We start from the raw sequence: 111,692 nt of genomic DNA, 5'->3' as shown, positions 1-111,692 counted from the left end.
CATCCCGTGGTCCTGGCCTTGACTCAGGTCTTCTTTTCTCCCTCTGGAGCATTGCTCCCATCCCCTCCTGGTCCTCATTCCACTCCCCACACCTGCCTTCCGTCTGGCCGTGTGCCTCCCGCTCAAACATCTGCCATGGCTCCCTATGGCCTTGGAGAGAGAGAAAGGCCCTGCTTCCCAGCTCAGCATTCGAGGTCCACCGAGGTCTGGCTCCACATACCACTGTCCCCTCCCACCCCTGCCTCACATTCTCCCTATGGCGGCTCTGTTGCACCCAGAACATTCCCGCCTGGACCACACCTTCGTCTGAACGGTTCCTTGTGCCAGGAATGCCCTGCTGCAATCTCTTTGTGTGGAAAACCTTAGTATCCCTCCAGGCCTGGCTCAAATGCCACCCCCTCCAGGGACCCCCTGGCCAGGGGCACTCCCTGCTCCGTGAGTTTCCATCAAAGGACCAGATGCCTCCACGCTGCCATTTGCTCGGCCCTCCAGAGGCAGAGCCCTGGAGGTCTGCAAGGCCGCCGAGTGCAAAGGTGAACAGAAGCACAGTGTCATCAGCTTGGCCTGGGGCTGGGGCACGGCCCAGAAGCACAGACTCTCTGGGTCCTGGCTTGCCCTTCTCTGATGACTTCTAGAAGGAGCAGTGCCCCAGCTCCACCCTCTCCGGGAGGGGCAGCCCCAGGTGCCCCCAGGGGAGGGTCTGACACTGCATTTGTCTGCCCCGGAGAAGAAAGCGGCAAGGAGAATTTGGGTGCCCTATAGGAAGGGCTTCTAGAAGGCACGACGGGGGCTGATGGATGCCGCCGGCTGTCGGCTTCGTGCCAGGCTGAACTGGGGGCTGTGTGTTGCCTTCCCCTACGGACACAGTCCACTCGTTCGGTCACCGAAAAGTACCGCCCCGACTCCGTCACTGTAGGCTGACGGTGGCGCCCCAGCTCCTCAGCCAGGTGGCCCGGGTTCGAATCGCGGTGCCGCCTCTCCCCAGCTCTGTGGACAAGTCCCTTCACAGCGCCGTGCCTCAGTTTCCCCGTCTCTGAAGTGAGGGGCATCGCGGGTCCCGACCGTCGACACCACCAGCGCCCAGCGATGCTGGGGTCCGCCCCCCCACCCTGGTCCTGCCTTCTGTGTCTCCCCGACTCTCTTCTCCGGGGCTCCCCGCCCTTTCCCTCCCCGCTGCCGACATTCCCGGCCCGGGCGCTCCGGGAAACATTCCGTGGTTTGCAGCAGACTGTCCGGCTCCTCGGAGCCTCAGATGTGGGCAGAGTGGGCGGCGGCTGGGCGGGCGCAGGCTGGGGGCTGGGGAGACCGTGCACCCCCCCGACCCCCCACCTCAGCGCCGGGCGCACGGCGGGGAGGTGGCGGGCAGCACTCACGGATGGGCAGATGGGGGAGGCCCTCCCCTGCTTAAAGCCCTCCCAGGGCTCCCTAGTGCCCTCTGAATAAAGCCCAGGCCCTCCCCGAGGCGCACAAGGCCTGCAGGACCTACCGTGACCCCTCCTTGCCCCTCGCTCCTCACTCTGGTCCAGCCACACTGGCCTGCTCGCTGTTCTCCCCAACATGCCTGACCCGGCGGTGCCCCAGGGCCTTTGCACGTGCGGTGCTCTCTGCCCACCCCCCACCCCCAGACCTTTGGCCCATCGAGATCACTCAGGCTGCCATGTCACCTCCTCAGAGAGTCCTTCCTGGCTCACCCAGTTTCTAACACCCTCTTCCAAAGTCCTCCCAGCCCTCTCCCACTTTGATATAATCTCATGCGTTTATTCATTTCCTCTCTTACTGTTTCCTGTGCCCCGGCCCAGGAAGGGCGGGGCTGGGTGGTCCTGGTGCACTCACTGAATGGGCCGCACGGCCTGGGAAGCCTTCCTGGAGTCTAACCATGGTCTGTCCTGCCGTCGCCGCGACCCGGGCACGGCCCTCGACAGTTTGCAAGACGCGTCCCCGGGGTCGGCAGCTGACCGGATTTCCTGCACCGCTCGGCGGGGAGGAGGCCGTTACTCACGCCCCGCCCCGCTTTGCCTGCTCTTTGACCAAACGAACAGAGACTGAATGAACTTGGCGGCTTGATGACGTTTGAGGGTCTGACACACTCCTGACTCCTCGACGGACATGACACGATTCACGTATCGAGGCTGCATTCATTGCTATGGACACATCGTGGCCATGCTCACGGTTTCCTTCTGATTGGACGAGGAGAGAAAATTAGACCACTTCCTGGGTCCCTGAGCGTCTCTGGGCCACGGGCGCCGCCACTTCCCCTGACTTCGGAGACACCGAGCCTCGCTGAGGCTGGGATCCCGCTCCCATCCGGGCCCCCATTCTGAACGCCCGCCTGCGCCCCTCAGTCATCTTGGGGGCTTTGATGTTCTGAGCATAAAGGGACCTCTTGAGAATCATCCAGACACTCTGCTTCAGAGCGGGGGGATCCCCTCCAGCTGGGGCTTGTTTGCCTCCTGTCCCAGGTGCCTCACTACCTGTCACCCACTTAGGAGAAAGTCTTTACCCTAGTGGAGCTGAGCCCGACAGACGCCAAGCTCTGCCCTCTGGGTTGTGCGGGACCCTCCCGCCGGCCCTGCCCGGCTTCCTGCGCCCAAGGGCGGTCGGCTCTTGTGTCTGGGGGCTCCTCGCGGGTGGGGCTGGGGCCGGCCTTGTTTGGGATTCCCGGATGACCCAGCTTGGGGCTGAGCCCGGAGGCAGGTTGAGGAGAACGTGGCGAATTTGACAGAATTGGCCCGGCTGGCTTGTGTTCTGGGCGGAGGCCCTGACTCTCCAGTCTTTCCCTACAGGCCGGTGAACCCCGGCCTCTTTCCTCTTCAGGATATGTCCCGGGGTGACACCTGCCCTGGCTCCAAATCCCCCCCTGCCTTGGCCCTCCTACCTCTGTTGATAACACCGCAAGTTTGTACAAGAACGTTCTCAGTCTCACAAGGCCAGCGCAGCGTGACTTTCCGGGGACCCGGGAGCTGGGCGATGGGGACTCGGGACTCTCTGCCCCCACCTCTGATCTGGGGCCGCAGGCCTCTTCTCCCGTTCCAAGCTCTGCCCTTCACTTGCAGGGGGGACTTTGAACACGTCACCCCGTTATCTGCGTTTTCAAGTTCATTGTGAAGTTCCCGCCATTCTTTCCGCCACCCCCGGGTCCCCATCATCACTGGCCTGACGCTGTCCTAGCCTCCCCCCTGGTCTCTGGCTGCCACGTCAGCCCTGGACGACTTCTCCCCCACAGAAGCCCAAGGGAGCTTTTAAAAATGTGAAACAGGCCTCCTCTGCCCACAGCCCTCCAGGGCTCCCACCTCCCTGGGGTGGAAGCCCAAGTCCTCCCTGGGCCCCCAGGGCTCTGCACAACCTGGCCTGCTCCCTCCCTGCCCTTCCCTCCTCCCTCTCTCCCCCAGCCACACGGGCTTCCTTGCTGTTCCTTCAACAGGCCAGGCCCAGGCCTGCCCCACGGCCTTTGCATGGGCTGTTCCTGCTGCCTAGAATGATGGTCCCCCTTCTCGTCTAATGAATTCTGTCTCATTCGGGTCTCATCAGGTCTCAGAGCAGAGGTCACCTCTTCAGTGAAGCCCTCCTGGATTGCCCAGTCTTATCGAATGCCTCCGGATCCTTATAACCCTTTCTACATTCGTGGTTGTCTTACTTTGCACTGCCCCAAGGGGACAGGGATCTTTGTCTGGGTCACTGCTGTGCCCCCAGCACGGGAAGGCGGTAGGTGTTTAATAAACGTTGGCTGAATGGGGAATGACACATAAAACCAACGTGTGCCGCTCCCCACAAGTGTGGGGAAATCTGCCCTCGTGGATCCCAACATGGTGACACCCTGACCTTGAGGAAGGCGCCCCCACTGCCCCCAACCCCGCCCAGGTCAGATGGACCTGAGAGGCAGCGGCTCGGAGGGGTCGCGGAGGTCACCAGGCGCCGTCTCCCCCCCCCCTCCCCCGCAAGGCCCGACTCTCCCCAGGGAGCGGCAGGGCCCTGGCGGAGAAGCCTGAGACATCCAGGCCCCAAACCGTTTTCCCAGTGGCGGAGCCTGAGAACCAGAGAGGGGGAGCCGCTGACCCGAGGTCACAGAGAACGTCCAGTTCAAACCCAGGGCTGTATGGCTGACGGAAGCTTTCAGAGTCTGGCTGTGGGTGATGGGCCAGCTCCTGGGGGGACTGAGAGACCGGCGAGCGGGTCGGTGGAGCGGACAGTGGTGTGTTGGCCTCATGGCCTCGGCCGTCCCCCCCCCCCCCCCCCCCCCCCCCCCCCGGCTGGATCCCCTCTCCGGGTCCTGGTCACACTGCCTGGAAGCTTCTGGAAGGGGGCTCGGTCTTAGGGGTGGACGCTGCAAGGCATCCACTCCCTCCCTGGGGTCAGGGGGGCCCAGAAGCGAGGCCAGGGTCGCCTTCGGTTCACCCACCTGGGGGCCCCCCTCGTCCCCCCGGCCCCCAGCCCTCTCTGCGCTCAGAACTTCGTGCCACAGGCCCCCGGGGCGACAGGACAGGAGTCACGGCCGCGCCAACACCAGCTCTGCACCCTGGCTGGCTCCCCGCCGCCCGCCGTGCCCTCCGCGCCCTCCGCGCGGCCACCAAACGGGCGCCTTCCGGGCAGCCTCGGCCACGCTTCCAGGTGGCCGACTCCGGCAGGGTGCTCCCTCCGTGGTCCGGCCTCGGTTTCCCCGCTCTGACCACCTCGCCCCCTTCTGCGGACGCCCCGGGGCGGGACGGCCCGGCCGCAGCCCCGCCGGACCGCCGGGCCCCCCGAGTCTCGGGTCTCGGGGAGGCCCTCGCCGCCCCCGCCCCGCGCCCCACTCACCATCCACCACATCTTGGCCGTCACGTCGTAGCACAGCTGCCACTTGACCGAGGTCTCTCCCGGCTTGCTGGACACGGGGGGCCCGGGCACCTCCATGCTCGGCCGGGGGCGAGGGCGGCCGGCGCGCGTCACTCGGAGCGCGGCGCGGGCTGGGCCGGCCGCCGGGGCTGGGGGTCAGGGGAGCCGGCTCCCATCGGGGCGTCGGAAGAGGCTGCGGCGGCCCCGGGGTGGGGGGGGTGGGGGGCGGCGCCGGGGACGAGGATGCGCTAATCCGAGACCCGCCGGGCCATCCCCGCCGAGGGGCCACCCGCAGCCGGAGGAGGCCGCGCGCGCGCGTGTGTGTGCGCGCGTGTGTGCGCGCGCGTGTGGCGGCGACCCGCCCGAGCGTGGATTTGTGAATGAGGCTCCGACTGGGCATATGCCCCCCCCAACCCCCCGCCCGCCCCCGGAAGGCGTGTGTGGCTTGTCCGGGCTGCCCCCCGCCCCTCTGCCGCCCCCGTCGCCTCCGTCAGGGCAGAGCGCCCGGGGCCACGGGGAGCCCCCTCCCACCCGCCCACCGCCCCATCCCGGCCGCCCCGGGAACAGGCCCGAGGCCTGAGGCGGTGGGACGGCGGAGGGCCCGTCTTGAGGGGCTGGAGGCGCCGTGGGGGAGGAGGGTGCGCCCTGGGTTTGGGGGGCGGCGAGGGCTGTTCGGCTCCGGCTGCGCGGATCTCTGATCTCTCTCGGCCCAGTCGCTGTCCCTCTCTGGGCTCCCCGTCTGGAAGCGTCTGGAAGCGGGCAGCGAATCGCCGAGGTTGGGGGTGGGGGGGGGGTGCAGAGAAGGGGCTGCTGTTCTCACGATTTCGGCTTTCCCTTCCTTGTCCCAGCCCCTGAGAAGAGGCGCGCCTGGGAGGTTCCTTCCGCTCCACAGCCTGATCGTGGCCGTGCATTTATGGAGCGCCGAGTGTGTGCCCCGTCTCCACGAGACCGTCAATGTTCTGTGTAAGTCCGTTGTCCGGGCCCCACACTGGGAGTGTTTGGGGGCTGGGGGCTGAAGGCAGACGGCAGGAAGGACTTCCCAGTGAGGGCTGCCCAGGCGCTCCGATGTGGCGGGGACTGGGGCTGGCCGGAAAGCGCTGGCTTTGGGTTTCCGGGTGGCCTGGAGGTGTGCGGGTCAGGACCCCGCGCAGGAAGCAGGCGGCGTTCAGCAGGTGCTGCACGTACATGGGGACCAAGGCTGCCCAGGCTCACCCTCTCTGCTCTGTCCCCCAACGACCTGGACCATTCTTCCTCACACGGGGCTCTGTCTGGCCCCCTCATCTGCCTGCAACCCTCCATGGTTCCCGGTGTCCCCCAGTTCAGTCCCCAGGCCTGGCTTCCCTGCGTCCCCTCTGCCTGGAACACCCTTTGTCCTTTTATCACCTAGGGACTCCTATGCATCCTTCAAAACCCAGCCCGACATTCCCCACCTCCCCCTGAGGGTGAAAGTTAGAGACAAAGAGAAACAGAGATACAGAGACAAAGGGAGAGACAGAGATACACTCATGAGAGAGTTAGAGAGAGAGAGAGAGAGAGAGAGAGACCCAGCCCTGCCCCGCCCACCGTCTGGGTCACACACTCTTAACTCCCACCCTGAGAGGCCTGGGTTCTCAGCCATATTTTCCTTCGCAAGAAGATGCCCACTGTGACCCACTCCCTCCGGTCCCCGGGCCCCACCCCGGGCACACAGATTGAGAATATCTGCGCCAGCTTGGGGGCCCGTGGGGGACAGGACGGGGAGCTGAGTCCTCGCCGGGACTCTGGCATCACCCGGGCGGGGGGGCCGTGCGTGCAGTGGGCTGCGATTACTTCCAGAGACCCAATTATGGGGACCCTCGTCATTGGCAGCAGCCATTTCTTCACCAGTGGCTCTGCTCCAGGCCGACGATCACACCCTCCCAAGGGCCGTGTGAGGCCAGGACTTTGGGTGTCCCTATTTTATAGACAGGGAAACTGAGGCTCAGAGAAGTCTGGTCAGGAGCCTAGGGACACACGGCAAGTGTGTGTGGGAGGGAGGCACCTCCACCCAGCAACTCCCCTCCCCTCCTGTGGGCCTCAGCTCAGACGTCACCTCCAAAGGCAGGTGACCCCCCCCCAACCGCGTTTAAAATCGCGCCCCCTCCCAGCTTCGCTGTTCTTTGTCGCGATTATTTCTTGTCTGTGCCCCCCAGTGGCGTGTCAGCTCCGGGAGGGCAAGGCCTCCCCGCTTTGGCCTCAGTGTCGGGAACAGCACCTGGCACAGAGTCGACGCTCAGTAATATATTTGTTGAATGGATGAATGAGGGAATAGATAAGGGGTCAGGCCTTTGCCAACAATGGCGTTTCCTGCTGACTGTTACAAAAGGCATTTTCATGTTGCCACAGACGATGCAGGTCTGGCAAGAGGGGTGGGGAGGGGCCGGGGGCCGGGCGAGGCCACGCCCCAGCCGTCTCACCCAGCAGAGGCCAGCGCAGCCCCGCCCAGCGGACGCGGTTCGCCCACATGCGGGCCCCCGCCCGTAACTATAATTTGCCTCAGTACCTTGTGGTCGCAGGAGACAATTACCCCACAGATGTGCGGTCGGAGTAAGGCATTCAGACGGCGGGTCAGAGCCCGGGCCTTGGCGGAAGGCAGATGTGGAAAGCCGGCCTCAAACAAGGAGCGGGGGGAGAGAGAGAGAGAGAGAGAGAGAGAGTGGGGGAGAGAGACACAGAAGGTGAGGAACAGAGACACGCACACGGGGGAACGGAGGAGAGGGGGGAGTGAGAGAGAGACACACAGGAAGAGGCAGAGACGAGGAGAGACAGAGAGACAACACGAAACAGAGAGAAAGACCGAAACACAGAAAGAAGGGCCAGGAGACAGGCACACCCCGGCCACGGCGGCAGGCTGGGGGGCTGCTGGGTCACTCCCAGCCCCACGGGCCTGGCTTCTCAGCTACAGTTTCTGCTCAAGGAAATTGAGACCCCTGAGGACCGGCCCAGACCCTCAGCAGCACCTGAGCTGGGCCAGGGCCTGGGCCTCTGTGAGCTCCCCTGCCCTGACGACCTGTCCCCCCATACCAAGGACAGAGGGCCCAGGTCCACAAGCCTTTGCCCACTCCGTGCCTCAGTTTCCCCAGCTGCCAAATGAGCAGGCTAGTTTAGGGAAGCCCTGCTCTCTTCTGTCATCCACAGACTACTCTCCCCATGTTGCCCGCGTATTACTGAACATTTTTTTAAGTTTATGTATTTATTTTTGAAAGAGAGAGAGAGAGAGAAAGGGAGGGACAAAGGGACAGAAAGGATCCCAAGCAGGCTCTGGGCTGTCAGCACAGAGCCCAATGTAGGGCTCGATCTTAGAAACCGTGAGATCATGACCTGAGCCAAAATCAAGAGCTGGGTGCTAACCGACTGAGCCACCCAGGCGCCACTGAACATTTTTCTTTCTTGTTTTTTAAGTTTATTTATTTATTTTTGAGGGGGGGAGAGAGAGAGAGAGCATCCCAAGCAGGCTCCATGCTGTCAGTGCAGAACCTGATGCAGGGCTCAAACTCACAAACCATGAGATCATGACCTGAGCTGAACTCAAGAGTCAGACGTGTAACCCACTGAGCCACCCAGGCACCCCAAACACTTTTCTTTTGATCAAGCTATTTATATTAAAAAAAAAAGATGTAGATCTATTTTTCCCTCCCTTTTTATTTTCATTTTAGAGAGAGGGAGAGCAAGCAGGGGAGAGGGACAGAGGGAGAGAGAGAATCACAAGCAGGACTGACACTCAGCATGGAGCCTGACTGGGGGTTTGATCCCACAACCCTGGGATCACAAACTGAGCTGAAATCAAGAGTCGTACACTCAAACTGACTGAGCCACCCAGGCACCTCGAGACTTAGATGTATTTAAAGAGAAAAGGATAACTCACCACTCAGGCTGCCGTGAGTCAAGGTCAGCTGTAAAGGTAAATGTAACAAACACCTCAATCTTATCCAACTCTGACCTGAGAGCAAGCCTAAAGCCTGCTCTCTCTTCGTTAAGAAGATAACCAAACATTGGAGAGGTGTTACAGACAGGTCAAGAGCATCCAGGGGCTGTGGGACAGGAGCAAGTGATCTAACACATGTGTAATCAGAATCCCAGAAGGAAAAAAAAAAAAAAAAAAAAAGAATCCCAGAAGACAAGAGGCTGAAGAATATTTTAAGAGAGAATGGCCAATAACTTTAAAAAGTCAAAGACATTAAACCACAGATCCCATAGCTCAGAAAATACCAACAGAATAAATACCCACCCAAGCACATACTCAGGTGTCATATTCGAAAAACATAAAATTAAAGATACAGAGAAAAATTTTGAAGGCAGCCGAGGACAAAAAGACACATTACATACAGAGGACCATCAATAAGAATCACCACAGATTTGTCATCTGAAACTGCACAGGCGAGAAGACAATGGACTGATATCTTGTGGATGGGAAAAGACTGTCAACCCAGAATTTTATACCCAACGAAAGTATCATTTGAAAATGAAGGAGAAAGGAAGGCTTTCTCAGCAAACAAAACAACTGGAAAAATTCGTGATTAGCAAGACACTCACTTTATTTTTATTTATTTATTTATTTATTTATTTATTTTTTCTGAAATTTATTGACAAATTGGTTTCCATACAACACCCAGTGCTCATCCCAAAAGGTGCCCTCCTCAATACCCATCACCCACCCTCTCCTCCCTCCCACCCCCCATCAACCCTCAGTTTGTTCTCAGTTTTTAACAGTCTCTTATGCTTTGGCTCTCTCCCATCCTAACCTCTTTCTTTCTTTTTTTTCCTTTCCCTCCCCCATGGGTTCCTGTTAAGTTTCTCAGGATCCACATAAGAGTGAAACCATATGGTATCTGTCTTTCTCTGTATGGCTTATTTCACTTAGCATCACACTCTCCAGTTCCATCCACGTTGCTACAAAAGGCCATATTTCATTTTTTCTCATTGCCACGTAATATTCCATTGTGTATATAAACCACAATTTCTTTATCCATTCATCAGTTGATGGACATTTAGGCTCTTTCCATAATTTGGCTATTGTTGAGAGTGCTGCTATGAACATTGGGGTACAAGTGGCCCTATGCATCGGTGCTCCTGTGTCCCTTGGATAAATTCCTAGCAGTGCTATAAGACACTCACTTTAAATATAAAGACAGATAAAGTGAAATGACGGGGGAAATGTATGAGAGAACACGAATTTACAATATACTGGAGTGGATACATTAAAGCCAGACAAAGCAGACAAGGTAGCAAGGTACATACACTGATGATGGGGTCAATCTGCCAATCCTGAAAGCGTGTGTTTTTACACACATACAATCAGCAAACGATCTCACAAAGGACAATTACAATACAGGAAATGGAAGTGAATAGAGCTTAATGGAGAGTTTGGCGAACCTACAATTATACTTGGGAGGCCTCCACACTATTCCCTCAACAATTGATGGGGAAAATGGACAGGAGGTCGGCAAGGCTGTGGAGGACCTGGATAATGCTTTCAGCCAGCTTGAAATGACATGGGCAGAACATTCTATCCAACAACAGGACAGTGTGCATCCTTTCCAAGTTCATCTGGACCATTCCCCAAGAGAGACCCTATTCTTTCATTGTATTCACCAAAATAGGGCATGAAAAGAACCTTAATAAATTTAAGAGAATTCAAGCCATAAGAAAACTATGTATCAATAACACGAAGACATGTGGGGAAAAAAAAAAAAACCTCTCCAAACAACCAACTTCTTAATAACCCAAATCAAAGAGGAAAGCATAAAACATGAGAAAATACTTTCAAATACAATTATTTATTTTTGAGAGAGAGAGAGAGAGAATGAGTTGGGGAGGGGCAGAGAAAAAGGGAGAGAGAGAATCCCAAGCAGACTCTGCACTGTCAATGCAGAGCCCTATGCGGAGCTCGAACTCATAAACCATGAGATCATGCCCTGAGCTGGAAACAAGAGCCAGATGTGTAACTGACTGCACCACCCCAGGTGCCCCGAGAAACTACTTTTAATTCAACGAAAATACAACGTATCAACATTTATGGGATGCAGCCAAAACAGGACTTTGGTGAAAAATTATAGCAGTAAATGTTTATATCATAGATTGTGTGAAAGTGCTTAATGCCATTAAGTTGTATGCCTAAAAATGGTTCAAATGGTAAATTTTATGTCACACTTGCTTTACGACAATTGAAGGAAAAACACAAGAGGGAGAAAGTAACCTGGCCATGAGAAGGAAACCATCACCCTTGCCATGTTCTCTTGGTTGGAGCAAGAGTCAGGTCCTGCCCTTGCCCAAGGGATGGCATGATCCAAGGGCAGGTCTCAGGGGATCAGATGCGCACAGCGCTCTTCTCCGCATGGGACAGACTTATCAGCTCAGGAACTTTCCCCCTGACCCTCGAACCCCACATGACCTTCCCGTTGGGTGGCCAGCTGGATTTCATCCTTTGCAATCACATGACTCAACGCTTGCTCGTTCCTTCCTGTAGCCCTTGTGCTGGCCCTTGACCCCTTACCCTCACCCTTCCAGACCCCCCTGAAATGCCACCTTCCATGGATTAGGACCTTCCATGACCACCAGAGGGCTCTTTTGTGTCTGCCTGGCTTTGTTCAGGCAAACTCCTTCCCTTCTCTGAGTCTCAATTTCCCCACCTGTAAAATGGGTCCGATGATGCTTTCTTTGCACCTTTGTTGTGAGATTCAATGCGATGTCAGATGCCTCCTAACCAGGGCTCTGGGCGTGAGACATTCATTTATTCATTCATCAGACTTTTATTGAGCACCTTCTGTATGCTAGGTCCTGTACTGAGCCCTGGGGAACACCGCAAGACTGAGGCAGACCCCAAGCCTGCCTTCAGGGAGCTCACAGTATGTTGGGGGAGATGGACATTAGATAATTGTCTATTGTCATATTTAAATGATAAAGGTGACAAATCCTGACGGGGGGGTTCTGGGGAGCTCCGGCCTCATCTAAGCCACACCACTGTTTTCTCCATCAGTCTCGGCCTGAGGAACATCTGCCTGGAGATGTTGGGCAGATTCTTGGATCAAGAGCTGGGCTCATTTGAGGCTTTGATGGAGGGCAGACAGGCAGAGAAAGAATAGGCCCTTGTTCCTGTTGGGCTGGCTGAGGGCCTGGGTTTCTTTCTGGATCCTGTCCCCAGAACCTCGCCACACAATCCACCCACCCACACAGGACCCTCCGACCAGGGCCTGGACCTGTCCACGACCCCCGGTGCTGAAGTGAAGTGCTTGGCAGGGAGTGAGCGCTCGAAACCTATCCCAGGGCTTCACCCAGGTGCCATTGGTCTGAGCCGGTCTCTATGCCCGGCACACCCCAACCTGCACTGTATAGACCTCCAAAGAGAGGCAGGCTCCCTTCTCTACAGGCGGTTACTGTACCTTTAAGGATCACTCACTGCGTCACTTTTTTTTTTTTTTTTTTGGAAATTAATGTTCTATTTTTTTTTTATTTTTCTAACGTTTATTTATTTTTGAGACAGAGATAGACAGAGCATGAACGGGGGAGGGTCAGAGAGAGGGAGACACAGAATCTAAAACAGGCTCCAGGCTCTGAGCTGTCAGCACAGAGCCTGATGCGGGGCTCGAACCCACGGACCGTGAGATCATGACCTGAGCCAAAGTCGGATGCTTAACCGACTGAGGCCCCCAGGCGCCCCTTTAATGTTTATTTTTGAAAGAGCATGTGTGGTGGTGGTGGTGGGGAGGGGCAGAGAGAGAGGGGGAGATGCAGAATCCCAAGCAGGCCCCAGGCTGTCAGCACAGAGCCCAACACGGGGCTCGAACCCACGGACTGTGAGATCATGACCTGAGCCAAAGTCGGGCACTCAACCGACTGAGCCACCCAGGCGCCCCAATGTTCTTTTTTAATTTTTTAATTTTTTAAATTTTTTTCAATATATGAAATTTATTGTCAAATTGGTTTCCATACAACACCCAGTGCTCATCCCAAAAGGTGCCCTCCTCAATACCCATCACCCACCCTCCCCTCCCTCCCACCCCCCATCAACCCTCAGTTTGTTCTCAGTTTTGAAGAGTTTCTTATGCTTTGGCTCTCTCCCACTCTAACCTCTTTTTTTTTTTTTTTTTCCTTTCCCTCCTCCATGGGTTTCTGTTAAGTTTCTCAGGATCCACGTAAGAGTGAAAACATGTGGTATCTGTCTTTCTCTGTATGGCTTATTTCACTTAGCATCACACTCTCCAGTTCCGTCCATGTTGCTACAAAAGGCCATATTTCGTTCTTTCTCATTGCCATGTAGTACTCCATTGTGTATATAAACCACAGTTTCTTTATCCATTCGTCAGTTGATGGACATTTAGGCTCTTTCCATAATTTGGCTATTGTTGAGAGTGCTGCTATAAACATTGGGGTACAAGTGCCCCTATGCATCAGTACTCCTGTATCCCTTGGATAAATTCCTAGCAGTGCTATTGCTGGGTCATAGGGTAGGTCTATTTTTAATTTTCTGAGGAACCTCCACACTGTTTTCCAGAGTGGCTGCACTAATTTGCATTCCCACCAACAGTGCAAGAGGGTTCCCGTTTCTCCACATCCTCTCCAGCATCTATAGTCTCCTGATTTGTTCATTTTGGCCACTCTGACTGGCGTGAGGTGATATCTGAGTGTGGTTTTGATTTGTATTTCCCTGATAAGCTTCTGCACAGCAAAGGAAACAACCAACAAAACTAAAAGGCAACCAACGGAATGGGAAAAGATATTTGCAAATGACATATCGGACAAAGGGCTAGTATCCAAAATCTATAAAGAGCTCACCAAACTCCACACCCGAAAAACAAATAACCCAGTGAAGAAATGGGCAGAAAACATGAATAGACACTTCGCTAAAGAAGACATCCGGATGGCCAACAGGCACATGAAAAGATGCTCAACGTGGATCCTTATCACTGCGTCACTCTTGACGTCACAATTACCCAGGGTGGATAGACTGGCTGGAGTTCCGGCTGCGGATTGGCTGATGGATCATGAATATGTAGATCACCTCCACCTCCACCTCACTCTGGTAGGCTCGGGGAAAGAAAGGGGGCGGGGTGAAGGCGGGGCTGGGGCGGGGCGAGATGCTGGAGGTGCCAATTGGGAATTTTGTGCATTTCGTTTCCTGTTGGACCTCCAGGACCTACACCGCGTGTAGCATACAGTAGGCGCTCAATAAATGCTGGCAATCCAGCAGGACTGATGTCTGAGAGTTCACCTTCCTGATTTGGAAGGAGGTTCTGTTTTGCCTTGTCACCTTACATTAAGTTGACAACGGCTGTTACTTATGTGCCCTAATTAATCTCCCTGATGGTCTCCACAGTCCTGGATGGGGTGCACTATCGTGAGTCCCATTTTGCAGATGAGGAAACTGAGGTTTGGAGAGAGAAAGAGGTTGCTCGAGGGCAGGCAGGCCCCGACTTGCACGTACTGAGAACCCAGAGGTGAGCGTCCCAGTCCGTGTCCTGGGGGGGGGGAGGCGCAAGCCCTGTTTGACCACCATGCACCCTGCTTGCGCCCTCTCTGCAGTCCTGAGGCCAGCCAGGCCAAGGGCCCCCTGTTCCGTCACTAGGACCTGGGAAATCCCTACCTGTCCACCTTAGCCACGGGTGTTTTCTGTGCTCAAGAGACTATGTGTGCCTCCATCCCAACCCGGCATCTCAGGAGCCAGGGCGGGGAGGACAGAGAAGGGCTGGCAGCTGGACCACTGTCAACGTGGGGAGGAGCACGGCGAGGCGGGAGGTGGGGCTGATCCCGTTGGCTTTAAGGGATAGGGTAGCCCTTGTACCCAGCAGAGAGTCCAGGGGTCCCCTCACCACCCCCTGCAGCCCGCGGAGCACTGCGTGGCACACAGTGGGTGCTCAATAAATGCTTGGTGGCATTTCAAAGTGGTGACGCCAATCCTGCACGAAGGCGTGGGTCTCTGCTGCCCCCTGCTGGTGTCCTGGGAAGAAGGCTTCGGAAAGGAAACTTCAAAGGGATTGATTTGACACCTGCATAGCGCTGGCTCCAGGCTTCCTTAACATCAGCTCATTCATTCCCACAACAACCCTCAAAAGGTGGTGTCCGATTAGCCTCATTTTGCAGAGGGGGGACACAGAGATCTGAGCTGAGGGATTGGCCACTGGTCTGACAAGTGTCATAGTTGGGATCCAAACCCTGGGCAGAAGGCCTCCAGCCTTAACCACTATGCTTTTAGGACGTGTAGTTTTTACATTTTTATTTAAAAAAAATTTTTTTAATGTTTATATTTTGGAGAAAGACAGAGCGCGAGCAGGGGAGGGCCAGAGAGAGAGGGAGACACAGGATCCGAAGCAGGCTCCAGGCTCTGAGCCGTCAGCACAGAGCCCGATGTGGGGCTCGAACCCGTGAACTGCGAGATCGTGACCTGAGTCGAAGTCGGCCGCTTAACCGACTGAGCCACCCAGGCGCTCCTCGTTTATGTCTTTCAATAAAATGTTATCATTTTCTCTCCAGATTCTTCTGAGGCTCATCCTGGGCATTTTGAAGCTTTTGCTGTGCTTGATGAGGTTTTGTTGATGTGTTAGCTATCATAGCTGCATAGTGACTTCTCTTAACCTCAGTGGCTTAAGCCACTCATGATCCAAGTTTCTGTGGGTGCTCAGCGGAATTCTGGTTCAGGCCTCTCATGGGCTGCAGTCAATGGGGTGGCTGGGGCTGGGTCTCATCTGAAGGCTCGACGGCGGAAAGACCCACATCCAACCGCGTGTGGTCATTGGCAGGACTCAGTTCCTCACGGGCAGCTAGCCTTGGCCATGTGGGCATCCCCGTAGGGCGGTGGAGCAGGTATGTGAAACATAGATACTTTCCCCAAAATGCCTCCCATACCTGCCTCTTCCATTCTTTACAAAATGTATTTAAAATGAGGGGCGCCTGGGAGGCTCAGTCGGTTGAGTGTCCCGCTTCAGCTCAGGTCATGATCTCACAGTTTCTGAGTTTGAGCCCCACATCAGGCTCTGGGCTGACAGCTCAGAGCCTGGAGCCTCCTTCGGATTCTGTGCCTCCCTCTCTCTCTGCCCCTCCCCCACTCTTCTTCTGGGTCACAGGGAAGCCGGCTGCCAGGTCACGAGCAGCCCCACGGAGAGGCCCACGTGGTGAGGAGCTGAGGCCTCCCACAAGCAGCCCCGAGAGGGCGTCAGCAAGAACGGCTCTTCCGGCCCCGGTCCAGCCTTCAGATAAGGCAGCCCCGGCAGGTCTGTGTTGACCACAACCTCGTGGGAGACCCTGAGCCGCCCAGCGAAGTTACTCCTGGACTCCTGACCCACAGAAACTGTGACCTAATAAATGTGTATTGCTAAATTGGGGGTGGGGAGAGATTTGTTTTGAGTGACAGCGAACCAACACACCCTGGGTGTCACTCGGCCTATGCCCCTGGATGAACAGTGACATCACAGCAGGGCTGGGCCGCCCCAAGCATTCCCCCTGTTCGCTCCATGGAGACACCCAGCCGGAACGGCCGTATTGTATGGCTGCAGGTTCCAAAACGTTCAACAACTCTGAGCTACACTTCAAAGCTTAAATTGGAGTATTATAATGACTTGTATTACAATCTCATACATTTGAATTTTAGCCACTACACACGGAAGTGAGATAGCCCAGTGGTTAAGAGACCAGCCAGAGAGCCAGGATTCGATTCCTGCTGTGCTGCCTCAGGCAGGTGCTTAATCTCTCTGGGCCTCAGTTTAGTAGCTCATAGAATGAGGCTATCATCGGGACATACCTCCCAAGGTGGTGGCAGGTGAAGTGAGTTCAGTCACATAAAACACAGCCCAGTGCTGTCCGGAAAGACATGGGGCGATTGAGACCTTGAAATGTGGCTTAACTTGGCTAAAGAAGTGAATCTATGATTCGGTAAATCAATTTAATTTTTTAAAATTTATTTATTTATTTTGAGAGAGAGAGAGAGAGCGCTCATGCAAGCGGGGAAGGGGCAGAGAGAGGGAGAGACAGAATCCCAGGGAGGCTCCACGCTGTGGGTACAGAACCCAATGCGGGGCTTGAACTCATGAACACTGAGATCACGACCAGAGATGAGATCAAGAGTCTGATGCTTAACCAACTGCGCCATCCAGGTGCCCCTTGATTTAAATTTAAATAACCAAGGGGTACCTGGGTGGCTTAGTCAGTTGAGTGTCCGACTTCAGCTCAGGTCATGATCTTAGGGTTCCAGAGTTCGAGCCCCATGTTGGGCTCGCTGCGGTCAGCACAGAGCCCGCTTCGGATCTTCTGTCCCCATCACTCTCTGCCCCTCCCCCGTCTGTGCTCTCTCTCTCTCTCTCTCAAAGATAAATAAATCTTAAATAAATTTAAATACCCACATGTGGCGAGCGGCTACTGCAGCGTATGGCTCAGGCTTGACACAATGCCTGGCAAATAGTAAGCGCTTAATAAATGCTGGGTAGGAATGTTATCCTGCCAAGTTATCTGCCAGGGTGCCGATTTCCATCCCGTAGCAGCATGGGGCTCACTCAGGTGTCCTTCCCATACCTGACTCTGATCAAGAGCCTCTCCCCCGCTCAAAGCCCTTTTGTGGCTCCTCACCGCCCTCGAGATGATGGCCCAGCTTTGCTAACCTCACCGTGGTTACGACTTTTGGCACACTCTGCAAGTACTTTTTCTTGCAGGGATGGGCACTTCTGGTTTTTGCCCACCTTTCTCCTCGACCAGGGGCTTGGGAGGATGGGGACAAGGTCTGGCACTGGGTAGATGCTTACTCACCAGAGGCTGCCTGGAACTGAGTCTCTATCGCCTCTGCATCCGCTTCCCCACCCAGTGCCGCAGTCAAGTCTTAGCCCACCGTCCAACCGCCACAACATCTCGGCCTCTGAGCCTTTGCCTAGGCTGTTCCTTCCACCCAGAAAACCCTTCCAGGCGGACTCAGACTCATCTTTCCAGCTCCCACCCCGACTGGGCCTCGTTCTTTCTGCAGTGCTCCCTGTTTCTGAATTTCCTCAAGTCCAAAATGGGATGCGTTATCGATAAGGTTGAAAGACAAGGCTACTTCCAGGTGCCTGGCAGGCTCTTAAGTGCCTCATTGGTGGGGGCATCAGCTGGGGGGTGGTCGTCTCCACTATTCACGCCCCCGCCCAGCCAGACCCTGTCCCGGAGCCTGGCGTCCCCCCAGCGAGGGAGGCCTCCCCAGGAGCGCGGCAGGCCCCTCCTTCAGGCCTCACCTCCGGAACACCACTGGGTCCTCGGCTGCTTCGGTCCAGTTGCGGGATTTGTCTCTACCGCGCAACTGGCGCGGGCGAGGGTGCAGAGAAGGCGGAGCCCCGGGCCAGGCTGGCGGGGCCGCCTCGGAGACCTCGACACCCAGCGACCCAGCAGGTCCCCGCGCTGTACCCAAGGGGACTCAAGCAGGAGCTTCCCCGCACACGCGCGAGTATTCATAGCGGCGCGATTCACGATGGCCAAGAGGTGGCGACACCCCAGGCCTCCGACGGACGAACGGCGACGCGCGTCCACCGCGCACGCGCACGTCCACAGCTGAACGTGTCCGCTGCGCACGCGCGACACTCAGCTGTGTCCACTGCGCACGCGCACGTCCACAGACGACCGTGTCCCCCGCGCACGCGCACATCCCTCGGCCGCGCGCAGGAGCGAGGCGCCCACACCCGCCGCCCCACGGACGGTCCCTGAACACGTGACGCTCAGGGAGGGAACCGGACACGAGAGGCCACGCGGGGTGTGAGTCCACGTTTGTGAAATGTCCACAACAGGCTCATCCACGGACGGGAAGGGGGCTCGTGGGAACCAGGGGCTTGGGGGGGGGGGGCGGTGACTGTTAATGGGGTTGCTTCCGCAGGTCAGAATGTCTTGGTATTAGAGGTCATGGCCGCACAACCTTGTGAATGTACTTAATGCCGGGTTGTAAACTTACTTTAAAATAGGAAAAATGGTGGGTTTTATGTTCCATACATTCTACTTCAATTTATTTTATTTTTTAAGTTTATTTAGTTATTTTGAGCGAGAGTGAGAAGGGGAGGGGCAGAGAGAGAGAGAGAGAGAGAGAGAGAGGGAATTCCAAGCAGTCTCGATGCTGCCAGTGCAGAGCCTGACGCGGGGCTTGATGAGATCACGACCTGGGTTGAAACCAAGAGTCGGGCGCTCAACCGACTGAGCCACCCAGGTGCCCAGATTTTACTTCCGTTTAAAGAAAATGCATGTTGTGTAGCGTCTCTCTCCTCCGCTGGGCCACCTCCACGAGGGCAGAAACCAGAGCCACCGGGTCTCCGGTCTGCTACTGCGGCAGCCCTGGTGGCCAGGACAGGGACGGGCACACAGTAGGTGCTCAGTGTTTGCAGAACGAATGGGCGCGGGAACCCACGAACACAGGCACCTGATCCCCTGGAGGAGGAAAGGTTCCATTTCCTCAACTTCTGGAAGAATCAGATGGATTCTGCAGACCTTCCTTCTCGGAGTATCTCCTCCCGCATCCCCTCCCTTGAAAGCTGGGTTTTTCTCTGGCCCCGGGGAAACTCGCTGGGGCCAGACGCACGCGGGCTTTTGTGGACGAGAGAGGGAATATCAGGGAGGACCCGGTCCTTTAGCAAGTAAAACTTTTATTAAATAAACTTTCAGTTTCTCCAGACCAAAGAGAGGCGTTTGGACATTAAGATGATGGTTGCAGCTTCTCACCTGAAACACACCACAGTGCCAAGGACCTCTCCAGCCAGAAATGCAAACCCAGTCCACCCAAAGTTCCCTGTAAGTTCCTTTCTTGTCTTCCTTTTCTGTGTGTGTGTGTGTGTGTGTGTGTGTGTGGCGATTTGTCTCCAAAAGTCGGTTTGCAAGTTGAAACTTCATGAAATTACTCGTAGCAGAAATAAAGTACATCGTACAAATCACGTAGGTCTTCGATGTGGAGTATAAAAATGGTATTTACAGCCAGTAAACATGGACCAGAAGGACACAACGCCACTGCACGCCAGCACGCTCTCCCAAGCAGGCCTGGCCGGGGCTGGGCAGGTGCCGGGGACGCGGACGAGGCCCCCTCGCGGCCCCTGAGCACACGCTTGCACACGCAGACGCACAGGACACAGGCACGCTAGAGTGTCTCGGAACAATTATCAAACTCTGGAATATCGAAACAAGTTGGTCATAAGATTTTTTTTTTTCTTTTCCTTTTTTTTTTTTTTTTTTTGCTATGTGGTTTTTTTTTTTTTTCTTTTTTTTTTTTTTTTTTCTGGGTCAGTCAACACATTTTGGTAGAAACGAAAGGGAAGGCTGTTTTTTCTTTACAAATTTTTTTTTTTTTCTTGAGCTTATGAAGTTCTCTGGTGCCTCATTTGGCAAGAGGCCCCACTGGACGTCCAACGAACTTGACTCTGTGCTTCAAGATGGGTTTTCGCGGTTTGAGTAGCTATACAGAGGCGCCCCACAAGACCTCCCTCCCCGCCCCAACTAGGAAACAAAAATCCACTGTTGTCTGATTTTTTTTTCCCCATTTTTTTTCTCTTTTCTTCTTTGTATCTTCTCAGAAAGACCAAAATTCAAAAAAAAAAAAAAATTATTTGTGGAGGTATCTCTGGTAAAGGGGTGCTGGGCCAGAGCGGGTTGGGTTTGTCCAACGCGCGTGGCGATCTTGGTCATGAGATCGTGAACTCCAGGCTGGTGATCCGAAGGCAGGGAGGGCGGCTGCCTGCCCTTGGGAGGGGGCGCGAGGGGCAGGGGGGCTCCCCCGACCCTGTCTGCCCCTGACGGAAAGCTAAGGGCCATTGGTCACATGAGTAAGGCTATGACGGGGGTGGGGGTGGGAGGCCGGGGGGGGGGGTCTCTTCTTTGCCTACGTCAGGGAAGGCAGGGCCCTGGGGTGAGGGAGGGGGTAGGGGTTCCAGAAGCTGCAGCTAAGACCAGGGACACTCGAGCTGGCCGAGCCCAAGGGCCTGCGAGAACGTCGGTGGCAGGGGCCCAATGTCCTGGAGGTATATCGCGTTGGCTGATGATTCCCAGTGCTTCTCCGTGCCCTGGTCTGACATGACAGCGGGAGGTGGGGACACACTGGGCTGCCCGGTCATCCTCAGCCCTTCTTATGTCCCTGCTGAGTGACCGGGCCAGGGTCACCTTCTCTTGGATGGAAGGAAGTCGGAAAAGTTTGGTCCCATGATCTATACTCAAAAAATATATATACTGTCTATAGCTCTATATATATATGCATATATATATATATAGGAAAAGTTGTGATTTATTTTGGGGAAGCCACCAAGGGTGGGGGCAGTGAAGCCCTCGGCCCCCAACTCAGGAGCCCCCCTCCCCAGCTGGGGCGGACCACGAAGCCCCCTTCCCACTCCGTGTGGCCCGCAGTAGTGTTTCACATTAGGGAGCGGGCGGGGCGGGGGGGGGCAGGGGAGACGGGAGGGGGTGGGGCTGGTGTCCAAACTTGGTTGTAATTTACGGAAAAGTCCGGGGTCGGTTGGAAGCGGGAGGCCCTCCTGGGGTGGGAAGGCCCCTCACCTGGCGGAGAAGGGAGGGGCGTTAGGGTGCGGTGATGGGGGGGCATGCAGGCCGACGACATCGCCCCCCGCCCGCCCCCTTGCCCTGGCCAGGCTGGGTTCCAGGAACCCAAGGGCCCCTGTCTGCTCAGAGAGAGTCCATTTCCAGGTTCAGAGGCCAGTGGTCCGCCTTGGAAAAGGACTGCCCACCGAGGCCGTTTCCTCATCTGGCAACCCCCGGGGGCAAACAGTTGTGTTTGTTCTTGTCTCGTCTTGTCTCCCCTGCTCCCTGCCACGAAGGCAGTTCTCCCCCCACTCCCGCCCCGTTTCTGGTCATTCACAGCTGTGTCCCCGAGCGCTGTCCCCAAACAGTGCCCAGCGCATAGTAGGTGCTCAGAAAGGATTTGCTGTCCCAGGGTGTTAAAGTGCATGGGTCGCCTGTTAGTTGTCTGATCCCGTGACCTTCGACTCTGCGGGTGCTGATTTGGCAGGGTCTGAAAAGCATGCGCAGCCCCTAACTGAGCACCTACTTCGCGCCAGACCCCAGGCGCGGCGCTTTGATGACGACGGCGCTCATGATTAAAAACAAAACAAAAACAAAATCAAAACAAATGATCAAGAGCTTTCCAGGTGGCGGGTCCTGGGCTCAGCTGGGAAAACACCGCGTCCCCGAGCGGATCCTCCCTGCTGCTTCTGGGGAGGCGACTTTCGTGAACCCATTTCACAGATGAGGCTCATCAAGGCTGTGGTCAGTTATGTTTCCCTACTGGCCCCTTAGGCTCACTGTTCATTCCCCCAAAGAAGGTGCTTAGTTGTTGATAAAGTTGTTCTCTCTGGTGGCAAAATACACTCTTGGGGATTTGTTGGGGGGGGGGGGTCTCTTTGGGGGGGGCATGCTGGTGAGCGGGGCAAACGTTCCACTTTTTCGCCAGTTCACTGAACGCGGGTGACACCAAATGAGGAACTTGGACAGGGGCCCAGCTGGGAGAGTCACAGGACAGGACAGAAGCCCCTCCCTCGCAGCATGCCCCACCCCAGACCAAACCTGGCCTCTCAAGTGAACTTCTATTCATCCTTCAAAACCTTCTGGAAGGATCCCCCAACCCCCTTTCTACCCCGGTTCCACCCTCTGTCCCAGCCCGGATCAAAGGGGGGATTGGAGGGTGACTCTCTGGCTCTGTCCCCACCATCCCAAGCTGGGGGCTCCTTGTGGTCTCCAGCGGCATCCCCCCTGGGGGGTGGGGAGGGCATGGAGAACGAGGGGGTGTTTGGCCAAGACGGGGGGTGGGGGGGGGCAGGGGTGGGGGCGGGTGGGGCCGCCTGGCGGCTCACCTGGGCCAGGCCCGCAGCCTCCGGGCGGCTGTGGGCGCGGTCAGTAGGGGTGTCCCGGGTCTTTGGGCCGCTTCAGCTGCACTTTGAGTCTCTTCATGCCGATCTGGAAGCCGTTCATGGCCTGGATGGCGGTCTGCGCGCTGGCCGGGTTGTCAAAGCTCACGAAGCCTGTGGAGACCGGGGCGGAGCCGCCATGGTGGGCCACGTGGGCGTCCTCTGCTGGCTCCAGGGCGGCAGCCCAGGCTTCCCTGGGGTCCTGGGGGCGGGGCGGGGGGTGCGCTGGCAGGGGCAGATGGGGCGGGGGGGGCGGGGGGGGGCTGGCCAGGCACGCACAGCAGCCCGGGCCTGGGCCTGTCCCCCTCCGCACTTGCTTCTGGGGATGGGACGCTTGCTCCTTACCTGGGGGCTGCTGTGCTGAGACTTCCCGACCAGCGGTGGGGGACAGGTGAGGCCGCATCCTCCCTCCCTCCCTCCCTGTCCTAACGCTTGCCTCCCTCTAGATCCCGGATGCTAACCGAGTGGCCCCTCCAAGACCACTATCCCTCTGGGGTCCTGACTGTGCATGGGACTCTCTCTCTCTCTCTGCAAATGTCCTGGGTCTCTCCTCTCTGTCCTTTTTTCTCCCTCCCTCTGCCTTTTATCCCTCTTTCTCTGTCTCTGTCTTTGTCTCTGGCAGTCTCTCTACCCCCGTCTCCCCTGAGGCCATGAGAAACATTCCAGCCTGGGGTTCCTCAAACTTCCACCCCCCAGACCACGCTGCCCTACTCCTGGCCCCCTCACCTCTTGGTCCTCGATGGTGTGGAGGCCACAGGGGCTGGGGGGGCCCTCTGGGGCGAGGGTCTGCGTGCACAAGCATTTGGAGGTGGGGGTCCCTGAGCTCCGTGTAGGAGGCCGGGTGGGAGGTCAGGCGGAGCTGGGGGCAGGGCTGAGCAGTCTTGCTGAGGCCCATGGGGAGCCATGGGGGAATGAGGAGTTGGGGAGGGGTGATGTCTTATCTATCATCTCCCCTAACACCTGTCCCCCATCACATGGATGAGGAAACTAAGGCTCAGAGAAGGCATAGGACCCCTCACTGTGGAAAGGGACTGAGTGGGCCCCCCCCCCCCATTTCCGTCTTCCTCCTGGAAGCAGGATGCAGAGGAGGGACCTAGGCACTGGCAGAGGGTCCTTCCTGGTGCGGCTGCTGGGCCACTCTGTGCCTCTCTTTCCTCCAAGGATATTGGGGCAAAGCTGCTTTTTTCTTTTTTGGAGATTTTTTATTTTTACATAATCTCTCCACCCGACGTGGGGCTTGAACTCACAACCCCGAGATCAAGAGTCACAGGCTGCAGCTCCTCTGAGCCAGCCAGGCACCTCTGGGGGCAAGTCTTCTATTTTACGGTTGGACACGGAGTATATACAGGAAGTGCTTAATAGGCAACAGTTAGCCTTTTGAATAACACAGGGTGGGATTAAGAGTCCCGAGTTTGGGGTCAAACAGACTGGTTCTAATTTAGGTTCTGTCTCTTTGCTGCTGTGTGAACTTGGACAAGTTGGAGTGGCTCTCTGAGCCTTAATTTCCTGTGTCCGGGGACAAGGAAGTCCTCCCAAGGCCTTGCACGACGTCCCCTCCCTGCCCTCCCCTCCTCCCTCTCTTCCCCTTGCTCACTCTGCTCCAGCCACATGGGTCTCCCCCTCGCTGTTGCTCCAACATGCCAGACAGGTCCTGCCCCAGGGCCTTTGCATGTGCTGTTCCCTGGAACCCTCTACCCCACATATCCCTTGGCTGGAAAATCTCCTCATTTGGGTCTCAGTTGAAACATCACCCCCTGCAGATCAGTTTCTATTTCCTTACTGATGGCGTTCTGCATTCCATCTATAGCCCCCTGGCCTGTGTCCCGCTTTATTTCCAGCTCCTACCCAGAAACCTGTGCTTTTCAACGCCCTCATCGCTGACCACAGGCGGTTATTTAAATTTAGATTTAATTAAACATTCCGTTCTTTGGTTGAACTGCCACACTTAAGGTGGCTGGTAGCCATGTGTGGCTGAGGCTCGGGTGGCAGAGACGCGCAACATTCCCGCCGGTGGAGAATATTCTGTTGGACGGCGCAGCAGGGCTGCGAGCTTTCGAGGGCAGGAACTTTGTTGGTTTCCTTCACTGCCGCGTATCCGCACCCAGCACGGGGCCTGGCACACCGTAGGCGCTTCATAAGTGCTGCCTCTAATTCACAAATGTGATCCCTTTGCACCACCCTTGTCTCACGGCTGACTACGCCCTCCCTGGCCCCTGTTCCTGGGCAAGCGGAGTGGGGGACGGGGCGGGCGGGGGCGGGGGGGGTGTGCCTGCAACAGGGACTCACCAAAACATTTGCTCTGGTTGGTGGCCCGATCCATAAACACCTTGGAGGAGATGATATTGCCGAAGGGCAGGAACATCTGCGTCAGCTCCGTGTCTCCAAACTCCTGGGGGAGGTGGTAGATAAACAGGTTACAGCCTTCGGGACCTGCAGGTGGGGGAGAGAAAGACATAAAGCCCCCAAGGAGAGGAGGCGGACCCCCCCGGGGGAGGGGCGCGGGACCGGAGCCCACATCCGGCATCTCCAGCTGTTGGCGGACGGCGCCGTGACGTCAGGAGGGAGGGCGTGGCGATGGCGGGGAGGGGCGCGGCGTGTGCCTACGTTTGCCTGTCTCATCCCACGCTTGGGGCCTGCGAACCTCCGGTGGCCCTCAGGCCCCGGATAATTTACAAAATTCAGCCGGTCCCTCCCCCCAAATCTGAGACAAATCCCTCAATGCCAGACCCTGGATAATCCCCAAATCCCAGACAACCTGAACCCCCTGAAAAACCCCTGAAACTCCAGACCGTTTACAACATGAGATGAATTGGGGGGGGGGGGGGGTATACGGACACCCTGTACTAGCTTTGCACTAATTCTGTAAATCTAAAACTGGTTTTAAAATGTTCATTTATTTTTCCCGCTACAAGTCCGATGATCACAGAATACAGTACGACAACCAATTCGTGGTCCCAAACCCCAAATATTTAGATGTTTTTCAAAACTTTGGCTAATCCTCCAAACCTTGAATCATCTTCGAAACTCAGACGACACAAAAGTAAAATCAAGTAAAAGAAAAAAAAAGAAAATTCTCTAGTCCCCGAACCCACATATCCCGAGACCGCCAGGTCATTTTAAAATGATACACGACACCACCCGGAAAGAATTTTTTAACGGCACAGCCACCTCTCCAAACCATCCCCTCTCCAAATAATCCCCAATGCATGACTCATGTAGAATCTGTAAATAATAATCCAATTAAAAAAACCTTCATTGTCTGGAGTCACGAACATTCTCCAAACCTGCCCCTAATCCCAAACCAACAGATGCCCTTCCCCCACAGCCCCCACACACCAAGGGAGAATCCCCAAACCACCAGAATTCCCTTCACCCCGGAAATGAGCACTCCCCGCCCTGGCAAATGTTAAATCCCAGATGACACATTCACATCCAACCCTTCCTTCCTGATTAGGACCCGAGTTCTAATCATGCTTGTTTTTAAAATACAAGCGTGTTCCAACGTGATCATCGCGACTGACGCGGGTGGCACGGTTTTGACCGTAACACAAATTTCACGTTTGCTTGTGTGCTATCTCATGTCCACGACGCGGGAGGTGAATGCAGAAGCCGCACCCAGCTGAGTGGGACCTCGTGGGAAAACAGTGTTCACACCCACCCCCCCCACCCCCGACACACAGGTGGCTCCAACACCTACCACTTTCTCGGGCCCCCAAGCGTGTTGCGAGCCACACGCATCCCCCTCTGGGGATCCGACTCCCCTTCTGACTTCAGACAAGCCTCTTTCTGTCACTTAACAGCACCTCACAGCTGCAGCCCTTCCTGTGTCCACGTCCACGCGTGAACGAACGTGAGGTCTTTTCCAAGAGAAGGTGCCACCTCTATTGTATTTTTTTTAAGCCCGCTAACATGCATACCGCTGTGCTATCATTTCTCTTAGGGTTCTGTCTTTTGTTTTGTTGTGTCACGGACACAGCTTTTGAATGGTGCATCCTGGCCCCATTCAAGCAGGAACCTTGTAGCTTGTATTGCGAGGGTCTGCGTGCTGGGCAGACTCTCCAGAACCCGCGGCTTGACTGCATCTGAACTAACGTTTACCTCCTCGGCCCAGGGTTGAGGGAAGTTGGAGAAGGCAGACACCCAGGTCCGAGCCATCAGACCTGAGACACCTGGGCCCTCTCTGAAGCTCCCACCGGCCCTCCCTGGGGGGGGGGGGAGTGCTGGGGGGGGTTATTGAAAGTCAGAGCGGAGGTGCAGGCACTGCCAGATCCTCCTGTCTGCTGTCTGTGACTTTGACCACAGAGCCCCCTGGAGATAGAAAACCTGGGAACGGGTAGCAGCTGCTGGGCAGAGCTGGGGACCCCTCAGCCTAGGCCTCACCTCCAAAGCTCAGCGCCTGGACCCCGGCAATGCCTCCCCGCCTTTCACAGGCCAAGGGCAAGGGAGAAATGGGGCAGGGCCTCAAAGAACTCAGTCTGCGGGACTCCCCTGGCCATGGGAGTGTCTGGGGGCTTTTCTAGCTGGTCACCTCTCCCCCACCCTCACTAGCTGCATGACAAGAGAAAGGGCCTTGGGGGTGCTGAGCCACACTCTGTGTCAGGACGGGCCCCGTCTACTTCCCAGTAGCGCCTCTTGATGGGGATGGCTGCTCCCGCTGCAAGTGAGGAAACTGAGGCAGAGGGCAGCGAGGCGCTTTCCTTATGATGTCACAGTCAGAACTGGGTGCATCTTAACCCCGGTTGTCTGACTCCAGAATCCACCTCCTCCCTCCTTCCACTTTGCTGGGGAGGCCTCAGCTCACCCCAGATACCTCATCACCACCGCCCCCCACCACCTCGAAACGAGTGTCCCTTCCAGAAATTCAGAGAACCATCCATCCCGTCTTGCAGAGGAAGGCTGGTGGGGGTGGGGTGGGAGGAGGGTCACCGCTAGTCCTAGGGGGTCGAAGCTAGCACGGTTCCCACATTCCAGAAGAGGAACCCGGGTCTGTCTGGCCCGCGGGCCGCACTCTTAGAAAGCCGCGGTTCCCTGAGGTCTCGGGGTCCTGGAGGTGGAGGGGGCGGTCAGAGGGCTGGGCTGGCGCCCGGGGGAGGTCGCGGCCCCCTCACCTTCTCGCTGCTGCTGCTGCAGGAGGGGCGGCGGCTGGGGGACGCTGTGCGCGATGGGCGTGATGGCCGCGGTGGGGTACATGGCTGCGGAGACCGGGAGCGAGACACAGGGCGGAGGCAGGTGTAAGGCCGGTGGGCGGGGCGGCTCGAGGCGGGCGGGGGCGGGGCCACGATGGGGTGGGGCCACAGTTGCCTTGGGAGCGGAGAGGGGCGTGCCCACGACGGGGGGGGCGGGCCCAGGGAGGGGCCAGGGCACGGGGAAGAATGGGGCGGAGCCATGATTCGACGGCGTGGGGGCAAGGCCTCCTAGCGGGAGGGGGCGTGGCCACAGCCGAGGCCGGGCCTGAAGGAGGGGCCAAGGCCATCGAAGATCCGAGTGGGTGGGGCCAGAGCTTGACCAGCAGGGCCACGGCCGAGGGCGGGGCCCTGGCAGGACCCAAGAGGCGGGACCAGAAGCTGCAGGGGGCGGGGCCAAGACCTGGGACTGGGCCAGGGCCAGAAGTAGGAGGCGTGGCTAGGTGCAGGCGGGAAGGCCGAATGAGAGGGCGACCGCCGGGGGGCGGGGCCAGAGGCGGGGTGTGGCTAGGGGCGTGGCTAGGCCAGGCGGGAAAGCCGGGGCCCAGGGGCGGGGCCACGCCCGGACTGGGCTGGACTGCCCTCCGTACCTGTGTACTGCTGGACTCCGGAGAAGGCAGGATGGAGGGTCTCGGCCACGGTCGGGCTCTGAGCTGCGGGGCAAACGGAGGGACTGAGTGGGACGGGGGCAGCAGAAGTCTTCCAATTACCCCCGAAACTTCGGAGCCAAAAGGAGAGCAACATCCGCCCCAGCTTCACCTCCGCATTAACCTTTTACAGGTGAGGCCCCCATTTTACAGGTGGGAAAACTGAGGTTCAGCGAGGTGAAGCAACTGGCACGGGGCCACTCAGATAGATAATGGCGAAGTCGAACAGGACTCCAGAGAGGTTAACCATCACCCCCATCTCTCTGTCCCCATCTGGACCCTTTCCCTCTTCCCTTTTATTCTCTGGATTCTCCAGGACTTCAGGCCTCTGCTCCCCATCACCCCCCCCATCCCCATCCCTTTCCGTCTCTCGCACCCCCACATGTCACTCATCAGACACCCCTTGGATCCCTCATGTGGCTGTGACCACCCACCACCCAACTGCCCCAGGGCGGGGGTGATGGTGGAGGTAAGGGGAGGGGAGAAGTTGTCCAGACCACTAGAGCTGATGCCTCCGGGGGGAAATTCAGGCAAAAGATTCTGCTCGAATGGTGAGAGGCTGCTAGAGGACGGGGTGGTGGTGGGGTGTGCCCCTAAAGGGGTCACACGCACCAATCCCTCTGTATTGATGGAGAAGTTTTGTATCTTGATTGTGGTGGTGGTTACCCAAATCTATACCTGTGATAAAATGGCACAGAATGCCCCCCCCAACACACATACAACAAGCGAGTGCACGTACAAAGTGGCACCCTCTGAGTAAGATCTCCAACTCCTGCTGAGTTCATCGTATCCCACCAACGTCAGTTTCCTGGTTTCAACAATGTGCGGCGGTTATGTAAGATGTTAGCATGGTGGGCGGGGGTGGGGGGTGGGGGACTGGGTTGGAGGTTCCGGGACCTCTCTGTACTATTTTTGAAACTCCCCGTGAGCTCCAATCATTTCAAAGTAAAAATAAGTTCTCCTCAATGGTGGAAACACAGAGACTGCCAGATACTGGCAGATGCTTGCCTGGGGATTGTGGTCTAAGAAAGGGAAAGATGGGGCCCCTGCTTCAAGGCAGGGCCGAGCCTAGCTCAGGGCATGGTTAATACTGAATGAATGAATGAATGAATGAGGCTACTGATGTCTTCCTAAACAGCAATGATTAATAACTAAGATTGGTGGTGCTGCTGTTCTCAGTACAGGTGACACGTTCAGCATTTGATATACTGATTCCACTGTCCGTGCAACCTCATGAGATGTCTGATGTTATCTGCCCCATCTCCCGGGTGAGCAAACTGAGGCCCAGAGACTCACAGAAACCATTTAGGGCCGCCAAACTGGAATCTGCACCCATAAATGCCTGGGTATAAAGTTCCCATGTTTACGCACCCGGCTACAGCCCCCTTCTCTGTGCCCACCGCTCACATCCGTCCAGCTGAGACCGCCTCTGTTTCCCAGGCACCAGGGGGCACAGGAACTCGCGCTTGTCCCGGAGATGCCTTCCCGGCCCCACCCCCTCTCCTCGGCCCCCGGGGGAACCACTCACGTTACCTGGGTAGGGCACGAGGCCATTGGCATACACGGTCTCTAGGGCAGGGTGCCCCCCAGGGAAGGGCACGACACCTGCGAAGCCATTGGTGATGGGAGCCACGAGCCCGGGCACGGCAGTGGAACCAAGCAGCGGGGGCGAGTGCAGTCCTGTGGGGCAGAGGAGCGCGATGGGGAGCCTGAGCCTGGCCCTGGCCCCGGCCCCGCCCTGCCCTGCCCACCATCCGCAGGCCCCTGGCGGACTCTCACCAGAGGCAGGGGCGATGGGTGTGGCAGGCAGCCCGTTAAGGCTGACGGCGCCGATCTGCTGAATGTGGCAGGGTGAGAAGGCCACGCCAGGGCTCAGGTAGCTGCCCGACGTGGACAGGACCGTTGTCTGCTGCTGCATGAGCTGGGGGTGGAGAGGGAGTCAGCGTGCACAGTCGGGGTGGCACCTGCCCTGAGGTCATGACGCCCTGGGGGAGGCCTGGCCCTCTGGTAACTGGCGGGGGTGGGGGAGCGGTCAGCCTGGCTATCGTAGCTCAGGCCTCAGTTAGGAATGGCGGGGCTCAGCCTGGGATCGAGGGTCAGTCTAGGATCAGGGTTCAGTCTTCAGATCAGGGCTGAGTCAGGAATTCGGGCTTGGTCTGGGATCGGGGATCACCCAACACTGAAGTCAGCCAGGGTCGGGTCTCAGTTGGGAGTCAGCCTGGATTTAGAGGCTCCTCTCGGAGCTAAGCATGGGCTTGTGTCAGTCCAGAGTTGGGGGTTCAGCTTGGGCCTGGGGCTCGGTTCGTCGCTGGAGGGCTCGGCTGGGGCTGGGGCTCAGGAATCAGCCTGGATCTGGGGACTCGGCCGTGGCCGGGATGGGACCCCGAGTCAGACAGACTGGGCAAGAGACGGGAAGAGGAGCAGAGAGGCAGCGGCCCTCGACAGAACGCAGAGAGAGAGACTGAGCTGAGCCCCCAGAGTGGCCTTGGGAGACAGAGTGCATCTGCCGGGGTCACTCACGGCCTGGGCGTAGGCACTGTAGGGGCTGAAGGGCAGGGTGAGGGACGGCGTCAGGATGCCCAGCTGGCCCACCATCTGCTGCATGCGCCGGAGCGTCCGCTCCTTGTCCGTGTCGGCAAACTTGACCACCAGGCTGGAGGAGGCACCCTGCAGGTGCGGCGGCGGGCAGGGAGGGAAAGAAGGAGGGAGGTAGCCAGGACTCTGGGTTCCCGGAACCACGCCGGCTCAGGGCCTTGGCCGCGCGCGGTGTAGATGCCGGGCGCTCTCGATCCCGCCCACGGGCCCGCCGCCGCGGGACACGCACGTCGCGGCGAGAACAGCTCAGAGCTCGGCTTCCCGGGTCTCGCACTTGACCTTGCGGCCGCCTGTGCGCACAGGTGCGGCCTCTGGGCCCGGGGGGTTGTGTCTGGGGCCCAGGAGAGGACCCGGACTATCAGCCACGCTCTCAAAAGTGGAGAGGCCGACTGCTGGAGAGGAACGACGGGGACCTATAACTGACTCACACCTGAGAACAGGTGAGACACCGACCATCAGAGAGGTTGCCCCCTTTGATGGCGAGCTCACTCCCTGAGACACCTCCTCACCGGTCAGCTCCCTGCAGGAGAAAGCCTGAATGAATCCTGCCACTCTAGGGACTAAAACTGATGCCCAAGTACCCAGAGAGCAAGGGACCGGAAGCTCTGACACCACCCTGCCCTTCACACCTAGTTTTTTGGGGTTTACTTATTTATTTTGAGAGAGAGAGAGACAGAGAGACTGAGTGGGGGAAGGGCAGAGAGAGGGGGACAGAGAATCCCAAGCAGCTCTGTGCTGACAGCACACACATGGGGCTCGAACTCACGAACGCTGGGGTCACGACCTGAGCCGAAATCAAGAGTCGGATGCTTAACCGACTGAGCCCCCCAGGCGCCCCCCGCACACCCATTTGGAGACCAGCTGAGAGCAGAGTTGGTTCCGGAAGGCCTGTCGTCCCCTGGCAGATTTGGACATTCACGTACAGTGATGGTGGCCCCCGGCGCCTGCTTCCTAGAGGGCAGGGCCACTCCCAGAGCCCGGCTGGTCCTCCCCGGCCTCTCCCTGCACCAGTCCTGCCCCCTGCCCATCCCCACCCTGGCCCAGGGGACGTGTCCAAACGGCCTTCCCTCCCCTTTCAAAACTTTCCGTGGCTCTCATCGCCCTAAGAAGCCGTGCTCCTCAGCTTTGGACCGCGGCCCCTCCAGCCACCCCCCTGCTCCCCCGCTGCCCCCCCATCCGTGTCGTCATCCCCCACGCCCCACACGTCCCCCTGCTGGCCTCGACAAAGCCAAACCACCTCTCGGGATCTTGCCCCTCCAGGACACCCTCTTGTACACCCACATGCGTACACACGCTCACACTCACACACACACACACGCGCATACTCACACGCATACCCACACACATGCACACAAATGCCACCCACGCAGACCTACACGCTCACACACACGCATACACTTGCCCTCACATATACCTGCAGATGCACACATACGCCCCTGCCCCCCCCCCCGCGCCCCCCAGGCACACTCACACATACACACGCATCCACTCAACACACACACGTGCCCCCACCCACGGACATACTGCACCGTCGACTCGCACAAAAACACCCACTCGACACACTTACACGTGTGCCAGCACACACACTCATCCGCACATCTTCTCACACGCACACAGCTCACGTGCACGTTAACAATCACTCAGTGCCAGGCACACACACACGCACTCACACCCACGGGCATGTGCGCACACCCACGTATTCTCCCCCTCGCACACACGTGAACAGGCACACACGCGCTAGTCCACGCGCAGCCCCACACTCACTCGCACGCTCGCGTCCTCGTACGCCCCGCGCGTGCGCAGTCACCCTCGCGTGCGTGCACCCGCCCACGGCGCCATCAGAGACGCGCTCCTCCTCCGCCTGTGCCCCGCTGAGGACCAGCCGGAGGCCGAGGACGGCTGGGACGGTCGCGAGCGTTTCCGTCCCTGTCCCCTCCCCCCTCCCCCCTGCCCGCCCCAGGGCCCGGGGACAGTCCTACTCACCGGCATGGTTTGGCTGCCGTGCAGCGCGTGGATGGCCGCCTGGGCCTCGGTGTGGGAGGAGAATTTCACGAAGGCGCAGCCTGCCCCAAGAGAGGGAGGGAGAGTGCGTGAGGGCAACGGGGTCTTTCCGGGGGGGAGGGGGGCAGGGGCCGCAGGAGAGGGGACCGGGAGCCCTGGACGGCCAGTGTCAGACAGGCAGCCGGAAGGCCAGACAGTCAGAACAGAGAGACAAGCAGTCCTGTGTCCAGACGGACAGCTGGACGATAAAGGATCAGGCAACGAGACGAGCACACAGCCAGCCACAGAGGTCGACATCAGCCAGTTGGCCGTCCATTCACTCAGAAAGCCAGGCAGCCACACAGCTATTTGTCACACGCACAGTCGGACGGGTGTCGCGAAGGGGTGCACAGTCGGGGAGGCAGGCCCTGCCCGCTGGAACAAGGGAAGGGCACGGGCTTCGAGAACACCCGCCAGCCCCTGGCACCACGAGATCCAGAGCGGAAATCAGATATGCAGAGGGATGGTGAGAAACCTTCAGACACAGGCACAGAGATACAGTCCTGTGGCTACAGTCAGGCACAGATACATTCAGACCCAGACAGATATGCCCATGTCACCAGAGTTAGAGAGACGGGGACCAGAAAGAAAGAAAGAAAGAGAGAAAGAAAGAGAGAAAGAAAAAGAAAGAGAGAAAGAAAGAAAAGAAAGAAAAAGAGAAAGAAAAAGAAAGAAAGAAAGAAAGAAAGAAAGAAAGAAAGAAAGAAAAGAAAGAAAGAAGGAAGGAAGGAAGGAAGAAAGAAACCAGACAGGGCAGACCCAGCTGGCTAGTCACACAGGACCAAATCAGAAATCGGGCAGACAGATAGCCAGGGACCACCAGACACAGGTAAATTCAGACACACAGTCATAGGAGAGACCACTAGACATAATTCCAGAGAGAGTACTATGGAAGAGCCAGGCAGGTGGGGTGAGACAATGGAATGTTCTGGAATTAGAGAGTGGCAATGGTTGCACAATTTTTTGAATATACTGAAAAGCACTTCACTGTACGTTTCAAAAAGGGGAGTTTTACAGTATATGGATATCAATTTTTTAAAAAAGAGAGCCAAGCAAATAGGGACCATGGGATACATTCAGGCCTAGAAGAGTAAAAGTTGCAAGAGCCAGAGACAGGCAGGCTGAGAGTTGGTGCCAGACAGATGGATCAAACGGGTAGAATCAGGTAGAGAGACAAACACCGCCAGACTCATGAAAACCCAGACAGCAATAGTCATTTAGACACTCAGGCATAACGCGTCAGAGACTAAGAGAGGCAGGCGTCCATAGTCACATACAGCCACATGGGCAGACAGGGAAACATTGGAGACCATTAAAGTCTTTCCTGGATGGTACGGCCAGGATCAGGCCGACAGTCCACAGGAAACTGTCCCACAGAGCCAGGTGGACACAGGCAGCGTATCGGGACATGGCACACAGTTAGGACCCCGTGGGACGTGACAGTCCCGGCCACCCAGTCCGCGCCCCCAGCCGCCCTGCCCCACCGCCTTCAGGAGTCAGTCCCGGCCCATCAGGTACCTGTAGGCCCCACCCCCAGGAGCCAACCCCGCCCTCCCACGTGCCTGGCCCCGCCCCCAGGAGCCAGTCCCGCGTTCTCGTGTCCAGCTCCACCCCCGGGGAACCAACCCCGCCCTCTCACGTGCTCTCCTCCATCCCCTCCGCCTGGAGCCAGTCCCACCCCTTCAGGTATCCTGTCCCGCCCCCAGGAGCCAGTCCCGCCCCCCCCACGTGCCCGGCCCCGCCCCCGGAGCCAGTCCCGCCCCCTCAAGTGCCCAGCTCCACCTCCTCAAGTGCCCTGCCCCCGCCCCCAGGAGCCAGTCCCGCCCTCTCACGTGCCTGGCCCCGCCCCAGGAGCCAACTCCGCCCTCCCACGTGCCCGGCCCCGCCCCCGGAGCCAGTCCCGCCCCCTCAAGCGCCCCGCTCCGCCCCCAGGAGCCAGTCCCGCCCCCTCAAGTGCCCCGCTCCGCCCCCAGGAGCTAGTCCCATCCCCACCTACGCGCCCAGCCTCGCCCCAGGGCCAGTCCCGGCTCGCCGGTCACCTTTGCTGCTGCCGTCAGGCCCGCGGAGCACGGTGCACTCGTCGATGACCCCAAAGGGCTGGAACAGCCGCAGCACGTCCTCTTCCGACTGCTGCTTGTTCAGCATCCCCACAAACAGCTTCCGGTCCCCTGTGGGCGGAGACACCCCCTCAGCCGAGTCCTGGCCACCGGGAATTTCTCGGTCCCGCCAACCGAACGGAGGCAGCAGGGCCCGGGGGGGGGGGGGGGGTGGGGGGTGGGGAGCACTGCCGGCCCCTGCTCTGCCTGTGAGCGGGAGGACACAGCCACGAGCTTCCCCGCCCCGGGCCTGTCCCCCCTCCCACGTGCGCTGCTCGGGCGCATCTTGGAGCCTTGGCTCACGCAGTGCGCCCCTCCTGGAACGTCCTCCCTTCTTCAGTCCTCAGGGCCACCGCTCACGGCTCCCACCCTCGGGCAAAGATGCTCTCTCCCTCCTTGCCTTCAGAGCACCCACACACAGTGCTGGCGTGAGAACTGCCTGGCCCGGGCCCCTGTCTGTCTGTCTGTCTGCCACCTAGATTTCCCGGTGGGGGGTGAGCGCCGCTGGCTCCTGCGTCCTCAAAAGGAGCCGGGCAGGTGCCTGCCGAATGAGTGAGGGCATGTGTGCGCCCAGGACCGGGTGCCTGGAAGCCTGGAGCCCCCCGTCTGGTGGGGTTGGGGTGGGTGCCTGGCTGCAGGCCTGGCTGGGCCGGCGTCTGCCGTATGAGGCACCAGAGTCCCGCTGCCTCCGGTAACTGCGCTGCCCCCCTGTAATCAGGAACATGGCAGCTCCGTCTCCCAGGGATGCCGAGCTGGGTTGCTATGGAAACCTGTTCTCTGGCAGCTGTCACTCATGAGGGTGGGAGGGAAGGAGGGACAGACGCGGAGAGACTGAGAGTCAGGGAAAGAAACAGGTGAGAGAGAGAGAGAGAGAGACTGAGAGAGACAGTAAGAGACAAAGCGAGACACAGAGAGAGGGGTACAGAGAGAACCAGAGAGACAAGGAGAGAAAAAGATAAGGAGAGAGAAAGAGGTGTGGAGAGGTAGACAGGGTGAAGCAGAGAGAGGGAGGGGAGGGGGAAGGGGAGGAGGAGGGGGAGGAGGAGATGGGGAGGAGGGGGAGGAGAGGGAGGAGAGAAGGGGGAGGGGGAGGAGGAGGAGGAAGGGGAGGAGGAGGAAGAGGGGGAGGAGGGGGAGGAGGAGGAGGGGAGGAGGGGGAGGAGAGGGAGGAGAGAAGGGGGAGGGGGAGGAGGAGGAGGAAGGGGAGGAGGAGGAAGAGGGGGAGGAGGGGGAGGAGGAGGAGGGGAGGAGGGGGAGGAGAGGGAGGAGAGAAGGGGGAGGGGAGGAGGAGGAGGAAGGGGAGGAGGAGGAAGAGGAGGAGGAGGAGGAGGAGGGGAGGAGGGGGAGGAAGAATTACTAAAAGAGTGAGAGAGAAGGGGAGAGATGGAGAAACACAGACCCCCTCTCCAACCCCTGCCCTACACTCGCAGCCAGCTTGGAGAGTGTGAAAACAGGCCCCAACCCAGATGGGCTGTCCCAGGCTCCTACACACACACAGGAGTCCTAACAGCCCCGCCCCGCACGCCACCCAGTCCACCTGAGATGGGGGGGGGGGCGGGGAGGAAACTCTCCAAGAATGACCAGCCCCGATGCCACTGGGGACAGCCGAGCACGCCCCCGTGGGCAGGTCCCCAACACGGTCCAGACCTGCAGCCGGAGAACCCGCTGGCCCAGCCTCGAAGGTCAAGCACACACGCTCGAACACGCACGCCCACGCACAGACACGCGCACCGGCAGGCAGGCACCCCCACCGCAGGAGCCGCAGAAACGCGCGTGCACATGTGCACGTGCTCACGCACATCTGTACACAGGCGTGCCAAGGCATGCGTGCTCACACGCACACGCCCACGCACACGCCCAGAAAAAGCGATTCCCCTCAGGGACCCCCTTCAGGGATCCCATCCCCTCTGCGTCAGAAGACCCCCAGTTTTGCACCCTAGGGGAGGGGCGTATTTCAAGCTCTAGGGGCCAGCGGCGGGACCCAGCCAGACCCCCTACTCCTGACTCCTGGGCTTGGAAGAGAGGACAGAGCCCCCCTGCTCTCCTGCCCCTACCCTAGCTAGGGGACTCTGCCTCTCCCACCACCATTAGGCGTGTGAGCGGAGAGGTGACGGCTACATCCTTCTGATCAGAGATTCCCCTCCTTCCCCGGCTCCTCCGCCGACCCCCGGCCTGGTGGCCACGGACAGATGACAACTACCTCCGCGGCTTTCACTGTCCGCAGGCTTCACCTGGATCGGCCGCGCCATCTGTGGAGAGAGAGGGGAGGAGGAGGTCAAGGCTGGCAGCGGGGCGTGGCGGGGGAGGCTACCTCCGAGCCCCGCCGGGCACCCTGCCCCCCTCCCCGGGCTCAGCACCCCACCAGCTTCCAGCAGCAAACCAGCCAAACTCAACGGACACACAGTCCCAGGTACCGGGCTTCACTCATGCTGCCTGGAAAACTCCTACTTTACCTTCAAAACCCAGTAACAATATTTCTTGCTGCAGGAAGCCTCCTTGCCTTCCCAAGTGCTGTATGCTCCTTGGAAAGATGCCCAACTCCTCTGGTCCTGTGTGTGATGTGACCTTGCAGTTTCTCTCATCAAAGACCGGAGTCTATTTCCCCACCCTCTGCATCTGGACTTGGCCTTGTGACTTGCTCTGGCGAGTGGAGTGTGGTGGCGGGGAAGTGGGGGGAGTTCCAAGCCCCGGCCTCGAGAGACTTTGCAGCTTCCTCTTGTGGGGCCCGCGCACTGCCAGCTGGACAAGCCGAGGCAGGACGGGAGGACGGGAGACCTCAAGCACTGAGACGCCCAATGACAGGCTGCCTGTGGGAGGAAGGCTGTCCTCTCCTGGCTCGCCCCGCAAGCCCTGACTGACTGCCACGGCACGAGCGACCCTGGAGCGACCAGCAGAAGAACCGCCCGGCTGAGCCCCGTCTGTGCTCGCCGACCCGTGGAATCACGACCAAATAAGAGGGTTGGGCTGGTTTGTTACTGAGCACCAGCTGACTGACACCAAGGCAACTCCTTTTAGCCAGCTCTCTGAGCCTTGGGTGGGAGGACTGTCGTACCTGAGTGGGCCAGCTTTCAATGTGGACTCGGTGTTCTGGACCCTCCTGTCCTCCACCTCCAGCACCGAAAATGATGTTCGATGGAAGAAATCCTCCTGCAATCCCCACCCCAAACTCACCCAGCCATGGGGAGGAGCTACTGTGGATGTCTGAGAACCGACTCAAGGGATGTGGGAAGTGGGTGGCATTTGCTTCTCCACTGGTCTGAGAATGGGATCCTCCTCCAAGCCTGGTGCTTCTGGCGAACTCTTACCCGTCCTTCAAAACCCCGCTCAAAAGCCCCACGCAGGCAACCCTTCCTCCCTCTGCTTCGGGACAGCGAGTGCCTGGGTCTTGTGTTCTCGTGGCAGCAGGGAGAACCAGAGAAGCTTGCCGAACTGAACGGACCGGGAGGAGGCGGCCAACACACAACAGCATAGAAGGGCACCAGGCCTGGGGTTGGAACACGAGCCCGTTCCAGACCCCCTCCAAGGTCAGACAGTCCCCATGGCCATTCGGAGAAGGTGCTTGGGGGACGTCAGCCCTCTGGTCACTGTGCAGCTGCCCAGCGAGCTGCAGCTTTCCCCAGGTTTTGCAGATGTCAAAACCGAGGCCGGGAGAGGTTGTCTGTCCAAGGTCATGGTGGGTGAGTGAAGGCACTCAGCCTCCCTAGACTTCCACTCTAAGGATCTTTCTACCCAGTCCCGTGAGTAGAGACCCCTCTCCAACTGTGAACCCCCAGATCTCCTTCCCCTTCTCTTGGACCCCGAACTGCCCCACACCCCCAGTCTGAGTCCCCTCTCTCACCCTGCACCCTCGTTCCCTGCGCCCCCTCCCCCTCTCCAGCTTCCCTACCCTCTCTGAGCCCCTCCCCATTCTGCGCGCAGATGGGCGGCCTCGATTTGAACTCAGCCTTGGGAGGGAGCCCCAGAAGCAGAGAGGCCTTCCAGTGTCCCCAGTCCCTGCCACCCACCCAGCCACATCCTCAGAGGGACCCTGACCACCTGGGAAAGGCTCTCCCTTCCCCCACCATGTCCACACACACACACACACACGCACACACACACACACCCCGGGCCCTCTCCACCTGGGTACCACACCCAGCTCGCTGGAGGCGGGAGGGGAGATTTTGTTCAACCAGATGGGACCAGGTTCTGGGCTGCGGGCAGACTGAGGTTGTGAAGGGAGGTGGGGGGACAGGGGGCACCTGAGCTCCAGCCTCCTGTTCGCCCCACCCCTCCCACCCCGCCTCCGCTGGCCCTCACCTCCCCCCCCCCCTGCCGCCCAGCACCTTGGGCAGATGAGGATGGGGTTGCCATGGCAACGCTGATTCACCACACGGAAGCTGGCAATTGTTGTTGCCATGGAAACCGCCTCTTAGGGGCGAGCCCAGCTCCTGCCTTGCACAAAAGAGATATTTAAATATAATCTTCTGGAGATGGATGCGCTGAGGGAGGGAGCGAGGTGGGGGGGGGGGCACGGGGAGGGAACCTGTGCCCATCCCCGCACCCTCCACCCCGGCCCCACTCTCGTGGCCTGGATACCTGCGCCCCATCTCCCCCCCCCCCCCCAGCCCGGTTGCGGAGCCTGGGACCTTCCGCCTCCTGGGAGGCCCCTTCCCCCTCCTGGGTCAGCTCGGCGCGGGGCAGCCGCGGGGGTCTGGGTCTGGTCCCGAGAAGCCAGGCGGGCAGTCAGTCCCCTCCTCCCCGGTCCCCCACTCGAAAGCCGAGGCTCCGAGGCCTGGCCGTCCGCACCCCGCGGCCCGCCTTACCCACCGGCCTGGAGACGCGCGCCAGGCTGGCCTCGTGCCGCCGCCCGCCCGGCCCCGGGCGCACAGGCGCGCACACGCCGCACGCACGCACCGGCCCCGCGCCTCGCTCCCCGCGCCCGACGCCCGGCGGGCGCTGACGATCCGCCCGCCAGAGGCCGGGCCCTGCCGGCGTTGCCCGCCCGAGCCCGAGCCGGGAGGAGGCGTGCGGGGGGGGGGGGGGAGGGGGGGCTGGGGGGGGGGAGCTGGGTCTCCCCACACCCCTCGTGTCGCCCCTGCCCGCCCATCTGGCTCTGCCCACCTCCTTCCGGCTCCCTCTCTCCATCTGTCCCACCGAGGTCTCTGCCTAGTGCCCTCCCTCCCTCCTCCACCTTCTCTGGCTCCCCATGGCTGCGTCCCTTCCCAACCCCCTCCCGTCCCCCTTTCATTTATTCCACAACATTCCCAGCGTGCCCCATGCCTAGTCAGTCTGCAACCCCCCCCCCCCCCGGGAGGACCCCAGGAATCTGGCCCAAGGGGAGACACAGGCAGACGCAGGCACTCCCAGACCTGAGAGGTCAGGATTGAGCCAGAGCTAGGGATCAACGGCTCCTGGAGACCCCAGAGCTCAGAGCAGTGAAGAGCCCAAGGCTACCGGGGCCACACTGGAGCTGGAATGGTGCAGTGGGTTTTGAAGTATAAGAGTTTTGGGGGGGGAGACAGTTTCTCATGCTGGAGGAATACCTACACCCCCTGACTCATTCAATCTCCAAACAACTTTATGAGACGGAAACATTCGCGTTTTGCAGATGGGTAAATCAGAAAGGGAGAGGAGAACGTCAGAAGCAGAGTCCGGGTCTCCTGATGGTTTCCTCAGGGTCCCCTTAGGATCCAGCCAACCCTTCAGCCAAGGGTCCTGTGGGCCGGGGCTCTGGGGGGCGTCTGTGTCTCTGGGGGCGGGGGGGGGCATACATCACGTAGCTGAGGTCCAGTCCTTGCTCTGTCCCCAGCTTTTGCTGGGTGACTTCAACCAAGTCATACGTCGTTGAGAAACCGGGGTCCCTGTGTCTGACCTGTGTGTGTTACAGATGGGGAAACTGAGTCCACTGGGGGGAGGGACCGCAGGAGGCGCCTCTGGTAGTCGGGCTGGGGCCCCGAAGGCGGTCCTTTAGAAGACGTGGGGGCCCGGGAGAGGCCCCAACCGGGTTGTTTCTGGGTAGTATGGAGGAGAAGAAAGCAAGGTGGGGCCCAAGCCACCATTACAGCCTCCCCTTCTCCCGCGGGGGCCCCCGCCAGCCTCTGTCAAACACCCAGAGCAAGCCTCTCTCCTGCTCTAGGCGCTGCTGTGGCTCCCTACTGCCCCGGGAGTCGCATCCTGGCATTCCTCCTCTGCCTTCCTCCTCTGCCTTCCTCCCATGCCCCCGGGACATCACTGCAACTCACCCCCCCACACACACACCCCATCCTCAGTGCGAACAGGCCCCTCCAAGGCCACCTCTCCCTGAAGGCCACCTCTCCAAGTGCATCTGCTTCAATGCTTTGTCCAGGCATCACCCTGATTGTGGCACATGCCCCAACACACACACACACACATTGTCCCTCTTGGGTGACTTCCGAGGGGCCGTGCGCCCCTTCCCCACCAGCGGCCCGGCCCGGGGTCCCCAAATGGCAAGTGAAATGAAATGAGACAAAACCTATGGCTTCCAGACTCCGCAGAAAGTGAAACCCAGTCCGTGTCCCCGTGGGCAAAGAGCAAGCTGGACCCGTGCTGGGCCCAGCACCCCGTGCGGGGAGTAAGTCAAGAGCTTGTGCCCAGCTGTGTCTACGCTTCAGGGGGAGAAGCCGGGCTTGGGAAGACGAGACTGGCCCAGAGTCCCGCAGCCTTGACTTGCCGGCGACAGTTCGTTCATTCGTTCATCGCGGATGTGCCAGGCTCCTGTTGCCAGGCTCAGCGGCCGGCAGGTGTCACGCCCAGGGCCCTCAGAACACTTCTGCAATCCCATCCACAAATGAGGAAACTGAGGCCTGGGAAGGTCAAGCCACCGTGGGGCCCCTTGCGCCTTCTCAGGTTCGGCTTGGCTCTGAGCCAAGTCGTGGGATGTGGGAGGGGGTCTTGCGGGGGGGGGGGTCACCTCAGAAACCCCTGTGTGCATAGAAGGGGTGTCAGGAGGGGTCCGTCGGGGGGGTCCGCAGCCAGACGGACAAACCTATCCCTTTCCAGGGTGCACACAAGAACAGGGGGGCAGCCGGCAGAACTGGGGTGTCCTCCGCCCCTCGAGACCCTCACGAAGAAAGGACGGATGGTGTCGTCTCTGATGGCACGGCCCCCGAGAGACCCAGCTGGACCCGCTGTCCCCACGGCCCCCCGTTCCAGGTCCAGGAACCCCATCCTGGGGTCGGACGGCCCCGCGGAGAACATCAGCTCGATCTGCGGCATCTGCCCAGCGTGGACTCCCGGGTCCTGCGGTCCGTTCCGGGTCCTATTCTGGGCTTCTGTGATTAATTTCGGATCCTACTCCAGAATGCTGAGATTTGATTAAACCGCATCCCCCACGGACACCGCCGTCACACGCGACACGGGAACCGGTCTGCTGCAGGAGCGGCAGCGTGGCGGGAGGGGGGGGAGCACAGAGCCAGCGCAGGACCCGGCGCCCCCCCCCCCACCCTCCCCGTCACTCTTCCTGCAACCCGCGGACGAGGCGTCAGCTCTGGCTCTGAAAGGCTGCCGGTACCGCTGCCCTGGGGGGAGGAGGTTCGCCCGCGAGTCAACCCCCTTCGTGGCTTGGCGGGGGGGTGTCGGCCACGGAGGCCGCAGGCCTAGGTCCTCGGGGGTCCGAACTCCCGAGTCGGCGCCCAAAGGCGACGCGGCACGTGTCCATCAGAGACAAAGCAGGGCAGGATCTCTCTGGAAGGTAGAGATCTCTCCCGTCGGTAACGGCCCACCCACAGGACAGTGGCAAGTTGTGTGGGCCCGCTGTGAAATACTACACGGCCACGAAAAAGCACCAGCCACTGAGAGACCTGGTGCCGACAGGGGACACTGGGTCTCAGCAGCCGCACAGTCAGTGACAGAAAACAATGCAGGGGGTAAAGACTACATATGATATGGTTCCAGTCGCTTTAGGTAAAAAGCAAAACAGGAAAAGGTTACCCGGTCTTCTAGAGATATATTTAGCAGCACGAAGGACGTGAGGAAAAAACAGGGGTCGGTTACCGTGAAAGTCAGGATGGTGACTCCTCCAACAGGAAGACGGGGGCTCAGGCATGGGGACGTGACAGGCATGGTTTCTGGGGACTGCTAGAGATCCTCCCTCCCCCCCCCACCCAACCACGAGCCCGTATCAAAAAGAGACCCCCAGACTCCACAATCTAGACATATGATGACATCGCATCATGTTCCTGGGTCTAGAACATTCTAGGTCTAGAATGCCCTCTCTAATGTGGTAGCTGATCCTTGGTCTAGAACATTCTACATCTGTGCTATCCAAAACAGTGGCTGACTCCTAATCTAGGATATTCTAAGTCTGAACGCTCCAATACAGGAGGTGACCCCCAGTCTAGAACATTCTACATCTGCTGCCTAACACGGTAGTTATCCCCTGACCTAGAACATTCTAGGGGCACCTGGGCGGCTCAGTTGGTTGAGCGTCCAATCATGATCAGCTCGGGTCATGATCTCACAGTTTGTGGGTCCGAGCCCCGCGTCAGGCTCTGTGCTGACAGCTGGGAGCCTGGAGCCTGCTTCGGATTCTGTGTCTCCTTGGTCTGTCTGCCCCTCCCCTGCTTGTGCTCTGCCTCTCTCTCTCTCTCTCTCTCTCTCTCAAAAATAAACATTAAAACATTAAAAAATATATATTCATTGTTTTAGTAACAAAGAATGCCATTTAAAAAACGCCTTTTTTTTTTAGTTTATTTATTTTTGAGAGAGAGAGAGAGAGAGAGAGAGACAGAGCGCGAGCAGGGGAGGGGCAGAGAGAGAGGGAGACGCAGAATCCGAAGCAGGTTCCAGGCTCTGAGCTGTCAGCACAGAGCCCGATGCAGGGCTCAAACTCACGGACCTCGAGATCACGACCTGAGCTGAAGTCGGACGCTTAACTGACTGAGCCACCCAGGCGCCCCCCAAGTTTATTTATTTTTAATTGGGGGGGGGAGAGGGTCAGAGAGGGAGAGAGAGAATCCCAAGCAGACCCCATGCTCAGTGGGGAGCCCAGTGCGGGGCTTGAACCCACGAACTGTGAGATCATGACCTGAGCCCAAATCAAGAGTCAGACACTGAACTGACTGAGCCACCCAGACGCCCCCTCCTGGAAACATTTAAATGTTAAATGTGGCTCGCGTTCTAGATCAATGCGCATCTCCCAGTCATGACAATCACAAGTGTCCCCAGACGTCACTCAGGGTCCCTCGGGGCAGAATCGCCCCCCCCCCGGGCTGAGACCCCCTCCTCTGACCTAACGTAAACTCCTCCACGAGATAGCGGAGGCTCCGCTGTGTCTCCCGCACTCAGCAGCTCGCCTGGCACATTCCTACCTCCCGGCTCGGCACACGCCGTCCCCACGCCACCCCTGTCTCCATCTGCCACAATCTTCCCCATCTCTCGAGACACGACACGGCTCAAATGCCCTCTCCTCCGAGAAGCCGCCTTGTTTGCCGCACGAAGTCACCAGTGCGGGGGCCCCGGCTCCCCCACCTACAGCCACCGCGATGCTGTCCCGGCCGCCACACATTCGCTGCTCATTTTGGGCTCGCCCGTCATAGTGGGTTGAACAGGGACTTCCCTGAGATATGTCCAAGTCCTAACCCCCGGAACCTGTGAATCCGGAAAAGGTGTCCTTACGGATGTGATTAAGTCACGGGTCTCGAGATGAGGTTTAGGGTGAGCCCTAGACCCATCGACAGGTGTCCTTATAAGAGAAAGGCAGAGGGGGAGGGGAGACGTATCGACACAGGGCGGCCACGTGGCCACAGAGGCAGGGATTGGGGCGATGCGTCCACAAGCTGGAGAGCCACCGGGAGCTGGAGAGACGTGGAACAGAGTTCCCCACGGCGTGGCCCTCCTGCCACGTCGCTTTCAGACTTCTGGCTCCCGGAAGTGTGACAGCATAAATTTCTGTCGCTTTTAGCTCCCCAGTGCATGGCGCTTTGTTACAGTGGCCCCGGGTCACTAACTCACCCCCCCCATTCACTCCGACCCGGAAAGCTTTGCTCCAAAAGCATCCCGAACCCCCATCTCTACTTGCGCTGCCCCTGCCCGAGCCGCTTGCCCGAACAACCACAGCTCCCTGCGGTCCCTCTGGCCCCTGATGCTCAGAGAAGGTCCCTGAGCTCCCTGTCGAAACGGAACCCGCATCCTGAGTCTGAAAATCGCTCTGAAAGTCCCCCCCCCCCCGCCCCCGGCGCCTCTGGGCTCCGTGGTGTCCTCACCACCGGAAGTCCTTTCACTGGGTTGTTCGTTCAGGTGCTCAGTAAATGTCTGTTGAGTGAACCCATGGGTGTTGAGGACTCGAGGGGCCCCCACTCTAGAGAGAGACCCCCCCCCACCTTCTTCTGGCTTCCCTCCCGGCTGCTGGGCGCCCACACAGGGTCGGCCGTCAAGTCCCCATTCTGCCGTTTGCTGGCTGCTCGACCTTGGACAAATCCACTACGAAACCGGTTTCTTCTTCTAGGTGCCCAGTGTCCCCAGAGGTTCCTGCCAAAGGGAGCGGGCAGACAGCGTGTCGCTCCAAGACGAGGCGCGAGGTGGTGCCCTCCTTGCGCCCTGGGGGAAGCCGGCCGCCATGCTGTGAGGCTGCCCAAGTTGTCCCCCTTGCGAGGAACTGAGGCCTCTTGTCCACGGCTGCCCCAGGGGCCAGCACGGAGGCGGATCCCTGAGTCACAGTCAGGAGAGACTCTGAGCCACGACCGTGCGGCAGACTCATTCCCTAATTCTGGCCCCCCGGCCACTGGGATCACTAATGCTGGCTGTTTGAAGCCACCAGGTTGTGGAACAGTTGTTAGGCCACAGGAGATAACTAATGGGGTCCACAGAAACGCCACTGTGCCCCCGGGGGCCAGCCTGCACGGATGCACCTGCTCTCCAGTCCCCAGTTGGTTCGGGGAGGTGATGGCAGAAGGTCCAATGGAGGGAGAACTGTGAATCCTTTCTCGGATGTCACCTCCTCCGTGAAGCCTTCCGTGACCCCCTTCTCTACAGTTGCCTCCCTCCACCCCACCCCGTTATACTCTTCCAGTGCTGAAGATCAGAGGGGTTAAGTCACTGGCCCACTGCTGCTCAGCAAGGACTGCTTGCTGCCACATCACCTCCACCCCTCTTGTCTTCACCCAAAAAGGGGCACTTTGTTCCTGACTATGAGGTTGAGGCCAGCCCCTGGGCCATTTCTGGTGCTTGTTCAGACCCAAGTCAACCCTTGCCATGATGGCATGTTCCCGGCAGGTGCACCCAGTCAGCCCTGTTGCACCCCAATTCCCAGCACTTGTGTCTGCACATGTCACCCAAGCAGCCCCCAAATGTCCCTGATGCTGAAGAGTCCACGAGAGTCCCAGAAGGAAGGGTGAACACCCCAGAGCCCATGGGATGCCATGGGTCTCACTGTGCTTCCTTCGATTTCCGTGAACAGGCGCTGCCTGGGGACCGGGCTCAGCTGGCTCAGGCAGACCACCCTGCCTGCACTGGGGACAGGGGCTTCCTGCCCACCCGCTGACAAGGGAGAGCCAGCGGAGACGGAACCTGGGCCAGCCTCCCCTGGGGGTCGAAAAGCTGCCCAAACACCCCTTTCATCAAGGGGCCGTAGCTCTATTTGCTCATAAGGATGAGGGATAAGAAAATCCCTTTCCTTTTCATATGGAGAAGCAGGCAGCGTCTAAGCTCCTCCTGGAGGCCCTTAAGGCCCTTAGGACTTGCCCCGTCCCTCGCTGCCCTCCCCTCCTCCCCCTGGCTCCCTCGCTCACTCTGCTCCAGCCGCACAGGCCCCCTTGCTGTTCCTCCAACGTGCCAGGCACGATCCTGCCTCAAGGCTTCTGCACATGCTGTTCCCTTTCCCTGCTAATGCTTCCTCGTCCTTCAGGTCCCCGTACAATGACACTTGCACGCTGGGCCAGGCCTTTGTGCCGTGCGCAACCTGCACAACCGCACACAACCGCTCTGGTGTGAAGCAGGGAACAAGGCGGGCAGTAGGCACTCAATAAATGCTCTCTCTGATCATTTCTGCCCCTCTGCCCCTTGTCCCTCTTTCCGAGTCCGGAGGCCCGCGGGCCTCACCGCTGACCCCAGGCAGGGCCTCAGCCTTCCCCAGGGTGAGAGCGTCCCCTCCGTCCCCACACCCCAGACAGCACCCAGGACTCACCCCGGGCAAGGTCTTCTGTTCGTGCAGGGCAGTCTGAGCTTTGATGGCGGAGTCCCTGGCACAGTAGGTGAGAAAGGCACAGCCTGGAAGGGAGACAAATGGGGGCGTTAAGAGAAAAGGCGATCGCAGACCCAAGTTCACAGCAGCATTAATCCCAACGGCCAAAAGGGGAAGGGAGTCAAGTGTCCACCCATGGATAAACGAACACAGTGTGGTCCGTCCACACCCTGGAATATCATTCCGCTTTGAAAAGGAAGGACGTCCTGCCGCCTGGCACCACGTGGACGGACCCGGAGGCCACTGTGCGCGGTGACAGGAGCCAGACACAGAAGGACACGCCCCGCGTGACCCCAGGCACAGGGGGTCCCCAGAGGAGTCCCGTCCCCAGGGACAGAGAGTGGGTGGTGGGAGCCAGGGCTGGGGCAGGGGGCGGGGAGTCCGTGTTTCACGGGGACAGAGCCTCAGTCTGGGGAGATGGAAAGTTCTGGAGACGGGTGGTGGGGGCGGCTGCACGACAGTGTGAGTGTGCCTGATGCCGCTGAGCTGTGCGCTTGGAAAGGGTGAGGAGGGTGAATTTAATTGTATTTAACCGCATTTTTTAAACAATGGAAAAGAAGGAAAAATCGAGGTAGATTTTATGTTCTTTTTTACTACAAGCCAAAAATAAACAGGACACTGGAGACAACGGTATTGGGGGGGGGGGGTGGACAATAGCCGTGGTCCAGCCGCCCCTCCCCTCGGTGAGCTAGGGAAGGGGAGAGGAGAGTAGCTGTTAATTAAACCCGCGTCCGACGCCAGATGAAGAGATAGGCAGGGCGCGGGGTGAGGGCCGGTGGCGCAGTGAGGCCGCGGCTGCCCGGGGAGGACGGTGGGGAGTGCACCTGCAGCCCCAAGGATGCAGAAGGTGCTCCAGGACTGGGAGGAGGAGCACGGCGGCTCTGCCACGCCCCTGCTTCGTGGCCTTGGGCCCCTCTCCGGGCCTCAGTTTCCCCGCTCCGAGAGGATGCTCCCAGAGCTTGGAAGGATGGGCCAGGGGCGGGGGCGGGGCTAGAGGGGGCGTGGTGCAGCGGAGCCAATCAGGAGAGGACAGGGGGCGGGCCAGCCCAGAAGTGGTCCAGAGCGAGGGTGTGATTGGTTGGACGCCGTCCCGGGCCGGGTGGGGGCTGGGGAGGGGTGCGAAGCTTGACAACTGCAGAGACCAGAGACACAGAGAGAGACGGAGAGAGGCCCCCAGAGAAAGACCGATGGGACAGACCAATGGTGTTTTGAAAGATGTCTGCCTGAGGCGGGGTGTGGGATGCAGGCAGGTGTCAGGTCCCCTGAGATGGACCCAGGGGGCCGGGCCTCAGCCCTGGACTCTGCCTCTAACCTCTGTGGACCTCACGTTCACTGCGTGTGAAACGAGACCGTCGTCGTCTGCTCTGGCGCCGTGGACCCTGTGCCCACCACCCCCAGCTCCCCCCCCCCCCCGGAGCCTCTCTGCCCCCTCCGACCCCTAGGACCCCCTGTGCAGAGAGAGCCCCTGGGAACAGCCCCGTGGTGCCCAGTTTTGCTCCGGGCAGGAGCTAATTCAAGCCGCGCGTCCTTCCTTCTGGGCTGTGGTCACCACGCTGCCATTCCCACCGGCTGGGCCGGTTGCTGGGGAGGGGTCTGCCTCAGGCCCGAGGGGTCCTCTGGTGCCCTGGGGAGCAGGGCTTTCTAGCGTACAAAAAACATTCGCGGTGAGCACGTAAAATGGTGCAGCCCCGTGGAAAACGGTTTGGCGTTCCTCAGAAAAGTTAAACATAGAATTATCGTAGGACCCAGCAACTGCACGTCTGGGTCTCTACCCAAAAGAATTGAAAGCAGGGACTCGACAGATATTTCAAACAGATATCACGCATGTTCACAGCAGCATTATTCACAACGGCCAAAAGGCGGCACCACCCAAGTGTCCGTCAACAGATGAACGGGAAACACAATGGGGTCCATCCATACGCTGGAATATTATTCTGCCTTAAAAAGCGAGGAATTCTGACCCCCGCTGCAACGCGGATGAACCTTGAAGGATGTTATTATGCTCAGCGTAATAGGCCAGACACAGAAGGGCAAGGACTGTCTGGTCCCACTCACAGGGGGTCCCTACAGGAGTCCCGTCCCCAGAGACAGAGAGTAGACGGTGGGAGCCAGGGGTGGGGCAGGGGGCGGGGAGCCCGTGCTTCAGGGAGCCAGTTTCCATTTGGGAAAATGAGAAATTCCAGAGACGGATGGCGGGGATGGTTACACAACAATGTGAGCATGCCTGATGCCACTGAGCTGTGCACTTAGACGCGGTTAAGACGGCGAATTTAATCTTATGTGTATTTTACCCACAATAAAAAAAATTGTAATGGAGATATATTAAAAACAACCCCCCTCCCGTGGGGCGCCTGGGTGGCTCAGTCGGCTGAGCTCCTGACTTCGGCTCAGGTCATGATCTCACAGCTCGTGAGTTCAAGCCCCACGTCCGGCTCTGTGCTGACAGCTCGGAGCCTGGAGCCTGTTTCGGCTTCTGTGTCTACCTCTCTCTCTGCCCCTCCCCCACTTGTGCTCTCTCTCTCTCTCTCAAAAACAAACATTAAAAAAATCATATATATATATATATATATGCCAAAAAAGTGCAGAACTTAGAAGTGTGCAGTGTAACAAACAATTATAAAATCACGTAACCATTTTCCAGGTCGAGGAATAGAACACAGATGCTCCCAGAAGCCCGGGTGCTCCCATCCCATGACAATCTCCCCCAGAAGTCACTGCTACCTAGCTCTTGTGATAATCACGTCACTGTTCTTCATTATGGTTCCCTGACGGGGCGGGGTGGGGGGGGGGTCACTAATCAGTGTAGCTGAGTGCTTCCTGCCTTTGAACTTATATAAATGGAATCATAGCATATGTACACTTTGTATCTAGCTTCTGCCACTCAACAACAGGTGGTTGTGTGTATCGGGGGTGAATTCCTTTTCCTGGCTTGTAGTGTTTTGCCCTGTGACTATACAGCAAGGCTATCCATTCTCTTGTGGATGGGCGTCCGGGTTGTCCGCTGTTAAAGGCTATCATGAATAAACATGCTGTGGAGCGTTCTTGCACAGGTACTCTGATGCGCAAAGGCATATCCGGAAATGGAATTGCTGGTTACAAGGTAGGCTTACGTTTAGCTTTAATCGATTCTTTCAAACAGTTTGCCAAAGTGGGTTGTGCCAGAGCATTCTCCAGCCAACGGGTCTGACAGTATTTATGCTTCGTTTTCCCCAACCCTTGGGTTTGCCAGCCTTTTAGATGTTAGTCATTATGGTGGGTGTATCATTGTATTTCATTGAGATTGGAACATACATTGCTATAGTTATTAATAAAGTTGGGCACCTTGTGGCTTTGCAGGAGTTCTTTATGTGGTGTGTAAATAAAGAATACTTTGTATTCTTTTATGGTTACATCTGATGCACACATCTTCTCCCAGCCCATGGCTGGTCTTTCTACTCCTTTTTGGTGTTTCTATTTTCTGAATTTAATCCCCCAAGGTCTTCCGGGAAACGAGAGGCGCTAAGGCAACTAGCCTAGGGCCTGAGAGAAATTAGGCACAGCCAGAAAGAAATTGGACGGCAGGGAGATGTAAAATTGAGGCAAAACCCTTCCTCCTTGGGTCCTCTCTTGCCCGTGGGGCCTCATTTGCAGAACATGGAGTGTGCTGGTCCTGGGAGGGGAGGGTGGGACCCCCGAGCAACCTTCAAGGCCATGAGCCTGTGGGTCTGGAAGGTTTGCAGCCAGAGGGACGCAAACCGGATTGCGTGCCGCTGTCCTCGGTGCTGAAACGCTTCCCTGTTCTTTTGACCCGCTCTCTTCCTGGCCTCTTTCTCTGTTCTGGTTGGTGAAAATGTGTGATGTTTACCCCTTTCTGGCTAAATACAGCCTTGATTTCCAGTTCTTATTAGGGCTGAATTGTATTCCCCTCCCCAAAACTCATATGTTGCTGTCCTAAACTCCCCAGGACCTCAGAATAAGACCCATTTTGGAAATTGAGTCATTGCAGATGAAATTAGTTAACCTGGACCAGATTCTCCTTTAGTCTCGGAAGGAACCAACTCAACCAACACCTTGATCGCAGACTTCTGGCCTCCGGGGAGGTGAGCAAACACGTTTCTGTTTTCGAAGCCCCCTGGTTTGTGCTAGGTTGTTTCTGCAGCTCTCGCAAACTAATACAATCCCCAGTCAGCACAGACTTGTTAGTGATGTTAATAAAGCTCACTGACTTCTAATCCGAAGAAGCTTGTACTCCGTAGCGACTACTTAGTCCTTACAACAAACCCACAAAGTAGCTGCTAGTGTTGCCCTATTCTGCAGATGAGGGGCCAGGGCACAGAGTGGGGGTGTGACTTGCCCAAGGTCACACAGATGGGGAATGGAATATCCAGGCCCTATGGGCTGTGCTAACCACTGGGGTACACTGCCTCGAGCTCGCATCTTTTCTAACACTTTCCCCAAGGCCTAGGGGAGGGTCACAGGCACCTGACCTGCCTCTCTGTGAAAGGAACTTTAAGATAGTGCCAGGATCCAATGCTGGATCAAATGCCATGAGCCCCATTTCAACGGTTACATCCTAGTCCCAGAGGGACCTTCTGACAGAAGTCACAGCCCATGCAAAGCCTACGCTGGATGAACCTCTCATCTCAATTCCAGCCCTGGCCCCCCCTCCCCCCCCACCCCCCCACCATCCTCATCAATGACAAGGGGGCCAGGTCTTGTGTCCATGAGCTCCCTCCCATGCTGGCCAAGCCCTGCGTTCTTCCCAGAATGCTTGGCTCTTGACCATCCCTTCACACCCACATGCATTTTCAAAGCCTGGACCAGGGTTGATCTGGGGGGTGGGGTCAAGGCCTGCAGATCTCTCTAGGCCCAAGGGCAGAGCAGAGGCCAAAACAAGGGAATCACCGTATATATGAAAGTTTCCTAATAACTGGATCTTTCTCCTCACGGCTCCTTTGGGAAAGGAGGGAGTTCCCCATCTCTGGAGGTAAGCACCAGCGGCTCCCCAGACAGGACACCTCCTTGCCAGAGACTACTGAGAATCCCTGCTCATGCTGAGATCCCCTGCTCTCTGCTCTCAGTTCTGAGCCTTTGGGGATCTCATGGCTCAAACCTGTAATAATGATAAGAGTCGATGTCCCCCCGAGCGCCAGGAATCTTATAGGGGCTCCCCACCCATTGCAACCCTTTGAATCCTCAGACTAGCCCAAGAGAATGGCATGATTGTATTCGTTATTATCCCCATTTCACAGGTAGGAAACTGAGACAGCACCTCGTGAGGAGTGCGCCTGAGGTTACGTCGCATCGGGGCCAGAGGCGGGATTTGAACCCCGGAGGACTAACTCCAGTCTGTGCCTCCTCTGCCGATATTGTCCCTCTTATAAAGATAACAGTAGTAGCCGTAACAGCTGATTCACAGAGCACTTCGACAGGGTGGCCATTGTCCTGGGAACTTGGCTCCAGGACCCCTCCTCTCTGCAGGAGCCCTACCAGGCGGGTATTATGCAGAGTATGCAGGAAGCAGCGGGTAAGGGTTGAGCTGGAATTTGAACCCGGGAGTGGGGGGTGGGGGCTGGAATATGACATCATGGGCCTCCCTGCCATCCACCATGCTTGGAGGCTTTGATCCCCAGGGTGTGGAACCACAGCGGCACCCAATCCTGCCATCTTCCCTGAAAGTCGAAGCCTTTAATATTTTAAGACAAAGGTGGCCTTAAGAGCATCTACGAAAAGACAATCGTACTCCACCTACAATCTAGTGTAGACACCGACTGTTTGTATCCAGATAGACTGAATCAGTAGGGGGCTACCTAAAGATACAGGCCTCCCAAACGTGGGGCCCTGGGGTAACTCCACAGAGCCTTCGAGAATAGTGCCCAACTTACAGACGAAAAGTCTGAGGGTCACAGTGGCCCAGGTCACCCACAGGTAGCGACAGAGCTAGGACTTGAGCCCATACCCGCATGACCCCCTTGCACAGGGCTCTTTCCCCAGCCCACAAGGACACTCCTCTCTCCGGCCTTGGAAATGCCGTCTCTGAGGAAGGGAGCAAAGGTGGCTGTATGGTCCCTCCATTGCAACCTGTCTCTGCTCATTCTGTGCTCTGGGGACAATGCCCTGACTAATGGGTGACGCTGACAGCTCCCAGGCTGGGAGGAGGCACATCGACGCACCCCCATGTGTGGTCAGCATAGAGGGACAGAAGTCAAGGGCGGGGGGGCAGAGCCGAGGGCAACATGGGGCAGGGCAAAGACTGAGCCCGGGCCAGGCGGGGCAGAGAGGAAAGACGGATGGGACACTCCAGGCAGGGCTCGGACGCCCTGGCCGTCCCTGGGAGGGTGTCGTGGATTGTCTTGTCCCCCGGAAAAGTCGTGTGTGCATTCCACACCCTGTGCGTGGGACCCAACTTGGAAAAAGGGACTGTGCAGATGTAATTAAGGATCTGGAGATGAGGTGATGAGGTGGGTCCCAGATCCACCTGGAGGTCTGGGGGGCATCAGGGGAAGGACCCCCCTCCCCCCCCGCGGGACTGACTAAAAATCCCCCAAAAGGCCCCGCAAGGAAGTGCCACCAGCACACAGAGCCACGTCCTGGGTCAGACCTCCCCCCGCCCCTTAGCTGGAATCCTCACTCCCCCTGGCAGTTATTTTTATCCCGTGTTACAGATGCGTGAACCCAGGCTCAGAGAGGCTTAGTGCTTTCCTGAGGTCACACAGCAAATCAGAAACAAGCCCTTCAGCGGAACCCAGACTCAGGGTTTGCGGCTGGGGGGGAGGGGGAGGGGGGAAAGAGCTTTTGAGTTTCAGAAAATCCCAGAGTGCAGGAAAGAGGCCTTAAGGGGCCTAAAGAAAAATTTGTTTGAAAATGAAATAGAACAACAGAAATTGTTGTTGTTTTTTTCCTTCTTACTGTTCATGGTCGTCACTTACGTGGGTATATCTGGGATTTCTGTCACTTGCGCGGAGCTGGGCAGGTCTGGGCACCGGCCATGGCCACGTGCCTGGCTGCACCCTGTCCCCCTCCCCTGCACCCCACGCTCGGCATCTCCCCTCCCCCACCCCCGCCCCGCACGCGGCGGCTCTACCGCTCTTCCCGAGCCTGTGCGGGGCGCTCACCGCCTATCCTGTCGGGAGTCATTCATTCTCCCCACGGGACAGGGAGCTCCCTGCGGGTGGGAACCAAGCATGCAGGCCACCGACGTGTCCCCAGAGCCCAGCACTGCGTCCAGCGCACTGTGTGCGCAGCAAGCACTTGGGGGCAGCTCACGGCCTCCAGGCTGGTCCAGTGCCCATCCACGCCCTCCTGGAGCTGCGGTCCCCTCCGCCCCCGGGTCTCCCCTTGCTGCCGCCACCGTCTTCGCCACCCCCCCCACCCGCCACGCCCCCCACAAGAGGGCGCCCGTGAGCATTCCTCTGCCCCCAGCCTTCAGGGGCTCCCACCACCCTGGGGGTAAAAGCCTCAGTCCTCTCCGTGGCCCCCAAGCAGGACCTGCCCTCCCCTACCCCTCTCCCCCCCTCGTTCACTCTTTCCCAGCCACACATGCCTCCTCTGTTCCTCCAACACTCCAGGCCCAGTCCTGCCCCAGGACCTTTGCATGGGCTGCTCTAGAATGCGCTCTGCCAGATCTCTGCACGGTTCACTCCCTTCCTTCAAGTCTTGGCTCAGATGTCACCTCCTTAGTGAAGGCTCCTTAAGCACCCTGTTTAAAGTGACGGCCCTCAACCATCCGCTCACCCTGCTCTGTTTTTCCAGGGCCCTTACAGGCCGCATACGGGTTTCCCTCGCTCTCCGAAAGCAGAGCGTTCCTGTGAAACGTTCCCGTAACTTTCCGTAAAGAAGCAATTGCCACTGGTCGATGTGGAAAACTTTTGAACATTCCCAGACCCCCGAATTGGCCTCTCTTAGGCTTTTCTGATAGGTTAGGACACATCTTGCTAATGGAGGCCCAGAATTAAACGAGACAAGGCCCAGATGCTTGCAGACACAGTTCAGAGCTCCGGCTGCAGGCCTGCCCGAGTGTGGTCCCGGGGAAGGCGCTCCGTGGGGCTGCCCTCGCTGCTGGGGGCTCGCACTGCCTCTATGAGCCTTCCCCGAGTGCAAAGCCAGAGCTGAGTGCTGTTTTAGCGTTTTGCCTTTTTTCATAAAAGCACAAATCTCCTTCAGATTTCTTTCGGTTACCAAAAAAGGTACTCATGTAGGCCTTTCATGGAAGCAGAGGGAGTAGCATAATACGGACTTTCCAGGAGCAGAGGGTACCTGTATTATATTTATTTCTGTCTCCCCGCCTCCCCCAGCCCACTGAAATGTCCTGTCCACAAGGACAGTCGGTTTTTCATGGTTTTTTTTTCCCCCCAGGGTTCCCAGGACCTAAATAGTTGCCAGGTACACAGTAGGCGCTCAATGAATACTTGTGGACTGAATGGACGTGTTTTCAAACCGACCTGCTCACATCGAGACAATGTCTCTGAGGGCAGCGACATTCGATCTCTTTTTATCCTTCCCCTTTCCTCCCCCACGCCCAGCACGGGGCCAGTCGATATTTCCTGAACACCTATTATGTGCCAGCTGTACTGTGGACACAGACGCAGGAAAGACACCCTTGTTCGTCTCTGATCGCCAACCAGGACCGCACCACAACAGGTCGAATCCCTTTGCTCCCAAGCCCCCTGCATGCCAGGCGGCCCACCTTCTTGGCCGTTAACCTTGGCCCTGGGATCTAGCGGCTAAAGATGGGCTCAAACCCTGCCCGATGCCCCTCTCTGCTGTGTGACCTCGGGTCACTTAACCTCTCTGAGCCTCCACTACGGATTACGGAAGACATCTCCTTGTGCTGTGGGGCCACCCTTCACCCACCGCCTGCCCCCCGCACCTTCTCTCCTCCCCCCATCCTCTTAGCCCCAGACTGCCCCCCTTTGCTAAGAACAGTGGGGCGGACAGCCTCTCCCGTATTCATCGCCCCTCCCCTCACTTGCAAACCCACTGGCTCCTGTGCAGAGGGCATGACTTCATGCGCACGGCTCACACCCCTGGACCCCTCACCCCAGCGCATCATCTCTGGGGTGACCTTCTGCCTCCCCGGCCGGACTCCTTAGCCTCCACTGCTGACACCTCCTCTGCCCCAGACTTACACATCGGGGCTTCTCAGGCCTCGTCTGGACACACCCTCAGTCTCCTGCCCCCAGCCGTCTTGACTCCTCCCACAGACTCTCACCGTTGCTGCACCACGGGTCCATCCACAAACCACCCACCCATCCACCTGTCCATCCGTCTATCCCTCCACCTGTCCATCCCGTCATCTGTTTTCCATTCATTTATCTACCCGCCTGTCCAGCCACCTATCCACACATCAATTCACCCATCCACCTGTCCATCCATCCATCCATCCATCCACCCGCCCACTCACTGGTCCATCCATCTGTTCACCCACCCGCCTGCTGTGTCCCAGGCACTGTTCTAGGCCCTGGGGACACAGCGGTGGACACAGAAGGCAAAAAGCCTCCACCCTCATGCTGTATTCACTCTAAGGCGGTGGGGGGGGGAGGGAAAAACAAATAGCATAAACACAAAACCTATGATCTATGGTGTGTCAGGAGTCTTCATTTTCCCAGGAAAAAAAGGAAAGCAGGGAAGAGGGGTCTGGAGTGCTGGAGGGTGGCTGTGATTATAAATCATTTCTGCAGGGAGGCGGCACTGAGAAGGTGAAGGTTGGAAGGCAGGAGGAAGGAGGCATGTGAGTATCTGGGGGAAGAGGAACATTCACCAAGTAGGTGACATCTGAGCCAAGACCTGAAGGAAGTGACAGAGTGAACTCTGCAGAGATTTGGGGGAACAGCATTCCAGGTAGCAGAGACAGCTCATGCAAAGGCCCTGGGGAAGGACCGACCTGAGGAACGGCCAGGAGGCCCGTGTGGCTGCAGCAGAGCGAGCGAGGGGGCGAGAGGGAGGAGGGGCGGCCAGGGCGGGGATGGGGCTGCGTCCCCAAATTGCGGTAGGATATACATCACGTAAAATGTGCCACCTTAACCGTCTCTCAGTGCACTGGCATCAGGCGCGCTCACGCTGTCGAGCAGCCGCCCCCACCACCCGTCTCCAGAACTTTCCATCTCCCAGACTGAGACTGTGTCCCCATGAAGCACGGACTCCCCACCCCTGGCTCCCACCGCCTGCTCTCTGTCTCTGTGGACGGGACGCCTCTAGGAGCGGGGTCACGCGGGACGTGTCCTTCTGTGTCTGGCTCCTGTCACCGCGCACAGTGACCTCCGGGTCCGTCCACGCGGTGGCAGGTGGCAGGACGTCCTCCCTCCCTGGGGCTGGGTCACATTCCGGCGCGTGGATGGACCACACTGTGTGTACTGACTTATCCACCAGGGGACACTTGGGGCGTTCCCACTTTGGTGCTGCTGTGAACACGGGCGTGCAAACAGCCCTCGGAGACTTTCAATTCTTCGGCTCTGTCCTCAGAAGTGGAACGGTCGGGTCACACGGTAACCCCGCGTGAAGGTCCCTGAGGAACCGCCAGACGTCTCCCTCAGCGCTGCCCCTTCCCACTCCCCCCCCCCCCCCCGCCACTCATCACCTCCGTCCGTCTGTCCGTCCAGGCCAGCGCAGACATCCTGTCCACCGCTCAGGGCACTGGACTCCCTACGGACACACGCCAGGTTTCGATCCTGAATGTAGCAGGACTCAGGAAATAGTGGAGAGGGGGCAAGTAGCTGGGTGAAGAAGTGAGCCCCAGCCCCAGCCATCCGCCTCGGGTCGCTCTAGATGATGCCAGGTCCCTTCTGGCACGTGACGAATTTGCCGTGTGTCCTGGGGGAGGTCTTCCCCCCTCTCTGAGCCTCTGTCTCTCACTGTGCATGAGGTTGCTCTAGGGCCCCCAGCCACGGGGAGGGGGGGCGTCATCTGCAGAGGGTCAGGGACAAGGAGTCTCTCCCCTAGCGCTGGCCACACCTCCAGGCAGTTTGCTGTCCTCAGGAGCCCCTCAGAGGGACCGGGTGCAGCCATGATGGAAGGAAGCTCCATCCCACACTCTAGGACGCTCTGTGCCTTAGCTTCCCCATCTAGAAAACGGAGAACCCAGAGTCGATGTTCTCCAGATTCTGAGCTCCGTATGGGATGCTGTCCTTTCCCTGCCCACTGCCTTCCAGGGCTCTCACCTCACTCGGAGTAAAACCCACGATCCTCTCCAAGACGCATGAGACCCTGAGCGACCTACCCTGTGTCCTCCCTGCCCTCCCTCCTTCCTCTCTCCCCTTGCCCTCTGTGCTCCAGCCACACAGGCCTCCTCACTGTTCCTCTCACAGGTCAAACTCATTCCGACCTCAGGGCCTTTGCATGTGCTGTTTCCTCTCCTGGAATGCCTTTCCCTTGGCTTCAGAATCACAGCTTTCTCATCTGTCATTCAGGTCACCTGCTCAGAGAGGCCATCTTTGGCCACCCAAGCTATCACCTCCCAACACACATCTTACTTTTATTCTCCATGGCAACTCAATCCAATCTAAATCTTACTTGTTTGTTACCCAGTTTATTATCAGCTCCCCTCTCCCCTGGAAGGGTTTGTGTCCCTAGACCCCAGTTCAGCGCCTGGCACCTAACAGAGATATGGAAAACATTGCTGACTATCTGACTACCTGAGCAAGTACTGAGGACACCTGCAACATGAAGGACATCACTCAGAGTACGTGCATTAATCACATTATGTAAGTGAACTCCAATTTCTGCAACCACTCTGGAAGACAGCTTTCAATATTCCTTCTCTTTTACAAATGAGAATCCAAGACTCAGAAAAGATGAGGTGGCTTGTTCAAGATCACAGAGAAACAACACACACACACACACACACACACACACACACACACACCCAGGAACAGAAACCAAGCCTGTGAGACCACAGACCTGATGGGTCATTCCCTTTCATCACGTGTGGAGGAAGGTGGCAAATGCTGGGAACGTATCCATCCACCCATCCATCCCTCCGTCTTTCATCCATCCATCCGTCCATCTGTCCATCCCTCCATCCACCCATCCATCCATCCCTCCCTCTCTCCATCCCTCCCTCCATCCCTCCCTCCATCTATCCATCCATCCATGCATCCCTCCATCTACCCTTCCATCCCTCCCTCCCTCCCTCCCTCCATCCATCCACTCATCCATCCATCCACCCATCCATCCCTCTCTCCACCCATCCATTCATCCCTCCCTCCCTCCCTCCATCCATCCACCCCTCCATCCCTCCCTCCCTCCACTCATCCATCCATCTATCCCTCTCTCCATCCATCTATCCATCCATCCATCCATCCATCCATCCATCCATCCACCTATCCATTCCTCCATCCACCCATCCATCCATGCATCCATCCCTCCATCCATCTATCTATTCATCCCTTTCTCCCTCCCTCTATCCATCCACTCATCCATCCATCCACCCACCCATCCATCCATCCATCCATCCACCCATCTATCCATCCCTCCCTCCCTCCCTCCCTCCCTCCATCCATCCATCCATTCACTCATCCATCCATCCATCCATCTACACACCCACCCATCCATTCCTCCATCCACCCATCCATCCATCCATACATCCATCCACCCCTCCCTCCCTCCATCCCTCCATCCACCCACCCATCCATCCATCCCTCTATCCATCCATCCATCCCTCCATCCATCCATCCATCCATCCACCCATCCATCCGCCCACCCACCCATCCCTCCCTCCTTCCCTCCATCCATCCATCCATCCATCCATCAACCCATCCCTCCATCCACCCATCAATCCATCCATCCATTCATCCTTCCATCCCTCCATCCATCCAGCCCTCCATCCACCCATCCATCCATCCCTCCCTCCCTCCATCCATCCACTCATCCATCCGCCCATCCATCCATCCCTCCCTCCCTCCATCCACTCATCCATCCATCTATACCTCTCTCCATCCATCCACCCACCCATCCATCCACCCATCTATCCATCCATCCCTCCCTCCCTCCCTCCCTCCATCCATCCATTCACTCATGCATCCATCCATCTACACACCCACCCATCCATTCCTCCATCCACCCATCCATCCACTCATTCATCCATCCACCCATCCATCCATACATACATACATCCACCCATCCATCCACCAATCCCTCCCTCCATCCATCCATTTATCTATCCATCAATCCATCGACTCATCCATCCATCCCTCCATCCACCCATCCACTCACCCATCCATCTCTTTATCCACCCACCCATCCATCCATCCCTCCATCCACCCATCCACTCACCCATCCATCTCTTTATCCACCCACCCATCCATCCATCCCTCCATCCATCCATCCATCCCTCCATCCACCCATCCCTCCATCCCTCCATCCCTCCATCCATCCATCCATCCCTCCATCCCTCCATCCACCCACCCATCCATCCATCCACCCCTCCATCCCTCCATCCACCCATCCATCCCTCCATCCATCCATCCGCCCACATACCCATCCCTCCCTCCTTCCCTCCATCCATCCATCCATCCATCAACCCATCCCTCCATCCACCCATCAATCCATCCATCCATTCATCCTTCCATCCCTCCATCCATCCATCCCTCCATCCATCCACCCACCCATCCCTCCATCCATCCATCCATCCATCCTTGCATCCATCTACTCACTTATCCATCTATCTGTCCATATTGTAACCAGCCCACCCTCCCATATCTGACCATTCCCCATCCCCACCCCCCAACCTCTCATTCCCTCATGCCCTCATCCATCCACATGTTCCACTTCCAAATGACAAACAAGACACAGTCCCTGCCCCCACAGAGCTTACATATCAGTGAAATCCCCATGACCCCAGGCCAACAGCAGCCCCTTCCTCTGGCACTGGTCGCCTTCAGTCCAAGGACAGCCAGTCTCCCTTGATGGCTCTCACCCTGAATCTTCACCTCCACAATCACATCTCTTTCTTTGCCTCCTCTACTCCTCTTCCAAAGTGGGTCAAGACTCAGTCTGGGAGGTGGAACGCCTAGCTATATTGCTGTGTGACTTGGGGCTGAGTGCTACGCCTCTCTGAGCCCCAACTCATCATGTGATCCATGTGAGGGAGGGGAACTTGGTCCCCTGAGAACACAGGTCTGCTTCTTTGCATTTCTAGTTTCCCCACAGTGTGGGCTCACCCCAAGGGGAAGCTTCCTCTTTTTCCATCCTTCTGCGTAAGAAGCAGGCATATCCTGAATGAGGCTGGGAGGCTGGAAAGGGGCTGGCAATGGCAGGTGAACAGACATGAAGCGCCCTTTCCACCCAAGTCTGAATTCCTCCCCTGCTCTAAATTCTTCCATGGCTCCCCAGTGCCCTCAGTCTGGGATCACAGGCCCTCCGGGGTTCAGCCCATGCTGACCCTTTGGCTCCACCTCTGGCTTCACCTCCCAGGTCCCACCTAATTCCTTCCCTCCTCCAGGTGTGCCCTCCACACCTCCAGGCCTCTGTAAACCCAGCTCCCTCTGCCCACATGCATGAGGACGTCTGCCCATCCCAGGGCCAGGAACACAGTACTTGTTTCGGCGAATAAACAAATGAAGCGCTTCCTTCACCGGGCAGGCTCCTATTCTCCTTTCAAAGCCTCTGTTCTACAGCCCCTCGTCCACACCGCCGGAGTTCCCAGGCAGAGCCCCAGATTCCTGTCCGGTTCCCTCAACCCTGCCTCCCTCCCTCCGACCCAGCCTTGACCACTCACTCTGAGTGCTAGTGCCTAGCTCTGCCTTGCCATCAGAGACCTTCGCATTTCTCGTGCCCAGTAGCGGCCCCAAAAGGCTTTCAGGAAGCGTTGGCTGAACGAACGAATGGGCGAGCAGGCATGGCCCTCCTAGTGGCCAGGCTGTCATCTGCCAATGTCAAGGGTGAAAGAGAGACAGGAGCCTGTGTCAGACATCCCCAGCACCAGAGCCTCTCAGAAGAGCCCCCCGGGGTAAGTCCCACAACAGAAGGGGACGCTGGGGCTCCCAAGACCCTTTGTTCCTTTCTCACCAGGGCAAACCCCCCACCCCCCTCGCCAGAAGTTTCCAGAGGTAGCACTGCTCTGGGCCTTTGCACATGCTTTTCTCTGTGCCAGGAACACCTGTCCCCACCAACGGATCCTTCTCACCCTGTAGGCGTCAGCCCAGTCCCACGATAAGCCCAGCTCCAGCTGACCAAGCATGTACTCTGTGCCCGGCTCGCCGTCCTCCCCTTCCCCACTGCTCTGAGAGTGAAAGCCCCGCTGTCTCCCAACCCTGTGGGCGAGAGCACGGTCTGCCAGTAAGATTAGAGAAACCAGATCATCTCAATGCCAAGCTCAGAACTGCTCTTTTATACTGACCACCTCCTCCAGGAAGCCCTCCTGGTCTCCACACCTGCAGGGGCTCCTCTGGGCTGTGTTCCCACCATCGCAGCCTGAACATCAATGCCTTTAACCTCCTCCTTCCTCACTGAGTCCCTCCTACCAGACTGGGCTTTGAAGGCAGGTCAGGTCTTGGCAGGGGAGGGTAATCTGTGTTGCCCAACATCATATCCTGGGTCTGGAACGGCGCCTGGCACACAGCAAGTGCTCAATAAATGCTGGTTATATGGGGAGATGGATTCGTGTCTTGTTCAACCCATCGTGAATCCACAGGGATGCCTGGTTGCACGGATTCCCATCTCCCCATGAACGCTGCACACAGTAGGTGCTGAGTCAACACTCTCTGCCCGAAGGAGGGCAGACATGATGTCACAGTACGGCCTGGAAGGCCCCTGTTAAATCGGGGAAGAACGGGCAGCTGGGGAAACTGAGGCACGGGCAGGGGCACGCCCAGCTCAGAGTCAGGCAGCCGGCCCTGGCGGCCGGCCCCCAGCACCCCCCCCACGCGCCGTGCTCACAACTCCTCCCTCGGTGCCCCCGCCAGGCAGCCCTCCGTCTCCCTGGGGCTGGCGCGCGTCACCCTCGGAATCTCACGCCTCAGAGCTCAGCGTGCTCCAGCCTCCCCTCCTGCCGCGGAGTGAGCAGCTGGGGCTCCCATGGAAACCACAGGCCTCCACCCGGCCCCCCCACCTGCACGGGGGGCCCCCCTCACAACCTCCGCTTTAAGACAAATATTGTCATTAACATGCAAATGCATATGTGATTACCATAAATGGGGGGCCTCTCGGCGGTGGCTGCCGAGCCCTGGAGCCCTATCGTGGGAGCCTGCCCCGGGCGGGGTGGGCATCGACGCTCCTTGGGCCCCCATCGGGAGAGAGAGGGACAGCCCGGCCACGCCAGGCACCCCCGCGGGCCCCCTCTGCGGGAGCTGTCCCCTGGCCGGAGCCAGGTGGGGGGACCTGGGGACACCGGCTGGTGGGAGCCCCCCAGTTCGGCCCGAGAGCTCCGGGCTGGGCTCCCTTTCTGGTCTGAGTGAGGAAGCGGCCTTGCAGCCTCCCTGCTCCCCCTTCTCCGTGGCTCTCCCTGACTCCCCCTCCCTGCCTCTCCCTGGGTGTGTGTGGTGGTGGGGGGGCTCCACTTGCCTCGGTTTCTCTCTCTGTCTGTGTGTCTGTCTCCTTTCCTGCTCTTGCTGTGTCTCTCCTGGTCTCTCCTTGTGTCTCTAAATCATTTCTCTGTCTGTCTCCATCCCTTATCTTAAAAACAAAACAAGCCAGCGCCCAAGGGCCTGCCCTCTTGCTGAGGACCCTGTCTTTCCCATCCTGCCCCCTACCCCGACACTCAGGCCCCAGAGCCCCCCCCCTCCCCCGGCACGGCTGGACCTCCCACCTGTCACTCGGTCTCACGGGGGCCCCACAGGCCATCAGGCATCGGGGTGCCTCATGCCACAGCCCCTTCCTCCCCAACACCATCTTTGAGGGGGGCCCGACTCTTGGCTGGGGGGGGGGAACCTGTCACCCCTCCATCACACAGATGTACTTTTGTATTCCCTGGGTTGGAGGGGGCACAGGTGGGAGACAGTGAGGGCCCAGGCTCTGGTGGGTGTTTGGGAGCCAGTACTGACCCCTCCCGGCCTCAGTTTCCCTTCCATGTGAAATGCGCTGATGCTCGCAAGCCCACCCCAGTGGCTATCCCTTCGGTGGGGGACTGAACAGGCCCCAGGTATGACAGTTAAGGGTGAGATGATGGTCAGGACAGGGATGATGATGACCCATGCTGCTGTCCCTTTTAGCACCCCTGGCGTCCGTCGTCATGGGATCCCCTGGCATCCGGGAGCCCAGAAGGCTCTGGGGCTGGGAGGGGGAATCTCTCCCCCCACCCTCACCCCCGCCGGGGCCACACCCCCAGCCCTCGCTGCTCTCAGCCAGTGCCAACAGCAGGCATCCTGTGCCCATTGGCTCCCCAGAAATGAAACCAGGGAAGTGTTGGCAGGAGGCGCCTGAACACCCCCTGTACTTCCCATTCATCACTGCACCTCCCTTTGGCTGAGACCCAGAGAGGGGCAGCCACTGGCCAAAGGTCACACAGCGGAGCCATCATCCTAGCTGCTGGCCCTTGAGACCCCCCTCACCTCCAGCTCCCTCCCACAGGTGAGGCCCAGCCAGGCCCAGCACAGGGGGTGTCAGGAGAGAGATCCGGTGTTGGAGGATGGGCGGGAGGAGACGTCCCCCTCCCCACCCCCTGCAGCTGGGGGCCCCTGGGAAGTGGAGGGTGGGAGCTGGGTGTCACGGACACCCGGCTGCCTAACTGTCACCCTTCTGGGAAGGACCCCGAGACGCCCCTAAGCCTAACAATCCCCAGCCAGAAAAAAAATAACCCGACATTCAAGAGGCCCTGCTTTGCCGACAGTGGGGGAAACTGAGGCTCCAGCCCAGGCGGAAACCCAGCCACAGTCCGTCCCTTCCCCTGGTGGGGGTGGGGGGTGTCCAGGGGAGATTTAAAAATGAGCAAAGGGAGGAGGGCCACCCAGTGTGTGCACCCCCTGCACCCCATCAGCTTCCCTCACTCAGAGCCCACCAACAGCCTATCAGTTCAACACTTGGGGGGGGGGGCACGTGGACACCCCCTCCAGCCCCCATCAGAATCTTTCTAGAAATGGGCCCTTCGGCCGTACCGGGGGCGGGGGGCTTGGGCAAAGCGCCCTCCATGCAGCCATGGACCCCTGAGCTTGACTCACGGGCAAATGGGAGCCCTCTGCTTCTCCTAGTTCATATAGAGGAATTCGATTTTCCAAGCTCCCCCCCCCCTTTTTTTTTGGTGATGGTTGGATTTGAAAAGAGGTGGGGGATGGGAGGGGTTTCTTTCCTCCCCCTAGGATACCAGCTGGAGGGTCTAGCTACAGTGACAGGCCCTGGGTCCATCCCACCAGACTCTCCCTATGGCCCGCCCGGGTCCATCATCCACCCATTCATTCATTCATTCACTCACTCATTCATCCATCCATCCATCCATCCATCCATCCAACAAGCATGTATTCATGCTTCCCATGGCAGCCACAGAGAAGGGGGACAATGGGGTCTGAAATAGGTCATGAGCCCCGCTCCATCCCCAAGGAGCCTCCAGGGTCCTGCCAGGGGTGTCCAGCACAAAGCCTTCACTGTCCCCACCCTCGGTCACCGACACCTGATGGGAGAGCCGTCAAAGCCACCGTCACTCAGACACTGGGCCCATGATCTGAGCCCAGGGCTGGGGCCACAGTCCCTGGACGCCTCCTCCCAGCATCCCATCTGAGGGAGAATCAGGTGGGAGGGAGGTGGGCAGGCCTCCCCACCCCTCCTGCCTCCCCCACTGTGCTCCCGGGTCGCCCACGCCTCCCCGTCCACCTTAGGATCTGGGCTCTGCCAGATGGACGGTCCAGGCTCATCGTCTTTGGCCTCAGACCTCAACACATTGCTAACAGGCTAGGCCAGTTTTAACTTGAGCCAAAGGTGGAAGCAGGGAGGGGGAGGGCAGAGAAATGGAGGGGGGATGCTGATCCAAACAGAGAGGATGGGCGGCGGGGGTGGGGGGGGGGAGGGCAAACCATAGCATTTTAACCACCCAGGGCTGGGGAGGCTGGCGCCCACCCCCCCACTAGCCTGGTTCAGCTCCCTGATACCCCCACCCCGCTTTCTTTGTAGTTACCGATTAGCCCGGGGTCCTGGGCATCCGTGTCCCCTGCGGCTGGCCGGACCTGCCCCGCTGGCCTGGCTTTGTGAAAATGACCAAAGCAATGGAGTCCAGAGGTGCAAACTTCCCCGACGGGGCCTGGGGAGGCCGAATGAATGAGGGGGGTGGGCAGGGAGGGGTGGCGAGGTCCGGGCAGCTCCTCCAGCAAAGGGGCAGGAAAGAGTGGGTGAGGGAGGGAGGAAGGGGTGGGGGTCCAGGGGGAATGGGAGGGAGAGGCAGAGAGAGAGAGAGAGAGAGAGAGAGAGAAGGATGCTGGGGGGGGAGAGGATGGGAGGTAGAGGGAGATGGGAGAGGAGAGAAAAGGAAAGAGAGAGGGAGAGGGAGAGAGAGAGAGAGAGAGAGAGAGGATGCCGGAAGGTGGGGAGGGAGGGAGAGGGGGCGGAGGAGGGGAGGGGGCCAGCTCGAATCTGTCAGCTGCACCCCCAGAGGGGGGAGGAGGGGTAGGTGGAAGAGGGGGAGAGCAATGATGCTGTGGCGGCGGCGAGCGGAGGGAGGAGGTGAGGAGGGGAGGGCTGGGGGAGAGAAGATGCCGGAAGGTGGGGTGGGGAGGCCGAGGGAGGAGAGGGGAGGGCGGGGAGGGGGCCGGGGCGCCCACCTTTGTGCATGCCCGTGTAGGGGTCTTTGAGCACCGTGAGCTCGTAGATGCGGCCGAACTGCTCGAAGAGCGGCTTGAGGTCCTTCTCGTCCAGGTTGCGCGGGATCTGGCCCACGAAGAGCTTGATGGCGTCCAGGTCCTTCATGCCGTCGGGCTGCCCCCCGGGGGGCTCGGGCCCGCTGCTGCCCACGGGCGAGGGCCGCGTCTGCAGGAGCTGCTGCTGCTGCCGGCGCGCCTCGCTCTCCGTCAGGCGGGCCATGGCGGGCGCGGGCGGGCGGCGGGCGCGGGACCGAGCCGGCGGCGGCGGCGGCGGCGGCGGCGGCGGGCGGCGGGCGGCGGGCGGACTCGCAGCTGGAGCGACGGACGCCGCCTCCCGCCTCCCTCCCGCCCCGTCCCCGCGCCCTCCTCCCTCCTCCTCCGCGCGCCCGCTCGCTCCAGCATCAGGACCACAAAAGGGCGGCTCCGCAGCGGCCCCTGGCGGCCGGAGCGCGCGTCGACGCGGCGGCGCCTCCCGCGCCCCGAGCGGGCGGGGGGGGGGGGGGGGGGGGGGGGACCGAGGCCGAGGGTGGGGGGTGGGGGGTGGGGGGGTGCCCGGCCGGCGCCCAGGGGCACCTGCGGCCCCCACCGCCACCAACAGGAAGAACGCTAAGGGTGGCGCGCGGTCCTGTGGGGTGCCTCCTGGGCGTGTACCCCGTCCTCGGCGCTGGTAAGCGCGTTAACTCGGTAACGGTGGTGATAGTTAAGAGTATCATGATAATAACAGTAATGAAAGTAATAATACCCGCAGCAAAACATAAAGGAACACTTTACATATATATATACACACATACATGCATATATATGTTATACATCTATGGATACAGGGATAGATGCATAGATGCATAGACGCATAGATCCATAGATGTATACAGGCAGAGACGCATAGATGCATGTATATATCCATCTATGCATATATGGATAGATGCATCTATGTATCTATGCATCTATGCATCTATGCATAGATGCATGTATACATGCATCTATGTATCTATACATATACGTATATACACACATATATGAATTTAAAAAATTTTATATACATATAATTTTTCATATATATATTTATATTTATATATATATATATAATTATTGTCAAGTTAGCTAACATACCACGTATACAGTGTGCGCTAGGCTTTGGGAGTAGATTCCCATGAGTCATCACTTACATCCAGCACCCGGTGCTCATCCCAAGCAGGGTCCTCCTCGCTGCCCATCACCCACTTCCCCCTCTCCCCCATCAATCCTCAGTTTGTTCTCCGTATTTAAGAGCCTCTTATGGTTTGACTCCCTGTCAGTTCGTATCTGTTGTTGTTTTTTTCCTTCCCCTCCCGCACGGTCTCCTGCTAAGTTTCTCAAGTTCCACACATAAGTGCAAACGCCTATCTGTCTTTCTCTTACTGGCTTATTCCGCTTAGCAGAATACCCTCCGGTTCCATCCACGTTGCGCAAATGGCAAGATTTCATTCTTTTTCTTTGCTGAGTAATATTCCCTTGTAGAATATACACCACATCTTCTTTAGCCATTCATCTGTTGATGGACATTCGGGCTCCTTCCATACTGTGGCTATTGTCGATAGTGCTGCTATAAACACTGGGGTGCATGTGCCCCTGTGAATGAGCACCCCTGTATCCTCTGGGTGTATGTGCAAATGACATATATCAGATAAAGGGCCAGTATCCAAATTCTACAAAGAACTTACCAAGCTCAACACCCAAGAAACAAATAACCCAGGGAAGAAATGGGCAGAAGACATGCATAGACACTTTTCCAAAGAAGACATCCGGAGGGCCAACAGGCACATGAAAAGATGCTCAACGCCGCTCCTCATCAGGGGAACACAAATCAAAACCACACTGAGATGCCACCTCACGCGGGTCAGAGTGGCTAAAATTAACAGCTCAGGCAACAACAGATGCTGGCGAGGACGCGGAGAAAGGGGAACCCTCCTGCACTCCTGGTGGGAATGCAAACTGGCGCGGCCACTCTGGAAAACGGTGAGGAGGTTCCTCAAAAGACTAAAAATAGAGCTACCCTATGACCCAGCAACAGCACTACGAGGAATTTATCCAAAAAGGAACACTTCGATACTACCATGGGCAAGGCACTGTGTTCGGGACTTTTAAGTCTATAGCTTACTGAGTAGAAATAGCAATCGTCCTCCGGGGATTTGGCAGCAAAAACCTCCCCAAAACCAAAAAACAAAACAAAACAAAAAACCCCCCAAAGAACAAAGATAAAAAAAAAAGAAGAAGAAGAAGAAATAGCAACCGTTGTGTTTTTATCAACGGTAACCAGAAATAACATTTTTTTTTCCCTCACACTTGCTGTGTGTGCACATACTATTCAAAATATTTCAAAGGACAGTGACACAAATTTGGACCGAGTGCTCTATGGGCATCATGACACCCTGCCTTAAAAGTCTTCAAAGATGTCCCCAAATGAAAGCCAGAGTCATCTCCACAGCCCACAAGGCCCTGCAGGACCTGCCCCGTCCCCTCCCTGCCTTTCCCTCCTCCCTCTCTCCCCCTTGCCCATTTTGCTGCAGCCACATGGGCCTCCTGGCTGTTCCTCCCACACGCCAGGCCCAGTGCTGCCCCAGGGCCTTTGCACAGGCTGTGCCCTCTGTCTGGGGTGCCCTCTCCCAGATGGTGCATGGCTCACTCATTCCTCATCACCTTCTCTCTCCACCTTATCTAAAGTCATTCGGCCCCCATCACACGCTTCCTCAGGCTTGCTTTTTCCTCCATAGCATTTACACCCATTTTAACTTAATTCTAATATGCTATATATTTAATTGTTTATTAATAAACCACATAGCTCTCTCCAGGTGCCAGGCTCTGTGCTAGGTGTTCGACATGTACAGACTCATTTAATCCACACAACGACCCCTTGGGTGGGTACACATAAACAGATTCTTACAGACTGTAGTCAGAGTCAGTAGACGACGTGACTCTTGACCTCGGGGTTGTGAGTTCGAGCCCCCCGTCGGGTGCAGAGATGACTTCAAAATGAATTAGATAAATAAACTTAAAAAAAAAACCACTTAGTGTAATATTTAAAAGATCAAAATGCAAAAAGTACAAGAGACACGATATCAAAAATTTAAATAAAGGCAGAATTAGTATTCCTGAGTTTTCCCGTTGACTCAGCATGGCAGTGTTACTGATCCCTGATTTTAATTTTTAATTTATTGTATTTTTATTCATTTTAAATTTAAAATGTTATTTCAAAACCAAGACGGTATCAGTGACAATGTCACGCTGAGCCAAAGGAAAAAATCAGCAATACTGATTCTATTTAAAATGTCGACATTCGGGGCACCTGGATGGTTCAGTCGGTTAAGCGTCTGACTCTTGATTTCAGCTCAGGTCATAGTCTTGAGGTTTGTGGGATCGAGCCCCGTATTGGGCTCTGTGCTGACAGCACGGAGCCTGCTTGGGATTCTCTCTCTCTCTCTCTCTCTCTCTCTCTCTCTCTCTTCCTCTCTGCCCCTCCCACGCACGCTCTCTCTCTCTCAAAATAAATCATTAAAAAATAAAATAAAATGTTGACATTCTATTCGTTATGGATTTGTTGTTCATCAGTGTTGATTTTTAAAACTGCATGAAAAGAATCCCTATCTTGATGACTGAGTTTCCTGCACCCCCTTAAACTGCTCCGCAGGTGAGCCCACCCCGGTCCCTCCCTGCACAACCAACCCTCAGAGCAGCCGTAAGAGGGAAGTAATGTTTCTATACTCACTTGGCACAGGGGAAACTGAGGCTCAGGGAGGTCGAGTCGCTGGTGCAAGGCCACGCACAAAGAGCGCCGGGATTTGAACCCAGCCGGCCCACCCTGGAGCCCGCAACTTCCCACGACCCCGCACCGTCTTCTTCCAGCTACAGGTGGCTAAGCCTCCAGTTCCTTATTTGCCAAGTGACACCCCAGAGCGAACGGGGTGAAGTCCCTGGCGTGGATTCAGCGAGCTCATGGGTGAGGCTCCGTACAGCGCCTGGGACATTCTCAGCACCCCCCCCCCCGCCCCTCCATAAACGGCTGTTGTCAGGACTATTACTGGCAGGGACCTGCCCGCCCCCAGACTGGAGCAGGACATCAGGCTTGGCTAGGAAGCGGGGGTGGGGGGGGTGGTGGGAGCAGAGCCCGGGGCGGGGTGGGGGGAGTTGGGGGTTGGGAGGAGGCTTCCAGCAAGTCCCTTGGCTCCCCGGTCTTGGGGGCCCGTGCCTGCCAGGACAGGTGTCAGAATGTCCTCATCATGGCACCGTGTGGACCGACATGCCGTGGACATCTGGGTGGCCTCCGCCTCCCGGCCATTGTGAATCCTCTGCTGGGAACAGGGGTGTGCAAAGCATCCGTTCGCGGCCCAGCAATCGGCTCTTTGGGGTATAAACCCGGAAGCTGAATCGATGGGTCAGATGGCGACTCTGTCTTTAACGTTGTGAGGACCCGCCAGACTTTTCCACCGCGGCTGCCTCGTCTCACATTCCCCCAGCCGGGAGCGAGGGCTCCGATCTCCCCACATCCTCGCTGACACCTGTTACCCTTTTATTTCCTCTTTTTTTTTTTTTTTTAAGTAGTCGCCACCCTGGTGGGTGTGAGATGCACAGGCACTATTTACGTGACATTTTCCTTGTTACCAGTCACCTCTTGAAAAAAAAAAAAAAACCTTACATAAATTCATCTTAAAGGCAAATTTACATTGTTGCCTTTGAAAGGAACGAGGTTCAGGGGCGCCTGGGGGGCTCAGTCGGTTGAGCGTGTGACTTCAGCTCAGGTCATGATCTCACGGTCCGTGGGTTCGAGCCCCGCATCGGGTTCTGGGCTGACAGCTCAGGGCCTGGAGCCTGCTTCCGATTCTGTGTCTCCCTCTCCCCCCCCCGACCCGCCCCCACTTCGCTCACGCTGTCTCTCTCTCTCTCTCTCAAAAATAAACATTAAACATTTTTTAAATACAAATAAAATAAAAATTAAAAAATAAAAGAAATACGGTTTATTAGATATGTGGGTAGAAGGTTTCAACTGAACACTGACGCTTTCACTCTGCGTGAGAAGCGTTACAGACCCGTGAGCCCTGGAGAAACTTCCTCTGACTTAAATGGAACAGCAAGTGGGCTTGGAAAAGGTGGGCCTTTCTCACGCTACGGTTTTTCCGTCCGTCTCTGAAAATCCCAGTGGGGTTTCCCCCCCATTTTGGGAAACCCTGCTTTAGGGGACAGGGCTCTAACCCTAATAAAAAGCGGTTTGGGCTGTGTGGCCTTGGGTGAGTCACCTCAACTCTCCGGGCCCCAGCTCAATCATCAGTAAATCGTGGGGAGGGGCAGTGACAGTTCTGTGAAGGGAATCTGTGAGGCTCAAGTGATACCACAGATGGGGGGTGGGGTGAGCCCCCCCAGTCCCGAAATAACAGTGCCCAAGAAACACCGAGTTTCTACACTCCTTACAAATTTACTTAAATCCTGATTCTTGCCATCCTTCCCCTGGCTGGTGGGCAGCCCCTGGGACTGACTTTCCTGTGTCAAAACCCCTTCCTCCCCGAGCATGGAGGAGGCGGCCCTGAGCACCCCCTCCAGGCCGTGTGTGCCCTGAGAACTGCCCCCCACCTCTGCTTAGGATCCTTCCCGAGAGCAACTGGAAGGAGGCACTTTGTAAACGGTAAGGAGACATCAAGAAAGACTTCGGAGACACAGCAGGAACTTTCTGGGGGCAGGAAAGCCAAGCCCAGGGAATAATGCCAAGGCCAAGAGTGGGATCGACACCAGCGACCATTGTATCAGCTGGCTACAGCTGTGTAACAACTTACAACCAACTCACTGGCCCGGAACACGTGTCTCCTGCTCATGGCTTCCCTGGGCGAGTAATTGGAGCACAGCGAGCCACTGGGTTCGCTCCCCAGTCCCACGAAGCTGCAATCGAGGGCTCAGCCTGGCGGCATCCAGAGCACAAGGTCTCTCCACGCTCGGGACTTTCCCGTCTACGCTTTCTGGCTCGGCCCCAGGTGCCACCCGCATTCCTCACCACACAGCCCCCCTCCAGGGCCGTGTGTCTCGGGGCCCGCAGGACAATCTGCTCCTGTCAGCTAAGGCGGAGTCTTTCCTGGAAAGGGCGTGTGCCCACCTGGGCATCCTGCCCAAAATGTGGGTTCTGACCCTGGCCGTGGAGGGAAATGGCGGGTCAGCGGGCACGGGCAGCGTGGGGCCTCTGCCCTTTGGTGGTCTCCGAACGGCCAGCCTGAGTGCCTCCCTGGGTGATGGTCAGCTTGAACGTGTCCCTTTGGACCCTGATGCCTCTTGGCCCTGCTCTGCCCTCCATGCCCTCCAGCCCCTCACTGCTCGGGCTGCCCACCGCTCTTCTAGCACACTCCAGAGGATCTAGGGGCTGGTGATGTGTCCGCTGGGCACATACATCGCATCTTTACTCATCCCAGATGCCTCCTGCCTCCACACATCCACACAGAGCAGAGGTCTCTGGTCCTCACCGACCCGCCTCAACTGTCCTCCCTTGTGCTGGGAAGGAGCTACCCCTTCCCTCCTGCGGGAACCCCGATCTCCGCTGGGGTTCTCCCAAGTCCCTGATCCCTACCCTGTGGCCCCTGGGATGGAAAATGATTCCTCCTTGGGTCAACCTCTCGATGCCCCCTCTCAACAAAGTCCGCTCGGCCCAGTGAGCCTGGGAGGAGGGGGCATGGCCTCCCTCCGCCTCCCCGGGTGGGGCTCTGCCCTCCGGCCACCGCGCATGTGGCCAGGCATGGACACCTGCCCCGGAGGGTCAGTGAATTCTTCCTGTGGGAATTTGAGGCTGAGAGCGAGGGGAGCCCTCCATGGGACTGAGTGCCTGTCAGAACGGGTTGGGGTCGTCTCCTGTAGGATTCCGTGCGTGTGAAATGTTCGGAACAGCAAATCCAGAGACAGACAGCGGACCGTGGCTACCAGAGGCTGGCGGAGCGACTGTCGATGGGGACCAGTGTCTTTTAGGGTGATGGAATATTCTGGAATTAGGCTTGATGGATGCACAACTCTGTGCATGTACTACAAACCACGGCCAAGGACGCTTTAAAAGGGTGAGTTTTGTGGTAAGCCATCAAAATCTGGGGAGAAAGCAGGCAAAAACCTCTTTGATCTCGGCTGCAGCAACTTCTTACTCAACACGTGTCCGGAGGCAAGGGAAACAAAAGCAGAAATGAACTACTGGGGCCTCATCAAAATAAAAAGCTTCTGCGCAGCGAAGGAAACAATCGGCAAAACTAAAAGGCAACCGACAGAATGGGAGAAGATATTTGCAGATGACACGTCAGATAAAGGGCTGGTATCCAAAATCTATAAAGAACTTATCAAACTCAACACCCAAAAAACCCAAATAATCCAGTGAAGAAATGGGCGAAAGACATGAACAGACACTTCTCCAAAGAAGACATCCAGATGGCTGACCGACACATGACAAAATGCTCAACATCACTCCTCATCAGGGAAATACAAATCAAAACCACCATGAGATACCCCCTCACACCTGTCAGAGTGGCCAACAGTAACAACTCAGGCAACGACAGATGTTGGCGAGGATGTGGAGAGAGAGGATCCCTTTTTCACTGCTGGTGGGAATGCAAGCTGGTGCAGCCACTCTGGAAAACAGTGTGGAGGTTCCTCAGATAATTAAAAATGGAACTACCCTACGACCCAGCCATTGCACTACGAGGCATTTACCCAAGGGATACAGGTGTGCTGTTTCGAAGGGACACATGCACCCCCGTGTTTATAGCAGCACTATCGACAAGAGCCAAAGGATGGAAAGAGCCCAAATGGCCATCGATGGATGAATGGAGAAAGAAGATGTGGTCTATACACACACACACACACACACACACACACACACAATGGAGTATTACTCGGCAATCAAAAGAATGAAATCTTGCCATTTGCAACTATGTGGATGGGACTGGAGGGGATTATGCTAAGTGAAATTAGTTAGAGAAAGACAAATATCATAGGACTTCACTCATATAAGGACTTTAAGAGACAAAACAGGTGAACATAAGGGAAGGGAAACAAAAATAAAATAAAAACAAGAATGGGACAAAACAGAAGAGACTCATAAATATGCAGAACAAACTGAGGGTTACTGGAGGGGTGGTGGGTGGGGGGATGGGCTAAATGGGGAAGGGGGATTAAGGAATCTATTCCTGAAATCATTGTTGCACTAGATGCTAACTAACTTGGATGTAAATTAAAACAATAAATTTTTTAAAGCTTTACTTAAAAAATACAAAGCAAAAAAAAAAAAAATGTAGGAGGGATGGGGTGAGGGGCACCCGCCCTCCGTGGCCATCAGAGTGTCACCCAGACCGGAGGGTGGCCTTTGAGGAGCACCGGGGTCCGCACACAGAACCTCCCCACAACTTAGGGGTCACCAAGGGAAGAAACCCCAGATGCCACATTAGCCACGCCACCAGGGTTCACGCCCTGGGCGGGACATGGCACCCGGGTTTCACTTCTGTCTGTGGTATCCCCGTGCCCTCCCCCAACACAGAAGCTGAACCCCATCCTGTGGACACACCAGAAAGCCAGGACTGTGGGGGCTGTTCTACAGAAGAGTGGCCAGGCCCCCTGAAAGTGTCAAGATCCTAAGACACAAAGGTGGAGAATGCTCCAGGGGTAAAGGAGGCTAGAGAGACAGGATCCCGGAAGGCGGGCATGATCTGGAATGTTCTTTACCACGGAGGATGCTGTTGGGGACAATGACCAATGCTGGAGTCAGTCTGTCATCTGTATTGGTGTCCGCTTCCTGAGCTGGGCGGGTGCTCTGTGAGGAGGGCACTTTAGGAAACGCATTTGGGTTTAGGAGCGGGGTGAGGGGACAGACAGGGAGAGGGAGAAACGCAGGAAGCAGATGTGAAATGTCAGCGTTTGCAGACTGCACGGAGGCTTTGAAAACTTCCGGGTGTTTCTAGAACGTTTCCGTAAATCTGAAATGGTGTCCAGATAAAAAGTTAGGAAACAGTTGAGCGTCCGACTTCGGCTCAGGTCATGATCTCACAGTTCGTGAGTTCGAGCCCCACGTCGGGCTCTGTGCTGACGGCTCGGAGCCTGGAGCCTGCTTCGGATTCTGTGTCTCCCTCTCTCTCTGCCCCTCCCCTGCTCACAGGCTGTCTCCCTCAAAAATAAATAAACATTTAAAAAAAATTTTTTTTTTTAAAGTTAGGAAACAGAAAGCAAATGTTTGGGAAGCACGGGGTTAGCACCCCCATCTGTCCCTTTAGAGCCGTGCCCACCATGAGCCTCTCTCTCTGTCTCTCTCTCTCTCTCTCTCTCGTGCCTTCTTCCCAGAGATCTCTCTGGTCCTTGGGCCGGCCCCTGGAGTCCTGGGCCACGACGGGTGGAGACATTTCTGCAGCCCCTTGGAACCATGTGTCCTCAGCAGCTGGCTCAGCCCTCCCCGGGCCTCCGGACGGATCAGAAGCAGGAGCGTCTCTCAGAGGCGGCGAGTGTGTGCTCAGTGCCAAACCACCATGGCTCTCTGGACAGTCTCTCCACCGAGAGGAAAACCAGAGTGGAGGTGGGGGATCGCAGGCTCTTCCTGGAGAGGGCTGGGGGGCAAACATCTTGGGCTTGGGGGGGGCACAGGGTCCCCCCACTCCCCGCTCAGCTCCGCCCTTGGGAGTGCCCCTGATACGTAGTGAGCTGAGCGTGGCCACGTGCAAGTGAAACTTCATTTACGATCACGGGTAGCCGGACTAGGCCACGGGCCCCAGCGTGCTGACCTCCGGGAGCACGTGCTCCCCCCAGGGCTCCGAAAGGCACCCGGGAAGGTTTGTGATGGCCGAAGGTTGGGGAAAGCTAGGCGTCCGTCAGCAGGAAAGTGGGTCACTCCAGGCACCGTCCCGGGACGGAATATTGGACGGCGACAAAAAAGGGACGTGCATGTGTAAGAGGACGCCAGACCAGGACACTTTGATGCTGTTGGTGGAAAATGTTGAAGCCGCACACACAACACTGCTGAAAAGTGTCCGGGTTTGTAAGGATGCATGTAAGAATGCTTTCTAAAGAACAGGAAGGATACAGGCTGGGGACGGCGACTCCAGGGAGACCGAGGTGGCTTGGAAGAAGGTTCACTTGTGTTTTACTGCCTCAAAACAAAGGCTCCTGGGGTAGAGGTCAAAGCCACGTGTGACCCCCGTGGGGTCCTCACGGAGGCTGCAGGATGCTTGTTGGATTTCACCTTCGCCCAAATCATTTGCTGCCGCTGCCCAGGGCTAATGACACTTCACTTATCCACACCGAGGAGGCCCACGGAACAAAGTCACCTTCCCGACCATCCTCCGGGAGCCAGTGACCTTTCCAAATGCAAGCCGGGCCCCATCCCTCCTCTCCTCGGCCCACCTCCTCCCCACATTCCCCATCACGTTGGGAGTAAGAGGCAGAGGCCCTGCCGATTCCCTGGAGGCCCCGCAGGGCCCTCCCCACCTCCCTCTCTCCCCATGGCTCACACTGCTCCTCCCACACACCAGGCACCGTCCTGCCCCGGGGCCTTTGCACAGGCTGTGCCTGATGCCTGCACCACCATCCCTAATTTCCACACGGCTTAATCCTTGTCATTCCGACTTTACTCAAGGGCCTAGTTTAGGGCCTCTCACCATCCAGTCCCCATCTATTCTTTCCTTAGTCACCCGTCTTCCCCAGCAGACAGCGAGCCTGAGGGTGGCTGGGAGAGTGTCTCTCTTCCGTGTCTCCCCCAGCCCAGCGTGGCACCTGACACATGGCAGGCGGGCAGGTACTGGTTGACTCCACAGCCTAATGACACTAGTCCGCAGTGACATGATCGGCAGTCACCCGGGGACGAAGAGGGCACTGAGAGGGATGGCGACGGAGAGAGAGATCATTCCAGAGCACTCGTATGTTCACACGTGAGGGGGTGTCGACACCGCGTCTTCGTACCTCACACCACACTTCACACCCAGCGCCTACAGAGCTGTCTAAAGAGAAACAAGGCTGACCCTTGAACAACACGGTTTGAACCAAGTGGGTCCCCTTGCACGTGCAACTTTTACAGCACAGCGCTGTGATCTGTTTCCTCCGCCTCGTGACCGCGATTAGAGTTAACTTTCTTTCCCCAGCTTACTTTGAGAATACAGCAGATAAAACACATAACATGCACATATCACAGCAGGTAACACGCGTAACATACAGAGATCAGAGCAGGTAACACACATAACATACAAAGATCAGAGCAGGTAACACGCATAACACACAGAGATCAGAGCAGGTAACGCATAACATACAAAGATCAGAGCAGGTAACATGCACACACACAGAGATCAGAGCAGGTAACACGCATAACATACAAAGATCACAGCACATAACATGCATAACATACAGAGATCAGAGCAGGTAACACACATAACATACAAGAGATCACAGCAAGTAATACAAAACATACAGAAATCAGAGCAGGTAACATGCACACACACAGAGATCAGAGCAGGTAACACGAATAACACACAGAGATCAGAGCAAGTAACACGCAAAACATACAAGAGATCACAGCAAGTAACACACAAAACATACAGAAATCAGAGCATGTAACACACATATCACAGCCGGTAACTCGTAACACACTAACTTGTGTTCATCAGCTGCTGGCATCATTGCTCAGGCTTCTGGTCGACTGGAGGCTATCAGTTGTCAAGCTCTGGGAAGTCAAAAGTTGTATGCGGATTTTCGACAGTGTCCCTAACACCCATGTCAAGGGTCAACCGTACTTAAAACTTACGCGGTTTTCTTTTTTTTTTTTTTTTTTTTAAATTTTTTTTTCAACGTTTATTTATTTTTGGGACAGAGAGAGACAGAGCATGAACGGGGGAGGGTCAGAGAGAGAGGGATAAACTTACGCGGTTTTCAAAATGGGATTTCATATACACCACACACTCTAGGAAACAGGATGGAAAAAAAGTCCAGCTACAGTGATTGGTGGCTTGTTTTCCTGGTTTCTTTTTTTAAAATTAATTACTTATTTATGTTGATTTTTGAGAGAGACAGAGCACCAGCAGGGGAGGGGCGGGGAGGGAGCGGGACACAGATCTGAAGGTGAGCTGTCAGCACAGAGCCTGACGCGGGGCTGGAACCCACGAACCGTGCGATCATGACCTGAGCTCAAGTGGGACGCTCAACAGACTGCGCCACCCCACCCGGGCGCCCCCGTTTTCCCGTTTTCAGGCCATGGAACTTCGTGTGTAAAAAGGAAAAGTAAAAATCCGTGTACGTTAACACGAGCAGATGACCGTCTGGCTTCTCCCTCTGAACCGTGGGGAGTTTTACCTGGGCCCGTGGGGGGGGGGGGCGGGGGTGGGCCGAAGGGAAGGGAGATGGTCCCGACGCTGGGGCTGGGGGTCCCTGGGGAAACCCGGCCAGTCCCCGCTCCAGGCCCAGCCCACCACGGCGGTGCCCCTCCCCTCGGGCGCCGGTATCCCCTCCCCCTCCCCGTCCAGCCCATTCTTCCGCCTGGACCTGCGCGGCCCTCGGGTCCTGGACGCTTCCCGCCCTCGTCCTTCCCTCAGCCACCACGCAGGGGCGCCCGCGAGCACGCCCCCAGGCGAAGGATCCCCTCCGGGACTCCCCGCAGCCCGTCTACACCACCTGCCGGCGGCTCGGAGCTCTGACACCGCGCGCAGGCTGTCCTCTCCCACATCCAGAACACCAGCCCCTGAGAACACCTTGTTTGTTCTCACTGACCACCACAGAGGACACACGGACGCCGTTCACCGGCCGACAGATCTGGGTGGAGCCGAGCAGGGTAAGCCTGGGGGGCAGGCACCTGGCGGGAGCTCCCAGGCCTGGAGCAGAGACCTGGGCCCTGTAAACCCAAAGTGGAGTGTTGCACCCGAGCGCCGCAGTGGCTGTGCTCCGGCCCGGATGGCCCTGGAGACTGGTTTGGGACTGGGGGTCAGGGGAGGCGGAATGATGGGGGCAGCCTGCATACAGCCCCCTGCCCCACCCCACCCCACCCCCCCCAGCCCCGATTCACACCCACGGGAGCCTCAGCACGTGACCTTCTCTGGAAAGAGGGTCTTTGCATATTTATCAGCAGAGAGGTTGTGGTGCTGCCCCGGGGGTGGGGGCCTGAGAGCGGGAGAGAAGCAGAGGGAAAGTGCAGGCGTGCAGCTGGAGCCACACGCCCACGAGCCGAGGGACCCGAGAGAGCCAGGAAGAGACTGTTGGGGACCCAGGAGCCAGCCCTGCCCACGCCCTGCCCCTGACTTCTGGCCTCCAGAGCTGGGAGACCAGAAACTTGCTCAGGGTGCCTGGTCGGGGTACAGCTGCCCCAGGAACCAAACACACCCCGTGATCCCACTGGACAGCGAGTGGGTTTCCACCCTCAGCTGGCAGCTGGGGGGCAGGAAGGACCGACCCCGCTCACCTGGCCCCAGGCCCCTCAAGGAGCACAAAACACCTTACAAGCGGCTCCCGGACAGGACACGAGAGGCGGATCATTCGATATGGCTTTATTTTCTGATCGTCCAAGTCCGTCCCCCACCAGCCTGAGCTCTGAACAGTTAGCAGTCCTGACGGCCGCCCCAGCAGGAGAGACACCCGCTGGGCAGGCACACGTGGGGAAGACGGGCCAACACCGGTCCTCGAGCCCTGCCCCCAGAGGTGGCCAGGCTGGCTGGGCACTCGGTAAACAGTCTCTGGAGGAGACAGGCCACCCAGCAGGGCAAGGTGGCGGGGAGGGGGGCAGAGGCAGGAGAGCCTGTAGACCCCACACCTGCCCCTCCCTGTGCCTGGGGGGCTGGGACAGGGACGGTCTGGCTTGGCGAAGGCAGGAGGCCCAAGGTGGACACGGAGACACAGCCCCCGGGAGCCCGTCCCTGCAGTGGGTGGTGAGCTGGCTTCTGGGGAGGGCTGGCTGGTGGGGGGCACGTGGGAGGGCGCGGTCCCCCTGCTCTCCAGACCCTCCGTTAAGGCCTCCCTGGGGGCTGAGGCAGGTGCCCAGAGCCTCCCTCATCCTGACCCTCCCCTCGGCACAGGACACCTCACTGATTATATTGCTAATGAATCGGTTCGCCTGGGTCTCCCTGAGATCAATCTCAGCAGCACTGGAGGCCCCCTCCACACCCTTCCCTTACGAGGAGCCTGATTTGTGGGGTTCAGGCCCAGACCTTCCTCTCCAGGTCCCAGGTCCCGGGAAGGGCAGCCACGTCTTCTCCAGCAAACGCTCTGCTCGATCCCCAGCCTGGATGCCGTCCTCAGACGCGGGGGCACCGGCTGCCCCCAGAACACAGCCTCCACCCCACGGGTGAGGAGACCGAGGCCCAGAGAGCCCAAGGGAAGGGGCAGAGGGCTAGGGTGCCTCCTCTCTCCACGCCTGTCTCCCGCCCCAGGGGCGTCGGGGCAGCCGGGTCCCCAAGGGACAGGCTCAAGTGCCCCGGGCACGGCGGGAGGGCAGAGGCGGTGACAAGCCAGGGGCTCGGGGGACACGTGTTCCAAGGCCGCACCCGAGGCGAGAGGCCAGGGCGGGGGGACCCAGTCTCCGAGGGATGGGCTGGTGCTGCCCGGCAGACAAGAGGCTGAGCACCCACATCACCAGGCGGACGGGGCGGAGTGAGGCCAGACAGGGCCAGAGAGGGGCGGCCCCCTGCCCCTCAGCCTGCAGTCGCCGGTCAGCGTCGCGGGCAAAAGGAGGGACGGGCCGGGCGCCTTTCTGGTCATCCTGCAGCCCGTGAACCCTGAGGGCTGGGGGATCGCCTCCGGGGCGGGGGGCTCGTCCGCAGACTTGTCCCCAAGTCCAGGGCCCGGCCCCGGGGCCTCCACCAAATGCTCCTCCCATAGAGTTCACGGGACAGAAAAGAGAAAGAACCCCCCAAGTCCTCAAGAGCAACACGGAAAACCTCTGTAATTCGGGGTGCCGGCCGGCTGTGGCGTGGGGAGGGGTGGCAGGCGGGGGCGTCACTGCGTCTTGGCCTTCACGAGCAGTCTCTGAACGGTTCTGTACAGGAGGTCGAAGTGCTATAGGGGCGGCGTGGGGGGCGTGAGTGAGAGCTGGGCCCAAGGGCTGCCTGGGGGTCACGTCCTGCTAGGCAGGGTGGGGGTGAGCACGCACCTGGCTGGGTGAGCCCCCTCCCGGCCCTCTCCCGGCTCACCTGGACCGCCGTGTAGGCCATCCCGAGGTAGGCGCCGATGCAGACGGCCAACAGCAGGTCGAAGATGGCTGGCTTGACCCTGAGGGAGACCGGGGCGTCGGCGGGGTCAGGGGAGGGTGCGGGCTGCCTCCGTGTCCCTGGACCGCACGCCACGGGCAGTGACCCAGGGCAGCTCACCTGTAGGCATTCATCACCTGCTTCAGCTGGTCATAGAAGACAAACTCGGGGTCCCTGAGGAGAGAGCACTTCCTCAGCGGGGTCACCCAGCAGCGGGGCCACGTTCTGTGTCCCCCAGAAATCAGACCGCCTGGAGGGCCCGTGGGCCCAGAACGGGGGACGGAGCATGTGCGTGCGTGCGTGCGTGTGTGTGTGTGTGTGTGTGTGTGTGTGCGCGTGCTTGGGCAAAGCTGCCACTCACCCTCCTGGGGAAGAACTATTCTTTGTCCTGAAGTAACCTCTTTCCTATTGCTTTTCTGGGCGTCAGAACACTCTTTAAAAACGGAGTAGGGTGACTGCTAAGAATTTACTGGTCTGGAAAGCATTTCCATAGAGAGAGGGCAAGGTGGTCTGGGAATCAGAGGCCCTGGCTCCACAGCCGTGGGTCCACTCTGAGCCTCGGTTTCTTCTTCCGCCCAAGGGCTCTGACTCTCAGGCACACCATGAGTCGGGAGAAGGTAAAAAGCCAGCAAAGGGCACCAAGCAGTGTGGGGAGATCTCCTGCAGGTTCCCTCCGGCCACAAGGCCCTGAGGCGCTAGCTTGGCCCACGTGGGGGGCTCTGAGCAGCAGAAAAAAAGACAAAACCCAGCTGGCCCGTGGTGGGGAGGAGCATCCTGAGGGCAGACCAGGGACCGGGGGTACGAGTCACTAGATACCAGAGCATGAAAGGACCAGAGGGCGGGGGGTATACCAGGCTGCCCAATTAAGCACAGGACATCAGTTACCTTCGGATTTTAAATAAAGAAAAATCGGCCGTCAGTATAAGTATATCCCACACGCCACAGGAGACATACTTACGCTAAACAAGAACGTGTACATAAGCATTTGCGTGGAACCACATTTAACGGGACAGCTGTACTTTGAACCCCTTGTTTTATTCCCGTCCACTGTTTCCATCTGCTCTGGAAGCCCCCGGGGGCCTGTTGAGCGGGGAGCCACAGCCCACGCGGCTGTCGGGCGGGGCGGGGGCGGGCAGCCGGCGCCTCACCGTTTGTCCGCCTTGATGTGGTGCTGCTTCACCTCCTTCAGGTAGCGGCTCAGGTAGTGCTCCAGGGTGCTGAGGAACGTGCCGTCCTTGTCCACCAGCTGGGCCGCGCGGGGCTGGTTGGTGAGCCAGTCCATCACGGAGTCCAGCTGCTCCTGCTGGATCTGCTGCGGGGCGCGGGCCGCGGTCACGGGACCCCGCCCCCGCCCCCTCCCCCGCCGGCCCCGCCCCCCCCGCCGGCCCCGCCCCCTCCCCCTCCCCCGCCGGCCCCGCCCCCTCCCCCTCCCCCGCCCCGCCCCCTCATCCTCCCCCCGCCCCGCCCCCTCCTCCTCCCCCGCCCCGCCCCCTCCTCCTCCCCCCGCCCCGCCCCGCCCCCAGCCCGGCCCTTACCATCTGCTCCGTGAAGACCGGCATGTCTGGGGGGGTGCCCTGTGGAGACAGTGGGTGGGGGGACGCACCTTGAGTCTGGCCGCCCGGCGGGGGGCGGGCCGGGAGCTGGCGGGCGCGCTGGGGGCTCACCTTCTCGGTCAGGTTGTAGATGACTCGGGTCAGGGCCTCTGCGATGAGCCTGGTGTTGCGGGTCAGGGTTTTAGAGTCGACCCGGGACCTTAGGGCAGGTGTGAAGAAAGCGCACGGATGTGTCTGGAATCAGCCTCAGTTAAAATCGCCAGAAAAACAGTGGTCGTATTTCCGATGATGATACAAACAAAAAAAGCCACAGCCGCCGCCTCGGGCAGGGCGGGCGCCTCCCCAGCATCTGCCTGGAATGGTGAGCGGCTCTGGGCCTCAGTTTCCTCATCGGGGAACGCGGGGGCGGTCAGGGGGGACCCGCCCCCGCGGTTGTGGCGGACATCACTGATGCGATGTCCTGGGCCGGGTGAACATGTCCCCACATTCACGCCCACCCAGAGCCTGGGGACAGGCCCTGCCTGAGAAGCGGGGCCTCCACGGACGTGACCAGTGAAGGCGAGGTCGCGCTGGAGGGGATGAGCCCTGGGTCCCTACACGAAGGGGGGAAATCGCACAGACACCCAGAGACACCCTCCTGAGGCTGCGCAGGCAACACACAGACCCGGAAAAGGATCTCTGGCGCAAAACACCGCCCAGCCGAGTGTGTGCAGCCCGGCCCCCCCCACCCCCTCTCCGGGAAGGCGGAGGGATTAGCCAGGGCCCAGCCCCTTCCCTCCTGCTCTCTCCGCCCGGAAAGCCCTTCTCTGGACGCCCCTCGACTGTAGCACCGCCTCTTCCAGGAAGCTTCCCTGATGCCCCAGGAACAGTCAACACCCTGCCCACACCTGCTCTCTCTCTAGGCCTCACCCACTGCCTGGCAGGGCCTCCTCGAGGACCAGCTTCTCATCCCCCAGCAGACATGTTCAGCAACAGGGCTGGGCCCAGCCCCAAGGCCACCATAAAACCCTGGCCCCACTGAGGGCCGACAGGCCACAGGGAGCCACGAACGAGAAGTGAAGTCATAAAATGGCAGAAGCCAGAGGTGCACAGGGTCTTGAAGACAGATGGTGAGGAAGAAAGGGGTGGGGAGGGCTCCCCAAGGAGACACGAGACAGGGCACCACTCGCCAGGCCTCAGCACGGCCGTGCAAAGGCCCAGGGACAGATGCTGCAGCATGTGGGAAGCAGGGTAGACCGAGGTGCCCAGCGTCTGAAAGTCACGTGTGGGGTCTGGACATCACCTGTGGGGGCCAGGGGACCCCAAACCACTCACGCAGCCTCTCCAGGCCCCCGGCCCCCCACTGTTCCTGGGGTCCTCAGCCAACGCTGGCCCCTTCCCAACCACCCACGTTTTGGGTTCACTCCCTCCATCCGGGCACCTGCACCTACACCGTCGTCCCTCAAAGATCGCTCACAACCGGGCATGGGCGGAGGGGAGGCTTCGCGGCCGCGCCCACACTCACCTCACATCCATGATGCTGCTGCGCTGGCCGTCGCGGTGGCTCTCCAGATGGGACAGGGTGAAGGCAGGCAGCCGGCGGATGGCAAAGCGCTCATGCTCCCAGGCCAGGATGTCCTCCGCCAGGTTGATTTTCTTGTGCACCATCGAGAACCGCACCTCCGGGAACTGGTGGGCGGCCACCTGTGCGGGGGCGGGGGCCCATCAGGGCGACACCCCCGCCCCGGATGCCGGCCGTCTCCGCGAGGGGGGCCCGCGCCAGCTCAGACCACGGAGGTTCACGCAGGGCCTTGGGGGCCAAGAGGGTTCCCGAGTCCCTAGTCCTCGGGCGCCAGCACGTACAAAGCGCCTGATCACCAGCCTGCTGGACGCGACCGCGAGGCAACGGGCGGGCGCGGGGCCAGAGATCCCGGGCAGCAGCGGGCACGCGCTCTGGCACCTACCGTCTCCAGCTCCCGCAGGAAGGCGTGCTGCAGCGTCCCCTCCCTGGGCGGCTTGGACACGTGCAGGTGCAGGCTGTCCCCGCGGCCCACGGTGTCCAGGCACAGGACGAAGGCCACGTTGTCCTGGAGCAGGCTGGAGTCTGCGTGGCAGCAAGAGCGGTTGCGGGGGGCAAGGAGGGAGGCGCCCCTCTGCGGTCCCGGCCCCGGCCCCCCGCGGCCACTCACCCGTGTGGTCCAGGTTATCTTCCAGCCAGCGCTTCGTTCCCTGGTAGTTGAACTTGCCCCCTCCAGAAGCAAAGAACAGGAGGTTGTACCTGGCAGCATGGGGAGAGCAGCTGTCGGCTGTGGAGGTGAGACCGGGCCCCCGGGGAGGAGCTGGTCTCCCACAGGCACTGAGCCCCGGCCCCTCAGAGCAGGGTGTCCCTGTCCCAGCACCGTGGACGCTCTGTGGGGCGACCCGGGCTCCGTGGGGGGCGAGCGGCATCCCCGGACCCACCCACTCAGTGCCAGACGGCCCCAGACGGGACCCGGTGTCCCTGGGGTGCAGGACCCGGGTGGGGCTCAGCTCCAGGCCCGGCGCCCGGGGGACCTCGGTGCAGGTACTCCTGGGGGCGTGCGCGGCCCCCACCCCCCGCCCAGCTGTCACGTACGCGGCGTGGGTGCGCTTGTAGGTGTAGAGCCTGGAGAAGAGGCGGGCGAGCTCCAGCAGCACAGAGATGCCGCTCCCGTTCGAGTCCGCACCGTGTGACAGCCACTGCGGGCAGGAGGGACACGAGGCCGGAGGTCACTTCGCCAGCCCCGCCCTGGCAGCCGGAGCCCGGCCTCTGCCTCTGGGCCACGCCTCGCTCCCCGGCTCCAGCCCTGCTCGCCAAGACTCTGGCCCACGGGGGCGGCCTGGTTGGAGCACCTGCCCCAGGAACGCAGCCCCTCTACCCTGTGCTACTGGGGGGCAGGAGAGCGGTGCAGGCGCCCCCCCCCCCCAAGCTGTGAAAGCCCCCGACTCATCCGCATTCTGTAATCTGAAGGAACACTCCCAACAACATGGTAATCAGATAAGAAAAAAAATTGGATTCTATGATAGGGCTCGGGGACCCCCCAGGTTACAGTCTGTAGCCAACATATCACATATTGATACGTTAAAATTCAGGAAAAAAGGTAACATGACGCTCAGGGAAGGAACCAGATACCAGAGGCCACATGGCGTGTGAGTCCACGTGTGTGAAACGTCTAGAACAGGCTCATCCACAGACAGGAAGGGGGCTCGTGGGATCTGGGGAGCGACGGGGAGTGACCGCTGATGGGGATGGGGCTACTTTTGGGGTGACAGAATGTTCTGGAAGTAGACGGGGATGGTTTCACAGCAATGAGTGTCCTACCCTGTACTAAAACATTTGCTTTAAAAGAACAAGTTTTAAATGAATTACATCTCACGGAAGGCAGGCAGGCAGACTTCACGGCAGGGGGCGGGGGATTAAAAACAAAATAATCTAAAAGGCTGCAGATGAGGCGGGAGGGAGAATGATGACGAGGCTGAGCATCCTGAGGGGACAGCTCAAGGCCTTGCCTCTGGGCCCCGGCGGGTCCAGGCATCCGGGACCGCTGGCCTCCCAGGTGGGGTGGCCCTTGGAACGGCTGCTCACCATTGCCATGGTCACACGGCCAGGACCTCAGGCCGGGCTGCCACTGGCAACCTCTTCGGTTTGGACAGTTTTTCTTTCAAAGCAAGACTTTCCTGATGAAGCCACAGGCACTGTTTACAAGCTGGTGAGAGTGAGCAGTGACCGTGACCTCACTGTGCAGGGGGCTCAGACAGCTCGGCAGGGGGTGAGGGGGTGGGGGAGGCCTGCAGGGCAGCAGAACTCAGCAGGCCCGACACTTCCCTCCTCAGAGGACTGCTGGCGAGGCCGGCCCTCAGCGGCATCTGAAACTGGACCGGGGGCTCCCACCAGCCTCACCTGCCGGGGGCTCGTGTCCCGGAGCTGTCTGTGCAGACACGAGGTTTGCGCCGAGGACCCGCTCCCCTCCTGGGGTCTGGGGTCTCCGCCTGAGCCCGGCAGAGGGGCCTGCTGACCGACCCCCGGTGAGAACCTGGGCGCTGGGTCTCTACCCCCCCTGGAGACCACACCTCACGTGTGGTCACGTGTCGTTTTGGGGGGGGGGGATCAAGCTCGTCCTAGGGGATACCCCGGGAGACGATTCTGGAAGCTTAGCCTGGTGTCCCTGTGCCGTCCCCCACCCCGTGCCTATGCCCTGAGATTATCTGCTTCTCACCCTTTATAAAAACCACGGCCTTGGGGTCCTCCCAGCACACCCCCACCCCTGGGGATCTTTGCACACATCCCTGCTCCTGGCAGGGGTCCTGAGGACCCTGGCACAGACACCCTGGGCTCGATTTCCGGCCACCCATCTCTTGCGGGACCCTGGCCGCAAGACCTGCCTCAGATTAGCCCGTGTCTGCTCCACGATGCCACCCGTGCCAGGGATGCTCCTGGGCCTCAGAGGGCGGGTGCCGCTGCTGTGACCCCAGCCACACTGCACAGAAACGCTCCACCTCTGAGCTAGGCTGGAGCAGGGCTGGGGGTGGGGATGCCCGGGCCCCTCCCCAAAGTGCCCGCATACGTACAGGGGCCACTCCGAAGGCATCGTAATGGGCCACGATGACGATGGTGGGAAGGTCTTCTCCACCCAGCCCGGTCAGCCGCCCCTGCAGAGAGAGAGACAGTCTGTGAAGGGCACGCTGGCGGGGGGGGGGGGGGGGGGGGGGGGGGCAATGGCCAGAAACAGTTCCGGCTGCCCGTGGGGTGGGGCAGTCTCTCGAGCCCTGCCGGCTCCGTCACGGACAATACGTGAACCAACGGCTGTGGCCGGGCGCCAATAAAACTTTATTTACACAAGGAGTCACGAGGGCCGCGGCACGCCGACCACTGCTCTCTCTGTGGGGCTTCCCCAACTGGAGACCCGACCCATCTTTCGAAGGCTGAGCCCCGAGCCACCGTCAGGGCAGGAGCAGAGCTCTGCTGATGAGAGGCAGCCAGTTCAGCACGCGGCCACAGGAGCCCATCGGGGTCCGGGGTCCAGGTCCCGGCGCCCCAGCTGGAGACCCAGCACGTGTGGACTGGCCCTCACTGAAGTCACGGGGGTGACAAAGCAGAACCACCTCTTGTCAGCAAAGGCCTCAGCCTCCACTCCTCCCGTCCAAGGCTAGTCCCGGGGTGCAGAGAGGTCGGACGGGGTGGCCCAGGGTCTTTGCCAGCACACGGCTGAGGCCGTTTTTCTGATCCTGCCAGCTAGAGGGCGAGCTCTGCGAGGGCCTTAGCCACGTCAGATGGGAAGCGGCCGCTGGCGAGCCCTCCTGGCTGCCGTCCACGGGGAGCCGGCCGAGACCCGGGACCACAGCTCGGGTGTGGGTCCCCGCCCGAGACCACGGGCACACTGCCGACCGCACGGGCTCAGGCCTCTCGAGACAGGCTGATCCCAGCACCGGCTGCGTGAGCCAACGGGGGCCAGGGAGAGTAGGGGGGCAGCCGAGCACCCCCACTTCCTCCATGCCCCCCGCTTCGACCCAGATAACAGGGATGGCAGGGGGCTCAGGGCACTGCAGAGGTTTCTAGAACCACAGGCCAGGACGGCCAGGCTGGCAGGCTGAAAGAGACTCCTGAAAGGCAAGAACCCACCAGACCCCGGGCGGCCCCGCTGCTATTAACCCCCTGGTACCCGGACCGGCTGCTGCTCGGCCCCACCTCCGGGAGCCCGATGGCAAGGGCCCTGCCGCGATGCGTCACACGGTTTTTACGCTATTCCTCTTCTAATTTCATCCACTGCTTTGACGGGGCAGCGCCGTCCCCACATCCTGCATCGGCCTGCCCAGCCCCACCGGCCACCCTGCCCAGCCCCCTGCACCCGGTCCCTGCGGGCGGCCCACCCCGCCCGGAGCCCCGACTCCCCTCGCCGCTATGGACCTGCCAGTCTGGCGTCCCCGAGGGTCCCTGCGCGGACTGGGATGAGCCATTTTTTGCAGGCGTGACTGCCCCGGCAGAGCCCGTCTCCCGCTGGGCCGAAGTGCCCGCCTGCCACCCTCGGACCTCCCCGGACTGCAGGGGAGTTCTTCCAGGAAGGAAGGGCATCCCGCCCGCTGCTGCCTCCCGCACACAGCAGGGCTCAGAGTGCTCACGGAGAAAGCTTAAACTCCCGAGGCGGACTCGCTTAGTTCTGGAGAGGGGAGGGCTAGCCGCACCCCAACTCGCACGGAGCCCGCACGCCGGCACCAGGGGCTGGCCGAGTAGCCTGGCGCCGTCTGGTGTGAGCCACTGGGGACTCAGGCCCGCCTGGCCCAAACAGAGGCCGGGGCGACCAGCACGCTCAGCTCAAGTGCTCGCTGAGGGCCTGCCGTGCACAAGCGCCTGGTCAGGCTCCCAGGACACCACACGGGCCGAGATGACACGGTCTCAGCTCCTCCGGCGCCGGGGCCGGTAGGAAAGAAAAGAGTGACACGCGGGCTCCGAGCGTGTCAGATGGGACGATCCCTGGACACGAGGTAAAGCCAGGCCTGGGTCAGGCCTGCCACGGGACGACTCCGGCTCCGGGTTGAAACTATGTGGTTTCTCAGGCCGACAGGCTGCCATCGGGCACTCAGCCCCTGGCCGTGCACTTGCCCCGTCTGTGCTCCTTGCCCTGTGCCTTTGTTTCCGGGGCGTCTGTGAGGGTCCCCCAGGCGGTCTCCAGGGAGACCTCCTCACTGGGGTGGGGGACACGACGGACACGATGACACCATGAAAAGAAGACAGTCCCCACTTTGTGCTTTTCCACTGCCAGCCCTCCCCCTCGCCACCTCCCCACCCGGGGTCCACACAACTGCCGGAGCTTTCCGTCCAGGCCCCCCACGGCTGCCGACAGAGCTGACCCTCGACACGGGGGAGAACAGAGCAGCCGAGTCAGGGTTTCCTCCGGCCTACACGCTTGCTTCCACCCCCACAGGAGGTGATGACGGGCTGAACTCTTTCATGTTTGGCCTGCCGCTTTAATTGGCTACTTCAACACCCAGAGCTCAGCTCTCTCCCAGCTCAGCTGAGCTGTGGACAACAGGGGGTGTGTGTCCCCAGAAAGTTCTGAGGATGCAGCCTTGGAGGTAGCATGATATGAAAAGAAAAGGCCACAGCGGGAAGGGGAGCTCTCTGCGAGGCAGGGACAGCCAGTGCAAAGGTCCTGAGGCAGGATGAAGAGACTTGATGAGTGGCTGGGGCTGGCAATGGAAGGCAGGAGATGGGCTGGTGGGGAGATCTGACCCGATTTCCCTATCAGAGGCTCCCTCTGTGGGGAACAGGTGGGGCTGAGCTCAGACAGCCAGGATGCCCCCCTCCCCAGGTCTTAGTGTGGCAGGCAGGGCCAGATACTCACCTCCACGCTGGTGATGAGCCAGTCACTCACGGCCTTGCTCTGGACCCCGCTGGTGACCATCTGGAAGCCGTTGGCAGTGGCGGTGTGGAGCAGCACTGAGGACAGGTTGGGGAGCGTCAGCCCAAGCCCCCGGGGGGCCCCCGAACCAGAGGCGGCATCCTTGTCGCCCCAACACCCCAGACGGCAGGGGTTCGGTCTAAGGCCAGCTGGACACAGGACCGCCCCCGTGAACCGGGGCGCAGCGTGAGGACTGGGCAGGGCAAAGAGCCTGGCAGGGAAGACACCCGTGCCCTGGCACCGGTCACACCCACCACTCGCACGCGTGAGAAGGGAGTATCAGGCAGGTCCCTTCCCCGGCGTGTCTGCTTCTGCTAGCTCTCTCTCGACGGCCACCTGCCCCGCTCCAGGCTCGTGGACGCCCCTGATCCACGGAACAGAAGGATGGGTTTCCTCCCTCCCCAAGGACGCTGCCACCCCTTCCCGACAGACAGCATGATATGGTGGCCCGGACAGAATCCTCGGCAGGTGGAACAGGTGTCTGTGTTTCCCATAAGCCATCAGAGGCTGAACATGGGAAACGCCTCCCCGAGTCAGTGGTTCTCCGGCTTCTGTTTGCACAGGAACCAGGGGTGGGGCGGGGCACGGAACGGCAGGGTCTTGGCCTCCAGCCCCAGGTCTGTGGCACAGCCGGTGCGTGCAGGGCCGTGCGCTCGCTGTGAGACGCGGCCCCTCAACAGGCCAGGACCCCACACGCCAGCCCCGTCCTGCAGCCCAAGCCTACCTTCGGCCGCGGAGGCGGAGCCCTGGGCGGCGGACGCGGCCTGCGTCTGCTCGTAGATAGACAGCAGGGCCTCGTCCTCCACGGCAAAGTACACAGGGACCACGGTCTCCATGGCCAGCATCTCAGGCTCGGTCTCCATGAATTGCTGTGGAGGAGAGGCTTGTTTAGGGGGCTTCTGGCCTGCAGGGGGGGCGGGGGGCGGGGGCAGGGGGCAGTGGCCGTCCCGGGAGCACAGGCAGCCTCCCATGAGGCCGGCTGATAAGGCGAGGATCACACCGGAGAGGACAGGATGGGATGGGGGGTGGGCACAGATGGGACAAGGACGGAGGGCTGAGAGAGGGTGGCAACGCCATGGGGCGCCCAGGCGGTACCCGCCAGGGAGAAAGCAGGCTGGGAGGACAGAGAGAGAGCCGGCCAGGTCTGGGGTCAGATCTGGCGTCACCGTGGGCCGGCCCCAGCCCCAACGACCATCACATCCTCAGATGTCGGCACCCTAGGCTGACGGCCGGGACCCGCACACAGCGAGCACAAGGTGCCCGCACACGAGGCACACCGGCCGTGCCGCGGTCCTGGGGCCGGAGGCCGAGACTCTGCCGATCTGCAGCCCCCGCCCACCCCCGAGCTAGGCTTCGGTAAGGCTGAGCCCCCTCCGCAGCCCCACCCCCGCATCTCATCCGCAAAAGCCTCTTCATCCGTGGAGTTTCACGGGGGCCTGTGAGACCCCGTTAATTCAAAGCAGGTCGCCGCCTCGGCACTGTGGGGGCGGGAGCAGCGTCCCCAGCCCACCCCCCGGATGCCAGGTGTGTCCCCCTAAGGACAGGATCACCCTGGGGTGGCAGGCACCACGACGAAGAGGCCAACAGGCGGCAGCCCGCTCTCTGAAGGGCGGAGGGACGGCAGGGGCAGGCACCTGGCCCAAGGCCACACGGCTCTCTCCGAACCCAGCGGTCTTCCTCCTGTGGAAGTTTCTGGACCCAAGCCTGTGGGGAAGGCGGGGGGGGGTGCACGCACTCACCCGGATGACGTCCTGGGGCACGGCGGCCATGGCTCGCGGCAGGATGATGACCACGGCGCCGGCCGACTGCCTCAGGGCCTTCTGGTACTGCTCGTAGGAGAAGTCCAGCAGCCGCATGAGCACGCAGCGGCGGCTCAGCACGTCCGCGTCGATGGTGCGGGCCTCTGTGTTGAGCACTGCGTTCCGAGTGCCTGCAGGAGGGCGGGCAGGGCCTCCCTCAGCGGGGCACCGGGACCCCCACGGTCTCACCCCCTACGTGTCCCACAGCGGCCACAGGCGCAGCAGACACGGGCAAGACCACGTCAGCCAAGGCCTGCGCCTCACCGCCCACAGGCGCAGCACCCACTCAAACTCCCGTGCGTCACAGGGCCCCTGAGGACCACTTAAGAGCTAAGGCCCTCCTCCCTGGGAGCAGCATTCCTGGACACACCCACTCAGCGCCAGGGGCTCAGGTGTCCCCAGACACGGCCCAGAGTCCCCCCGGGGCCAGACTGCCCCAGATCGGAGCCTCCGCCCTACAGCCGAGGGCCATCTCTCACTCTCTTCTGAGAGCTGAAGAAAGTTCCAGAAAATCAGGGACAGAGCTAGAGACGGAGCTTCCAGGCAACTGAATCCGCCCCCCTCCATCCAAGAAGAGGTGGGTTGGAACCAGGATGGTGGAGAGCTTTTCTGGGGTCAACAGGGGTCTCCCCCAGACACAGGCACCTTAGCCCTGAGCCCTGAGAGGGCCGCGCTGGAGAAAACCGGCCAGAAGCCACACGGACGCTAAACGCCTGCACGTGGACAAGCGCTAACATCTACGTAACTTCCCACGGCGGCACTGTCCCCATGCGTGGTGCATGGCAGGCCCTCAGGGGCCGTTTGCCTCCCAAGCACGGGGGGAAAGGGGACTTAGGCAGCTCTCCAGAAAAAAATCCCCATTTTTACATCAAATCACTCAAACAGCAAAGAGAAGCAACGACTGGAAAACGCCTCAAGAGCTGCAGACCAACCCGGGCTGCCCAAAACAAGCAACCATGTTACATGCGGGGCGGGGCAGGGCGGGGGTGGGGGGAGGCTGGATGTGGCCCCGGGGCCTCCCATCCCAGACCCGGACAGTGGATGCTCCAAGTCGTGACGGGGAGCCCGGCCTTGCCATCCGAAGGTCAGAGCTGCGGGGGCAGGTGTCCACACGGACGCTCGGCTACGAACGCCTCAAGCTCAGAGCCAGCCCCCCGGCCCCCACCTCTGCTTTCCAGGAACGCGGCCTCCGGAGAAGGCAGGCAGACCAGGGAAGGGGCTGATCAGGGGAAAGGGGACAGCGCCCCAGGCGGGAAAGGGAAGGCCACCTTGGGAGCAGGGGGCCTGTGACCAAGGCACGAAGGTGACCCACGTCCCCAGGGCCGGGGGTGGGGTGCTCCCTCCAGGGGCCTTTTCCCTGACTCAGACTGGCCGTGGGAGCCCCAGGAGGGCCGGGCAGGGCGAGGGCAGCAAGACCTTCAGGTCGTCCTCGAAGCGCTGGGAGTCCGGGAAGGCCCCTCCCCCGCGCCCCACACTCGGCCTCCCGGAGTCCTTCAAATCAGCTACAGGGGGAGGCGCGCAGGCCTACCTGGCCTGGTGCTCCCTCACGGAGCGGGACTCCACCTTCCGGGGGGAGGATCCCAGAAGGGAAGCGGGAGAGCAGAGACGGGTGGACACGGGCCCCCAACCGCCCCCCCGGACCCCGAGGGCCCCAGGGGCAGAGACCCTCTTTGGCGACATAAAGCTGCGGCTGGTGCAGCTGCCCCCGCCACGGACCCCGGACAGGAAGAGGTCGGGCTCGGCGGGTGCCACGACCGGGCGGGACGGAAGCCGCCAGTTCTCTCGACAGGACCAGGCCCGAGCAGGGGTCGCAGACTGCTCTATCAAGGGCCGGGAGGCCAAGCCTCTCACCTTGCGGGCCACGCCAGCCCCGCCTCAAGTACTCAGTTCTGCACGCCAACCAGCGGCCACGGCTGTGTGCCAATAAAACTTTATTTACCACGAGGGGTGGAGGGGCCTGACAGGGGTGCTCACGTCGCCACCTCTCCCAGGGCCTCGCCTCAGCCTAGGGGATCAAGTGAGGCAGGTATGAGCAGGCCGCTAAGCGCAGCAAGGCGCACACACAAGGGCTGTTAAAGCGACCTGTCACCTCGGGAGGGCCAGTCTTCCAGGAGGCGGTGGCGGGGTCACACCCATGGCCTTGTACCTGACGGGATTACCCTCAGCCCAGCTGGCACTTCGGCACAAAGAGCACACCCCTTTCCTTCCCAGCAGCCGGCCGGCCGGCATTTCTCAAGAGGAGAGAACAGGAAGTGAGGAAAGGAGGCAGACTCGAGCGAGGTTTGCACCAGGAGGCGGGGAGCCCGCAGGCACGGAGGGGATGCTGAAGACACTGGGGAGACGGCAATCGGCGATGACCTGCAGGCCAGCGCTCAGAGACCACGCTGGCCGCCAGCGGGCCAGGGCTCCCTCCGGTCCCACCAGAACAACGGCACCAACAATCCCTCCAGCGTCTGCCCAGGTGGACACAGCCCGGTGTGAGGGGCACGGGGTCAAGAGGGTGTGTGACCCCCACGCACCGGGCCTCTGCCTCCTTGGGCTGCACACCAGAAGCTCTCGGCTGAGACGGGGGGCACCCCCCCCAGAGCCCAGGGTCTTTACGGACGCCACACGGGGGAAGATGTCAAGCCACGAAAAGGAATGGGAGGGAATCCCAGGAGGAGGAGGGGCAAGGAACCCAGGGAAGGGAGGAAAGAGGAAAAGAGAGCCGGACGGAGACCCACCCGGCATCCGGTTATCTCAGGTTCCAGGCTCTGCGCCTTCTGGAGCACAGGTTCCTCCGGCGGCCGCCAGCCACCCTTGGCTGATTCGGTTTATTACAACTGACACAACACTACAAGCTCCCGTCCTCCCTTGCCTGGACCACATCTCCAGTGCCCAGTGGCCACCTGTGGCTCGTGGCTCCCACGTTAAACAGCAAAGACACACAAGACAGAAAGTTCCACCGGACGCCGCTGGTAAAGGCCCTTCACCCACGCGAACGTGTAACATTCCACGAAAACATGCCCAGGGCATCAGGGGCTCCTGGCCTTCCGTCCCACCCCGCCAGAGCCTGGGGCCTCAGGTCAAGATCATCACCCCAACCCACTCAGGTCAGCCCCCTGGCACCGAAGACATGCAGGGCAGGGTCGTTCCCTGGGGGTGGGGGCGCGCGTTCTGGGCACTGAGGGGCGGTGAGTCGCATCCCTGGCCTCACCCACTGGATGCCAGGGGCACCCCCACTTGGGGCAACCACAAAGTCATCACCCAGCGTCCCCTGGGTTGACAGCCACTGTTCTAAACAGAAATGGCCTAACTTTGGGGTGAGGACGGATCTGAGAGGATGTCTGGACATGTCTGCAGGGCCTGGGGTTCCCCAAGGGCTTGGCTGGGGATCCATGGGGCTCAGGCCAGGGCTGAGATGTTCTAACAGGAGGAGCCAGTCCAAGAGGAGACTGGGTCAGAGGTGAGGCCAACCAGAACGGGGGAAGAAGCTCTTTATGGAGAGATCAGACTTGCACTTGCAGGGGCCTAAGGCACCAAGCTGGAAGAAAAACCCAGAGGCCAGAAGGTTCTGGAACGCCAGATACAGCTATAGTCCAGTAGAGATGAGGGAATTTAGAATCGAGGCTTAGGGGCTGGGATCAGGACCTTGAGAGGAAGAAGAAGGGCCAGGAGGCCTGGAACAGAGGACCCAGCAGGGTCAGAGGCGATCCAGGATTCCTGGACAGAGGGAGCAAGTGGGGTACCAGGGTGAGGAGGCTGGGCGAGGGGGGGGGGGTGTGCTCCGAAGGAAGGGACAAGACACGGGGTCTAAGGGGCCCCACAGGCATGGGGACTGAAATGGGAAGGAGTGGGGGCCGGGGGCCTTGGCTAAGGAATCTGGCTCATGAGCTGGGCCCTGAGAGGCTGGAGAGATGGGCCTGGACGTGAGGGCAGGTCTGGGTTAGAGATCAGAGCTCCTGAGACCCGAGGGGACAATACTGGCACTGAGCAGAAAACAGTGGGGGTACCTGGGCCGGGCAGGGTCAGGGCTGGTTGGAACTGCCCATGGAGGGGCTCCGCCTGGCAGAAACCAAGCCAGGAGGCTCACCTCCAAATCCGCCCCCAAAGCGGGAGCTCTGGGCACCGGGACACGGCCCAGTGAGGATGGGCACCCGGGTGGTGTCCCGGGAAGGGGGCCTCGGCAGTGCGACTCCGGCCCAGCTGGGAATCCGAGGGTCCAGGGGCAGAGGGAGCTTGGCCTGAGGGTCGGAGCCCCGGGTTCTGGGGCCCGCTGCCCTTGCCAGGGGCCAGGGGAGCCCGCGCTGAGGTCTCCAGGGGCGCGGGACGGACAGAGCTGGGCGCCACGCAGGGGTCCACGTACGCAGGCTCTGACTCGTCTACGGCTCGGCTAAGGCTAAGGGTCGGGTGGCCTAAGCGAGGTCTGCGGGCTGCACTGCAGCTGGCCAGGCCGGCGCGGCGGGTGCCCGGGCTCCGGGGAGCCCGGCGAGGCCGGGGTGCACGCACCGTAGGGCTGCCCCTGCAGGTCGTACTGCTGCATGCGGTACACGGTGAACTCGTGCGCCGCGTCGGCGGCCGGCAGCGGCGGCGCCACGAGCAGCAGCACGGCGGGCAGGAAGACGATGAAGCCGAGCGGCAGGCACGACGCCTTCAGCATGTTCTCCAGCACCTCGCCCGCTTCTTCCAGCATCCTGGCCGGCGGCGGGGCCGCGCGGGGCGGCGGCGGGGACGGGACAGCGACAGCGGCAGCGGCGGCAGCGGCGGCGGCGGCGGCGGCAGCGGCGGCGGCGGCTCCCGCGGACTCACCTCAGCATGGGTAGCCGCCGGGGTCCTGCGGGCGCCGCGCCGGGCAGCCCGCGCCTGCCCCGGGGTCCTGCGGGCACCGCCACGGGCCGCCCCGCTCGCCGCGCTGCCTCCGGGGAGTTGTAGTCCTCCTGGCGCGCGCGGAGCCTCCTGGGAGTGGTAGGCCCACTCTGTTACTCCCCAACGGGGGACGCCGCGGTGGACTGTTGGGCTAGAACTGATGGCGTGTCACGTCAACTCCGGGTCCCGAAATACGGAGACTTTAAAACAACTATTTGCGGTCGAACTTTCTCCAACCCTGTCTTTTGTGGGGGGACGAGGGGGGCGGTGAGAGCCGCGGGGCAGGACGTGACCTTCCGACCCGGAAGGAAGTCGGAATAAGAGACGAGAGGGGCCAGCCCAGTGCGCGCAGTCTCCTGGGAACTGTAGTCCGGTTAAACAGGCGCAGGGCTCATGGGAGCTGTAGTCTTCCTGGCAGAAGTCAGAAAAAGCCGTTAAAACAACCAAGACACGTAGATGTTAGACTCCGCGAGGGCAAAGACTTTTGTCCGCTTCGTGGGTTGATGTATCCCCAGAATTTAGTGCGAGGCCTGGCATACAGTGGGTTGGCTATACCGTTAGGGGATGAATGAATGAAACAAGAAGAAAGAATCATGATAGAAGTTTCCTAAAGGGATGGTGCAGTGGGTTATGGGACTTGTAGTCTGGAGCCTGGAGTTTGTGCAGGGTCGGTGATAGGATGATTTCTACTTAGGCTTATTCGTATTTGGGGCATATTCATAGTAAAAAAAAAAAAATTCTTTTGAAGTTCGTTGTTCATATATTTAACTGGGTGTCCCGTATTTGCTTTTTTCGAATCTGGCAACCTTAAGATCGCACTGTCTGCCTGCGAGGGGTCTTAAGGAACATCCATAACTCATACCCCCTGTGGGAGGGTACAGATGGGAAGACTGAGGCCACAGGGTGCCGAACAAGAAGGCCCTGCCCCCCAGTGAGTTGACATCCAGGCTTCAATACGGCTCCTGAAGGACTTGGGGGACCCCCCCGTTCTGCCCCAGGTGCGAGGCGACCTGTGTGCCGACTGATAGAATTCTGGAATCAAGTCTCAGTGCCGACCCACCCTTCCCAGCTGTGTGACCTTGGGCAAATTGCTTCACCTCGCAGAACCTTAGTTTCCTCAGCCACCCGATATGATGACAAGTAATCAGATGCCCTTTGCCCAGCCCCCCCCCCCCCCCCCCCCCCCCCCCCGCCAAGGGTAAGAATTCAGTAAGATGGTCCCCAGGGGAACTGACTCAGAAAGAGCTCAGCACACATTAAGGGCTCGGTAAGCGCTGATGTGAGAATGCACCAGCTCGTGCAGCCTCCCGGCTGCTGCCTCTCCTATCCCTCCACCCCACCCTCCTGCAAGGCTAACACCTTCCTGCCTGGTGTTTGTCACCCCTAACCAGAGTGGGACCTTTGTGGGGGCAGGCACCAGGGTGTCTGTGGGCGGAACCCCAATGCCCAGAGTAGAGCCTGACCCACTGGTTAAGTGAATGAATGAATGAATGAATGAGTGGAATGAATGGGAAGTGAGAGCTCCAATGCCCCCCCCCCCACCCCGAAACTCATTCTGGCCCATGTGCCCCCGTTCTTCCGGGTCAGGCTATGGACGCACAAGACACGCACACACTCACCCAGAGACAGCCGGAGAAAGGGGCCTGAACTTGGCTCGGGTGACGAGGCCCGGGCCCTGGAGCGGCTCACGCCGCCTCCTCCCCTGAGCCATAGTTTTCCCGCCTGGGAGATGGAGAGGTTCAAGTAATCCCTAACAAGCAGGGATCGAGACGCCAGCTGCCTGCCACCCCAGCTCTGCCCCTTCTGAGGCGTGTGGCCTCGGGTACATCCCCTAAGCTCTCTGGTCCTCAGTTTCTCCATCTATAAAATGGGGCTGATGGTGGCGTTTGCCTCCTAGAGGGCTTCTGAGGGCCCTCTAGGCCGGAAAATGATAGCGGGTTACAGACGGCAGAAGTCAGGATTCTTGGGGACAGTACTGCTGTCTTGGGGACAGTCAGGGGGGAGGCCTGGGGTGGGGAAGAGGGAGAGGAAGAGGTTTCTGAGGCTCCGAGGGAGGCGTGCTGTCGGGTCCAGTTCTCTCGGAGCTCTGGTCACACCAGTGACCCAGACACTGCCACCGTCTCCGCCCCCCCCCCCCCCCCCAGAGCTGACAGTCCAGGGGAGGAGACGGATGAGTGACCAGAAGCGGGCACAGCCGCCGTCAGTGTGGGACGCGCAAGCAGCTGTGGGAGCTGAGAGGCGACCTAGGCAGGAGGGGAAATCAGGGCAGAGTCCCTGGAGGAGGCGGTCCTAAAGCTGAGACCCGAAGGGGCAGTGGGGCCGGCTCACGCGGGCCCAGAGCACGGGCTCGCAGGTTCAAGGTGGATGGCCCAGGCTCCACTCACCACAGATTCCACCAAGACCCTGCCATCAGCCAGCCAGGTTGCTGCCATCACCCATAAACGTGACAATAAGAGTCGGAAAAATATAAGAATATCCCAGTTTATTGTGCACCTGGACACATGCCTGGAGTTTCTGTGCAACAGAAATCTCTGTGATGATGGAAATGTCCTGCGTCTACACCACCCCGGACAGTGGCCACAAGCCACACGTCACTATGGAGTGCTTAAAACGTGCCTGGCGCGACCGGACGTTATGGGCTGAACCGCGTCCCCCTCAGAGCTCACGTCTGAGTCCTCAGAATGAGACTGTGTTTGGAGACAGCGTCTTTACAGAGGTGATCACGTTAAAAATGAGGTCGTTCGGTGTCCTTAGAGAAAGAAGGCATTTGGGCACGGACACCCAGGGAGAGCGCCACGTGGAGGCAGAGCTCGGGAGGACGCTTCCACGGGCCGGGGGACACGGACGATTCCAGCAAACCACCAGAATCTAGGAGAGAGCATGGTACGGATTCCACCTCGGAGCCCCAGAGGCTCCAGCCCCGCTGGCATCTTGGTCGCAGCTTTCCAGCCTCCAGAACCACGAGGGAACAAGTGTCTATAAAGCCCCTCAGGCTGTGCCACTGAGACGCGGCACCTCCAGCCGACCGAGGCACCGAGAAGGTGAATTTCAAAATTTCATTTCATTTTCGTTAACTGTAAGCAGCCGCCCCTCGGCTAGCCGTGGCGCACGGGGCAGTGCGGCGAAGTTTCCAGTCGCCTCACCCCTCCTCGTGCACAGGGGAAACCGAGGTCAGAGAAGAGCTGTCCTGTGCCCACGCGGCAGGCAGGTGCTGCCCCCAGGAACGTGGCAAGACAGAGGCAGGAAGATTTGCAGGCAGGGGCTTGCCTAGAAGGAGGGAGAGAGAGGGAACTTCCTGCCAGTTGAAAGTGGCCCGCGTTGAGGGCCGTAGCCCTGCGCTGTCCAATGTGCTGGCTGCGGGTGTCACGGGCTGTTCAAACCCAAACTGAGTTCGGTTGCCCGTGGCGCTGACCACTTACCAAGGGCTCAACAGCCACGGGGGCTCCCGGAATGGGCCGCGCCTTCCTACCACATGCCCTGGCGAGCGCCTCCTCCCAGGGTCCCATCCGTGATGGGCCCATGTCACAGGAGGGAAGGACAAGGCAGTTAGTGCTAAAGGGAACCCCAGGGGCGCCCGCGTGGCTCGGTCGGTTGAACATCCGGCCCTTGATCTCAGCGCAGGTCTGGATCTCGGGGTCACGGGTTCGAGCCCCCCGTTAGGTTCCATGCTGGGCGTGGAGCCTACTTTAAAAAAAAAAAGTCAGAAGATGGAAAAGAGAAAGCTATTAGGGCTGCATAACTATGAGAGAAGTAAACTTTAAAAACTAATAATAATAAATAACGGGAACTCTAGAGGAGTGGGCAATTCTCTGAGGTGGGGAGGGCCAGGTTAGCCCCCAGATAGGGCCCCCACAGGGGGCAGAGGCCAGAGGCGGGGAAGAGACTGGGAGGGCCCAAGATGAGGGATGGGGCGGGGAAAGGGGAAGTGAGCGGGAGGGGCAGGGGCCCCACCTGGCAGCCCCAGAGGCTCTCATGCTTGCACACGCGTGCACACACACACACACACACACACGGAGGGGTCTGTGCACGAGCAGACAGGCCAGCCCACACTGTCGGCACGCCCCGGTCTGTGCCCGCCTCCCTCCCTCACACACACTCTCATCCACACCCTGCCGCTCGCCCTCACAACCACACCCCAGATCCACACAGCCCCACGGCCCTCCCTGGCCGCGGGCACACCTCCTCGCACGCCGCCGGCCGGCCCACAGCCCCGCGCCGTCGTCCCTCTGCCCACACGTGAAGGAGAGGGAGGCCGGGACAAACCATCACTGAGCTTCCGTGTTGCCAGGACATCAGCCCCACAGCCGCCCCCTCGAAGCCCGGGAGCCCCCTCCCCCCGAGGCCGGCGGGGGGAGGGGGGCTGGGACTCCCCAGAATCACCCGGGAGCTGGGGGCACACACAGCAGAGACGCTCATGCCCTCTCCGGGACCCTCCCCGCCCCCGTGAGCAGTCACCTCCTCCAGGGAGGCCACGGGACACCTGCTCGGCATCAGCAGGCCCAGGCGCCGTGGGGACGACCACGGGGCCTCCGGACGCACCCCCGCTGGCCGCCCTGCTCCCGCCTCTCCGTCAGGACCCCCTGCTCCCTGCGCACTCCCGGCACCCCCCTCCCCCGCCCCCCGCCGGCCCACCCCTCCCGGGTGTCCCGCGGGCCCGGAGAAGCACCCCGCGCGGGCACCGGCTCAGATGCTCCGCACGCTGGAGATGCTGGACAGGGGCTCTCGCATCCGAAAGCTGAGCGACCGGGAGCCCCGAAAGCTGTCCCTCGGCCTCAGCGAGCTGTCCGTGGTGGAGGCCTCAGAGTGGGCCTCGGCGGCCTTGGCCAGGCAGTCCCCGGGCCCCCGCAGGCCCAGCCTGAGACACCCACAGCAGAGAAAGCCCAGCACGGCCTGGCACACCTCGCGGCTGCGGAAGGAGTAGATGAGGGGGTTGACCGCGGAGTTGAGCACGGCCAGCGCCAGGATCCAGTCCATGCCCCGCAGGTACTCCTGCGCCCAGTCGTTGGAGCTGAAGACGTCGGCCAGCAGCAGGCCGAAGAGCGGGCCCCAGCACACCAGGAAGGCCGCCAGGATCATGAGCACCGTCTTGAGCAGCCGGCGGGCCTTGCGGCGGGCCAGCACCCGGGAGGCCTTCTGCCCGCTGGCCTGCACCACCCGGAAGATGGCCCCGTAGAGCACCATGATGGCGGCCAGGATGCAGGCGAAGACCGCCACGCAGAAGAGGATGTACTCCTTGGCGTAGAGCGGGAGCAGGCTGGAGCAGCGCCGGAAGGAGCACACACAGTTCCAGCCGAGCAGCGGCAGCAGGCCCAGGAGGACGGCCAGCAGCCAGCACAGCCCGATGAAGCCGTAGACGCGGCCCGTCTTGCCGGCCCCGCTCTTGGCCACCGGCCGCACCATGGTGGCGAAGCGCTCGGCCGCCGTGAAGAGCAGGCTGAAGGTGGAGGCGGCCAGCGCCATGAACAGCAGGCCCTCGCGCAGGAACCACTCGGTGGGCGCCAGGAGGAAGGTGCGGGCCCCCGACAGCAGGACGTTGGCCAGGTAGGCCGCGCCGGTGAGCAGGTCGCTGAGCGTGATGTTGACCAGGCAGTAGTACACCCAGCGCCGGGACCGCATGCGGCTCACGATGGCCAGCAGCACCAGCAGGTTCTCCAGCACCACCAGGCAGCTCACGGCCACGAAGAGCCCCCGCAGGACCCCCAGGCCGCCCTCCTCGGGCCCGCCGCGCCCCGCCAGCCGGCCCGAGTGGTTGTAGTGCAGGGCGATGAGCCGGCTGTGCCCGCCGGCCGCCAGCTGCTGGCAGGACTCGGGGGCCTCGGCCGGGGACCCCGAGCCGTTCATGGCGGTCCCCTGGGACGGACTGAGGCCCCGGGGTGGCTCACCCCCGGGGCAGGGTGGAGCCACTCGCCGGGCCTCGGTTTCCTGTTATTTGAAATTTCCTGTTATGTTCGAGGTACCCCCCGCCCCAGGCCGCGGGTGAGGCCGGGGACAGGGAGGGGCATCCCAACGGTCGGCTCCCACCCCGGCTCCGGGAGGGTGCTGCGGTTGCCCCCCGCCGCGAGACCCTATCTGTGCCCCCCCGGTGGTGCGCCCCACCCCGCCGAGAGCCCAGGGAGGGGCGAGGGCCCCAGAGGGGAGGGGAAATGGGCCCCTTTCCCGGGCTGGGCGGCTCCCCTGCCCCCCCCCCCCCCCCCCCGCCAAGCTACCCCCTCCAGGACCCCGTCATGCTCCTCAACCGCTCCAAGCCTGCCTGGCACACAGTAGGTGCTTAATGAGTGTGTTAAGTGGCTGCGCACACGGGAGCACCCCCAGATACCTCGTGGAAGGCATAGGCACATTTTGTTCCCATGACAGAGCCAGGCCCGGCCTGTGGTACGCTGTCCACAGAAGGGGAAACTGAGGCCAGCCGTCCCCAGTCGCCCAGGAGAACACGCAGCGGGAGGTAAACACCCAGACAGGCGCACGCGGAGGTCTCGGCCAGGACCCTCGGGATTGCCTCTCCTGTGCCTGAGCTGGGGCTGCTCGCCTCACCCCTGGATGGGGAGGGGCGGGGCTCATAGGAAAAGTGGGAGCTCACCCCCTCACGTCTATCCTGACCCACTCAGGCCGACTCACCTGGAGATGCTGAGGACTGAGCATGCGCACCAGGTGGGGGAGGGGCGGGGGGTGGGGCACGAGTCCAGCCGGTCCTGGGGAATCCGAGTCGGGGAGGCGTAGCTACGAGGGGCGCCAACATCCCCATAAGACTCGGCGGTCACGAGACTGGGGCCGAGGGCGGACGAGCCTGCACCCCTTCCCTTTGTTCAGTGTTCAGCCCTGGGAGCAGGGCAGGTACCGGGAGCCGCAGACAGAGGTGCTGCCTGGGGACTCAGGAGCATCTTCTCACTGGAGGGGACCAAGCAGAAACAGGTCTGAGGAGGAGGTGGTGGGAACAAGGGCTGCCCAGGCAGTGGGGGTGTGAGGCTGGGGCAGGGGGATATGCCAGGGAGCACCCCCGAAGAGCTGAGCACTGAGCCTCAGCCTCAACTTCACAGGGAACCACCGAACTCAGGCACATTCACAGAGAGACACGCTGTGTGTCCTGATGCTGAGCCGGGACCTTGAAATGGTCCCTGATCCTGCACTGAGCCCTGATCCTGGACTGAGCCCTAATCCTGCCCTGAGCCCTGATCCTAGACCGAGCCCTGATCCAAGTCTCAGCCCTGATCCCGGACTGAGCCCTGATCTCAGGCTCAGCCCTAAAGCCCAATTGAGCCCTGAGCCCAGGCTCAGCCATGATCCTGGGCTTAACCCTGACCTTGGACCGAGCCCTGATCCCAGACTGAGCCCTGATCCTGGACTGAGCCCTGAGCCCAGGCTCAGCCCTAATCCTAGACTGATCCCTGATCCCTGGCTGAACCCTGACCTTGGCTGAGTGGGTGACCATAGACTGACCACAACCCTGACTCTGGCTGACACCTGGCCCAGAACTGAACTCTGATCTCAAGCTGAGCCCCAATGCTAGTTGAGCCGGGCCTCCGCCTAAGCCCCACTCCAGCTGCAACTCGGACCCCGGTCTCAGAGAGCGAATGCAGGACCAAAGTAAATGTTATGAGAGAGCAGAGTTTGACTCACAAGGCCAAGCTATCCAACGATGACCTTCTGCCACGAATTACCTGCCGCCTAGTGGAAGGCCCTATGCACACCATACCCGATTTAATCTCATGATTATCCCCATGCTACAAAAGAGCCATCCCCCCTCTAGAAACCTGCCCAAAGTATGCATGCAAATGGTTATTCATTGTTGTTGGTAAATGCAAAATATTAGAAGCAGCCCCGACGTCTGCGCCCAGGAGAGAGGCCGGTGAGCGACGCTGCACGTAGCCTGGAGTGCCACACGGCTGTGAAGGGGGGTGAGTGGATGGGCGTGGCCTCCAGGAGTATGGTTAAGGGGGTGGGGGCGGGGGCGGGGGATACAAAAGGCTACACGTAGGGTGCTACCTTCTGCAAAGCAAAGAAGGGGAAATAAGACCCCGATCTGCTCGCTTTTGCAAAAGCCACACGGGACAGATAAACCAGGAACCCGCGAAATTGGTTCCCTGCGGGGGGCAGGGGGGCGGGTAGAGTTGAAATAAATGGACAGCGGTGGGACTGACACCCTATGAGCATTCCTCGTAGTTTTCAAGCTCTGAGAATACGTGCCGTAGTTTACAATGAAATTAACTCAACAAGGGTGCGGGGGAAAAGCTCCAGGATGCGGATCGGAAGCAGAAAACAGGTGAAACGAACTGTGTTTCAGCTGAAAACCATGACCGCCCAGAAATAGAGGAGAACCAGCCCGTGCAACCTTTGGGCACGGCACTCTTTCTAAAGACAAAAGGAACTGACCAAAAAAAAAAAAAAAAAAAAAAAGATGTTGTTTAGTACATTTGTTTTCAGGACTGGGAGGGTGTAGTCATTCTGAAAGTCTCATGTGTATTATGGGACTGAGCAAAGTAGCGAGGGTACTGATGTTAGTAAGAAGCAGGTCTTGGGGCGCCCGGGTGGCTCAGTCGGTTGAGCGTCCGACTTCGGCTCAGGTCACGATCTCACGGTCCATGAGTTCGAGCCCCGCGTCAGGCTCTGGGCTGATGGCTCAGAGCCTGGAGCCTGTTTCCTGTTTCACATTCTGTGTCTCCCTCTCTCTCTGCCCCTCCCCTGTTCACGCTCTGTCTCTGTCTCAAGAATAAACATTAAAAAAAAAAAAAAAAAGAAGCAGCAGGTGTTCACAGAGGAGCATATAAGACGTCAACATGGATAGGAGAGCACACGAAACAGGCCTGGAGGGAAAGTATCAGCGAGGACCGTGACGATTTACTTTATTTCATTTCTTTTAAGTTTCTTTATCTTGAGCGAGACAGAGAGAGAGAATCCCAAGCAGCCTCCACACCATCAGCACAGAGCCCAATGTGGGGCTTGAACTCACGAACAGTGAGATCATGACCTGAGCCGAAACCAAGAGTCGGATGCTTAACCTACTGAGCCACCCTGGCGCCCCGGGCTCATGATGATTTAGACAAAAATCTATTTCATAACTCTGTCCACTGAGACCAGCCAATAACAACAGTTACATCTAGCCCTTAGATCAGATCTTGGCTTTTGAATATCGCCTGCAGGGCTCCTGGGAGAAATGGCTGATTCCGGGAGTGGGGCAGGGAGAGTGCCACGCGACCCTGGAAGTTCATGGTGTGCCAGGAAGTCAGGACGGGGACCTGTCAGAGACACAGGGGCCAGCCTGACAGGGCGGCTGCTGGCCAAGCCTGGAGCGATCTGGGCATCGGTACTGAGCGACCTTAAAATTGAGAGAGACTCAAAGTAGTGGTTTGGCGCCGGGGGGGGGGGGGACAGCCAGTGTTCGATGGGGACAGAGTTCAGTTTCACAAGAGATGGACGGCTGCACAGCATTGGGGATGGTTTAACGCCACTGAACTGGGCATTGGAAGTGGTTAAGGTGGTCAGTTTTATGTTCAAGTGCGGTTGATCCCAATAAAACCAATTAGGGGAAAGAAAAAAAAAAAGACTCTTTCCATATCCTGCAGCTCCACCGATAGACGTCCCCCCAATAACGGAGTCAGAACAGTCATCTCTTTGTGACCTCTCCAGCAATAACTGGCCCAGGCAAGAGTCGACACTGGGAGTTAAGTGACTGCGTGGGATCACTGGGAGCAGGGCATTTGCATAATCTCAAAGTATCTTCCCACGGATCACTTTTTCTTCTTTTCTTTTTTTTTTTTTTTTCTTAACGTTTATTCATTTTTGAGACACGGAGACAGAGCATGAGCAGGGAAGGGGCAGAGAGAGAGAGAGAGAGGGAGACACAGAATCGGAAGTAGGCTCCAGGCTCCGAGCCATCGGCCCAGAGCCCGACGCGGGGCTCGAACTCACGGACCGTGAGATCGTGACCTGAGCCGAAGTCGGACGCTTAACCGACCGAGCCACCCAGGCGTCACCCAGGTGACGGGGACCGGTCACTGCTCGGATATTCCCGCCGGGGGCGTGTGCCAGCAGACAGACTCGCCCTGAGGCACGTCCCACAGAATGACTGACCCGTACACTTTCCAAAGAGTCGCGGTCACGAAAGGTTGTGAGACAAAGAAAGAGAAGCCTGCGCTGTTGTGGATGACAAGCGATCCAGGATTCGTGGAATTAAGGGCAGCGAGGGAGTCCCAGACCCGGGACGCCAGTGTGGGGGAAAGGTGCTGTGAAGGACAGTCCGGGGACAACCGACGTGATTTTCACTCGGGCTGCCTATCAACTGACATCATTCTCTCACTGCCGCATTCCCCAAACTTGACCATCGCCCTCGGCTTAGACCACAAGAGGGGTCCGTTCATTGACAACGCGTGGCGTTTTGGAGGAAAGGTTCGTGATGTGTCCGACTCACTCCCAAACCAGTTGGGAAAATGGAGGAAAAGATTTTCTGTCGAACGTATCATGTGTTCTTAGACAACGTGCGTGGAGAGACCCCAAGCAAGAGGTTAACCAAGGGCGGATCCAGCTCTGGGAGTTCGACTTTTTCTGCGAGGGGCCAAATGGTAACTATTTTCAGCTTTGTGGGCCAGTCTCTGTCACAATGACTCAACTCTGCGGGGGGGCGCCTGGGCGGGGGGGGGGGGGGCTCCGTCGGCTGAGCGTCCGACTTCAGCTCAGGTCACGATCTCGCGGTCCGTGAGTTCGAGCCCCGCCTCGGGCTCTGTGCCGACGGCTCGGAGCCTGGAGCCTGCTTCACGTTCTGTGTCTCCCCGTCTCTCGGCCCCTCCCTTGCTCATGCTCTGTCTCTCTCTGTCTCTCAATTTAAAAAAAAAAAAGAAAAAAGAAAAAAACACAAACCAATTACCCAACGCTACCGTTGCAGCAGAAATGGGCAGGGACAATATGTAAATGGACTGGCCACGTGCCCGTACAACTCCCTTTGCCAAAACAGGCTCAGCACAGGTCGTTGGTGAGCCCCTGACCTGTAGAGAGAGGGTTCACGGGGGTTCACTGTCCTCGTTCCGCAACTTGTTGCCTCACATTGTGGTCAGGTTGTGGTCCCGGAATATCACTTCTCATGAAAAAGCAGCAGCAGGGCTCCTTGGAGAAATGGCCGGGTGCAGGGTTGGGGCTGGGCGAGCGCGGGAGGAGCTAACGGCGGCTGTCTGTGCCCGGCTGAGAACTCTTCGGGGCGCGTGGGGACGTGTCCGAGGACCCGGGAGCCAACCTGCAGAGGCTTCTCCTGGCCGGAGCCACGGTGGGGGTGGCGGTGGCGTGAGGGACGGAAGCGCATCGAGCAGTAACATCCAGGAGTCAGAGACACAGAGGAGAGCAGACTGTGGTTCGCTTTCGTGGATAACGGGCATTTCGTGGACGGGGGGGTTAATTGTGACGCTAATTGTGATACGAATCATAGCATAACACGTATCATCTTCACTGTCTCTAAGCGCACAGCTCGACGGCGTCAGGTGCGTTCACACGGTCGTGCGGCCGCCCTGCCATCCGCCTCCAGAACTTTCCATCTCCCCAGACCCGAGACCCTGTCCCCAGGAAGCACGGACTCCCCGCCCCCCTGCCCCACCCCTGGCTCCCACCATCCGCTCTCTGTCTCTGTGGACGGGACTCCTCTGGGGACCCCCTGTGCGTGGGGTCACGCGGGACGCGTCCTTCTGTGTCCGGCGCCCGTCACCGCGCACAGTGGCCTCCGGGTCCGTCCACGTGGTGGCAGGTGGCAAGATATCCTAACTCTTTAAAAAAGCTTATGTATTTATTGAGAGAGAGACAGTGAGCAGGAGAGGGATAGAGAGGGGAGGAGAGTATCCCAAGGCCGAGCCCACGAACCACGAGATCGCGACCCGAGCTGAAATCGAGAGTCAGACGCTCAACCGCCTGAGCCACCCAGACGCCCCGGGACGTCTTAACTTTTTAAGGCTGGACGATACTGCAGCGTGTGCATGGACCGCATCGAGTTTCTCCGTCATCCATCACTGGACTCGTGGGCTGCTTCCGCGTCCCGGCTGCTGTGAAAGACGCTGCTGGGAACACGGGTGTGCGAATATCGCCTCAAGACCCTTCCAGTTCTTCTGAGTGGTTTTTAACTAGAGGAATTCCAGGCAATAAATGCAGAGAAAGTGAAAGCATTAGGCTATCCCCCCACTCTAGCCGTGGCCAATGCTGTGTCTAAGGAATGTTCTCCAATGGCCGCCACGACCGTTAGGAGAAAGGCTCATGGGGGAAGTTCGTGATGGACGAATCGGACGGATGCCCCCTCCGTCCGGGGATCAGCGTTAACACAAAAGAGAGAGAGTGAACTTGACGTCCGGCTACGTGTCTCCTGGAGGGGGACGTGGACACGGGGACTGGCTGGACGAGAATCAAGCAAGCGTTCCGTGTCCTCGGGTGGGCTTACAGCGGCGTCCTGAAAGTCCACTCACGTTTCCAGACAGATCAGCTTGAGGCGTCCCGGGGAATGGGGAGGGAGTACGTTAGTCGACGCCTGGGAGGCCACTCGCCCAGTCGGGAGGCTGGGATACGGGACAAATGACCTGGTTTCTTCGACAGATCAGTGGCAGCGAGAAAAGGGTCGTTGGAGGCTTACAGATGAAAAGAGTTTGTCCCCGAAGTGGCCAAACACCACGTGTGGGCTTTGTCTGTGAGAAAACGCCTGCGGGATCTGACCGTCCGCGAGCAGACGTGACGCCCCCGTGGGCCCAGTCCGGCGACACGCTGAGCGGGTCCCAGCATCACTCCCGAGGGAGTGCCAAAAATTTTGGTCTTGCCAAAAATGCACGGGGTCAGTCAAATCCAGAGCAAATACCAGACAAACCCGAGTTTGGGGAACCGAACAGAACCCTTCCCGGGGCCATGAGGGACAAAGACGAGCCACCCCGGAATGAGGGCACGGAGCCAACACAGCACGATCAGGGATCCTGGACCAGGAAAGGGGCGTCCACGGAAGGCTGGCCAATTTGGAACAAAGTCCACGGGCTAGCTAGACTTTGGAGGAGGGAGGCCTTCTGTCTCAGAAGGGGGACCTCAAGTGCGTGATGATGAAATGGCTGGAGGTCAAGGATAATCAGAGTCACCACGAGGCAGGTATGGTGGGGCCAGGAGGAGGGAGGGCCGGAAATGGGCCAGCCAGGAAGGGTCAATGCCAACTGACTGCATAGGGATGGGGGTTTTCGGTCAGCTTACGCTTTCTGCCCATGACACTTTCAGGGGCCTGTGCGAATCTCTTTCATTCCTTTTTGAAATTAGAAGGAAACAAATACAACCATCACGAATAGGTAACAGTGAGCCCCCTCTGGATTTCCCTGGTCTTTCTACCAACACAGTTGTTAAGAAAACAACTTTTGGGGCGCCTGGGTGGCGCAGTCGGTTAAGCATCCGACTTCAGCCAGGTCACGATCTCGCGGTCCGGGAGTTCGAGCCCCGCGTCGGGCTCTGGGCTGATGGCTCGGAGCCTGGAGCCTGTTTCCGATTCTGTGTCTCCCTCTCTCTCTGCCCCTCCCCCATTCATGCTCTGTCTCTCTCTGTCCCAAAAATAAATAAAAACGTTAAAAAAAAAAGAAAAAGAAAACAACTTTTAAGGGGCACCTGATGGCTCAGTCGGTTAAGTATCTGACTTCAGCTCAGGTCATGATTTCATGGTTCGTGGGTTCGAGTGCCGCGTCGGGCTCTGTGCTGACAGCTCAGAGCCCGGAGCCTGCTTCGGATTCTGAGTCTCCCTCTTTGCCCCTCCCCCGTGCGCGCACGGTCTCTCTCTCTCTCTCTCTCTCTCTCCTTCTCAAAAATAAACATTAAAACAATTTTTAACAAGAAAACAATTTTTAACAGTTGC

General features: G+C 59.1%; 3 protein-coding genes across 9 annotated transcripts; all 3 read right to left on the bottom strand.

The window, feature by feature from the left end:
- Positions 1-19,383: 19,383 nt before the first annotated feature.
- Positions 19,384-67,322, bottom strand: CELF5 (CUGBP Elav-like family member 5). Of its 6 annotated transcripts, none has more exons than XR_006298204.1 (13): positions 67,050-67,322; positions 47,338-47,420; positions 37,414-37,465; positions 35,160-35,288; positions 33,064-33,143; positions 31,006-31,152; positions 30,265-30,406; positions 30,019-30,165; positions 28,429-28,491; positions 27,764-27,847; positions 24,942-25,044; positions 22,602-22,769; positions 19,384-21,291 (listed from the first exon to the last, which is right to left on the bottom strand). XR_006298204.1 is itself a non-coding variant. In XM_043586113.1 (13 exons), the coding sequence occupies exons 1-12, from the start codon at positions 67,306-67,308 to the stop codon at positions 22,642-22,644; spliced, it is 1,458 nt and encodes a 485-aa protein (XP_043442048.1). In that variant the 5' UTR covers positions 67,309-67,322; the 3' UTR covers positions 19,384-21,291; positions 22,602-22,641. The 6 variants fall into 6 exon arrangements, 5 of the variants coding, with proteins under 5 accessions (XP_043442048.1, XP_043442049.1, XP_043442050.1 ...); XM_043586113.1 differs by having other exon boundaries at positions 24,942-25,085; XM_043586114.1 differs by having other exon boundaries at positions 19,384-20,945; positions 24,942-25,085.
- A 13,238-nt stretch (positions 67,323-80,560) lies between these two features.
- Positions 80,561-97,849, bottom strand: NCLN (nicalin). 2 transcript variants are annotated; one of them, XM_043586111.1, is made up of 15 exons: positions 97,505-97,849; positions 92,957-93,147; positions 91,942-92,086; positions 91,161-91,255; positions 88,390-88,470; positions 86,417-86,520; positions 85,992-86,080; positions 85,767-85,906; positions 85,328-85,506; positions 83,935-84,022; positions 83,806-83,844; positions 83,419-83,582; positions 82,391-82,444; positions 82,214-82,292; positions 80,561-82,079 (listed from the first exon to the last, which is right to left on the bottom strand). In XM_043586111.1, the coding sequence occupies exons 1-15, from the start codon at positions 97,686-97,688 to the stop codon at positions 82,020-82,022; spliced, it is 1,692 nt and encodes a 563-aa protein (XP_043442046.1). In that variant the 5' UTR covers positions 97,689-97,849; the 3' UTR covers positions 80,561-82,019. The 2 variants fall into 2 exon arrangements, with proteins under 2 accessions (XP_043442046.1, XP_043442047.1); XM_043586112.1 differs by having other exon boundaries at positions 83,419-83,579.
- Positions 97,850-100,326: 2,477 nt separating this feature from the next.
- On the bottom strand, positions 100,327-103,963 carry S1PR4 (sphingosine-1-phosphate receptor 4). The gene has a single exon (XM_043586109.1). It carries the CDS (start codon positions 103,700-103,702, stop codon positions 102,545-102,547), a length of 1,158 nt encoding a protein of 385 aa, XP_043442044.1. The 5' UTR covers positions 103,703-103,963; the 3' UTR covers positions 100,327-102,544.
- Positions 103,964-111,692: the final 7,729 nt, after the last annotated feature.

The sequence above is a fragment of the Prionailurus bengalensis genome, chromosome A2 (genome assembly GCF_016509475.1).
Source record: "Prionailurus bengalensis isolate Pbe53 chromosome A2, Fcat_Pben_1.1_paternal_pri, whole genome shotgun sequence".
NCBI lineage: Eukaryota > Metazoa > Chordata > Mammalia > Carnivora > Felidae > Prionailurus > Prionailurus bengalensis.
Note: the sequence above shows the minus strand (reverse complement) of the source record. Positions and strands in the feature narration are given on the sequence as shown.

Bases quoted from the DNA above. Each gene is read 5' to 3' on its own strand.
- S1PR4 (XM_043586109.1), bottom strand. From the start codon at position 103,702: ATGAACGGCTCGGGGTCCCCGGCCGAGGCCCCCGAGTCCTGCCAGCAG.
- NCLN (XM_043586111.1), bottom strand. From the start codon at position 97,688: ATGCTGGAAGAAGCGGGCGAGGTGCTGGAGAACATGCTGAAGGCGTCG. The intron at 86,521-88,389 runs GTACGTATGCGG...TCCTGCCCGCAG, and splicing joins ATGCCTTCGGAGTGGCCCCT to TGGCTGTCACACGGTGCGGA. The intron at 82,445-83,418 runs GTGAGGCGCCGG...CTCTCTCCTCAG, and splicing joins CACATCAAGGCGGACAAACG to GGACCCCGAGTTTGTCTTCT.
- CELF5 (XM_043586113.1), bottom strand. From the start codon at position 67,308: ATGGCCCGCCTGACGGAGAGCGAGGCGCGCCGGCAGCAGCAGCAGCTC. The intron at 37,466-47,337 runs GTGAGTCCTGGG...CTCTCTCCACAG, and splicing joins AACAGAAGACCTTGCCCGGG to ATGGCGCGGCCGATCCAGGT. The intron at 22,770-24,941 runs GTGAGTCCCTGT...CGGTCTCCACAG, and splicing joins CAACCAGAGCAAATGTTTTG to GCTTCGTGAGCTTTGACAAC.